The sequence below is a fragment of the Musca vetustissima genome, unplaced genomic scaffold, assembly GCF_032173495.1.
Source record: "Musca vetustissima isolate MV318-11 ecotype Yass unplaced genomic scaffold, APGP_CSIRO_Mvet_v1 utg65288, whole genome shotgun sequence".
Lineage (NCBI taxonomy): Eukaryota > Metazoa > Arthropoda > Insecta > Diptera > Muscidae > Musca > Musca vetustissima.
In genome coordinates, this window is record NW_026878074.1 from 61216 (window position 1) to 205394 (window position 144179).

Consider the following 144179-nt stretch of genomic DNA (forward strand, 5'->3'; position numbering starts at 1 on the left):
AGGAGAGTGGAAACCGTGGAGGTCCAAATAAAAGAGTTGGATAAGAAAGTGCAGTCGGTTGACGAGAAATTTCTGGCCCACGACCACAGGTTTACGAATCTGGAAAAGAAAATGTCGGAACTGGAAATTAAAGGTGGTCCGGTGCGAGCTCCTGATAGCACACTAAAAATCAAACCTCCTGTATTCGACGGCTCTACGTCATTCAGTGTTTTCAAGTTACAGTTCGAGACAGTGGCTTCTAGAAATTCGTGGAACGACAGCGACAAAGCGGTTGCACTACTTCTGGCATTGAAGGGCAGTGCTGCTGATGTTATACAGAGTATTCCGGTCGCTTCTAGAAACAACTATGAAGATGTTATTGCTGCACTGGAACGTAAGTACGGAGGCGAACATAAACAAAACATCTACCTTATGTAATTAAGGGGAAGAGTACAGAGGGCAAACGAGACGTTACAAGATTTTGCAGCTGAGGTGGAACGTTTGGTGCTAATGACGTATCCAGGAGAGAATCACCCATTGCTGGACCGTATGAAAATCGAAACCTTTGTGAATGGCATACGTGACCCTGAGATTAAATGTGCAACATATGCGTCACCAAAAGCGTCGTTTGCCGAAACTGTGTCGTTTGCCCTTGCCCAAGAGACGGCAAGAATAATTGTTAAGCCCCAGACCCACAAGATTCGCCAACTGGAGACCGAAGGTTGCGAACCCAAATCTCTCGTTAACTCGATCAAGGACGCCATGAGGCAGGTAATAGAGTAAACAAAGTTAGTAGGGATGACTAAGCCCAGGGTTAGATGCTACAACTGTGATAAAGCAGGTCATATTGCGCGCGAATGCGCAATAGATGGTAGAAGAATGGCTCAACAGTCCACCAATGAGTCACCGTTAAACAGAATCGAGCACAGAGAAGGCGGAAAACACGGTAATGCTGATGCCCTGTCTCGTCGGTCATGCAAGGTAGAATGCAGGCATTGCTCAAAGGCTGAGAATAAGGAGAATATCGTTGATGTCCGACTATTGCAGTTTGAGTCGGGTGAAGATTGGTCGACGGAACAACGAAGAGATCCCATTCTGGGCAAAGTAATTTCGGCCATTGAAACGGGCAAGCGACCTAGTCGTAAAGAAATTACCTCCGAAAGCCCTCTTTTAAAATCCTATTGGGCCCAGTGGGACAGTCTACTTATAAAAGATGGCTGCCTATATCGCAAATGGGAAAGTGAGGACGGTAAATCTCACCGGAACTTGATCGTCGTCCCAGACGCCAAAATAAGAGATGTCTTGTCGGAGTTTCACGATGGGCCAAGTGGAGGACATCTTGGCATAGCAAAGACCGCTGAAAAGGTAAAGCAGAGATTCTACTGGGTCGGCTGTCAAAAATCCATTGCCGACTGGATCGCCAATTGTGAAAGGTGCATAAGAGCTAAAGGTCCAACACGGAAGAGTCGAGGCTACATGCAGCAGTATAATTCAGGAGCCCCTTTTGAAAGAATCGCAATGGATGTAGCTGGACCGTTCCCCACAAGCGACTCTGGGAACCGGTATGTCTTAGTGGTCATGGATTACTTCAGTAAATGGCCAGAGGTTTATGCTATCCCGAATCAAGAAGCCAGGACAATTGTGGATGTGTTCAGCAAAAATTGGATTTGTCGCTATGGTGTTCCATCTGAGGTTCATTCCGATCAAGGTAGGAATTTTGAATCAGCGATCTTCAAGGAAATGTGCGACTCCTACGGAATCAAGAAAACCAGAACGACGCCCCTACATCCGCAATCAGATGGCATGGTGGAAAGATTCAATCGCACCCTTGAAGAACATCTGCGGAAAGTGGTGGACAGCGGCCAACGAGACTGGGATGAGCATATTCCCAAGTTTCTACTGGCTTATAGATCGGCCATTCATGATTCCACATCCCGGACCCCAGCCAAAGTTCTGTTCGGAAATGAGTTAAAGCTACCTGGCGATTTGATATTCGGTGCCACCCCAAACGACGATGTGAACCAAGATGAAGACAGTCAGAACTCTTTTAGTAAAGTCCACGATGCAGTCCGACATCGAATAAAAATGGTTAGCAACCGCATGAAGGCAAGGTATGATCGAGCGGCAAATACCGATGGGTTTCAAGAAGGGCAACTGGTACTCTTGTTCAACCCACAACGAAAGAAAGGACTATGCCCCAAATTGCAAACGCACTGGGAAGGACCCTACAAGATCGTCGCGAAAATAAATGACGTCGTTTATCGCATCCAGAGGAGCGACAGTCCCAGGTCGAAGATGAAAGTTGTACATTTGGAGCGGCTGACCCCCTACGGAACGGGAACTGTGCCTATTCGGGACGAACAGGCTTAAGCGGGGGGCAATGTTACGAATATAACTTTAGATTTAAGTTAATTTAGATGAATTCCGTTAATTTAAGAATTTGAATTGTAACGTAAATTTCTACTAAGCAGTTTATTTGAATAACTTCACAACAACAACCACTGTATAGATTTTTCTACATCCTTCCATTTCCTCTTTCATTTTCTATTTTGTTATTGTCGTACAATTCTTGTTAAACGTCATTCCTCTTTCTTTGTTATTCCCTCGCCTGTATATGTGTTGTTGTTATTCCTCTTTCTTTGTTATTCCCTCGCCTGTATATGTGTTGTTGTTATTGTAAGTTTGTTTACTCAAGTTTGTTGTTGTTATTGTTCACTCAGTAAGTTTGTTGTTGTTATTGTTACTCAATGTGTTTGTTGCATTGGTAGATTGTTCGTGATCTAGGTGTTACCAGATCGTCTAGAAACTTCTGTAGCGACAGGCAGGGCTCATATAAATAGAGGGAATGGAAAGGCAGTGAGTCAGTTGTGAATCAGATCGCGAATTGAAACCGTCGAGTAAAGTAAAGTGCAAAGTAAAGTTGTGTGAATAAAATCATTGTAATAATCGTAATCCGAAAGAACCTGTGTTTTATTTGGTACGAATTGTATCGGGAAATAAAACAACGTCTACACGGGATTTAGTAAAACCCAAGAACGTAACAACATAATTGGTATTAATTTAAAGGTCAACCACTCCTCTTGGATATAATATAAACTTCTCGGGTCCATGTACTTCAGGAGTAAATATATACGGTAAAGAATAAAAATTTTGTCATTTTTCACACAAAAGTCAGGGTCCATTTGCCCCGCTAAATATTGGCCGATCTTTATCAAAACAGTCATGCTTTTTATTTGGCCTGATCCCTTTCTCCATGGAAAATTTCACGATGTTCGGGCCATTATTGCGGCCTCTGGAGCGACCGGAAAAACCGACAAAAATTTAGTATTTGGTCCATTTCATCCCCTAAATATTAATCGATCTTTCCCAAAAACAATAGGGGTCTTCATTGGCCAGAACCCATCCTACATGCAAAATTTCATGAAGATTGGTCCATAACTGTGGCCTGTATCGTGTTTACAAATTATAACAAATGCACAAAGCTATAATACCCTGACAACATAGTTGTGTAGGGTATAAAAAACAGTAAGGAAAGTAGAAGAGTTAGACGGGGCCGACTATATGATACCCTTCACCACAATGGGTATATTTAACAGATGCAACCTAACAGACCTCGGATCATTATTATGACATTGTATGAACTAAAATATATGATCCTTATCTAAATGTGAACCGACTTAGATCAATTCATAGACATGTCATTCGTTTGTTAAAATGGGACACAAGTATGTAAATCGATTTCAAACAAATATCAATCGGACATCCGTTGGACTTTGTCTGTAATTCTATAAAACACAACTACGTTATTCTATGCTCAAATTATGCAAAATTTTATGTCAATCTGACAAACATGAGGAGTTTAATGCACCATTCACTTAAAATCGGACAAAACTATATATGGAAGCTATATCCACATATGAACCCATTTATAATAATTTCAGTACTTTTTGTTCCTATCCGCCATATATTGGTTTTTTGGTGCACCATTTATATAAAATCTTTCTAGACTCAAATAAGTGAGCTTGTGCCAAATATATATTAGGACTTTGGTGCGCCATTTACCTAAAATCTGACGAAACTATACATGGGAGCTATATCTAAATATGGGCCGATTTTCTCGAAACTTGGCAGACATTACTCTAGGCTCAATTTTGTACGTTATGCCAAATTTCGTGCAAATCGAAATATATATAAGGACTTTGGTGCGCCATTTACATCAAATCGGACGAAGCTATATATAAGAGCTATATCTAAATATTGACCGATTTTAACGAAACTTGGCACGCATCTTTCTACACTGAATTAAGTGAGCTGTGCCAAATTTCTTGCAAATCGAAAGATATATAGGGACTTTGGTGCACCATTTACATAAAATCGGTCGAAACTATATATGGGAGCTATATCTAAATCTGGACCGATTTTCACGAAACTTAACACACATCATTCTAGGCTCAATTAAGTGAGCTGTGCCAAATTTCGTGCAAATCGAAAGATATATAGGGACTTTGGTGCGCCATTTACATAAAATCGGACAAAAATATATATGGGAGCTATATCTATATCTGAACCGATTTTCACGAAACTTGGCACACATCATTCTAGGCTTAATTTAGTACGCTGTGCCAAATTTTCGTCAAATCCAAAGATATATAGAGACTTTGGTGCACTATTTACATAAAATCGGACGAAAATATATATGGAAGCTATATCTACATCTGAACCGATTTTTCCCAATTTCAATAGGGTTCGTCCTTGGGCCAAATAAATGGGCTGTGCCACATTTCATCCAAATCGGATTATAAGTGCGACCTGTACTTTACACCAACAGACGGACGGACGGACGGACATGCATAAATCGACTCAGAAAGTGATTCTATGCATATTCTCAAAAGGAACTATGTGTCTATCTCGTTTCCTTTTTTCTGTTACAAATATATGCACAAAGACATAATACTCTGTACCACAGTGTGGTGAAGGGTATAATTACAGTACAATTTGGTTAAAAGACGTGTCCCAAATCACCAAAAATACCGAATTATATGGGTCTGAAAATATTAATAAATGTTTAGTATAAAGATGTACTACACAATAGGTACCGAAAATACAAAATTTTACCTAATTCGATTGAAACACATGTCGAAAATCGACTAAATACTGAATATTGGAGGTACCCCCGGGTGGAGGCTACCCTGAAACTTGGGTCAATATTAATAATATTTGGTACGGATATCTCAAAAACAAAACTAAATTACAACCAACTCTGTTGAAAATGCGGGTCCAAAAGTGTATAATTTTTTCTATATAGACCTTAGTACACTGATGTATTTTTTTCTATAGAAAAAAAAAATCAGACCTCTGTACACTGAGATAGATGTTTTTCTATTGAAAAAAGATCAGACCTTAGTACAAACCCTGCTACATAACACTGAAGTATTTTTTTATAGAACACGATTCAATTTACAAAATACCCAAAAATGGGTTACCTGTATATGGGGGCAATACCAAAACATGGACACCTATTGAAATTTTAAGTAGGAATATTTAACACTCAAAAATGTATAATTACAGAAAAAAATTTAAAACTGGTATTTAAAAGGTACCCCTGAATTTTGACCCAATACTAATAATATTTGCAAGGGAGATTGTCTTCTCAATGAAAATCTAAAATAACAATTTACAGTTAATTTCGTAGAAATTAGCCTTATAAAGTAGAACAATATTTACAGATATTTTTTAGTAGAGAATTTTTTACCCAATGATAGGGCACATTATTTGCCATTATGTCATATTTCGAATAACATATCACTTCACACGCAAAAAAAAATATTCTTAAAAAATTTACTCCAAATAATATAATTTTTTCTGCTCGAGCACTACTAATTATATGATCACCACTGTACTTACTTTGAAGAATGATTCTATGTAATTTTAAAATCCACTATTTGTAATTATTTTTCTGCCTATTAACTTTACAAGCAAAGAGCAGAGAAGAAGGAATTGTCCCCAATTTGAGCCTCTAATCAAATTACAACATAATTTGGCATGCCTATAATTAATTAATGGCAACTGGTGATTACAGGTTAATTGGTAGGCATTACCATGTTGAGTTACATTTTCTTCTTCTTCTTCAAATCTTGCTTTACAAAAACAGCAATGCAATACAACACACGTGGATAAACACAAACATATATATATATATTACAGGGCACACAACTGTTGAAACTTCTGAAGCTTTCAACAAAAAAGGATTTTTTTTATACTATAGAAAAGCTTTGGATAGTAGAAATTCACCAAAAAACCAACAAAACCATTCACATAATAACACAAAAAAGAGTTCCTGTTCAAATAGCCATGACATCCATTGAATGGAGTAAGAGTAACACGAGCCAAACACATACACACACACAAATAACCCCAACAGTAAAGAGAAACAACAGAGCAAGTCTAATACTCTTATTGTGTAATGAATTGAAAATCTGCAAAACAGAAAGAGACCATTATGAGGAAAAAGAGATTTACTAGGACCGGTTGCCAGCATTGACTCAATGCGACCTGCATGTGTCCGTATGCATGCAAATAGAGTAATAGAAACTCAAATAGAATCAGGTTGTGCTCACTATGTCAACATAACGGCAACAAAAGCAACTCAATTAACTTCATTGAGAACCAGTTTCAACGTACGTTCTACGTTCCATCGTTCTCCATATCAATTGAGGCGAACTGCTGTCGATGGATGCCATGCGGATTTATTTTGGTTGAACATTGACGTCTCCTTGCTGTGAGTCAAGTCAACAGTTGCGGTGAACTAGTCAAACAGTTTCAAACACGGCTGCATTCAGACTAAAGCCATTCAGTTTTTTAAAAGCGGTCGAACAGTTGCGGTTGAAGAGACACGTCAAACGGATAAAACGGATAAACGGCCAACTAACAGCGTTCATTCATATTGAAGCACGTATTTCTCAAAATAAAAAAAATAAAAAAACACAAAGCGGAGTAACAAAAAACACTTCGAGATAACAATACAGAGATGTTCAGACAGAAATGAACACACAGACACGTACACTACGCATACATTCGCAAAGCAAACTAACCACAACGGAAACGGAAATCGAATAAGAAATTTAAATTGAACAGCGCACACTTCAAATTGCATGGAAGTGTAGTTGATTTTGTGGCCAGTAGTTCTCATTGGCAAGCAACAAAAACAAAATGGAGATGCATAGCCTGTAGCTGAAAACTCTTCAATTACACGCTATTCAAAAAAAAAATTATTGCTGTTCGTGTAAATCGCAGGAAAAAAATACACTCATACACACACTCGCATAACATCCAACAATGTGCCAAAAATTAAATGTTTAATTTATGTGCCACAGACCCGTCAATTATTCACACAATTCAATGACACCAAATAGACCGCCTAACGAGTTGGGGAATAAATCAGGAAAAAAATAAAGCAAACATAATTACGGAAAATCATGCACAGTGGGTTGGAATGGAAAGAAATTTGAAAAAAAAAAATAATTTATTTAAATAATAATAATTATACAATGAAATACAATGTGAGAATTAATGATTTTAGACCCGTTACAGATTTAAATTAAAATATTTGTTAAAAAATATCAGATTGAGTAACAGGATAGTGCACACAGTGAAGGAGTAGGGAGGGAACTTGGTCCATACCACCACGTCGAATTAATGATTTTAGAACCGTTACCGATTTAAACAAATTCCGTTGTAAAATAGACATTTAAAAATTTTCCTTTCATCTGCTTGAGTAACAGGATAGTGTATACTATGAGGCAGTAGGGGACAATGCAGTAAAGTTATTAAATTGTATAAACTTTGGCATAAGGAAAGCTTAAAGTTCGGTAGCATAGTTAATAATGTTGGTTAACGATAAAGCCTTCGAAATACAAAATTTAAATGGCCAAGAAAGTCTTGAAACTTCTAACACCTTAACTCTGGCAGAAAGTTTATTATCTTCAAACATCAACCATTTCATATACTCACCATGAAATTGGACATACAAAATACAGGACCAGAGTCATGGCCAATTACTGTCAGGAGAAAAGGTATAGGAAGGTAACATCATACACCACCCTAAGCTGCACCATGTACCGATATTTGTCAAGAATGATTTTGAGAACAAAAAAAATATAATTACAGCCAAAATTTGTTTCTCACTAAGTACCCTAAATGTCAAACCACATTTATATCCGTTTGAAAATTCCGCTAAAATCTTCAAAATACTACAACTAGGAGGGTATAATTATATATTGGGAATGCCAAAACAAAAATGAAACCATAATGAATATTTTTAAAAAATCCGGAATAATTAACCTACCATCGAACTTTACTCGTACATGTCAAAGGAATACAAGATCTGTCATTCGGGCGCCATCTACATTAAATATGAACAAAATTGTATCTAAAGCTGATCCGATATAAAGGAAACTTAAATCACGTCATTCAAGACCTAATTATTTACAAGAACTCGAAAAATTGACAGCTATAATTAAATCATAATCGATTTGAAGCAATTTGGACAGGAGGATATAAGCGATCTTCTATGGATAGAATAGGTATTCTATGGGTAGGAAGGGTCGTCTATGGATAGTAGAGGTCTTCTATGTACGACAGAATTATTCAATTCGTAGAAGATATATTTTTTGGATAGAATATGTCCACCATCGATAGAAAATATTGTCGGTGTTAACGAGGTCATCTATGGATAGATGAGGTCTTCTATGGACAGAAGAGGTCTCCTATGGAAAGAAGAAGTCATAAATGGACAGATCATGTCTTCTATGGACAGAAGAGACCTAATACAGGGAAGCAATGACATACGAGGATAGAAAGGAATGGTCTTCTATGGGAAGAATGGGTCTCTATGGATAGAAGGGGTGTCTATGGATATAAGAGGTATTTTATATCTGGAAGAATACCTCTATAGGTGACAGATTTATTCTATAGTTAAGGGGTGTCTATGGATATAAGAGGTATTTTATATCCAGAAGAAGACCTCTATAGACGACAGATTTATTCAATTCAAAAGACAATGTATTCTGTGGATAGATGGTGTCTACTATCGAGAAGGGGTGTCTATGGATATAACAGGTATTTTATATCCGGAAGAATACCTCTATAGATGACAGATTTATTCTATAGTTAAGGGGTGTCTATGGATAGAAGAGGTATTTTATATCCAGAAGAAGACCTCTATAGACGACAGATTTATTCAATTCAAAAGACGATGTATTCTGTGGATAGATGATGTCTACTATCGAGATAAGATATTAACGAGGTCATCTATGGATAGCAGAGGGTTTCTATGGATAGAATTGGTCTTCTATGGACAGAGATATTCTATAGTTAAGGGGTGTCTATGGATATAAGAGGTATTTTATATCCAGAAGAAGACCTCTATAGACGACAGATTTATTCAATTCAAAAGACGATGTATTCTGTGGATAGATGGTGTCTACTATCGTAATAAGATATTAACGAGGTCACCTATGGATAGAAGAGGTTTTCTATGGATAGAATTGGTCTTCTATGGACAGAGATATTCTATAGTTAAGGGGTGTCTATGGATAGAAGAGGTATTTTATTTCCAGAAGAAGACCTCTATAGACGACAGATTTATTCAATTCAAAAGACGATGTATTCTGTGGATAGATGGTGTCTACTATCGAGATAAGATATTAACGAGGTCATCTATGGATAAAAGAGGTTTTCTATGGATAGAATTGGTCTTCTATGGACAGAGACATTCTATAGTTAAGGGGTGTCTATGGATAGAAGAGGTATTTTATTTCCAGAAGAAGACCTCTATAGACGACAGATTTATTCAATTCAAAAGACGAAGTATTCTGTGGATAGATGTTGTCTACTATCGATATAAGATATTGTCTGAATTAACGAGGTCATCTATGGATAGAAGAGGTTTTCTATTGATAGAATTGGTCTTCTATGGACAGAGATATTCTATAATTAGGTCTTCTATGGACAGCAGACTTCTTCCAGTTATAGAAGAGGTATTCTAAGGATACAAGAAATTTTAAATCTATAGATGGCATCATTTATGGGAAAAGTGGTCTATAGACCAAATTAAATAGGTGATTTAAATTAACGTGGCTCACTCAGGATCTTTGTTGGGTATTTAGTGCACCATTTAGATTAAATTATTCAAAAATATATTTATGGGAGCTATATGATAATCTGAATAGATTTCAACAAACCATTATATGGGAACAATATATAAATTGGAATCGATTTAGAGTATACCTGACACCTCATTCCATCTATTCAGACATGTTTAAAATAACTCAGAAAGTGATTCCTAAGTCTATCCTCAAAAGTAACGATGGGTCTATTTTATTTCCTTCTCCATGTTACAAAAATCCGCAAATACACAATATCCTGTGCCACCGTTTGAAGGCCAGTATTATGTTCCAAAAAAAGTGTTTCATTTATAAGTAAAATAATTCCAGCTCAATGGTCTAGCTAATGTCTCCAATGTGTAATTTAGAATTAAATTGGACAAAGGAAACCACCTAAATAGCAACAATAACAACAACAAAAATTAAAACATCCGTCCAAAGATTTTAGATAGGGCAGTGAACCAATACAAGTGTACAAACAACAACCGACCAAAGTGATAATCGTTAAAAACACAAACCAATAAGAAGAAGAAATAAAATTACATCAACTACAGATAACTAGAAAATAGAAAAGCAAAAAAAAACATCGAAAAAAAACAAATACCGACCGCCATCATTATTTCCCATTGATTCAAGTGATTTAGTGTTGTTTGCCATTTCACAGCAGGAATTCAACGATTGGGTGATTCGTTTTTTATTTTGGATTTTTGGCACAATACCGTTAACATTGTCAGCCTCATCCCCACCACCACCACCACTACAACGATAAAGTGTTGCTTTGTTTCATGGTCTATTGATCCTGTTTAGGCCACACACTCATACATACACTACCAACAAGATGCAAACATCGATGACAGTGATGTCGACAACATCCGGCACGAAACCACTGTCCATTGTGGATCAAAGAAGAGCGACAATTGTGCCCATAAATCCACCAAGTAAGCCTTACACTACTCTCAATATGTGAATGTGTACGTATTTGTGTGTGTGTGCAGTGGCCTTTGTTATGTTGGCCTCCTTTTTGTTTGTGCACGGTGTTTTTCTCCCGTCAAATTTTGTTTCGAATTTCCCCCCCTTTCTTTTACGTGTTTCATTGCTCGACCCACCAACCGTTTGACATTACAAAATTTGTTTTGTGGTGCGGTTGTTGTTGGTGGCTCGTTTGTTTAATGGCAAAATATTTGCTCATCTGTTTTGTTGATATTTTTTCCTGTGTGTGTTACATTTACATTTTCTCAATGTTTTTTTTCTATGTGTTGTTTTTGTTTTTCTTTTTTAATTAAAAATATTTTCCATGCCGCAACAATTTGGTCACAATCTATATATCTATACATATATAAATAAGCGCTATATATGTATATATATTATTCATATATATATATATATATTAATGTGTATTTGTAATATGACAAATTAATTTCCAGGAATTCAATACAATATCAATATTTGGTTAGTATGAATTTTATATTTTATATTCGACAAACAAAAATATTATTATAAATTAAAATACGACCTTATATAGATACGAGAATGTTCCTATAGATATGAGAGGAATTCCATAGATAGAAGACTTCTTTGGATATAATAAGAGGTCATAAGAGGTTTCAATACATAGAAAATAAAGGTTTTAATAAAGAAAATAAAGGTTTTAAATACAGAATAGGATTCCTATGAATATTCTTTGGGGAGAAAATACATTATATATAACGTCTCTTCTATATAGAGAAGAGGTCGCCTATGGGAAGAAGGGATCGTCTATAGATAGAAGTGACCTTTTACCAACAGAAGCAGTGAGTACAGGGCCTAAAAGGACATAGAACATTCGATGGAAGATATTGCTTGAACGCATGAGGTCATTTATGAATACACGTGGCCTTCTATGAAGAACATGTATTTTATGTATATGGAATTCTTATTCTATGGATGAAATAGATATTTTATGAAGATAATAGACATTGTATGGATATAAAGGGTCTTCAATGGGAAGAAGATTTTTTTGTAGAATATTCTGAGCAGCTTTAACCCTGTTTTGTATCAGTTTTCAATCACTTCTGGAAAGACACATTCAAGGAGTCGGTTGAGGGTTAAAGTTGTATACCAAAATATTCCTCCATATTTTATCAGTAATATTGCCGAAGACGAAGTGTTTGAAAACCGCGTTTTTTCCGAAACTGTGTTTTAACGAATGCCCGGAGCTATAACTCAAAAACTAGTAAGATTTAACACGATATTGAAGAGTTCTATATGTAGTATATTTGTATATATATATATATGTATATATATATATATATATATATAGACAAAATGGCCAATTTTTTAACATAACTGAAGCGGAGGTTCATCCCTTTATAACTCGGGAATTACTTAAGTATATGAAAAAATGTGAATAGTTTTTGCGTAATTTGATTTGTATTTTGTGTATGTATTATGCATAGCTTCAGAGTAATACTCATCCGAAGGTAGAAATTTTGTACGATCAAATTTCCAAAAAAAACCTATTCTTCGGGCAAAATTTTTAGATCTGTCGATTGAATGATATGAGTACCCGCGATCCGTAAGATTTTTTTTACGTTTCGGATGATATAAAATCTTCTTCGTGAAAATCCATCTACTAGAACGGCGGGAACTGGCCTTCCAAATTTGGCAAAAAATGTTTTTGAAAATATCGCGGATTTATTTGCGTTTTCTGTGGATAATTTCCGTTTCAATAAACGACCTGTTACGGATTTTGTACTATTGCGAAAAGAGAGCATTAAAATCTTCAGCCGAAAGAGAGATGTACCTAATTTATATCAACAATAGATTCTGTTGGGTCATCCATGGTCCTTAATGTACCGCGTTGAAATCGGTATAGATCGAAGTATTTTTTCGGTACTTCAATGCAACAGGTAGTACATCTTTGCCGTCAAATGAAATTTCGCAAAATATATATGGATTGGAAGATAAACTTCAATACTTCCTGGAAACCGCATGCGCATCAAATGATTTTGAGAATTACGCGATTTAGACGCAATTTAAAATGTATATTTATTCCTACTTATAGAACGCCAACATTTATCGGAAGGGTCTTGCTATAATCCGCCAGGCGTATACTTATACTCCAAAAGTTATTATTTTTATATATGTGAATTTTACGGCGAAATTCGGGTAAAATAAAGGAATAACCCAAACATTATTTTCTGAAATTTCTTGTATAAAATTAAACCAGTGAGCGGAGCAGTATAGTCGGACGGGGCCGACCATATGATACCCTACACAACTACCACAATATTTCGAGATATTTGCACCCTTTTTACCGATTATAGATCAACAACTTCACTTTCTAACCCTGGCATATTTTCCAAATTTTTTTTTAAGTGAATTTTTACCCCGTAAAATAAAAAAAAAATTACTTTAGGTTTGGTTTGATTTGACCCTCGGAATATTGACCGATCATCATCTAAACAGCCGCTCGAAGTATTTGGTCTGATTCCCTTCACCTTGTAAAATATGTGATGTTCTGCATATGATAATTGCCTCTAGAGCGACTAGAAAATCTGTCAAAATTAAAGTTTTCCGTTCATTGCACACCCTGAATGAAATCTCAACTTCACCGAAAACTATAGGCGTCATCCTTGACCATAATCGGAAGTTCATGTACAATTTCAAAGCTATCAGCGCGACATTCCCGTCATCTAATGAAGTAATAGTAATACTATGCATATAGTCACCCTTACCGGACCATAACTGCGGCCTCTGGAGCGACCAGAAAAACCGACAAAAATTATGTATTTGGTCCATTTCACCACTTAAATATTAACCGATCTTTACTAAAAACAATAAGGGTCTTCATTGGGCCGAACCTATCCTCCATGGTGAAGATTGGTCAATAACTGTGGCCTTTATCTTGTTTACAAAGTATAATGGACAGACGGACGGACACACATGTCTAGATCGACTCAGCTAGTTGTGATATCACGATCGGTATACTTAAAGGTGCGTCTAGGACCAATATTTCGCGGCGTTACAAACTCTTGGGGCTGCACAAAGCTATAATACCCTGACAACATAGTTGTGTAGGGTATAAAAATGAACATGATTACATTTTTCTTCGAACCAAAAACAAATATTTTTCCAAGTGATAATTTATACTCTTTCGAGTCGAGCTTGATGATCTAAGTTTTGCAATGAAAAGGAAAGCCAGGAGAAGAACCTACGTACCCACCATTATGAGACGCGATTCGTTGTTGGTTAAGCGGCTCATCAGGCATATTGGGCTATGTGGCTTTACAAAGGTCGTACGGTGATAACTTGTATTCATTCCGTCCTGATGCGAAACTTGCATATGCGAATTAAATTCAAATTTGTCAAAGTTCGACATTTGTCTTCATTCTAGGAACAGTCCTTTTCAAAGCAGATTTTTGTTGTAGGATTAATTATCCATAGCTACAACAAAAATCGGCTTTGAAAAGGACTGTTCCTAGAATGAAGACAAATGTTCAGCATGGTGATTAGATTATAAAGATGTTTTTTATACCCTACACAACTATGTTGTTATACCCTACACAACTATGTTGTCAGGGTATTATAGCTTTGTGCAGCCCCAAATGATTGTAACGCCGCGAAATATTGCTCCTAGACCCACCTTTAAGTATACCAATCGTCATATCTCGACTAGCTGAGTCGATCTAGACATGTGTGTCCGTCCGTCTGTCCATTATATTTTGTAAACACGATACAGGCCACAATTATGGACCAATCTTCACGAAATTTTGCATGTAGAATGGGTTCTGGCCAATGAAGACCCCTATTTTGGAAAAGATCGGTTAATATTTAGGGGATGAAATGGACCAAAAACTTTATTTTTGTCTGATTTTCTGGTCGCTCCAGAGGCCGCAATTATGGCCCAAACACCGCGAATTTTTGCATGGAGAAGGGGATCGGGCCAAAGAATAAGCATGCCTATTTTGATAAAGATTGGTCAATATTTAGCGGGTCAAATGGACCCAGACTTTTGTGTGGAAAATGACAAAATTAGTATTCTATGGCGTATATATTTACTCCTGAAGGACATGAACCCGCAAAGTTGATACTATATCCAAGAGGAGTGGTTTACCTTTACCTTGATACCAATTGCATTGTCGTGTGTACTCTGATGTGGGAGTTACACATAAATATTTACAGGTCCTTACGTATTCATATATTATTTAGTAACGCATTGCCACACTAGAAATTTTCCATGAGGATCCAGGTATGGTCATGGACAACGCCTATAATTTTCGGTGATGATCAGATAATAATATTTGGATAAAGTGCCCGAAAACTTAATTTTTTGTGTTTTTTTATGAGTCGATTTATAGGCCACTATTGAAAGCCGGACATCACTACACAACCCACGGTGAAGGGGATCTGGACAAGTAATTAGAAGAGCTGTACTGAATATTAGCAATATTTGTAGAAATATTGCCCAAGCTCAGAATATCGAACCATAGAAAATTTGATTTTCGTGGAAGTTGTGTAGGGTATCATATGGTCGGCCCCGTCCGACTATACTGCTCCGCTCACTGGTTTTAAATTAATTTTTAGGTTGATACATGTAATATTAATATAATAATATAATATTATTTTTCTCATATTTCGCGAAAATGAGCATTTTTTCTCGATTATGATTATACACGTTTCGCGAAATACATGTTTTTGGTCAATATAATAAACGGCATCATTTAAGGATTTTTTTCTAATGATCAAAATTAAAACCTCGATAACTTTTGCGCGCATCAACCAAAAATTTGATCGCGAACTGTTTCGGAGTCAGAATTTTTTTCTCTATATGTATACCAAAAATCATTAATGTACCACGAAAACAAAAAAGCCGAAAATGGAATATTAACAAATTAGAACATAACTTCTTCTAACTGTATAAAGACCCTTCAAGTCATTTCTCTGTAAGCAAATTACTTTCTACGAAATACAAAATTTCATTTAACCATTTCTGTCACTCCATTAAGGATTACCTCACATATATTTCAAATAATGATCCACTTAAATCTTCTGGCACTGCAAATATTTTCACATATTTGTTGCTCTCATTAAAATGTTGTTGTTCTCCTTCTTTTAATTAAATGCCCCGATAACAGCAGACCACAACAAGTATGAAGTAATTCCACTAAATGGGGATTTTAATTAAAAAACCTTAAATTTGTTGCATTTAACAGTCAGAGTCAGGTACCATCAAACAACAACAAAATTATTACATTAATTAAAGCGTTAAAGTACATGGTGATAACATCATCTATATATATAACAAATAATTTTAATATTCAAGCAATTTTAGGTTAGTACACAGTGGATATTCTTTGGTTATTTAAGGGGACCCCTCCATTTTCGGGGTCAAAAATTTCCTTTTTAGAATATGCATAGAATCACTTTTTAAGTCGATTTATGCATGTCCGTCCGTCGGTCTGTCTGTCTGTCCATGTATTTTTGTGAACAAAGTACAGGTCGCATTTATGATCCGATTTGGATGAAATTTGGCATAGGTCACTTATTTGGCCCACGGACGAACCCTATTGAAATTGGGAAAATCGGTTCAGATTTATATATAGCTCCCATATATATTTTCGTCCGATTTAATGTAAATGGTGTACCAATGTCCCTCTATATGCTTCGATTTGCACGAAATTTGGCATAGCGTAATGAACTATGTCTAGAATGATGTGATATTTTCGTCCGATTTAAGGTAATTGGTGCGCCAAAGTCCCTAAATATCTTTCGATCTGCACGATATTTGGCATAGTGTACTGAATCAAGTCTAGAACGAGGTGTGTAAAATTTATTGAAAATCGGTTCAGATTTAGATATAGCTCCCACATATATTTTCGTCCGATTTAAGGTGAATGGTGCACCAAAGTCCCTATATGTCCTTCGATTTGCACGAAATTTGACATAGCGTACTGAATTGATACTAGAATGATGTGTGCAAAGTTTCGTGACAATCGGTTCAGATTTAGATATAGCTCCCATATATATTTTTATCCGATTTTGAGTAATTGGTGCACCAAAATCTCTGAAAATCATTCGATTTTCACGAAATTTGTCATAGCTTACTGAATTAAGGCTAAAATGATCTTTTCGTCCGATTTTATGTAACTGGTGCACCAAAGTCCCTATATATCTTTCGATTTGCACGAATTTTGATATAGGGTACTGAATTAAGTCTAGAGTGATGTTGCAAAGCTTTGTGAAAAGATCCATAGCTAGGTCCGACTTTACTACTTTCCTTACTGGTTTTTAACTTGGTTTTTGGTAAAAAATCGGCGCTTATCCAAAAATATTTTTTTTAAAGGTCCAAAATTTTGTTAATTTTAGAGCGAAGTCAATAATCCTAATTCATACAAGAGCCAGACATGTACTCTTTTTAACACCGTTGGAATTTTCGGATTCCGATGTTCCAGTGAGGAGTTGTCATGCCCGCCATCAAAAATAAGGACTTTTCTTTAATTACAAAAAACAACAACAAAACAATAACAAAATTTTCTTGTAAATTATTTTCCTTCTCTTTTAAGGGAACCCCCCCCATTCTCGATTCTTTATTTTTAAGATTTTAAATGGGCTGGTAAATGAATACCAATGGTTGTTAAGGTTTGTAACTTGGCACATATATATTTGAAGATTTAAAAAGGAAGAAAAATAATTTACCAAAATTTGTTGTTGTTGTTTTGTTGTTGTTTTTTGTGTTCAAAGTAAAGTCCATATTTTCGATGGCGGGCATGATAACTCCTCACTGGAACATCGGAATCCGAAAATTCCAACGGTGCTAGAAAGAGGACATGTCTGGCTCTCGTATGAACTAGGATTATTTACTTCGCACAACAATTAACAAAATGGCGGACCTTTGAAAAAATATTTTTGGAAAATAGCCGATTTTTTACAAAAAACCAAGTTAAAAAATAAGGAAGATCTTCACCGATTGGCTTTATCCTAGTTCATACGAGAGCTACACACTCCCAGAGAAACGTGTCAAAATTTGAAACCGATTGGATTATTAGTTTTTGAGTTATCGTGCCCGCCATTCGCAAAAGAGAAAAACGCGTTTAAAGTTTGAGAAGCCCTTTAGCCGTCACTTGATGCTGACACAATAAATCGGCTATATCTTCAAGAATTCTTGAGATTTTCACTTGAAATTTTGTAGAGACATTCTTGAATTAGTGTAGAATCGAATTAAATCAAAAAAAATTTTGACCCCGAGAATGGGGGGGGTCCCCTTAAATCTTAATTTATATATGTGCAAAGTTACAAACCTTAACAAGCATTGGCATTGATTTACCAGCCCATTGAACATCTTGAAAAATTAAAATCAGGAAGGGGGGGGAGTTCCCTTAAATGAAAAAGTGAACACATCATAGTATCCTTGCGCCGCATTTCATATAAATTCCTTAAATAAACCACTTAATGAAATAGTAATAACTTTTGTAAATTATAACATGAGTTCAAAATTCAATATTCACATAAATTTTCCAATTTCCCACAGAGTGGTGATGTCGATAAACGAAGTCTAACGAAAAAATATTCTATTTTAGTTCCATATCATAGTTGTTTGTATATACATTTTCATACGTTCATAATTTGATATTTTTTGTTGTATAGTGTCATTTGGTTGTAACCCTCGATGTCAAACTTAACAAATTTTAATGTTTCCAAGCACTCGACTGGTGTGCCACTGACAAACAATGAGTTACATGGTTCAAATTTCATACGCTTCAAAGGCCACATTTATTTATAGGTGTAAAAATACGACAATCTTTAAATATTTATAACAATAACCTAAAAATGTTGGGGAATGCCTGTAGATACATCTGAAGCAATTCCCATTAGCTTTTAATTAAATAACATGATATTACTGGTATAGAATATTTAAATAATAATTGATGAATTCCAAATTATGTAATTTGAATTCCTTATCATTTTAATTATTAATGGAATTATTAATTATTTTAAATAATTTTGTATTCAAAAACCTTTTTAAAAACATTACAGAATGGTACAAGGAAATTTGGAATAATATATATAATTATATATATATATATATGAATATGAGAGCGATTCCAAATCTTCTACTAGCCTAAAATCTATTAACCGTGCAAAATTTCGTGTCAATCCGACAGATATGGGTTCTTTGGAATACCGGTTACATGAAATCGATCAATCTTATATACCGGAATCCATCCGGAAAAAATGCCGCCTCCATTCTCGATCTCAATTTTTTTATGATTTTCAACTGACTGGCAATTGAGCGTTCATTATATTGAAGACTTGTAACTCTGCTTGTGTATTTGAAGACTCAAACAAATGTTGTTGTTATTTTGTAGAACAGATTTACAAAACCCATTTGAATAAAACTTGAAGCTCGTCATTCTAAGTACTCCTTGCAAAATGTCATTGTAATCTGAGAAACGTTGAGTATTAGCGACATCATTTCAATAAAATCCGACCAAAATATATATGGCAGTTATATGAAAGTCTGACCCATTTAAATACATATAATATATTAATATATTTCAAACAAAAATTCCGAGTCAAATCCAAATTAAGAAACCGTAGTGTAGTTGGTACGCAGATACAAACCTCGAATCCATTTTTGTTGAAATGGAATATTTGAAAGCTGTGTGCACAATAGATTGAAAACGAACGAACAGATCCGAAAACGTTGCTAAGTCGGCCTGTCGGGCCAAACTTTTAATATCCTCCAACATGAGGTGTACATTTAAAATACCTGTAATAAATCGGGACCTTTAAGATATACCGCATTATGTCATGATAAATTTTTGGTATGAATATTTAACACTCAATGATTAACAAAAACCAACCCATTCAGTTAAAAATAACATGCCAAAAATCGCCAAACTTCAGAATTATGGGGAGTAACGTTATATGAGGATTTCCAAAAAAAAAAACGGGCCAATATTTATAACATGCCAAAACGTTTATTGATACTTCCCATTTTCAATATAAATCATACTAGGAGTAGTATCGATTTAAAAATTTTCAAAAATCAATATACCATTTTATTCTCATCAATAATATACAGTGGCGAAAAGAAGTGTGCGAGTATTGGCAAATTTACCCTTACAAAATCTTTAATGAATAATATTTAATATAAATGTTTAAGGTTTGAACAGATCAGTATAGTCGGACGGAACCGACCATATGATACCCTACGATACAACGAACCACCATGCCATCATACAGTTTAATCTCCTTGATATCGCTGCATATGAGCGGCGCCAGTAATATTTTTTTTTGTCATCTGATTGGAAACGATTAATTTTAGTTTCATCAGACAAAATCAAATGTTTCCATTCGTCCGATTTTTAATTTTTCCGTTTTTTACAACATTTTCGACGCTTAAGTTTTTATTTTATAGGGCTGGTTTATTTTTTCTTGACTGTTAGAGCTAGACACATTCTTGCTAGAAATCTACAAACAGTCTAATCACTAACGTGCTTATTTATCACCTTGACAGCTAATTTTGGTGTTCTAGAATCTTAACAAACGTTCGATGTGTGGAGCGTCACTTAACAATTTTCAGCGTTTTTTTTTTCAAACAATATGGGAAATATTGTGGGCTATTTTTTTAAATATTTAGCCATTTTAAAATGTTTAGTCACTGGAAAATCGGAATCCGAAAATGCCAACGGTGTTAGAAAGAGTACATATCTGGCTCTCCTATGAACTAGGATTATTGACTTCGCTCTAAAATTAACAAAATGGCGGACTTTTGAAAAAATATTTTTGGAAAATCTCCGATTTTTGACCACAAACTAAGTTCAAAAATAAAGGAGATCTTTACCGATTGCCTTTATCCTAGTTCATACGATAGCTATACACTCACAGAGATACCGTGTAAAAATTCGGAACCGATTGGGTTATTAGTTTTTGAGTTATCGTGCCCGCCATTCGCAAAAGAGAAAAACGCGTTTAAAGTTTGAGAAGCCCTTCAGCCGTCACTTGATGCTGACACAATAAATCGGCTATATCTTCAAGAATTCTTCAGATTTTCACTTGAAATTTTGTGGGGACATTCTTGAATTAGTGTAGATTCGAATTAAATCAAAAAAATTTTTGACCCCGAGAATGGGGCGGGTCCCCTTAAAGCCAAATATCGAAATCGAAACCGACTTCATCGAAACTTGTCACATGTTCGGCCACATTTTGAGTTCTTCATTTACTTATAAATCCAAATTTCGTGCAAATGGAAGGATATATGGGGACTTTGGTGCGCCATTTATCTAAAATCGGACGAAAATATATATGGGAGCTATATCTAAATCTGAACCTATTTTCATGAAATTTAACACACATCGTTCTAGACTTAATTCAGTACGTTTGCTAAATTTCGTGCAAATCGAAGGATATATAGGGACTTCGGTGCACCATGTACATAAAATCGGATGAAAATATATATGGGAGCAATATCTAAATCTGAATCTATTTTCATGAAACATAGCACACATTATTATAGACTAAATTCAGTACGCTACGCCAAATTTCGTGCAATTCGAAGGATATATAGGGACTTTGGTGCACCAATTACCTTAAATCTGACGAAAATATATATGGAATCGATTTACACGAAATTTAACATAAATATTTCTAGACTTAATTTATGCTATGCAAAATTTCGTGAAATTCGAAGGATATATAGGGACTTTGGTGCACTATTTACCTAGAATCGGATGAAAATATATATGGGAGCTATATCTAAATTTGGACCGATTTTCAGGAAACTTAACACACATCATTCTAGACCTAATTCATTACGCTAAGCCAAATTTCGTGCAAATCGGAAGATATATCGGGACTTTGGTACACCATTTACTTCAAATCGGTCGAAAATATATATGGGAGCTATACTTAAATCTGAACCGATTTTCACGAAACTTAACACACATCGATCTAGACTTAATTCAGTACGCTTTGCTAAATTTCGTGCAAATCGAAGGATATATAGAGACTTTGGTGCACTATTTACCTAAAATCGGACGAAAATATATATGGGCGCTATATCTAATTCTGAAGCGATTTTCTCCAATAGGTTTCGTTCATGGGCCAATTAAGTGACCTGTGCCAAATTTCATCCAAATCGGATCATAAATGCGACCTGAACTTTGTTAACAAAAATACATGGACGGGCGGACAGACGGACGGTCATGCATAAATCGACTCAGAAAGTGATTCTATGCATATTCTCAAAAGGAACCATGGGTCTATCTCGATTCCTTTTGCGTGTTACAAACATATGCACAAAGACATAATACCCTGTACCACAGTGTTGGGAAGCGTATAAATACCATATGTGCAAAATTTCAAAATTCAATTATACAAATGACGAACACAATGGCGATTTTAACTGACTGCAGGACAGATCGGCTAACAATTTCATTCTAATTAAGAATACAAATACTTTATTGGATTATCGGTGAATATATTTTGATTGTTTGCAATCGGAATAATATATTTAATATTCATTTCACCGTATGGTGTATTTAAAATATATTTAGGTTGTCCGATTCGTCACAACTCTTAGAGAATCTTCTAGGCTTAGTCAACCTAGAAGATTCTCTAAATGCATCAGGCTGAACATTACACGAGTGGGATAGTTTTTAAAATGGAATTCTAAAATAGCATTCCAGTTAACACAGTGAAAATGCAAACCCATATGTGAACAACTAATAATGCATATTTTGTTAAATTGTAAATGTAGTTGTTAATGTTTAACAAAATTGTTTATTTAAATTCAAACATATTTCCCATATATTACCCACCTTAATATATAAAAAAATATTACACTAACTTTCAACACATGTTCCCATGTATGTATGTAAGCAATTAAGTTAAGTGTTTTCAAGTGACGTTTTATTGTTACAATTTTTTTTTATAAAACTTGTTTGAGAATGCTCGTTTCATGTTCCAAGGGATGCGCTTCTTCCTTATACTAAACAACTACAACAACTGTGATAACAACAGCAACAATAATTGCAACAAAAACAACAATGATGACATTTCTCAATTTTATACGTCTGTGTGTGCATCTGTGTGTGTCGTTATACATTTCGTTTTTGCTATGTTATGTTGTTACTAAACTTACACACAAACAAATTTGCTCTGAACAACAGACAGCTGAAGAGCAACATAAACATGCATACACTCTCACCTATGCATACAAACATAAACACACACACATACAAGTGATACCTCCTGTTGCGAGTGACTAACGTCTCTAAACATACCGTACGGTATGTTTTTTTGTTTGTTTGTGTGTTTGTGTTTATTTGCAGATGACGACGGAAGACGAGAGACGCGACGTGTTACCATTCATACCGTACGTACTCGTGCCTGTAAGTGATTGATATAGACAAAATAAATGCATACACACAGAATGAGTTACAGACTATCTATAGGTCGATTTGATGTATTTTCACGAATGGGGAGAATAAAAGTGAAATAATTCATAATTTTCAAAACCCCTAGAAGTTCATAAATCATAGGGCAGAGTGCAGAAACAATCATCCATTAAAAACTGCAGCTCCCATTAATTTAACGAAACGGGAACGGAACAAAATGCCAAATGTGCGAAAGATAGATGAATGAGCGACACGATAACCTCAAGGCGATGATGATAAATAGCAAACATATTTATTCATCATCTGCAATGTGTTTACGTGTACTTCTGGGAATAATAATGCCAATAAGCAGCTAACTATTCGATAGCTTATTGTGATTTATAACTGTCGATGAAATGAAACTTTTATTTGTTTTCAATTTTGATTTATCTTCATTTCTTTTTCTTCATTTTCTGCAATATCCCATAAGTACCCCCTCCCCCATAAGTATATTATCTTACTAATTCATTGCTTTTAATCTTCTTCTATTTTTTCTATTTCTTCTTTTTTGTTGTTGTTTTTCTCTTTCTCTCTCTCCATCTCATTGCAGCGGAAGAGGATGTCGGAGATAAATCTTCAACATGCGGCACATTATTAATATTCCTGTCGGTGGCACTGGTGATTCTAACACTACCTTTTAGTTTATTTGTCTGCTTTAAAGTAAGTATTGTTTGTGGAAATTCTAATGTTGTGAGTAATGGAAGCAACAGTTGGAAAATTCAATTTGGAAAGGAAAAAAACGAAAGAATATTTCTCAAGAAAAAAATCAGTAAACAATAATTTTATGAGTAGATCAAAAGGGGGAGTGAAAAAAAACAACAAAAGAGCTGTCCCAGGCTGTTTTTTGGCATTCTGGATTATTGGTGACTAGAAAACTTCTTCGTTGAAAATATGTAATAAAGGTCCACGATTTGGCATATGGGGTTATGAATAATGTCCCGCTAATTGTCTCGAACTATTTGGTATTTCGAATTTCACTGAAGGCTTCAGTAAAGAAATTGTTGTGCGTCACATGATATGTTTTGCCAAAGATACAGATTTTGAAGTGCTTCTTACAGGCTCACAATCGAATAGTGCTTTTTTTTGTCACACACAGTGAGGATATTTCAAAATACATCTGTTTACTGGAGTTATGCTGACCCACGGAGAAAGAAAATTAATAAACACAAAAATCTCCATAATTTTTCAAGACACAGTAAACAACACATGGTCGCACTTCAAACCGTATTGTATAGGTTTATTCAGTTTCTTTAAAAAATAATTTTAAACCGACCATATGATACCCTACACAACTTCCACGAAAATCTAACTTTCTGTGGTTCTATATTCTGAGCTTGTGCCAAATTTGGTAATATTTGCACCCTCTTGACCGACTAGAGGCCAACAAATATTACTAATATTCTAATTACTTGTCAGATTCCCTCCACTGTGGGTTGTGTTGTGATTTTCGGCTTTCAATTGTGGCCTATAGATCGACTCAAATTAAAACAAAAAATAAGTTTTCCGTCCAATTCATCCCAGTATTATTATCTGATCATCACTGAAAATTATACGCGAGGTCCTTGACCATTCCTGGATCCTCATGGAAAATTTCGAACCTATCAGCGCTATATTTCAGCCTTCTAGTGTGATAATGGGTTACTAAATAATATATCAATACGTAGGCACTGTAAATATTTAAGTGTAACTCCCACATCCAAGTACATATGACAATATAATTGGTATCAATTAAAAGGTCAACATTCCTCTTGGATATACCATTAACTACTCTGGTCTATATTCTTCAGGGGTAAATATATACGCTATAGAATACAAATTTTGAAAATTTTAACACAAAAGTCAAGGCCCACTTGACCCGCTAAATATTGACCAATCTTTACCAAAACAGGCATGCTTATTCCATGGCCCTATTCCCTTCTCCATGTGAAAATTAGCTCCAGAGGCGGCAATTATAGCTCGATCTCCATTGATCGACCTATAATTGCGGCCTCTAGAGCGACCAGAAAGTCAGACAAAAATAAAGATTTTGGTCCATTTCGTCCCCTAAATATTAACCGATCTTTATCAAAAACAATAGAGGTCTTCATTGGTCAGAACCCATCCTACATGCAAAATTTCATAAAGATTGGTCCATAACAGTGGCGTGTGTCGTGTTTACAAATTATAATGGACAGACGGATGGACATACACGTTTAGATCGACTCAGCTAGTCGAGATATGACGATCGGTATACTTAAAATTGGGTCTAGGACCAATATTTCGCGGCTTTACAAACTCTTGGGGGTGCACAAAGCTATAATACCCTAACAACATAGTTGTGTAGGGTATAAAAATCCTAGCCTTAGAAAATTCCTTTAAAAACGAGTTTACTATGTCCTTGAATAAAAATAAAAATCCAGGCCTTGGCTAGACCCATGACAAAATTCATAGAACCATGATTTTTATACCCTTCACCACACTGTGGTACAGGGTATTATGTCTTTGTACATATGTTTGTAACAGGCATAGAATCACTTTCTGAGTCGATTTATGCATGTCCGTCCGTACGTCTGTTGGTGTTAAATAGTAGACAAAGTACAGGTCGCATTTATGATCCGAATTGAATGAAATTTGGCACAAGTGGGAAAAATCGGTTCAGAATTAGATATAGCTCCCATATATAGTTTCGACCGATTTTATGTCAATGGCACACCAAAGTCCCTATATATATTTCGATTTGCACGAAATTTGGCACAGTTCACTTAATTGAGTCTAGAAAGATGTGTACCAAGTTTCGTGAAAATCGGTTCAGATTAAGATATAGCTCCCATATATAGTTTCGTCCGATTTAAGACAAATGGTGCACCAAAGTCCCTATAAATTTTTCGATTTGCACGAAATTTGGCACAGCTCAATTAGTTGAGTCTAGAACGATGTGTGCCAAGTTTCGTGAAAATCGATCCAGATTTAGATATAGCTCCCTTATATAGTTTCGACTAAGTTTATGTAAATGGCGCACCAAAGTCCCTATATATATTTCGATTTGCACGAAATTTGGCACAGCTCACTTAATTGAGTCTACAATGATGTGTGCCAAGTTTCGTGAAAATCGGTCAAGATTTAGATATAGCTCCCATATATAGTTTCGACTAAGTTTATGTAAATGGCGCACCAAAGTCGCTATATATATTTCGATTTGCACGAAATTTGGCACATCTCACTTAAATGAGTCGAACAAGATGTGGATCACATTTTTTAGTTCATGCAATGTCATAATAATGGTCCAAGGTCTGTTAGGTTGCATCTGTTTAATATACCCATAGTGGTGAAGGGTATCATATAGTCGGCCCCGTCCGACTTTACTACCTTCCTTACTGTTTTTTTAATTAACCAACATTAAAAACTTTGATAGGTTCGTGAATTAAAAAATCGCACTTCGAAGAGTTTCTAATAATTACTTAAAAAGCCACTCCAAGCAAAAATGTGCCTAAACCTTAAAATACCTCAAATGATGTCGAGCCTATGCAAAAACTTATCTTATATTAAACATTGAATCAATGAACGCCCAATGAGAAAACTTAGTGTGCTGTTTCAAAGTGCCACTATTTTCGACCAAAAAGATTACCTCATCGAAATATCGGTTTTACACAAGATATTTTAATATACATATTTCAATATATCCTGGAATTTTGAAGCTATTTTGTCAAATATTTCTTTCTAAGCCTTTTCTAATAGCTGTTTATCTATCGGCTGGCAAATATTGGACCTCGTTTGTTATGTGAAATTATTGAAAAATCCGATATGATTTAAACTTTATACATTATAAATATTTTATCAGACTGAGATCTGAGATCTCGTCCTAAGATGTTTTCAAATACCACACACTTGGCACATAATATTCTGGGCCTAATTCAGTACTCTGTGCCAAATTTCGTGGAAATCGAAAGATATATAGGGACTTTGGAGAGCCATTTACCATAAATCGGATGAAAATTTATATGGGACCTATTTCTAAATCTGAGCCTATTTTCACGAAACTTGGCACAAATCATTCTGCACTTAATTCAGTACTCTATGCCAAATTTCATGCAAATCGAATGATATGTAGGGATTTTATCAGACTGAGATCTGAGATCTCGTCCTAAGATGTTTTCAAATACAAACAAACCAAACTATAATTATTCCTTGAATTTTTTAATATTCGTATCAGTTGTCGAATCTACCTACGTTGTCAATGATTTCCATGGATATGATAATTTATTTTATTACCCATTTGCCATAATTTAAAACAGAAAATAATCCTTCTTTCTCCGCTTATACAGGTGGTACAAGAATACGAAAGAGCTGTTATCTTTAGACTGGGACGTTTAATGCAAGGTGGAGCCAAGGGACCGGGTAAGTACAATAGTTCCTAATTGCAAATAGCTTCCTCTATAACTGCTTACATCTACTCTCGCAAAGCAAAGCAAAATAAAACACACAAAAATCATTTGTAATTAACATTGAATATTGAACAATTTCTTTATCAATCGATTTCTTTTTGACAAAACAACAAAACTTCTTCACATTAACACTATGTGAATAATAACAAACACGCCCACAAACAACAAATAAACAATGACACACACACATCGAAATACCAACACTCAACGCTGATGATGATGACGACGACGACATTAACAATAACAACAACACCAACGAACATACCAACCAACCAACCAACCAACAACAACAACACTTTAGGTATATTCTTCATTCTGCCGTGCATCGATTCATATGCTCGTGTGGACTTACGTACACGTACTTATGATGTACCACCACAAGAGGTAAAATTTGTCTGTGTTCTGTGTACATAACTGTGTGTGTGTGCGTTTCTGTGTGAGCTTGATGTTCGTTAATTATTTTGTTTAGTTTATTTCTTACTTCTTCTGTTTTTTTTTGTTCTTCGTTTATTTTCACTTTTTGTTGTGAGTTTTCGCAACTCAAACTAGAAAACAAAAAAAAAGTATTAAACCAACACATGCACACACATCCATGCGTGCATATTCGATGACAATATATGCATGTATGCTTGTGTACGTGTTTTGTGTAAAAGTAAAATATTCTCTTACAAAAACATATATTTTCTGGTCCTCTTCTCTATTTCTGTCTTTAATCTAACACACTACTTCTTCTCCTTCTTCGCATGTGAATGCGTTTGAAGTTTTCTATTCAAATTTTTTCTTCATACTATTCTTTGAATGTTTTTGATCTTAAATCTCAATCCATTTTTTTTTTGGGGTTTGTAAATATTGAAATGTTTACACACGTGAATTTATTTTATTCCATTTTTTTCTTTCACTGTCTTCTTTCAAGTTTTCCTTTTCTTGTGTTTCAATTTTTTCGGTCATTTTTAATTCCTAGTTATTTCAAATTTAGTTTTTTCTTGAATTTTTCATCATTCATAGTCTGTTTTTTGTTTTTGTGTTCTTCAACACCGGAATGATGAAGAAAACTCGAAACATTGAAACACATTCACCCGTACAAAACAAACTTTACCAACAAACAAAAAATATATGAAAGAAAGAAGAAAAAACACAAACCCAAATACACACACACTCAACTGATACGGTTGTTTTTGATGTTTTAAACACTCCGATATACACACACATACCTATACATATATTATCTAAGTACACATGCTACTCATGGTACTCACTCTTTGTATCTTTATGTAGATATATGTATGTATATCAATGTATGCTGTTCATGTGTAACTGCCTTATTTAACTCACTTATATTTATATTTGCACCTGAGAGTAGAGTAGTTCATGTACACCAGTCACAAATCCATCCATCCATATATGTATTATTGCTGTAGGTCTGTCCATGTATGTTCATTCATTCGTTCATTTATTTGTGCATGTCATTGTGTTTCTGTGTCTCGGTGTTTGTATTCAGTTCACCGTTGTTTGTTTACATTTTTCAAGATTTCTCGTTTTATTTTTTTGTCTCTTTTTCCTGTTGACATCGAAACTGTTATACGTTTTTTTCCATCCATGCAGCACATACACAATCACCAATATCGACACCGACAGCCATAACAAAGTTTTGTAGTTGACACAAAATAGGTTTATCACCAACTAAACTGATAATCAATGTTGTATGTCATTTCTGATTGACAGGCAGAGATAATAGGATTTATAGATTCTTTAGTTGCTAGTTAGCAGATTTTAATTAATGATCAGCTAAATTGCTGAAATTAATTTGGCAAAATACATTAATGACAGGGTCCATTAATCTGAAGTAAACAGGCAGAACCAAAAAAACCTTAAACCATTAATTTTATGTGGTTGAAAAACTGGCCTATTAGACGAGGGTATTTCAAGAAAAAAACAGTAAGGAAAGTAGTAAAGTCGGACGGGGCCGACTACATGATACCCTTCATCATTTTGGGTATATTCAACAGACGAATCCTAACAGATGTCGCATTTTGGAAGGACCAGTAAAATGAAATTGTATCCATAAACATGTCATTCTACCGATACTAAAATTTTCATTTAGTCATCATTTTGGGTATATTCTAATACATTATGCTGTGCCAAACGTGCAAATCGAAAGATCCATCAACAGGCCGCCTGGCAATGCTTTGTTGATGTTTACATCAATTTTTGATATGATATCTCTATTGGCGTGTATTGATCTGTTTTGCCAACATTTCGGCCGGAATAGCGGCTATTTCTTCACGAAAATCCTTGAGCTCTTCTACGGTCCTTGGCTTGTTAACGTAAACCGTTGACTTCACAGAAGTCAGGCGGCGTCAAATCGGGCGAACGCGGTGGCCAGTCCAAACCACCAATTTTCGAATCAAACGGCCCGGAAACAAATTTGAAAATAGATATGCGACTTGTGTGTGTGCGTCTTGTTGAAACCAGAACTGCCTCATACGCTTTCGACGAATAATTGGCATCACAAAATTGGTCATCATGTCGCGATAACGCTCCTGATTGATGGTAACAGCATGGTCATTTTCATTTTGGAAGAAAAACGGCCCAATGCCGCACCAAACTGTGACTTTTTCGTCATGGTGAGGCAAATCTTGAATCTCCTGAGGATTTTCAGTGGCGTAAAAACGGCAATTTTGCTTATTTACGGTCCCATTCAATGTGAAATGGGCTTCATCGGACATGATAATTTTGTTCCAAAATTGCTCGTCATCTTCGGCCATTTCGATAACTCTTTGGGCCCATTCCAATCGACGAGGCTTGTCCGCAGGCAACATTATTTGCGTCAATTGAATTTGGTACGGGAACAAATGCAAATCAATGCGAATAATCCATTGTAAAGTGGACCGAGCCATGCCCAACTGCTGAGAACGGCGTTTTTGGGATGTTCTTGGGGACCTCTCAACACTGGCTCCTTCGGATTATTTTTATATGGCCTCTTCGGATTAGAAAGAGCCCTTCCAAGTCGAAAATTTTTCGTATTAACGCTTAATGGTGTTCTTAGAAGGCGCACTTCTCACATTTTTTAATGTTTTAAAAACACGTTGAGTTTTCACAATTGTCTTCTTCTGTTGAATGTAAATTTCAACTATTTCAAAGCGCTCGCGTGGCGTGTATTGGTTCATTGTAAAAATCTGCTTGGACTGACGCTTCAAACGCGGTATGTCATTAAGCGATGTGACATCTCTGTCAAAAGTTATGGCGTTGCCAGATGGGTCCGTCGAATATGGGCAACCCTGTATAGGGACTTTGGTGGACCATTTACATAAAATCGGACGAAAATATATATGGGAGCTATATATAAATCTGAACCGATTTTCAGGAAACTTAACACACATCATTCTAGACCTAATTCATTACGCTGTGCCAAATTTCGTGCAAATCGAAAGATATATAGGGACTTTGGTGCACCATTTACATTAAATCGGACGAACATATATATGAGAGCTTTATCTAAACCTGAACCGATTTTTACAAAACTTAACACACATCGTTCTAGACCTAATTCATTACGCTGTGCCAAATTTCGCGCAAATCGAAATATATATAGAGACTTTGATACACCATTTACCTTAAATCGGACGAAAATATATATGGGAGCTATATCTAAATCTGAACCGATTTTCACGAAACTTAACACACATTATTCTAGACCTAATTCATTACGCTGTGCCAAATTTCTTGCAAATCGAAAGATAAAAGACTTTGGTAAGCTATTTACCTTGGGACCCCCCCCATTCTCGGGGTCAAAATTTTTGTTGATATAATTCGAATCTACACTGATTAAAGAATGTCTCTACAAAATTTCAAGTGAAAATCTCAAGAACTGTTGAAGATATATCCGATTTAGTGTGTCAGCATCAAGTGACGGCTAAAGGGTTTCTCAAACTTTAAACGCGTTTTTCTCTAAACATTTTTTTCCGAATGGCGGGCACGATAACTCAAAAACTAATAATCCAATCGGTTCCAAATTTTGCATCGTTTCTCTGGGAGTGTATAGCTCTCGTATGAACTAGGATAAAGCCAATCGGTGAAGATCTTCCTTATTTTTAATTTGGTTTTTGGTCAAAAATCGGCGATTTTCCAAAAATATTTTTTCAAAGGTCCACCATTTTGTTAATTTTAGAGCGAAGTCAATAATCCTAGTTCATACGAGAGCCAGACATGTACTCTTTCTAACACCGTTGGAATTTTCGGATTCCGATGTTCCAGTGAGGAGTTATCATGCCCGCCATCAAAAATAAGGACTTTTCTTTAATTACAAAAAACAACAACAAAACAATAACAAACATTTTTTGTAAATTATTTTTCTTCTTTTTTAAATCTTCAATTATATATGTGCAAAGTTATAAACCTTAACAAGCATTGGTATTGATTTACCAGCCCATTGAAAATCTTAAAAAATTCAAATCGAGAATGGGGGGGGGGGTTCCCTTAAATCGCACAAAAATATATATGGGAGCTATATCTAAATCTGAAGCGATTTTCACGAAACATAACACACATCATTCTAGACCTAATTCATTACGCTGTGCCAAATTTCGTGCAAATCGAAAGATATATAGGGACTTTGGTGGACCATTTACATTAAATCGAACGAAAATGTATATGGGAGCTATATCTAAATCTGAACCGATTTGTTAAAACTTAGCACACACCATGCTAGATTCATTCCACTATGATGTGCCAAATTTCGTGCAAATCGAGAGATATATAGGGACTTTGGTGGACCATTTACATTAAATCGGACAAAAATATATATAGGAGCTATATCTAAATCTGAACCGATTTTCACGAAACTTAGCACACATTATTGTATGCTTACTTCAGTACACTGTGAAAAATTTCTTGCAAATCAAAAGACATTTAAGCACTTGGTAAACCATTTACCATAAATCGGTTGAAAATATATATGGGAGCTATATCTAAATCTGAACCGATTTTCACAAACCTTACCACACATCATTCTAGGCTTAATTCAGTACGCTGTGCCAAATTTCGTGCAAATGGGAAGATATATAGGGACTTTGGTGCACAATTTACCTAAAATCGGACGCAAAAAAAATATATATCTGAGCTATATCTAAATCGGAACCGATTTTCACGAAACTTAGCAAACATCATTATAGACTCAATTCAGTACGCTATGCCAAATTTCGTGCAAATCGAAAGGTATATAGGGACATTGGTGCACCATTTACATAAAATCGGACGAAAATATATATGGAGCTATATCTAAAAAATATTTTTTCCAAAAAAATATATTCTTGGGCCAATTAAGTGACCTGTGCCAAATTTCATCCAAATCGGATCATAAATGCGACCTGTACTTTGTTCACAAAATTAATGGACGGACGGACGGACGGACATGCGTAAATCGACTCAGAATGTGATTCTATGCATATTCTCAAAAGGAATTATGTGTCTATCGCGTTGCCTTTTGTCTGTTACAAACATATGCACAAAGACATAATTCCCTGTACCACAGTTTGGTGAAGGGTATAAAAAAATGACATTTCAATACGAAAATAATTTTTGTATATGAGAGAGAAGAATGGGAATATGAATTCTAAACCCACAATATAGCTGGCAATATATAAGAAATAGAAAATCAATTCTCATATATGCGGATTTATAGAAAGTTGGATATTAAAAATTTCTCCGATTTTATCGACATTTTCGACGACCGGCCTAATGTAACCGAAAATCCAATAGACTCTGTGTCATGGTGGCGTATGATAATTTAAAATAATATTTTATAAAAATCATACGCACCCGTGGCAAGATAAATAAATACATATTTTCATTAAGGAGGAACTTTAACAAAAATCTTGCAAATATGACAGTGTAGAAAATAGGGTTTTTTATGTACTAATTTTTTCCACTAATCCAACCACAACAAATTTACCACATTGTTGTCCTAAATTACTTTTTTTGCCGCAAACTCAGCAACATATTGTATCGCAGCTGTGATGTCATTTCACAGAAAATGTTCAAACTTTCGTTCAAAGTTCTTCGTTGCGGAAAATTGAATGTGTAATAAATATCGTAACGAGTTGTTTACTACACCCCTTTTGCCACTTTGTAAACTAAAAGTGTTTTTGCAAATCGTGTAAAATTTACAAAAAAAAAAAATATATGTGAATAGGGGAACATTAAGGAAATGAAAATTGCCAATAGATGTTTACACAAACCATGAAACCAATAAAGTGGGTTAAACAAGCTTCAGAAATAAAAATATGTGTACGAATGTACAAAAGCAAATTTGAATTAGAGTTGATATATATTATTTTCAAGGAGAGGAGAAGAGAAAAATTATTTTTAACTATTAAAAACGGGTCAAAGGTTGTATATCCTCCACCATGTGTAGAAATTCGAAACTTTTTACAGGAGTTTAGACTTTTATATGGAGTATATGTCAATGTAAGATGTGTGCAAGTAGCTTGCTTGTAAATGCTGAGAAAATAAGGAAATGTCCTCAAAAAAAAAACCGAAAATATTGCGAGACCTTTATATGAGGGTTATGACAAAATATGCACTTAATGTTCTATACTTGCCCTAGGGTTAGCATAAATGTTAAGGTCTGCTAGGCATAGACTACACAAGATACTCCATTCGATTTATGTGCTAAAAGACATGGACCGACAGGTCACATCTCCGGACATAATTTAGGTATTATAAATATATTCGATGAAATATGATATTCCATTTGCTTCATATGAGACGAACAACTGTTGAAAATATAGACCCTTTGTGGGGGAGGAGTGGGCTGATAAGTCCAATCCTTCAGCATTACATACTCATGGTTATAATATTGGGTTGTGCAAATGTTAGTTCAAATTGGGTAGTACGTTTACGTGTTATTATAACACAAAATCAGCAAAATGTTGATCATTTTGTGGGGCAGGTACCAAAAGGAGTGCAGCGAAGATGTGGGATCCTCGTGATATAAATGTGTATTTAATATTACAAGATATATATATATCGTGCGACCGAGAACACCCTACAGTCATGTTAACGGACAGAAGAACGTTCAGACATTTGTAAATTGACTCTAAAATATTTGAAACGGGTTTTCATCCAAAGTAACATGGTATATAAATTCATTATATCGATGAGGGTCATTTGGGCTGTATCAGAGTGTATGTACCCTCATTAGCCATTAGGCCGAGATGTATACCTTGCACGCCTTTGGTTCTTTATAAAATCCATGACTATAGCTCGGATAGGGGTTGGAAAATATTATTTTCAAATTCCGCTCTTATAACTCGGATAGGAATTGAAAACTATTCTTTAAATAATTCTTTTTTTATAGATGGGATATGGGTTTCAAAAATATTCACTAAAAATCCATGCTAATACTTAGGATAGGGGTTGAACGTTTTTCTTTAAAAAATTTCCGCTTACAGCTTGGATATGGGTTGAAAAATATTCTTTAAAAAATTCAAGCTTATAGCTCGGATAAATGCTGAAAAATATTATATGAAAATTGTCGCTTAAAGTTCAAAATGGGACTTAGAAAATTTAATTAAAACATTTTCGCTTACAGTTCCGATATGGGTTGAAATATTTAAAAAATATATATTCTTATTTAAATAAATCCACTCTTATAGCTCGGATAGTTTTTTGAAAAATATTATTTTAAAATTCTACTCTTATAGCTTCAACAGGGGTTAACAAATATTATAAAAAATATCCACACTTACAGATCGAAGATTAAAATTTATTCTTCAAAAAGGAGCTCGTCTGTAGAATTCCACCTTCAGCTCTACCTTCGTCTATAGAAGTCTCGCTTCTTCAGCTCGTGTATGAAATACACTTTCTTTATCTTCTATAGAAGACCCCCTTCTCCAGCTCGTCTATAGAAAATCCCTTTTTCAGCTCGTGTATAGAAGACTCCCTTCAGCTCGTCTAAATAAGACTGCCTTCACCTCGTCTATATAAGACTGCCCTCAGCTCTTCTATATATGACTCCCTTCAGCTCGTGTATATAAGACTCCCTTCAGCTCGTCTATATAAGACTCCCTTCAGCTCGTCTATAAAGGACTCCCTTCAGCTCGTCTATAAAAGACTCCCTTCAGCTCGTCTATAAAAGACTCCCTTCAGCTCGTCTGTATAAGACTGCCTTCGGCTCTATTGATGATTTCCATCAGCATGTCTATAGAGGACTCCCTCCTTTCATCTCCAGAAGCATTTGAGCTCGTCTATAAAAGACTCCCTTCAGCTAGTCTATAAAAGACTCCCTTCAGCTCGTCTATAAAAGACTCCCTTCAGCTCGTCTATAAAAGACTCTCTTCAGCTCGTCTATAAAAGACTCCCTTCAGCTCGTCTATATAAGACTGCCTTCAGCTCGTCTATAGAAGACTCCCTTCAGCTCGTCTATATAAGACTGCCTTCACCTCGTCTATATAAGACTCCCTTCAGCTCGTGTATAGAAGACTCCCTTTCAGCTCGCCTATAGAAGACTCCCATCAACTCGTCTATATAAGACTCCCATCAATAAATAAACTATTTAATGTCACATTTCCCCCAGTTGCTTAAATATTTATGAGCAAAATTCTGTTAGAAGCTATTAAAACTTTAGCAAATCTTGTAATTCAAGATGTGCTAATGTCCTGCCTTAATCACTTCGGTGATTAAAATTCCTATTGAAGTTTTTTTTTTCGTTACAATTTTTTCTTTCCAATGACAGCCTAGCTACAGTAACATTATGTGACCTTAGGCCAGAAACAACGAGGAAAAAAACGAAACAAGCAAAACAAGACACCGAGACAAATGAAACAAACACACAAAAAACCTGCACTACAAACATTTCGAACTTTTGACATAAACAGGCAGAAATGTTGGCCTACATAGCAGAGCATTCCATTCCATTTCATCCAACACATAAGTAGTGGTACATGGCACAGAATCCGAACTCTTACCGCCATCATCATCGTCATCATTACCAACATCTTAATAGTCAGTAGTGGCCGTGTTTAGCGTTTTACTTTTTTTCAGACAAAAACATCCAGCGAATGAACGAATGTTCGTTGTATTTTTTTTTAATACAGAAATAAACCTATGAAGGAAAGAAAAACACCCGAGTGCACTTCTTCCTCCCTCTCACTCACTCACTCACTCTCAAAAGGATACTTGTAATTATAACTATGATCCTTTTTTCTTACAGAATACTACCATTCAGCCTTCAAAGATTGTAATATTTGTTTATTTGACTGTGTGTCGTTACATTTATATATGTGTGTGTTTGCCTTTTTGCATGATGTTGACATTCATTCTAGCTCAATTAAACCAGGCAAAGTTTATAATAAATGTTGTTGTTTTTCTCTGTGTGTGTATTTATGTAAATATCATTCCATTGATGTTGAATAGTTGTTCTGTTTTTTTTTTCCAAAAGCACTTTTTTAAATGATTCACATTTTTTACCCCCATTATGTATTCCATCTGTGTTGGTAAATTTATATTACTACTACCACCACTAAAACACTTAAACCGCATAACAACACAAACAAAAAATATTTTTGTATTCCTTTAAAAATATTTTAAATTAACTCTAAAAACATAAAATAAATAAAAATTTATACAAAACCAAGAAAAAAAAATACAAAACCACACAATAAAATTTTATTTATAAGTTTTTAAAATGTTTTTTTTTCATAAATTTAAACTAGCATATATATCCTATATAATATGAGTCATTCCATGTCGAAATTGTCAATCAAACAGTAAATGGAGGAAGAAACTAAAAACGTTTCTCATCATTTGTAAATGATCTCTTCTTCCATAAAATGTTAGGTTATCTTCGGAAATTGTAAAATGACTCCCAATATATTAGGCTATATAAAATACTATTCCTTCTGGACTTACTTATCAGGTCGAATATAAAAATATTCCCTCAAGTATACGCTTGAAATACGTAGTTTCTTGGGGAAAGAGAAGACCAAAATAATTCTGAATTAAAAAACTATCTTTTCGGACTTCTTCTTTTGGATCGTCTATAAAAATGTCCTTGGAAGAAAATTCCTTTGGAGAAAAAACTAAAAACATTTCTCATCAAAGAGAAAGACCACAATAATTCTGAATTTAAAAAACTATCTTTTCGGACTTCTTTTTTTGGATCGTCTATAAAAATGTCCTTGGAAGGAAATTCCTTTGGAGGAAAAAACTAAAAACATTTCTCATCATTTGTAAATGATCTCTTCTTCCATAAAGTGTTAGGTTATCTTCGGAAATTATAAAATGACTCCCAATATATTAGACTATATAAAATACTATTCCTTCTGGACTTACTTATTCAGGTAGAATATAAGAATATTTCCTCAAGTATACGCTTGAAATACGTAATTTCTTGAGGAAATGGAAGACCAAAAAACTATATTTTCGGAATTCTTCTTTTGGATCGTCTATAAAAATTCCCTTTGCAAAAGACTACATAAATGTTTCATTAATTTCGTCTTTATAGGCTTCTTGACCTTCTTCTTGTTTAATATCTTTCAATTCTCCCTTCTATTGCTAAGAAATCTACACCAGCTTGTCCATAACTTTGTTCCCTTTGAGTTCTTTTATGGTCTGATATTTAGTTCCTGGAAGTCTAACAACAGAAATGATCTCCATAGTTCAGCCATCTCTGGTCATCAGTTTATCTTTAAAAATTCTCCTTTTCACAAGTACTTCAGGTTGGTGAAGGTGAGTATTTTTATGTCAGAATAATGACGTCATGAACTTCAGGTCGTATACATAGACCAAACATAAGCTTACAAGTAAAGGATCCTCTGACCTATATTGTTCTATAGAAGATTCGTTGACTTCCGCTCGTCTATATTGACTTCCTAAAGCTCAACACATTTAAATGTACTCTGATCTTCAGTTGATAAAAATTAAATGAATTCCAAATATACGATTTTGGGTACAAGTAAAGACAGGCCTTTGTAAAAAGACCGCTAGCTACCCTCTGGAAATTCTCACTGTTAACCACTAGACACTCTCTGATCAGATCGAATATCTTAAGTAGCGACTTTAATACAGGGGGCCTTGGCCTTCATTTAATGTAAACAGATTCGTTGACGTTCAATCCCTGATCTCCAGCTTGTGTGTATAAACACTTGGCATTTAGTTCTTCTACGTCGACTTCCAGACCAGCAACTTTTCTACAAAGACTTCCTGGTATTCAGCCTTTCTTCAGGTCGTATATAGCCCGTCTATAAGGTATATCAGCTATCAAGACCACTTGACCTTCAACTTGACCATAGAAGACTCCTTCTGCTCAAGAATGATTCTGCAGAAGATTCCATTCTGTTCGCCTATAAAAGACCCCCTTTTAGTTCACCTATAGAGGACTCTCATAAACTTGTCTATAGGGACTCCCAAAATCGCTAGAGACTCCCAATAGTTGGCCTATAGAGATTTCCTTCAGATCGTTTATAGAATTCTACCTATAGAATACCCCCTCCAGATCCAGATGAAGGAAAAATACCGCTTCAATTCGTCTATAGAAGACCCCCTTCGGCTCATCTATAAAAGACCCCCTTCAGCTCGTCTGTAGAAGACTCCCTTCAACTCGTCAGTAGAAGACTCCCTTCAGCTGGTCTGTAGAAGACCGCCTTCCGCTCGTCTATAGAAGACTCCCTTCAGCTCGTCTGTAGAAGACTCCCTTCAACTCGTCTGTAGAAGACTCCCTTCAGCTCGTCTGTAGAAGACTCTCTTCAGCTCGTCGGTAGAAGACTCCATTCAGCTAGTCTAAAGAAGACCCTCTTCAGCTCGTCTGTAGAAGACTCCTTCAAATCGTCTATAGAAGCCTCCCCTCTTCAGAAGACTATAATCTTCAGCTCGTCTATAGAAGACTCACTTCTTCAGCTCGTCTGTAGAAGACTCCCTTCAGCTCGTCTGTAGAAGACTCCCTTCAGCTCGTCTGTAGAAGACTCCCTTCAGCTCGTCTGTAGAAGACTCCCTTCAGCTCGTCTGTAGAAGACTCCCTTCAGCTCGTCTATAGAAGATTCCCTTCAGCTCGTCTGTAGAAGATACCCTTCAGCTCGTCTGTAGAAGACTCCTTCAGCTCGTCTATAGAAGACTACCTTCAGCTTGTCTGTAGAAGACTCCCTTCAGCTCGTCTGTAGAAGACTCCCTTCAGCTCGTCTGTAGAAGACTCCCTTCAGCTCGTCTGTAGAAGACTCCCTTCAGCTCGTCTGTAGAAGACTCCCTTCAGCTCGTCTGTAGAAGACTCCCTTCAGCTCGTCTGTAGAAGATTACCTTCAGCTCGTCTGTAGAAGACTCCCTTCAGCTCGTCTGTAGAAGACTCCCTTCAGCTCGTCTGTAGAAGACTCCCTTCAGCTCGTCTGTAGAAGACTACCTTCAGTTCGTCGATAGAAGACTCCTTCAACTCGTCTATAGAAGATTCCCTTCAGCTCGTCTGTAGAAGACTCCCTTCAGCTCGTCTGTAGAAGACTCCCTTCAGCTCGTCTGTAGAAGGATACCTTCAACTAGTCTGTAGAAGACTTCCTTCAGTTCGTCGAGAGAAGACTCCTTCAAATCGTCTATAGAAGCTTCCCTTCTTCATCATCATCTTCAGCTTGTCTATAGAGACTCCCTTCAGCTCCTCTATAGAATTCTTCCTTCCTTCAAGGTATTTATAAAATAAATTCTTCATCAGCTCGTCTATAAAAGACTCGCTTCTTCATCTCGTCTATAGAAAAAAAAATTCCTTCAACTTATCTGTATAAGACTTCCCTCAGTTGATTAAAGTCTCCCTGCAGCTAATTTATATAAACTTGATATTCACCCCATCTACAGGAACTTTCTGATCGTTCTCGTCTATAAAACACATCTTTAGATTTCTTGCCCATCAGATTGTTCAAATAAGTTTTTAAAAGACAAAACAGAAGAATGCCTTTTGCAGTTCAGTTCTTCAGTTCTCCTATAAAGACCTGCTAACCTTCCTATGGTCTGTAGAGCCACAATTTGACATGAAGTGACTCAAATCATATTTTCTTTTTTTCGAAAAAATGTTTTGGTTTTTAATGCATTATTTATATATATATATATATATATATATATTATTTTTTTTAATAAAATTAAAATTTTAAATAAAATTAATTTTCAGATATTAAATTTCAAAAATTTATATTTTCTAATTAAATTAAGAAAAACTAACCAATTATATAAACAAACACAAATTTCAAATTACTACACATTTTTTTTTAAATTAATAGAAACAATTATTATATGATTATTTGATTTTCAATACGGAAACAATGCTTAATATTTTATTAAATTAGCAGCACAGCTTTATTCAAATTTTCGCTCTATTAAATTAATTTCTCACTATTCTCTGACTATGGCATTTTTTTTTATTTAGCTATTAGTAAAACTTTTTCTAATTAAAAACACAATTTAATTTAAAAAAAATCTACACAAAATTTAAAAACAATTGAAATAACAAAAATTGAAAAATTAAAAAATACATGCAAACTGAAATAATGTAATTTTTTCCCTATTATTATTAAAGAATTACATGTCGAGTTCTTCAGTCTGTGTTTTGCGTGGTTTAGGCTGTTTTATTCTCATATTTTATCAAAAAAAAAAAACAAAAACCAAAAAAATGCAATCAAAAACTTCGAAATCAAAAAAATTACAACCCGAAAAATGAAACCAAAACATATTTACATACATATATGCATATGTACGAAATAACAACATACTACCACAATATCAAAGATTAATCGACATCTGTTCAAAATTTGTTATATATCTATATTCACATATTCGTAACCGTATAACTACCATTTGTGTTAATAATGCAACCTGCCACCAGTGATGATGGTGGAAATGCTGATGTTTTACTAACCAAAACAACCAACCAAGCAATCAAACTAACTTGTCAATATTACATATTCTCTATGTACATACCTACATATAAATATATAAAGTTTTTTGTTGAATTGATTTGTTAATATTTGTGTGTGTGTGTACACGACAAACCATATTTTTATATATAATTGCATTGTATGAAATATCAATGTATGTAAACGAAAAAAAAGCAAAATAAAATAAAAAAATACGCGTTCATCTACAATTACAATTAATTGAATAATATTTCACTTTTATGTTCCAATGGATTGTGAATAAAAGTTACTCACCACATATGGATGATTTCGGAAAACTGTGAAAAACTGTTAACTGTCTTCTACTCTTCTATATTTTTTCGTCTTCCTCACATTTGATGGCTCATTTGTTTCGAAGTTATAGTGTTTTCTTTTCTTCTCAATTGATTTTGGTTGGTAGCCACAAGGTGGCCTTAGTTGTGTAAATAAGATGTGAGGGGGTGTGTTAAATGTTTATATAATTTTATGATTAAAAAAAAATATAATGTTCGGAAGTGTTTGTGCTTAAAATCTACACAACACGACAAAACATAAAAACCAGTGAGCGGAGGAGTATAGTCGGGCGGGTCCGACCATTCACAACTTCCACGAAAATCTAACATTCTGGGGTTCTATATTCTGATCTTGGCAATATTTCGCGATATTTGCACCCTCTTGACCGACTAGAGGTCAACAAATTTTACTAATATTGTGGGTTGGGTTGTTATGTTCGGCTTTCAATTGTGACCTATAGATCGACTCAAAAAACACCAAAAATTTAAGTTTTCGGTCAAATTCATCCCAAAATTAGTATCTGATCATCGCCGAAAATTATAGCCGTAGTAGTTGGTCATACCTGGATCCTCATGGAAAATTCAAAAGCGATCAGCGCTATATTTCTGCCCTCTAGTGTGGTAATGGGTTACTGAATACTATATCAATACGTAAGCACCTGTAAATATTTAAGTGTATCTCCCACATCCAAGTACATACGACAATATAATTGGTATTAATTTAAAGGTCAACCACTCCTCTTGGATATACTATCAACATCTCGGGTCTATGTACTTCAGGAGTAAACATATACGCCATAGAATTCAAATTTAATCATTTTTCACAGAAAAGTCGGGGTCCATTTGACCCACTAAATAATAACAGATCTTTATCAAAACATGCATGCTTATTCTCTGCTCCGATCCGCTTCTCCATGTAAAAATTCGCCATGTTTGGGCCATAATTGCGGCCTCTGGAGCGACCAGAAAAACCGACAAAAAAAGTTTTTGGTCCATTTCATCGCCTAAATATTAACCGATCTTTTCCAAAAACAATAGGGGTCTTCATTGGCCAGAACCCATCCTACATGCAAAATTTCGTGAAGATTGGTCCATAACTGTGGCATGTATCGTGTTTACAAATTATAATGGACAGACGGACGGACGGACGTACGGACACACATATCTAGATCGACTCAGCTAGTCGAGATATGACGACTATGACTAATATTTCGAGATATGACTAATATTTCGCGGCGTTACAAACTTTTGGGGCTGCACAAAGCAATAATACCATGACAACATAGTTGTGTAGGGTATAAAAAGCGAAGCAGTATAGTCGGACTGGGCCGACCCTATGATACCCTACACAACTTCCATGAAAATCTAACTTTCGGTGGTACTATATTCTGAGCTTGGGCAATATTTTGCGATATTTGCACTCTTTTTACCGATTATAGATCAACAACTCCACTTTCTAAGTCTTGCATATTTTCCAAAATATTTTTCCTTGAAGTGAATTCTACGCCATAAAATAAAAAATTGGCCACTTTAGGTCATCTTAACAGCCGCTCTAAGTATTTGGTCAGATCCCCTTCACCTTGTAAAATATGTGATGTTCTGCATATCATAATTGCCTCTAGAGCGACTAGAAAATCTGACAAAATTTAAGTTTTCGGTTCAATGCACCCCCTGAATGAAATCTCAACTTCACCGAAAACTGTAGGCGTCGTCCTTGACCATAATCGGAAATTCATGTATAATTTCAAAGCGATCAGCGCGACATTTCTGTCCTCTAATGAAGTAATAGTAATACTATGCACATAATCACCTTTACCTAATTACATATAACTCCCACATCAGAATCAACTTCTCGGGTATATGTCCTTCAGGAGCAAGAATAAAAGTTTGTAATTTTTCACACAAAAGTCAGGGTCCATTTGACCCGTTAAATATTGACCGATCTTTATGAAAACAGGGACGCTTATTCTTTGGCCAGACCCCCTTCACCATGTAAAATTTCACGATGTTCGGAACAAAATTGCGGTCTCTAGAGCGACCAGAAAAACCGACAAAAATTCAATATTTGGTCCATTTCATCCCCGTAATATTAACCGATTTTTACCAAAAACAATAGCGGTCTTCATTGGCTAGAGCCCGTCCTACATGCAAAATTTCGTGAAGATTGATCCATCACTGTGGCCTGTATCCCGTTAACAAATTATAATGGACAGAAGGACGGGCGGACGGTCACACATTCTATAAAGAATTGACTCTAAAAGAATTTTAAAGAATATAAGAATAACTTCTACAAATTTGCAAGTCCTATAGGTTTGTATGTATAGGCTAATGTATTCTGTTAAAATTCTCTCATTCGCGGTATTCTATATTTAGCACGTCTATAGAAACTCCTGCTCTTCAGCTATAAGAAAGCTTCGTCAGCTTTTAACAAATTAATTCCAATGTTTTACCAAGAAAACAAGACTCTCTTGACAGTGATAAAAATTCTAAAGCTCTAGAGAAGGCGTTCAAAACAATTCTTGTTCAGTACCTTTTTCTATTAGCTTTCAAAGTAATATCTTAAAAAAAGCTTTTGGAGAATGTAAGGCATACCAACTGCACTCTGTGACTTTTTTATGACCTTCGAAAATTAGAAGCTTTTGTAAAGCTCATTTGTAGAATGCAGAACCTTGTAGAATGTTAAGTCGTTTTAAGGGTACATCAAATGAATCCTTCACATATTCTGGAGAAAAGAGTAACTGGTTTTGGGAAAATTCTGAACTTCAGAATGTTTATTAAATTAGGTTCATTAGCTCGTTTGGATACACTGTGAAGGATTCTGTACGCTCATAGAGACTCTTAGAACGGTTTTCCGATCTTATTACAGAAATAGTTCACCAATAAACACATCCTGACGACACATGTATATAGCCTTTCTGCATTTCAGTTGTTCTGTACAATCTTCCTGGTTATAATTGATATTCAACTGACTCTCTGACATTCTACTCCGTTTTAAAGATTGCTTATTGATGAGTTCGTACTCTATGACAATAAAGATACCATCTTGAAAGTTTTTTTTTCTAAATATTCCTTAACTTCCATTTGGTCTTTAAATATTCTACAACCTCGCTGTCCTTCACTAAGCCCACAAAGATTCTCTGAGAAAAACATCCCGACAAGTGATGGTTATAAAACCCCTCTGACTGTTGTGTAGAATATTCCTGTTTAATATTAATCTATGAAATATATCCTACCTCTCTTGAAAGACTCAGTCGCGTTCAGCTCGTCTATAAAGATTGCTGACCTTCAAGTGGCCTCTAAAATACCATCTGGACTTCAGGTTTTCTTTAAAGATTCCTGGGTCCATGGGTTAGTGTACTATGACAATAAAGACTCTCTGGCTTTCTCCGACCTGTCTGGTCTTAAGTGTGTCCATAGCATCTCTATGAAAGATTTTGTTATTTCCAATTTATTTATGAATACCATCTGACTTTCAGCGAGTGTATGAAATCTAGCTAGCCTTCCATTGTTCTGAAAAGGCTCTCTGACCATTGTTCCCTAGCTCGATTACAAATACTGTTGACATTTAACTGGTCTCTGAAGGATCTGAACATTATTTGTCTTTCACCTATACAGACTCATTACGTCGACTCGTCTATAAAGTTTCCCTTTGTAAGTGAACCTAACTGCAAAGACTACATTTAGTTCAATTATAAAGACGCCCTTCATTTCGTTTATAACGATTATCTGTATCCTACAGATACAGGGAGTCCTTTCAGTTTGTCTATACATACTCCCTTCAGATCGTCTGTGAGACACCAATCTGTTTTTCTAAAACACCGTTCCGCTCGTCTAGGCAAACTCCCTTAAGCTGGTCCAGAAATATTCCCTTTGACTCTTCCGTGAACCGTCTACATTTCAGCTTGTCTGTGATAGCTTACTCATCAAAATTCAATGACATTCATCTATCGTGAAAACAGTCACTGAAGTTCAGCACATCCATAAGCCACGTCTTGATCTTCAGCTATAAAGACTAGATGGGCTTCTATTAGTCTATAAAGGATTTCATATTTTCATTTGTGGAAAAATTTCCGACTTTTCCCTTGTTCTTTAGCTCTTTTTCGAATATGAAGGCCCTAGACCTTAAGTTCCTTAATAAAAATACCTTACAGCGCATCTATAAAGATACCCTGAAAATCAGTTCTTGCCCACATAGAGTCCACATCTCCACAATATATACTAACTGGTCACGATATTGACAATAAAAACTCCCTGACTTTCAAATTGCCAGTAAAAACTCTCAGAATTCAGATCGGCTGTAGAGACCATCTAGCATTGAGATAATTCATAGAGGCGTTCTTGCGTTATTTTCGTCAACAGAGACCTTGCCAGATTATTATCTCGTCTATAATCTTTAAATCTGATCTTGTTATCATATATTATTCCAATAATTTCACCAGTTTAGGACTCCATTTACGAGCAGATTTTAGAATAACAATAAAAAAAACAGTGAGCGGAGCAGTATAAACAATAAATTCTGTACAGCAGTATAGTCGGACGGGGCCGACCATACGATACCCTATACAACTACCACGGAACTCTAACTTTCTGCGGATATTTTTTCCGAGCGTGGACAATATTTCGTGATAGTTCAACCCTCTTGTCCGATTAGAGGTCAACAGCACCGAATATTACTAATATTCAGAACAGCCCTTCTAATTACTTGGCCCTTCACCGTGGGTTGTGTTGTGATCTTTGGCTTTCAATTGTGGCCTATAGATCGACTCGAAAAAAAAACACAAAAAATAAATTTTCGGCCCACTTCATCCCAAAATTATTATCTGATCATCACCTAAATTTATAAGCGTTGTCCTTGACCATAACTGGAACCTCATGGAAAATTTCAAAGAGATCAGCCCAATATTTCCGCCTTTCATTGTAGCAATGGTTTACTATATAATATCTGAATACGTAAGCACTTGTAAATATTTAAGTGTAATTCCTACATCTGAGTACATACGACAAAATAATTGGTATCAATTTAAAGGTCAACCACTCCTCTTGGATATGCTATAAACTTCTCGGATCTTTTTTCTTCAGGGGTAAATATAATTTTTTATAATACAAATTTTGTCATTTTTCACACAAAAGTCAAGGTCCATTTGACCCGCTTAATATTGACCAATCTTTATCAAAATAGCCATGCTTATTCTTTGGACCGATCCCCTTCTCCATGCAAAATTTCACGATGTTCGGGACAATATTTCGGCCTATGAAGCGACCAGAAAAACCGACAAAAAATTAAGTATATGGTCCATTTCATCCCCAAAATATTAACCGATCTTTACCAAAAACAATAGGGGTCTTCATTGGCCAGAACCCATCCTACATGCAAAATTTCGTAAATAATGGTCCATAATTGTGGCCTGTATCGTGTTTACAAATTATAATTTACAGACGGACGGACGGACACACATGTCTAGATCGACTCAGCTAGTCGAGATATGACGATCGGTATACTAAAAGGTGAGTCTAGGACCAATATTTCGCGGCGTTACAAACTCTTGGGGCTGCAGAAAGCCATAATACCCTGACAACATACTTGTGTAGGGTATAAAAATCTTAAAGCATATTAGTAAATATCTATATACATATTTCTATGTTCTAGCTAGAATCAGAAATCGTTCAGCACCCTACAAAAACTAGCTATAGGCCAAGTATAAATAATTTCACCAAACAAAAAACAAAAACCCTCACAAATTCTCTTTGATGTGTGTACTGTGTACGGTGTCTTAGTTTAAGAATATTCAATTTCAATGGATTTTAGTAAACACCACTTACAGCATCATTGGCCTAACACCCAACTATGTGCGGAGAACACATGGGCGATGTCACTCCCTTAGGAAAAACTGTTGTGTTATGTTGTTGACACAAACAAGCACCAAACGAACAAACAAAAAATAAAACGTATAGAAAAAAACCAAAGAAAATATCCTTAAGGATATGACATTTAACACGCTACCATATCGCACAACAACATTTTCTATTCTAGCTGTGTAGTGTAGTAAGCTTCCGAAAAGAAGCTCACAACTTATTTTGTGGCTTACATGCGAAACAGCCAAGATAAACCACACCAACCAATGGCACTATAACTTGGTAAACACTTGAGTTTTTAACCTCCACGTATCGCTATAGCGCAGTTGGCCGAAATCACCCAAAAAAAATTCCAAAAACCCAAAAAAAAATAAAAAACAAAAACCAAGCACCAAACCAAAAATAAAAAAAGACGTATAAACGTATAAACAATAAATTCTCAACAGGGTAAAGAAACTCCCGCCAGAGTCTTAAGTAGTTGGATAAAAGGCATCTTAAGAAACGAAATGTGTTCACTAAAACAAAAAACGCTTAACAACAACTACAAACATACTAAATATAAAGACTGTGACGACAATGAAAACAACAACAATGACTGTGACACCAACAAACATAAATGCTGGGAAATTTCCTGAAAATGAGCGGCACACACACGCACGACATATGTGTGTGCTTGTGTGTTCATGCATTGGTGTTAATATTAGCAATGGTTATGATATTATGTAAATATGTCATCCATGAAATGTATATAAAAAAATAATAGACCCCCTTCCACGTCACTAATCCTCTGTAATTTCATAAGTTCTTTATTCATTCATAAGCCTCATAAAGTCATTGAGCCGACGAACAGCTATTAAGGAAAAAAGGCAATTTCCTAAATGTTCACACATCATTTTTCACGCACACACTCTCTCTTTTCTTTTCTCTTCTCTAGTCGTAAATGGGAATAACAATATTAGTTATATATTACAGATATAATGTATTGTTATTAACATAATATGAAGAAAATAATAAAAATTAGAATGTGCTAACCATTTAATCAAAATAGAAAATGATACAATATTTCCAGGAGATCAATGTGGTATATAAAGACCAATAATTAATAGATGTTACAGAAATTCTTTAATAAAGAAAAAATACTTGGAGAAACATTTCTTCTACAAGCCTTCATAAAAATAAAGTTTTGTATAGAGCACTTCTACTGATGTCCGATAAAAGCGATTTTGAAACCAGTGAGCGGAACAGTATAGTCGGACGGGGCCGACCATATGATACCCTACACAACTACCTTGGAACTCTAACTTCCTGCGGATATTTATTCCGAGCTTGGGAAATATTTCGTGATATTTGCTCCCTCTAGCCCGATTAGAGGTCAACAGCACCTTTTTCTTACACTGACATAGTTTAGGAATATTACTATTCATATTCAGTACAGCCCTTCTAATTGTCCAGATTGTCCAGATTCCCCTGATCATGGGTTGTGTTGTGATGTTTAGCTTATTATTAGTATCCACTCCAAAAAACACACAAATAAGTTTTCGGTCCATTTTATCCCATAATTCTAATCTGGTCATCACCGAAAGTTATAGGAGTTGTCCTTGACCAAAACTGGAACCTCATGGAAAATTTCACAGCGATCAACGCAATATTTCCGCACTCTAGTGTGGTAATGGGTTACTAAGTTACATCTGAGTACGTAAGCACCTGTAAATATTTAAGTGTAACTCCCACACCGTACATATGACAATATAATTGGTTCGAATTTAACAGTTAACCATTCCTCTTGGATATATAATCAACTTCTCGGGCTTTTGTCCTTTAGGAGTAAATATATACGCCATAGAATGCAATTTTTTTAATTTTTTACACAAAAGTCAGGGTTCATTTGACCCGCTAAATATTGACCGATCTTTAACAAAAGAGGTATGCTTATTCTTTGGCCCGATCCCCATCTCCATGTAAAAATTCACGATGTTCGGGCCATAATTGCGGCCTTTGGAGCGACCAGAAAAACCGACAAAAAATTAGTATTTGGTCCTTTTCATCCCCTAAATATTAACCGATCTTTATAAACCCCAATAGGGGTCTTCATTGGGCAGAACCCATTCTACATGCAATATGTCGGAAAGATTGGTCCATAACTGTGGCCTGTATCGTGTTTACAAATTATAATGGACAGACGGACGGACGGACTCAGCTAGTCGAGATATGATCGGTATACTTAAAGGTCTAGGACCAACATAGCTGTGTAGGGTATAAATATATGTTCGACAATAAATTCGCAGCGAAAAACTTTCTGCGGTTCTTATATAAAATATAAAAACAATGATATAGCAGACATTCGGTTTGCCCATGGAAATGACAACCTACTGTAAATTGTATACTTTATGAGAGAACTTCTATAGATCTTCTAAAGAAACTATTTTGTAGGTCTGCTGAAGAATGGAATTATATCTTATATATAACATACACTTTTATATAAGTATAAGTATATCTTCTATATGATATACTACCATCAAGAATTAAAGACATTTCAAAGCTTTTCCATAGAAAAGCATTCGGTGGGATAAAAAAAATTAGAATAGAAAGAATTTTGTTGAACAGAAAACGTGAATTAAGTCTTCTAAGAATAGAAAAATATCATTGGATATTTTGAAGTCTTAATATTCGAACCTCTTCTATAAAAGGTCCTTATGTTGGTATTTTGTCAAATATAAGATTTCTGTAGGCCCTTTAGTCGTTTTCAATAAGGCCCTAAATATAAAATATGGAAATCGATTGGTGATGGAAATGGATTAAAAAAATATATCCATAGCGTAAACAGAATGGCGCTTGCACGAAACCCTGAAGGATCACGAAATCGAAGTCGACAAAGATTATAATACAATAAACATACGTGGGAAGATGCTAAGAGGAAACCCTATGCTAAAAAGGATAGTAACAGGAACAAATAAGGCACCTTAATCACGAAAGCAGGATTATATTCTCTTCATAAAATTTTACGCAACCAAATCAAAAATCAAAAATGGCCGTCCTATGTTCTTCATAGCCTCACAAATTCTATTTTTGAGATCTTGAAACGATGCTGAACTGTTGGGGTTGACCATTGACCCCGTTGGGCTACAAACCTCACCAAATCGTCACACCTTGATGATGGCGATGATTCTCAACAATAGTTCTTGTGCTTTTTGAAATCCAGTTGCAACAATATTTCCTGACGTATCCACCGACATGGAAATGGGCCTCATTAGTCAAATGGATTTTTCGGTGATATTCCGGTTAATTTTTCATAAATTTCAAAGGACTTTACGCTTTGGCAAAGCAAGAGATAGTCTTAATCTTTATCACAAAAACGGTCTACAGCTCACTTATACAAAGACGAAAATTTTATTTTCGAAAAAATGGGGTCCATTAACCCCGCTGGCCTATAAACACACACGTTGAGGACGGCGAGGATTCTTAAAAATAATTCTAGGGATTTTGAGCCCCTGATGCAACAATATGTCATCGAAATATTTCGAAGAAATTTCGAGAAACATTTTTTGCCTTATTTGCCTATAGGGACACGCTCTTTATCTATTGAGATGCCCTGCAACACCTCTACGAAGACAAAAACTTCATTTTCGACCAAAAAAGTAAGGTCTATTGACCCCGCCGGGCTACAAACCTCACCAAACCGTCACACCTTGAGGGTTTTTGAGCCACTGGCGCAAAAATATTTCCTGGCGTAGCCACCAATGTGGAAATGGGCTTAACTAGACAAATGATTTTTTTCGAAGAAATTCCGGATCATTTTTTCATACATTTCGAGGGACTTACGTTCTTCTAAGGGAAGCAGGCCAATATACTCCCTTTCAACTCGTCCATAAAAACGCCCTCCAACTCACATATAGATTCGACCTTATTCGCCTATAGGGACACACACCATCTCGGCTATTGATACGCCCTGCAGCACTTCTACAAAGACGACGACTTTCAGCTCGTTTACAAAACTGACATTTATGTCGTATATCGACACAATATTCGGCTAGTCTATAACCAGTAAGGAATGTAATAAAGTCGGACTGGGCTGACTATATGATACCCTTCACCAGTTTGGGTATATTCTACATATGTATCCTAACATATGTAGAATATATCTGAACCAAGTTCAGGGAAACTTACCAGAGACCGATTTTTCCCAATTTCAATAGGGTTCGTCCTTGTGCCAAATAAGTGACATATGCCAAATTTTATCCAATTCGGATTATAAATGCGACCTGTACCTTGTTTACAAATTAACATGGACAGACAGACGTACGGATGGACAAGCATAAATCGACTTAAAAAGTGATTCTATGCATATTCTAAAAAGGAAACATGTGTCTATCTCGTTTCCGTTTGCTTGTTACAAATCTATGCACAAAGACATAATACCCTGTACCACAGTGTGGTGAAGGGTATAAAAACGACCAACAACTCGTCCAAAAAAATTAAAATTTTTCTAGACAATATCCTGTTATTATATTTATAAGCGCTACAGCTTGTCTACTGAATCGGCTTTTAGGTAGTCTACACTTCAACTCGCCTATAGACACGGTCTTAAGCTCGTTCGCCTATTTCTCTATAGAGACGTCCCGCAGGGCTCCTCTATAGAGCTACCCTCCAACTCGTCTATAGATACAAAAACTCGCCTAAGGTTGAAACAACCTACCGCTCGTCTTTAGAGAATACTCACAGCTCACCTAAAGAAACTACCGTCAGCTCGTCTGTGGGGATGGACATTAGTTCGTTTATGAAGACGGTCGATCTAAAGGGACTTCTATAGAATAAAAGATCTTATATTAGAATAAAAACCCTTTTGAAAAAGTAATAGTACGTTTACAATGTACCGGATTTTGTTAGCCTAGCAGTGGATTTAAATTTTCAATTACTTTGTATATATGTCAAATACATTCTCTCGTAAAAAGTTCTATTGTAAACTATTGGACCTAAGGATATCTAAAAATAGAAAACATTAAATATATGTCTTATTTAATACTCCAAGTGGCGAATAGAACCCTATTTCAAATATTTCAATATTGAATAAAATTCTCGAAATTAATAAACTTTCCATTTATTTTTCAAAGGCATATTGATTTAATAAAACCATATTTCATTCGTAGCAACCATTATCTTGAAGTCTTACTTTGAAGGCTTTGTACCAAACCGTTTATTAAATGCCGTCCATATTCGGCAAAGGAAAGCTCAGAGTCCTTCTATTTTGGTACTTCGTAATTTTCCATACACACGCACAAAGGCGAAATAAATTAAATTTCATATTTTTCTCCAGTCGAGGAATGCATTTTTCCAGTGAAACCTAGCAAACCAAACAAAAAAGCCAAAGGGTGTTTCTGGAAAACAACGAATGGTAAATAAATTCCCATGCAAACAATGATGTGAACCGACCGATCACAGGGACCTGGACAATTTACAAAACGAAACTTTTAACTGCAACTCAATGTAAACGACAACAACAACAACAAAGAAATGTACAAAACTATATTTTTCGTATGTGTTATTATTTGTTTTAGTTTTTCTTATTTTTTTCCTTTTGTGTTTTGTTCATCAACATCTTTTGGTTGTTGAGATTTTTTCTGTATGTATGTGTGTGAGTCTGTGTATGTATGTTTATGTATGCACCAACTACAACAACGACGACGAACTACCTTGCTTAAACAAGAAACACATACATATATACCAAACAAGGAGTTCCGTTGTAGAGTTGTGCATAAAAATGCAAAAGAAAACGAGAAACTATCTTTATGAATATATGTAGACATACATACTCGTTCGACGTACATACTGAAAGTGGCAACTAACCAAATAAACACAACAAAATATTTCCCCAACATTCTTCTTTTTTCCCCCCAAAACAACGAACGACCCCACCGCCAATGCCCCTCGCCAAAAAACAAATCCGTTGTTACTCCACTGCAAATGTTGTAGGTTTTGACTAAGGATAGTGTGACGGTCTCGGTGGATGCAGTGGTTTACTATCGCGTTTCGAATGCGACAGTTTCTATAGCGAACGTGGAGAATGCTCACCACTCGACACGATTATTGGCACAGACTACTCTACGAAACACAATGGGAACTCGGCATTTGCATGAGATACTAAGCGAGCGTGTATCTATATCTGGTTCAATGCAGGTAAGCCCAAAACCAACCAAACAACATACATATAAACCAGTCCACAACTACATATACATCTAGAGCACAAAACAAAAAAAATTAAAGAAATAGACTAAAAAACATAGACAACAACATCCTCTAACATCAAAGCTGCATGCATGCTCAGGCACTAGTTGTGTGTTAAATTATCTCTACACTATCCCGCTTTGCTAACACAAAAACACTGCAAAGATCACGTTACGTTAGATGCAATCGAAATTCACTGCCTTCACCTACACACGCACATACTTGTCATCCACATATATTTTTTGCACATTTCCATAACCACTTGGTGCCGACACCAAGCTGTTACTAGCCACCCTCCTAGCAAAGACGCTCCTTCAAATGAACTAACCACAAATTTCCATAAAGCAATCAGTCTAAAAGTGTAGTGAAATGTTGTAGTTGTAGCTGTAGTTGTAGTAAACCGCAAATTTGTAAGCCTGCTCCCAGACATTTAAAAATGGGGTAATATAACAAGGCACAGTGGTTAAAAAAAGAAAATAAATAAAGCTTTGAAGATATTTAAGGGAAAATCGAACGAACAGATGAAAAGATGTTCGTCGGTAATGGGTCTCTTCGATTTATCCACAGAGGTTCTACTAAGGTCGTTCTCTCGCCATACAGACTTACTGCTCGCCCAAAGAACATCTACAACTCCAGTACCTCAATAGTGCTGACCTACAGTTCGTCTATAATAAATAAGTGTTCTTTTATGAATACGTTATCTGTCTTCTGATCGCCTATATAAATACTCCATACCATAAGCTCGAGTATGAAGACTAATTGCTCGTCCATAACAACTTCTTAACCTTCATCGCCTTTATAAAATCTACACTTCGTCTATAAGGACTCCATCATTATCTAGTTTCAGCTCCAGTAAGTCCGTTTATAAGAAGTAGTCTATATAGATCCTCTGCCATCAGTTCGTCTAACAATTTCTTGACCTTCTTCGTCTCTATAAAATGTACAGTTCGTCAATAAGGAATCCATCTTTATATCGTTTCAGCTCCAGTCAGTCCGTTTATAAAAAGTAGTTTATATAGATCTTCTGCCATCAGTTCGTCTAAAGGAGACTACTAATTTTTGACCTCTGGAAGCCCCTGGCCTTCAACTCGTCTATGAAGGCCAACGTATATTGTCTATGATGACTTCATGACCTTCAGCTCTTCTATAAAGACTACAGGTCATCTATAAAGACCACTCCTATAAATACCACTCTATAGACACTGCTTGCCTTCAATCAACAATCTATTCTTCAGTTCGTTTATGAAGACGTTCTTATTCAGATCGTCTGAAATATCCACTTATTCAGCTCGTCCACGAAGACCCCCTGGCATCAGCTGTCTATGAATATTCCCTACCTTCATATTCCCTACCTCAGCCAGTCTATGAAGATCAGTCTGTCAAGATTCATTGCCTTCAGCTTGTCTACAAAAACACCCAGCCTTCAACCCGTCTAAGAAGACTCCCTTCTCCACGAAGACCCCCTGGCATCAGCTGTCTATGAATATTCCCTACCTTCAGCCAGTCTATGAAGACTGCCTTCTTCAGCTCGTCTGTCAAGAGTCATTGCCTTCAGCTTGTCTACAAAAACATCCTGCCTTCAGCTCGTCTATGAAGACTCCATTCTCCACGAAGACCACCTGGCATCAGCTGTCTATGAATATTCCATACCTTCAGCTCGTCTATGAATACTCCCTCGTCTCGTCTGTCAAGAGTCATTGCCTTCAGCTTGTCTACAAAAATACACTGCCTTCAGCTCGTCTATGAAGAATCCCTTCTCCACGAAGACCCCCCTGGCATCAGCTGTCTATGAATATTCCCTACAAAAACACCCTGCCTTCAGCTCGTCTATGATCAGCTGTCTATGAATATTCCCTACCTTCAGCTCGTCTATGAATACTCCCTACCTTCAGCCAGTCTATGAAGACTGCCTTCTTCAGCTCGTCTGTCAAGAGTCATTACCTTCAGTTTGTTTACAAAAACACCCTGCCTTCAGCTAGTCTATGAAGACTCCCTTCTCCAAATTATGTATGAAGAAATCCCTCTGAAGCTTATATACGAAGTCTCCCTTCTTCAACCCGTCTATGAAGACTCCGTTTTTCAGCTCGTCTATGAAAAATACCTTCTGAAGCTCATCTATGAAGGAATGCTTCTGATCCTTCTTCCCAGCCTTCAGCCCGTCTATGGAAATTTTTCATCAGCTCTTCTATGAATTCCTTATTCTTCAGTTCTTCTAAGAAGTTTTTTTTCTTCAGATCATCGATGAACACTCCCTTCTCCATATTATGTATGAAGAAATCCCTCTGAAGCTCATATACGAAGTCTCCCTTCTTCAAACCGTCTATGAAGACTCCGTTCTTCAGCTCGTCTATGAAGCTCATCTATTAAGAAATGCTTCTGATCCTTCTTCCCAGCCTTCAGCTCGTCTATGGAAATTGTTCATCAGCTCTTCTATGAATTCTTTATTCTTCAGCTCTGATCCTTCTTCAGCTCGTCTATGGAAATTGTTCATCAGCTCTTCTATGAAGAATTTTTTTTCAGACCATCGATGAAAAATGCCTTCTTTAACGCGTTCGTGCAGGCTCCCTTATTCAGGTTGTCTCTGAAGATTCCATTAATTAGCTTGTCTCTGAAAAATCCTTCTTCTGAGCATCTGTGAAGACTCACTGCTTAAGCTCGTCCATGAAGAATATTTTCTTCAGCTCATTTATGAAGAAGCCTTATTCACCGCATCTGTAAATAATCTCTTCTCCTGCTCGTCTATAAGGACTCCGTTATTCAGCTAGTCCTCTTTCAATCCCTTCTGATAGTCCAAAAAGTGTACGTTCACCTCTTCTAATCAGTGTCCTTTCTGCTCGTCTATAAAGACTAGCTTCATCTCTTCTATAAGAAATCTCTTCTGCACAATTCCAATAAAACATCGTTCTGAACGTCTTCACGACACACCGGACTTCTGCTCGTCTAAAAAAATCTCATTTATATAGACTTCATTTCGTCTAAGAATAATCCTTTTGACTTTTAAGGCTATATTTTACTGATCTAATAAAAATATATTTTGATGTTATTCTAAAGAGATTGACTCCAGGTAGTCCATTAAACACGTATAAATATGCTTCTGCTCATCTCGCCTGAAAATACTCCCTTTTACTAGTCTAAACATATTTCGGCAGCTCATCTAACCCACCCATACGAATACATATCGCCATTACGCATACGCCACTGTGGACTGAATCAGGAATTGTAATCAAAGTGAATTGAAATCGAATTTAAAAATTCCCGAAAAAAATCCAATTTCCACATTTAACCACTGTGCCAGCATTTGTAAATTACCTTGAACATCTTCATCAATTTTTGTATACCACGAATTGCGTAGCAAATTGTCTGCGATTCCCTGTTGGCAATTGTTATGTGAACGTGGCGATGTGGCGAACATATCGATATATCGCTCAATTATAGTTCATACCTCTTCATAAATACATATGTAGTATGTACCCGTAAGGTAATTCCGACAATATGGCACCATTACTACAACAAGCCTGATCACAACACACCGCACACACACACACGCTGACATCGACGATGCAATCAGCAAATGCCACATTTCATTACCTCACCTCAAATGTTCAATTTAGAAATGCATGCCCTATACCAGTCTCCGGTGCCACTAATCGAAATATGGCATTGCTGATGGGTCACATAGTCAATGGGTGTGTGTGTGTGTGTGAGTGAGTGATGGGGGGTGTAGCATGGTAATGGTGTTGCCTGGAATCATGCTAAAAAAGGGGTTTTTCGATTAATTTCAGAGAATACATTTCACATTTTAACACTTGACTTGAATAATTGCAAAAATATTTTGCCTAATTGCAAAATGTTTATTTACTCGCATTTGTGTATGTGTGTCTGTCTGTAAATATGAATGCGATGCAATGACACAAAAGCGAAACGAATGACGAATACATTTGGGTATGCATTGAAAACGAACTTTTTTGTAACAAATAATAATTGCTTTTTTACTAAACATCAATAGTCCGTAATATAAATTGCAGTGTAAATATTTTTTTCATTCTACTTTTTTTATGTAAAGCTAATTTTTAATTAATATTAATAACTAATCTCTTCTAACATTTGTAAATATATTAAATTTTAATTGTAAAAGTAAACAAGTGTATGAAATGAAAAATAAAAAAACAGAATATGATCATTAGAGCTAAACACATAGGTTTTTTTTTTGAATATCGAAGCAAATACGACGGTGAGGATGTACTTATTATGGGATATCGAAATTCTAGTTTTGAAAATCATTTGCTTAACATTTCAATCAAATATAATGCATAACAAGAGAAATCTAATTTTAAAACCAGTAAGGAAAGTAGTAAAGTCGGACGGGGCCGACTATATGATACACTTCACCACTTTGGGTAAATACAAGAGATGCTCATATGTACAATATGCTGTTTCTTCAGCTCTTCTATGAATTTTGTTTTCAGATCATGGATGAAGAATGCCTTCTTTAACCCGTCCGTGCAGACTCCCATATTCAGGTTGTCTCTGAAGATTCCATTAATTAGCTTGCCTCTGAAAAATCCCTTCTTCTGAGCATCTGTGAAGACTCTCTGCCTAATCTCGTCTATGAAGAATCTTTTCTTCAGCTCGTTTATGAAGAATCCTTCTTCACCGCATCTGTAAATAATCCCTTCTACAGCTTGTCTATGAGGACCCCGTTCTTCAGCTCGTCCTCTTTCAATCCCTTCTGATAGTCCAAAAAGTGTACGTTCACCTAATCAGAGTCCTTTCTGCTATATGATACCCTTCACCACTTTGGGTAAATACAAGAGATGCTCATATCCTGAAGAAATGACGAAATTAAATGTGTCGACTACATAGATATTTGAACTAATTTAAAACAACCTATACACATAAAATTCTGAAACATATGTTAATCGAACGGACTTGGGTTCTTTGGTGTACCATTTGTATGAAATCGTGCACAATTGTACATCTGAACGTATATGAGCAATCACTTCGTATGCTGCAGCATAGTGTGTAGTTCACAATATATCTCGATCAGAGAAACGGCTATTATTTGGTGCTATTATGAGAGCTATATTTAAATCCGAACCGAATTTCCCGAAACTTAAGACATAGATATTTTAACTAATTTAAAACAACCTATACACATAAAATTCTGAAACATATGTTAATCGAACGGACTTGGGTTCTTTGGTGTACCATTTGTATGAAATCGTGCACAATTGTACATCTGAACGTATATGAGCAATCACTTCGTATGCTGCAGCATAGTGTGCTGTTCACAATATATCTCGATCGGAGAAACGGCTATTATTTGGTGCTATTATGAGAGCTATATTTAAATCCGAACCGAATTTCCCGAAACTTAAGACACACCATTCTAAACTCAATTCAGTCCGCTATGCCAAAATTCGTGCAAATCGAAGGATTTGCATTTAATCGGACGAAACTATATATGGGAGCTATATCTAAATCTGAACCGGTTTTTAGGAAACTTAACACTCATCATTTTAGACTTAATTTAGTGCGCTATGCCAAATTTCGTGCAAATCGAAAGATATATAGGGACCATATACATTAAATCGGACCAAACTATATATGTGAGCTATATCTAAATCTGAACCCATTTTCAACAAAATTTAACACACGTCATTGTAGACCTAATTCAGTACGTATTGCCAAATTTCGTGAAAATCGATAAATATATAAGGACTTTAATACACCATTTTCATTAAATCGGACGAAAATATATATGGGAGCTATATCTAAATCTGAACCGATTTTCAGGAAACCTAACACACATCATCCTGGACTCAATTCAGTACAACATACCAAATTTCGTGGAAATCGAAATTTATATAGGGACTTTGGCACCTCATTTACATAAAATCGGTCGAAAATATATATGGGAGCTATATCTAAATCTGAACCGATTTTCAGGAAACTTAACACACATCATTGTAGACCTTAAGCAGTACGCTATACCAAATTTCGTGCAAATCAAATGATATATAGGGACTTTGGTGCACCATTTACATAAAATCGGTCGAAAATATATATGGGAGCTATATCTAAATCTGAACCGATTTTAAAGAAATTGTACACACACCGTTCTAGACTTAATTCAATACACTATGTCGAATTTCGTGCAAATCGAAAGATATTTGGGGACCTTGGTGGACGATTTACCTTAAATCGGACGAAAATATATATAGGGGCTATATCTAAATTCAGGAAACTTAACACACATCATTGTAGACCTGAAACAGTACGCTATCCCAAATTTCGTGCAAATCGAAGGATATATAGGGACTTTGGTGCACCATTTACCTTAAATCGGACGAAAATATATATGGGAGCTATATCTAAATGTGAACCGATTTTAAAGACATTGAACACACATCGTTCTAGACTTCATTCAGTACACTATGCCAAATTTCGTGCAAATCGAATGATATATAGGGACTTTGGCACCTCATTTACATAAAATCGGATGAAAATGTATATGGGAGCTATATTTAAATCTGAACCGATTTTAAAGAAATTGTACACACATTGTTCTAGACTTAATTCAGTACACTATACCGAATTTCGTGCAAATCGAATGATATTTAGGGACTTTGGTGCACCATTTACATAAAATCGGTCGAAAATATATATGGGAGCTATATCTAAATCTGAACCGATTTTAAAGAAATTGTACATACATCGTTCTAGACTTAATTCAGTACACTATGCCGAATTTCGTGTAAATCGAAAGATATTTAGATACTTTGGTGGACGATTTACCTTAAATCGGACGAAAATATATATGGGAGCTATATCTAAATCTGAACCGATTTTCACGAAACTTAGCACACATCATTGTAAGCTTAATTTAGTACGCTGTGCCAAATTTCGTTAAAAACGAAAGCTGTTTAGGGACTTTGGTGCACAATTTACCTTAAATCGGACGAAAATATATATGGGAGCTCTATCTATATCTGAACCGATTTTTCCCTATTTCAATAGGGTTCAACCTAGGGCCTAATGAATGAGCTGTGCCATATTTCATCCAATTCGAATAATAAATGCGACCTGTACTTTGTTCACAATTTAACATGGACCGACAGACAGACGGTCATGCATAAATCGACTGAGAAAGTGATTCTATGCAAAGGAACCATGTCGACCATGCGACCTGTACTTTGTTCACAATTTAAAATGGACAGACAGACGGACGGACATGCATACATCGACTTCTCGTTTCCTTTTGCCTGTTACAGACATATGTACAAAGCCATAATACCCTGTACCACAGTGTGGTAAAGGGTATACAAATTTCTATATTTGTTTTATCAAATTCTCCAACCGATGTGGCTATAATTGAGCATCCCGCATAATTGGATAGCAAAAAACTGGTTTTCAGTCTGTAGCTTCATTGTCAAGCGATATGGCTCAGATCCTTTTCAATATAGGTACATATTTGGAAATACGGTTGCCGCCCAATTTTAGATAATTTGAAGCACTTTCCAACTGAACACTGTTATCAGGATTTTTATTTATAAAGAAGTTATTTGCAGAGTTATATCAATATTGGTTAATGTTTACATATTGGGTTCCATATTAGACTTCCGGACGATTTTAGATATTACGAATGCCCACCATGGTAACGGTTACAAAAAGTTTGGACCAACATTTTGATATTCAATGAGAAATTTAGTTGTCAGATTTAACATTTTCAACTTGTTACCTTCAATAATGTGGGTCTAATGATCATAGTTTGTCCAAATTTTGTTTAATAATTTGCTGGATTGCAAAATCGATGACGATATATACTTGCCCAAATATATACAATATTAGTATTTATATTATATAAAAGGAAACATGTATACAATTATGAAAATATAAATTAAATAAATAATCACATTTAGAGTAGTATTTTACAGATGACCTTCACATGTAGATATATGTAAATAGTTAGTAAATATACGATTTATTCTTTCATTATCCTCCGCAGCAAGCTACTTTGCTACAAAAAAAATGCGAAAAGCAGGGTTAGATAAATTTCCAAGAAAAATTTAATAAACGAATGTTTAACACACACAGGTTTTATTTAGGAGTTAATGTTGATCAAATGCGTCATTAAAATTTGCTTCAAATGAAATTTACTAGTTTATAAATCAGTGAGCGGAGCAGTATAGTCGGACAGGCTATGATACCCTATACAAATACCACAAAAATTTAACTTTCTGCGGTTCTATATTCTGAGCATGTTTCGCAATATTTGCACCCTCTTGACCGACTAGAGGTCAACAAATATCAATAATATTCAGTACAGAACTTCTAATTACTTGTCCTGATTCCCTTTACCGTTTGTTGTGTTGTGATGTTCGGCTTTCAACTGTGGCCTCTAGATCGATTCGGAAAAAAACCAAAAAAAGAAAGTTTTCGTTCAATTTCATCCCAATATTATTATCTGATCATCATCGAAATTATAGGCGTTGTCGTTGAAAATACCTGGATCCTCGTGGAAAATTTCCAAGCGATCAGCGCTTTATTTCCGCCTTTTAGTGTGGTAATGGGTTACTAAATAATGTAAATATTTAAGTGTAACTCCAACATCCTATGTACTCGGACAATAAAATTGGTATCAATTTAAAGATCAACCACTCCTCTTGGATATACTATCAACATCTCGGGTCTATGTCCTTCGGTGGTAAACATATACGCTATAGAATAAAAATTTTGTAATTTTTCACACAAAAGTCTGGGTCCATTTGAACAGCTAAATATTGACCGATCTTTATCAAAACCGGGCATGCTTATGCTGTGGCTCGATTCCCTTCTCAAAATTGGCGATGTTGGGGCCATAATTGCGGCCTCTGGAGCGACCAGAAAATCGGACAAACATTAAGTATTTGGTCCACTTCATCCCCTAAATATAAAATGATCTTTACCAGATCTTCATTGGCCAGAACCCATCCTACATGCAAAATTTCGTGAAGATAGGTCCATAACTGTGGCCTGTATCGTGTTTACAAATAATAACGGACGGACACACATGTCTAGATCGACTCAGCTTGTCGAAATATGACGATCGGTATACTTAAAGGTGAGTCTAGGACCAATATTTCGCGGCGTTACAAAATCTTGGGGCTGCACAAAGCTATAATACCCTGACAACATAGTTGTGTAGGGTAAAATATTGTTCCTTTGTGGGGCAGCTACTAGTAGGAGAGGACCGACGGGTCCCACTTTGGACTTTCTATATAAATTTGGTAAAGATAATAGGTTGTACATAGATTGATTCAAATCGTGCATTCCTTTCGCTCTATTGTTGAATTTCTATACATTGATGCTAGCCTTTGTGGGGGAGTAACCAGAAGGAGTGGACCAATTAGTCCCATATTCGGACTTGATCTAGGCTTAGTAAAGGTTGTAGGTGGTACAAGTTTGCTTCAAATCGGGCATTCCATTCGCCTAATTTATAAATATTGAGAATGTCGACCATTTGTGGGGGAAGTACCAGAAGGTGTGGGCCAAATGGTTCCATCTTCGGACTTAATCTAGACTTCGTAAAGATAAGATATTGATATTGGATTGAAAATTTCAGTATCCCAGTTTTTGTGAAAGTACGCGAAGGAGTGGACCAATGGGTCCCATCTTCGTATTTTTTCTGGGCTTAGTAAAGACAAAAGGTTGTTGAAATCGGACATTCAAATCGCCTGATATTGGATTTATAAATATTGAACATTTTTAACCTTTGTGGGGAGGTACAAAAAAATACTCTTATATTCCTCTACACTTTTATCACCAGGTCTTCTGTAGTTCATCCTAGGTCTATAATAAGCACTCTAGATATAATATGGAAGACCTTCTCTAGGTCAGTTTTAAAAGTAATAAATTCAACATGTCTTCTATAACCAAAATAAAATTAGGAGAAACAGACCTTGAATCAGACATTTAAATCAGTGAGCCCCGTAGCAAAGAGACATGTACAAACTGGCTCAGGTGAAACTCAAGTAATTCTTAAGAGTAACTCAAATATAACTTCCAAATCTTAAGTGATTATTTATACTATTTCGAGTCGAGCTTGATGATCTAAGTTTTGCAATGAAAAGCAAAGCCAGGAGAAGAATCTACGTACCCACCATTATGCGACGCGTTTGTGGCTATGTAGCTTTACAAAGGTCGTACGTTGATAACTTGTATTTATTCCGCCCTGATGCGAAACTTGCATATGCGAATTAAATTCAAATTTGTCAAAGTTGGACATTTGTCTTCATTATAGGAACAGTCCTTTTCACAGCAGATGTTTGTTGTAGCGATGGATAATTAATCCACACACCTACAATTTCTTCCATGGTGTACACATGTTTTTGCGCGTTTTGGAAGTGTGTTGATGGCTCAGAACGTTAAGTGGTCTGGCAACATTTGTGTTGCTCCGAGGACCTAGGTTCGGACCTAGGAATAAATACAAGTTATCAACGTACGACCTTTGTAAAGCCACATAGCCCAATATGCCTGATTAGCCGCTTAACCAACGGCGAAACGCGTCGCATAATGGTAGGTTCTTCTCCTGGCTTTCCTTTTCATTACAAAACTTAGATCATCAAGCTCGACGCGAAAGAGTATAAATAATCACTTAAAATTACTTTGAAATGATCACTGCCCCTTACAAGGCAAAATTCAAATAACAAAAAATAACTTCCAAATCCAGAACATTTATTTCTGATCCTGAGTTAAATTTTTATAAAAATATGCACATGTTACCACACAATTTGAAAAATAGCTTATTTTTCACTCAAAGTTGTATTATCAATATACAAGGTATTTTAAAAGTCACAACAACATTTCCTCATCGAAATGACGGCAATTTGTTGTGCACTACAACTCATATTGCAGTGATCTTAACCACATTATCCAATGATAGTTTATCACAATAAGTAGGCCATATAGGCGTATAATTATTGATATCACGTATACGCAACACGTTACTACCAACTCAAGGGAAAATAAAATACAAATTTCAATTTCATAGATTACTTACAATTCTAACCTGAAAAATAGTTATAACAATATATTTTAGAATAATATTCCCAAACATCATCGTGTAGCAAGAAAGAACGCCAAAACATGTAAATAACTTTGTAAAAACAAAAATTACCACCAACTCTTTTTCAATGCACACTCAAAATCAATAGATAATTAAAAAAAAAAAAAGAAACGTCAACTTTTTTGTAAAGCTAAACGAAAAAAAAACAAACTTAAATGTCACCTCTGCACAAAATGCCTCATGGCCAATTTCATAAGAAAAACGAAATGAAATTATTTGCACTTTAAAATTTCTGACTATTTGTAATGATGCAAATGTTTGGTGGGCAGTTGGTGGTCGAACATGATACACCGCGGATCGGCCACCATTGCTAAAGAATACTCGACTACCCATCAGACACTTGCATCCAAATACAAATGCACAAGAACCACAACAACAACAACAAGTATTGTATATTTTTCATATAAAATCTACAACGATCAGGTGCAACTGGATGAAGCAACCGATGCCTGGGGTATTAAAGTTGAACGTGTTGAAATGTAAGCGAAATTAAAAATTAAACCCAAATCATTTTTGGTAGAATTGTTGGTTTTGTTTAATTTGAATTTTTGTTCTTTTTTTACAATTATTGTTATCTTTTAATCCTTCCTCCAACAATCATAAAAATACCAAATAAAAAAAAACGAAATACGCACACACATCATCGTCCTCGTCATCATCATCATCGACATCATTAACCACAATACCACGACACCATCATCGACGTCATCAAATGGACAAACGACATGGCCTGACGTTGGCCACCACCAGTAAGGATGTACGATTGCCAGTACAATTGCAAAGGGCAATGGCCGCCGAGGCCGAGGCGGCCCGTGAGGCTAGAGCCAAAGTTATTGCAGCCGAAGGTGAACAAAAAGCATCGAAAGCGCTGAGGGAAGCATCAGAAGTGATTGGTGGTTCACCGGCAGCATTACAATTAAGATATCTACAGGTATGTATGCAATATAGTAACGAAGTGAAAGCAAAGGCAACAACAACTTAATCTGACATAGTTTACAACAACAACAACAAAAAGAAAACACTAGTAAAATGTTGGCTTTGATTTTGTGGTAAACGTTTAATTACAATTCCAGAATTGTGGGTTTCGCAATTAAAGTAAAATGTTTCACGAACGAGAAAATTACAGAAATCGCTGCGAAAAACTGCCACAGATTTCCATAGACAGAGGAAAAGTATAAAATACCTTTCACAGGTCTTCTATGGACAAGAAAATTCCTCTAATTCACCTATAACTATGGCATATCCTAGCACAGATTCTCAATTTTACAAACAGACCTCCTCTATAGAAAAAAAAACCTTCAAAAGAGCGTCAATGGATGGAAAATCCCACGAAGGGCGCTGACTTTCTATAGGTCATAGACCTTATTTTATAAATCGAAAATCATCGGCAATTTTTATATTCGGAGAAGTCCCTCTGCAGAAGACTTTTTCGAGGTGTTCTGTAGACAGACAGCTATCTTCAGGATTGCTATAGACAGAAGACCTTCGGCAGTTTCTCTATAGATAGAACACATTCTACATGACTTTATAGTTAGAAAACATTCCGGAGGTCTTCTGTATACAAATTGATTGTCTATATACGTAAGGGCCTCGATGTATATTTTATAGGAAGAAATTTTTCGGCAGGTTTCCTATTGTGGAATACTTTCCGAAGACGTTCTCAATGCAGGAGATCAACTGCATGTCTTTCAAAGCCAAGTCAAATATTCCTCGGGAGGTCTCCTTTACATGTGTTTTCCATAGACATAAGACCTTCTGCAGGCCCTTTATAGACAAAAGGCCCAAACGATTTCTATAGACCCTTATAAATAAAAGGAACATTATGATGGTCCTCTATAGACAGAAGATATTCTGCAGTTATTCTATAGGCTGAAGACCTTCCACAGACAGAACACTATTTTTGTATTCAAAAGAAGGTGCACAGTTCTGTATACAGTTTGATTGTCTATAGACTTAAGAACTTCGGCATATATTTTATAGGTCCAAAAATGTTCAAAATGTTTCCTATTGCAAAATACCTTCTGCAGAATTTCTTTATGCATGACTACTTCTACTTCCTACCATATCTTCTTCTTCCTACTGTACCACATCCAGACATGCTTTTGGCAAAAAAAAACTACTGCGCAAATATCTTCTATAGACAGAAAATCATTTGCCGATCTTCTACAGAAGGGAATTACTCTGAATGGCATTGTTCTGATCTTCGATAGACAGAAATTCTTCAGCAGTTATTCTACAGATAATAGACCTAGAGACAGAACAAAAGAAAAACTGAGGATGTATTTTGTATACAGATTTATTGTCTATAGGCTTTCGTCGGATAACCCTTCGACATGTTTCCTATTGCAAAATACAGACCTTCATTAAGCAGGACGTCATATATACAATATTGAGGATACATTCTACATGTCATCCATAGACCTGTTCTATTGGACCTTATCCAGACCTGCTCTTGACAGAAATCCTCCTGCTGTCCTCGTATAACTCAAAGATATTTTATAGGCACAAATATTTTTTCAGATTACCTAGATAGACAGCAGATCTGACTTCTGTGAACAGATGATACTCTCCAGGTCAAATGATACTCTTTGCCGGCAGAATACACTCTCTGTGACTTATATAGACCAAAAAAAATTTCTCAACTTTTTATATCCGAAAAACATTCTGTAAATCTTCCATATACCGAAGAAGAATGATTTATTCAGTTCTTCTACATACAAAATAATCTCTTCAGGACATATATAGACAGAAGAGTATCTTCTGGTCTCCTAGAGACAAACTATTTCTTGCATGTTTTCTATAGACAAACATCGCACTTCTATAAACATGACACCATCAGTAGGCGTTTACTAAAGAGAATAGGTCTTCCATAGAAAGAAGAGACCTTCAGCAGGTCTTCAACAAACGAAAGTCGTTTTCCAGGTCTTCCATAGATATAAGACCTTCTGCAATTCTCTTTAGGACAGAGGATCTTCAGTAGGTCTTCAATAAACAGATGACCTCCGTAGGATCTTCAATGGATAGAAAAAGGTTATGAAAATACTTTCTGTATGAGTAGTCTTTTCATCCGATAGTGACCAATACTCTGTACATCGTTTGTTAACATTCTATAGAAAAATTCCATTCTACTGATACTTAATATATGTGTACGTTCGGAAACACGTCATAAAAATGTTTGGATTCTTTTCATCAAAATGATTTGATTTTATCTATCAATGTTCAACACAAAAGCTTTCATAGATATTCTATAGATAGAAAATCTTCAGCAGATTTTCAGTGAACAGAACACCTCCAAATAATTTCAGGAGGTGTTCTGTAAACAGGAATGCTTACGAAGGTATTGATGTTCTGTGTAAATATTCTACAGAATGTCTAGAAATACGTTATGAAAAAATTTTCTATAGTCTATACCGTATGTACATTTTCGAAAGGTCTTCTCTAGCTAGAAAGAAAATCTTCCGCTGGTATTATGTAGACAGAAAATTTTTTACAGGACATCTAGAAATAGAAAACATACTCCTGGTCTTCTTTTGAGGACTATATCCAAGTCTTCTATCAAAAGAATAAAATCTGAGGGCTTAAATGCAATTTTTAATGTCTTGGACTTCGATACCAAGACTTTCTATAGTCTATACCGTATGTCCATTTTCGAAAGGTCTTCTCTAGCCAGAAATAAAATCGTCCGCTGGTATTATGTAAACAGAACATTTTTACAGTACATCTATAAATAGAAAAAAAAACTCCTGGTCTTCTTTTGAGGACTATGTCCAAGTCTTCTATAAAAAGAATAAAATCTCAGGGCTTTAAATAAATCCTTAATGTCTTGGACTTCGATACCAAGACTTTCTATAGTCTATACCGTATGTCCATTTTCGAAAGGTTTTCTCTAGCCATAAATAAAATCTTCCGCTGGTATTATGTAGACAGAAGATTTTTTACCGGACATCTGTAAATAGAAAACATACTCCTGGTCTTCTTTTGCGAACTATCTCCAAGTCTTCTATAAAAAGAATAAAATCTCAGGACTTAAATGAAATTCATAATGTCTTGGACTTCGATACCAAATTTATTTTTGAACTCTACTTCGATTCTAACATCGATAGAAAAAAATAAAAATTTGGCGGTTGGCAATGTTAATCATTTAATTTGTTCCAAGTAGATTTGTTTACATCAATTTTTGAATATGATATCTCTCAAATGGCGGCCTCTGGCGTTCATTGATTGTGCCCTTTTTGCTACATTTTCCATCGTTTTTGCCAACATTTCGACCGGAGTAGCGGCTATTTCTTCACGAATGTTGTCCTTGAGCTCTTCTACGATCCTTGGCTTGTTAACGTAAAACTTTTACTTCAAATATCCCCACAAGAAGAAGTCAGGCGGCGTCAAATCGGGCGAACGCGGTGGCCAGTCCAAATCACCACTTTCGACATCAAACGGCCCGGAAACAAATTCTTCAGAAAATCGATTATTATGCGACTTGTGTGCGGTGGAGCGCCGTCTTGTTGAAACCAGAACTGCCTCATACGCTTTCGACGAATAATTGGCATCACAAAATTGGTCTTCGTGTCGCGATAACGCTCCTGATTGATGGTAACAGCATGGCCATTTTCATTTTGGAAGAAAAACGGCCCAATGACCGTTTTCGCACTAACGCCGCACCAAACTGTGACTTTTTCGTCATGAAGAGGCACTTCTTGAATCTCCTGAGGATTTTCAGTGGTGTAAAAACGACAATTTTGCTTGTTTACGGTCCCATTCAATGTGAAATGGGCTTCATCGGACATGATAATTTTGTTCCAAAATTGCTCGTCATCTTCGGCCATTTCGATGACTCTTTGGGCCCATTCCAATCGACGAGGCTTGTCCGCAGGCAACATTCTTTGCGTCAATTGAATTTTGTACGGGAACAAATGCAAATCAATGCGAATAATCCGTTGTAAAGTGGACCGAGCCATGCCCAACTGCTGAGAACGGCGTTTTTGTGATGTTCTTGGGGACCTCTCAACACTGGCTCGTACGGCAGCGATATTCTCGGCCGATCGCCTTGGTCGACATTTATATGGCCTCTTCGGATTAGAAAGAGCCTTACCAGTCGAAAATTCTTCGTATAAAAGCTTAATGGTGTTCTTAGAAGGCGCACTTCTCACATTTTTTTAATGTTGAACACGTTGAGTTTTCACAATTGACTTCTTCTGTTGAATGTAAATTTCAATTATTTCAGAGCGTGGCGTGTATTGGTTCATGGTAAAAATCAGCTTGGACTGACGCTTCAAACGCGGTATTTAAGCGATGTGACATCTCTGTCAAAAGTTATGGCGAATATGGGCAACCCTGTATTCTGTTGAAAATAATATCTCATTTACCTCTTCTCCAGACAGAAGATCTCCTGCTGGTCAATATATAAAAAGGTCTCCTTCTGAGTTATAATACCTTAATAAAGTCAAAATAATACCCTGTACCACAGTGTGGTGAAGGGTATAAATACATTTTCCAACACTTACAACTTTCTTCGGTTCCGTTGTAGATGTAGTCAAAATGAACCCATGCCTTCTATAGGTATTGGAAAGCCTTTCATGCCTTCTTTAGAAGGGAAACAATCATTTGCTCTTCTATAAGTAAATGAAACGTTCTCTAAGTCTTTGAGTACCTTCGCTCTTTAATAGGCTGACGATTTTCTCCTGCATTTAATTTTTTCTGGACTAATTCGTTAGGCTTATACGGATTTTCTATAGATATAATACCGTTTATAAGTATTCATTATATTATCCAGCCCCCTTCGTATAACCCTTACTAGTGATGAAAAATATTGAAGATTTGTTTATATACTCTCCACTTCATTGCTATACTAAATTCTATGAGTTTTATAATTTCAGATATTGAAAAATATCCGAATGCTGGCAACATGACGACCGGAAAATAATAAATGAATTAAAAAAATTTTCATAAATACTTTTTTGTTTGTTTTTGTTATTAAATATGCAAATATCTTATTACAGACCCTAAGCACAATATCGGCGGAGAAAAACTCAACGATTGTATTTCCATTACCCATCGATTTAATAACATATTTCTTGAAGACAAACGATGAGAATACCAAGCAGAATGCCAAAGCTGCAGCGGCAGCCATTGCACGGTCGACGGTGGAGGCCATAGCACAGCAACAGCAATCGACAGCTATGTAAAGGCAGAACAAACAACTAACACTTAGCAATGCTCGAGGATATGCAGTCTTAAGGGGTCGCTGGTGTGCTCCCATAAAGTAAAATGGAAAAGTTGTAAAGTAACAAATTTTACTAACTATAAAAAAACAAAACAAAAACAGGAAACGGAAATTATCAGCAGAAAAAAATGAAAACTGAAACTGAAAACTTTATGAACAAAATATTACCTGTGGGTGGAACGATGAGCAACCATAAAAACGATGAACAAAACAAAAAAAAACAATTTTCTAACTGTGAATATGTGTTTACTTTATCTACTTGCAACAAAACCAACAAATAACCAAAACAAAAAAACAAAGCAGCAGAAATCTTTCCTCTCCTCCCAAATGTACTCTTAGGAGTAGATTTCCCTCCTCATACATACAACACAACAATTTGATATCTCTGCAAAACAAAAATTGTAATTCATTGGTTTTCTTAAAGCAAAAAACAAAAACCGAACAACAACAACAGTGGTACATATATAACTTGTCGTCTTTAGATTATAGCAACTAAATTAGAATAACAAAACTTGTATTAACTAACAACAAAAACAAATACATATTTACTACCAAATACATAAATACACAGTGTGTATGTGTGTGTACGTTTTTAGGGATGCATCAACAGACAACCAACCATTCCATACCGTAAAAAAGAACCGACAACCACAATCCTTTGAAATCCGCAAATGTGGATTTTAGGTTGAAAACTGTTCAAGGCAAAATTTTTGCTAATAGAGTATGGCTCAGAGTTTGTGTTTAGAAACTTTTTTTTTATTATAAAGTATATTTAAAAAACATATGTATTATTATTTTTGAATTGAAACCACGATGATGATTCTACAGGAGTTTACGGGCGGCAGACACAAGTAGAAGACCTTCAATATGTTGGAGAGCCCTTCGATGAACAATGAATGTACCATATATAGATATTTAATAAAAAGAGGAAACGGAAATTATCAGCAGAACAACCAAGGTAGTTTCTGACTTCCACGAATCGCCCTTGTGACCCTATATTGTCTAGAGCCACAAAAATGTTGGGAATGACCTAAATAAGATCCCAATAAAAAATAATTAAAAATCTTAACTCATTCGAAAGCTATAACGAAATTACTATGATTGTTTTAGATAGATTCTAATTTAAATATTCATTTTAATATATATTCCTTTAATGTATATATAATTTTGAGTTCCTACATCTAGATCAGATCTGTATAGAATAATTTAAAACAAAAAAAAACCGTTATCAGTTCTCTGCACTTCCTAAATACAATCTCAATATGATCGAAAATTATAGGCGTCGTCCTTGACCATAACCGGAACATAACTGTAAAATTTTAAAACTATCAGCGCGATATTTGGGTAATAGTAATTCTAAAGGTCAACCACTCCTCTTGGATATACTACCATCTTTTCATATCTATATCCTTTAGAAGTAATACAAATTTTGTAATTTTGTCACACAAAAATCTGAGTTCATTAGACCAGCTAGATATTGTACTATCTTCATCAAACCTGTCGTGTTTATTTTATAGTCAAACCCCTCTCAATGTGTACAATGTAGCGATGTTCGGGTCATAATTGTGGCTTCTAGAGCGTTCAGACAAAACAGACAAAAATAAAGCGATCTTGTTTAAGGGGACCCCCCATTCTCGGTGTCATTTTTTTTTTTTTTATTTAATTCGAATCTACTCTAATTCTAGAATGTCCCTCAAGTGACGACAAGAATGATTTTTAACCTTCAAACGCATTTTTCTCGAAGCAGTGTTTTACGAATGGCGGGCACGATAACTCAAAAACTAATGATCCAATCGGTTCTAAATTTTGACACGTTTCTCTGGGCGATTTTCAAAAATTTTCATTTTGTTAATTATTGTGCGAAGTTAATAATCCTAGTTCATACGAGAGCCAGAAATGTACTCTTTATAACACCGTTAGAATTTTCGGATTCCGATGTTCCAGTGAGGAGTTATCATGCCCGCCATCAAAAAAAAAAAGACTTTGATCACAAAAAAAAAACATTTTTTTGTAAATTATTTTTCTTCCTTCTTAAATCTTCAAATATATATGTGCAATTTTACAAACCTTAACAAGCATTGGAATTTATTTACCAGCCCATTTAAAATCTTAAAAATAAACCAGTGAGCGGAGCAGTATAGTCGGACGGGGTCGACCATATGATACCCTACACAACTACCACGAAAAGTAAACTTTCTGCGGTTCTATATTCTGAAAAAAAAAACAATTATTTATTAGTGGGAAATGTATGGCATTGTCCACCGAGGGGTAAGGCAGGGAAGACTATAGTTTCGGATCTCGCCACTGATCCTCATCAATTACCTTAGTTTTTTGTTGGGATATTCTCCCCAGAAGCTATTAATAGCTTCTTTACAAAAAACCTTTCATAGCCAAATGTCTCTTGTGACAATTCGAAGTTCTTACGTTACCAGCGATACGCCCCAATGAGAAGTTCGTTTCGTTGGCGCCTGACTTCGTGGTCAACAAGGCATTTACAGACAACTACAATACATTTCCCACTGCTATGTGTCGTCACTTTGTGACGAATGCACATAACGTTGTTGTTGGTATTGCTTGTTAAAGCAATAAACCAAACAGTATGACCGTGCCTCGTCTACAACTTCAGTAGTGTTTGGCAGGTACATTGCACCCCCTGAATGAAATCTCAACTTTACCTCAAAATATAGGCGTCGTCCTTGACCATAATCGGAACTTCATGTACAATTTCAAAGCGATCAGAGCGACATTTCCGTTATCTAATTGTGTAATATTAATACTATGCACATAGTCACCTTGACCTAATTACGTATAACTCCCACTCTGACATACAACCATATAATTGGTATCAATTTAAAGGTCAACAACTCCTCTCGGATATACTTTTCAGGTATATGTCCTTCAGAAGGAAGTATATACGCCTCAGAATAAAAATTTCGTAATTTTTCACACAGAAGTCTGGGTCCATTTGACCCGCTAAATACCGATGACCGATCTTTATCAAAACAGCCATTCTTATTCTTTTGTCCCACCCCCTTCTCCATGTAAAATTTCACGATGTTCGGATCATAACTGCGGCCTCTGGAGAGCCCAGAAAAACCGACAACAATTAAGTAATTGGTCCATTTCATCCCCTAAATATTATCCGATCTTTACCAAAAACAAAAAGGGTCTTCATTGACCAGAACCCATCCTACATGTATCGTGTTTACAAATTATAATGGACAGACGGACGGACGGACACACATGTCTAGATCGACTCAGCAAGTCGAGATATGACCATTGGTATACTTAAAGGTGGGTCTAGGACCAATATTTCGCGGCGTTACAAACTTTTGGGGCTGCACAAAGCTATAATACCCTGACAACATAGTTGTGTAGGGTATACAAATCAAGAAATGGGGCAAAATTTCGTGACGATTGGCCTGTACCGTGTTTACAAATTATAATGACGATCGGTATACTTAAAGACGGGTCTAGGAACAATATTTCGCGGCGGTTAAAAACCCTTGGAGCTGCATAAAACTATTATACAAACTTATAAAAATGTACAAATGTACCCGGTTATACCTTCAGAGAATATACCATTAATCTGGATTCTGTTCATTCTATGGTTTTCTCCGCAGAAAATCTCTTTAAGCTGTTTTTCTGTGGACAGGAGTCCTTCCTAAGGTTCTGATCTTCTGTGTATAGTAGATTTCCTCTAGACATTAAGTTATCAATAAATGTTCTACTGAAGACTTAGTTGCTGTAGAATAATCTTCTTCAATAGTGCACATAATCATCTTCCTAAATCTTCTTCTTCATCTTCCTTCTTCTTAAGACCAGGAAGGAAGTGAGACCGCTCTATAGAATATATTTTTTAATTACCTAAATTAGTTTTCAATTAACTCTGAGCTATATATATGTGTGTTAATACATAAAAAACACATGTACATCCCCATTTTTTATAAAAAAAAATCAGTGATCTGAAATGAGGACGATATTAAAATAAATCAAATAAAAACAAACACACAAAACAAATATTTATATTACAATTTATTATCTAGATATTTGTATATGTCAATGTAGTTGTTATATAAATATTAAAAATAAAAAAAAAAACAAATACAAATTCAATTACAAAGCAAAGAAAAAAAAAACACAACTTATTATAAAACACAAAAAAGACACTTTTAGATATTCAAAATATGAAATGAAATTGCATTAATCAAAAGAATGTTAATGACATAATATTTTTTTTATTTTTTAAATAATATTATATTTAATATGTTTCAATAATATTTTAAATGTTTAACAATATTTTTAAAAAGTCGTTAAAAAAATCCTCAACATTATTTTGATGCATAAAAAAGAATTTTGTATAGATCGAATGTTTTTCAATTATTTTGTTACAAATTAGAAATATTCAATTTCAATTATTTGTTAAATCTATTAGAATAATTCAATTTCCAATTAGTTACTATTTTGTTTTCACAAAATCTCAAATCAAGCCAACAAAACACTCAACTCTACAATTTCGACTTCCATACTTCCTTCTAAAATCTACTACGAATTTATGAATAGAAATTGAAGATAATCTCCCAGTATTTTTCCCCCCTTAACATATATATATTAAAAATAAAATATTATTGTTTTGTTTTTTGCTCAAATTCAATATATCAAAAAAAAAAAAAATAATAAAATAAAAAAAACTACAAACAAAAATAAACTAATATTCAATCAAAAACAAAGAACAAACAAACCAACAAAAACCATAACTTAACAACAATACATTTATGATAATAACATCAAAACTATTTCACCGATAGAAATAAATTACAAAAACAAAACATACAACATTATTATTAATAATAATAAAATGAATAACGTTATTATAAATAATTAAAATAAATAGAAAAACATTCAAAAAAATTCGATATACAAACATGTATTTATAGGTTAGATCAGAACTCTTTTCATGACAAACGAATAAGTAAATAGTGATTTACCGGTCTTCTAATGATAGAAGAGAGAAGGTCCATAAATAGAATGTAAGTCCATAAATAGGGCTTCGAAAGATAAAAGGATTTCTTTCCGCAGATGTGTTCTGCATATAATAGAACTTCTATAAATATAAGACCTTCCTCAACCCTCATACATATATAGGGGACCTACTGTAGGTTTTCTATTCAATGAATATAATATTGGCCATAGTTCTTCTATTTTGTAGATAGAAAACCTGACGTCTGCAGGTATTTTTATAAAATTCCTTCCACTGGTCATTAGAACGTGGAAAACCAGTAAGGAAAGTAGTAAAGTCGGGCGGCGCGGACTATATGATACCCCTCACCACTTTGGGAATATTCAACAGATGAATGCTAACAGACGTCGAATTCTGCAACATATACTAAATTTTCATTTGTTCAGATATAGTGTTGCTTCTTACAATGGGACAAATTTACCTAAAATCGGGAGAAAATATATATAGAAGCTCTTTCCACATTTCAAAACTTTAGTACGTTGTGAAAAATTTGTATCAATTTTGTGTAAAATCGGACGAAAATATATATGTAGAAGCTATATCAAAATCTGAACCGATTTCAATGAGAATGGCAGAGGTTAACTTATATTAACTACAGTTTATTGTTCAAAAATTGTGTGGCAATCGGACAAACTACGGGTCTTTAGTGCACAATTTACATAAAATCGGAAGAAAAAATATATAGGAGCTATATATAAATCTGAACCGATTTTCAGGAAACTTTACACACATCACTCCTGACTCATTTCAGTACACTATGCCAAATTTTGAGCAAATCAAGGGACATTGGTATACCATTTACCTTCGGTTGGGAAGATTTTTCCAATAAAAGGACTATAATTTCCTTGCTTTTGTGGAAGGACATGTTGCCCTGATCATTATCCGACCACAATAAAACCATTACTATAGCGCAATATATTTACCTTAACTATTGATCCTACTTCATTTTCGTAACGGTAAGGTCCATTGATTCATTCCATTTAGGATTGAGAATTTTCTTAACAATAACTTTTGTGCTTTCAAAGCCTTAGCCACCGAGGTGGTAATGGGCCTCAGCAGTCAAGGCGATTTTTCGATGAAATTTCATTTTCATGCATTTCAAGGACCCAATCGGCATGAGATCTTATTTTAACTGGGCTCTATAACCTATCGTTTTAAAACCTCCTGGAATATCTCCCAAGCCTTCTGCAGATCGAACAGTTTGCACAATTCTCCTTGAAGACCACTAATTTCTTAATCGTTTGTCAATGAATAAAAATGTTCCATTTATTCGGGTATTGAATGAAAATACAAAAAGCCAAAAAAAATCTCCTTAATCCCAATACAAACTTACATACATGCATACATACAATTCAATATGTGTCAAAGATTTACACTTTCTCCCTCCCCTTTTTAAACAGCAGATTTTTTGATGTAATTTACAAATTGAAAATACAACAACAACAAAAGGAATATGTCCCTTTGATGGTCAAAAAACAAAAGTGAAAACTACAACAAATTGAAATCAAAACGAAATTAGATTAATATAAAAAAATGAACAACAACAAATTGAGATTAATGTCACATATATGTATATGTAAAATCTTGTACATTTTTTGAAAAATTCAAATATTATTATTATTACAATAAATTAAATTACAAAAACAACAAATAATAAACAAAACTGTCATTAATTGTTACTTCATTTTAAATGACAGCAAAGGTAAGTAGTTACAAGTAAAAATGTTCAGTAGTAACAAAAACCAGTAAGTAGTAAAGTCGGATAAAATCAATCTATAATAAAAGGGAGCTATATCTAAATCTCAACCGATTTTCACGAAACTTGACACCCATCATTGTGGACTAAATTCACATTAAATCGGATGAAAATATATATGGGAGCTATATCTAAACCTTGAGCGATTTTCACGAAACTTGACCGACATCACTCTAGGCTCAATTCAGTACGTTATGCCAAATTTCGTGCAAATCGAAGGACATATAGGGACTTTGGTGCACCATTTACATGAAATCGGACGAAACTATATATGGGAGCTATATCTAAATCTGGACCGATTTTCACGAAACTTGGCAGACATCACTATAGGCTCAATTCAGTACGTTATACTAAATTTCGTGCAAATCGAAGGATATATAGAGACTTTGGTGCACCATTTACATTAAATCGGACGAAACTATATATGTGAGCTATATCTAAATCTGGACCGATTTTCACGAAACTTGGCATACATCACTCTAGGCTCAATTCAGTACGTTATGCCAAATTTCGTGCAAATCGAAAGATATATAGGGCCGAAATCGAAAGATGAAATCGGACGAAACTATATATGGGAGCTATATATAAATCTGGACCGAAACTTGGCAGACATCACTCTAGGCTCAATTCAGTATGTTATGCCAAATTTGGTGCAAATCGAAAGATATATAGGGACTTTGGTGCACCATTTACATGAAATCGGACGAAACTATATATGGGAGCTATATCTAAATCTGGACCGATTTCTAGAAACTTGACAGACATCACTCTAGGCTCGATTTAGTACGTTATGCCGAATGTCGTGCAAATCGAATTATATATAGGGACTTTAGGGCGCCATTTACATGAAATCGGACGAAACTATATATGGGAGCTATATCTAAACCTTGACCGATTTTCACGAAACTTGACCGACATCACTCTAGGCTCGATTCAGTACGTTATGCCAAATTTCGTGCAAATCGAAAGATATATAGGGACTTTGATGCACCATTTACATGAAATCGGACGAAACTATATATGGGAGCTATATATAAATCCGGACCGATTTTCACGAAACTTGGCAGACACCGTTCTAGGCTCAATTCAGTACGTTATGCCAAATTTGGTGCAAATCGTTATACTAAATTTCGTGCAAATCGACAGATATATAGGGTCTTTGGTGCCCCATTTATATATATAAAAATATATATGGGAGCTATATCTAAATCTGAACCGATTTTTTCCCAATTTCAATAGGGTTCGTCCTTGGGCCAAACAAATGAGCTGTGCCAAATTTCATCCAAATCGGATTATAAATGCGACCTGTACTTTGTTTACAATTTAACACCAACAGACGGACACGCATAAATCGACCCAGAAAGTGATTCTATGCATATTCTCAAAAGGAACTATGGGTCTATCTCGTTTCTTTTTGCCTGTTACAAACATATGCACAAAGACATAATACCCTGTACCACAGTGTGTTGAAGGGTATACATACTTAAATTCGACGGCGCTTTTATATGAGTCTATGCCGTGGTGAATTACTGCCAGAAAAATTCGAAATATCAAACAACAGACTCCCAGGTTGGAAAGTTCGACTTGAATCCATGAACATACCGATATCCTCAAATTACCTAAAATTTGGTGTTACTGTTATTTGGGGAATTAGCATTTTCAGTTCAAAATGCATTTCAAATAAAACACACATTTTCCTTTTTTTGTAATTTTAATTAATTATTAATTTTTTTATATATAATAATAATTTGTCAGTTATTAATTATACACTTATACATTAGGGGGGTTCAGCTAAATTTATGATTTTCATTATTTATCATCATCATGTCAATCTTTATATTCGTCATTGTCTTATAGATTAGTTCATAATTATTATTTTTATTTTGTTTTTTTTTTATTATTACTATTTTTTTATATTTATTTATATAAAAGAAGTAATTATGTACAAAATTTTGTTAAATGTATCGTTTTTATTATTAATTACTTTTATATGATTTTGTTGCCATTTTTTTATTAATATATTACCAACTACGCTAAAAGATATTGTAGAAAAAAAGAAAAAAAAAAATAATAATATGAAATTGAGAAAAGTCATATAATAATAGCATGGTTGAGTTTTTGTTTTTTTTTTTTTTTGAAATTATAAAAAATGATGATTGTTAGTTTTATATAAAAAAATTAAATACCTTTTTATAAATACATCATTTTTGGTTTTAATTAATAAATGTTGTTGCTTAGCACCAATGCCATATTATATGGATTCACCATTTCATTATCATCAGTGATTATTGTTTTTTATTTAAGTTTTTTTTTAGTGTAATGTTTTTTATTTATTTGCTTTCATTAAAAATTTGTTATATTATTTTGTTGTTATAATAAATTTAACATTTCCTTTTAGTTTGTTTTATTTTATATGAATGTTTATTTCGTTAATCTGTTTTTTTACTTACTATGTATGATTGCGTTATAATTTATTTTATTGGGTGTGTATTTTTATTAACAAAATATTGCGTTTTGTGTTTTTTTTTATAGATAGAAATGCGTTTTTATAATTCCATTTATTTTTTATGTTATTCATTTCTGTTTACATTAAAAATTATTTACTATTTTTAGGGGTACATTGTTTTTTCTTCCTTTCTTTTGGAGAGTTGTAAAAAAATTAATTTGTTTATTTTATAAGATCTTCTAGAAAAAAAATGCAAATAAAATGGATCGGAATTTAAATTAGTCTAGGAGTGTTTTCTTCTTTTTTTAACGCTTTTTAAATGCCAATGACATATTTATATTGTGAAACCTTTTCTTGTGAAATTAGTGTCCAGAATGTAATGAAATAAAAATAAATAAAAATTTCTTGGTCGACATACTATAATAGAAATTATAACAAATATTACAATTTTATTACCATACTCAAACAAACATATTCCAAATAACATTTGATTCTAGTAATATAAATAATCTTTGATTTCTATGCCGATACTCATACAGAGAATTGATTAAATTCAATATCATTTTTATATATCATTTATATCATTTTTAAATAAACTGAATTACAAGATAACAAATAATTAAAAAACCATAATTTATTATTATTTCATTAAAATGACAGGTAAAGTAAGTAGAAACAAGTAAAAATGTCGTGCCTCATCGAACTTTTTATTCCCTCTCCCGTGAGGTGCACATTCAAAATATCTAACGGAACTGCCAGAAGAAAACGAAGTATAAAAATATAAATTCCCTGCTGGAAAAAATGGTCTAGGACTTTGAACATACCGAAATTTTCAAAACGAGGACGGATAATTTTTATAGGAATTATTACGGATGCCATCCCGAGATAAAAACAAGTGAAAAAGCGTTAAGTTCGTCCGGGCCGAACTTTGGATACCCTCCACCATAGATATACTGTCAGGTACTAGAAATGAAAATATAGGGAACATACCAAAAAGTGGACCTATACACATTTCTAAACACGGATTATGTAAACCATAATATAAATTTCAGAATTTTTTAATGGATAATTATACCCTCAGCCTTGTGGCTATTTAAATATTGGTTCTAGACCCCATTGGACCAAATCCGTTTCAGTAAATTAAAATTTCATCCAAACTTTGCCCATCTTATTATTTCTTCCAAACTTAATTCAAATTCGAAGATGGGGAATATCGGTCCACTCCTTCTGGAACCTCCACACAGGGGCTAGGTCTAATGTGGCTATAGTTCATTATCGAACCTTACGTTCTATGTTTTTATCTCGCTATCCTCCAGAGTTCCGAGAGTTTTTGAATTCCCATACTTTTTTAAATTCCCATGTTGTGCAAAATGGTGTGCTCAATTTCAAGCGAAAGTGCGACTCGAAAGCATAGCTGTGTTCAATATGTTACGAAATGTGTTCAATAAAAAAACATATGTTTCATTGGAATTTGCAATTTGTTTAACAACAAAATTAAGAAAACATATGCTTGCTGGCTTATTAATTGCCCTGGTTTCTACCAGAAAAAGTCTAATGATACTGGAACGTGTTAAAATAAGCATTTATGGATATTTTGAGAGAAGTTGGTCCTTTCATACACAAATGTACCATTCCCGAAAGCCTGCAGTTAGCAGCAAAGATTTCTGGCTTGGGTGGGTTTCAGAGGGTAGTGGCAAATGATTCAAATATAAGTGTTGATCGCACAACAATGTGTAAAATATTGTGGAGAGTAATGAAAGTCCTGGAAGACAAAGCGTGTGGAAGCTGTGGACAGCTGCAGACCAGGATCCAGCCATGACAAGTGGAGCATGGATCTTGTCAACATCGATATAATAAAGGGCACACATCTGCAAGAAACTTTATTAAAAGGATTATTGGAAATTTTAAAAGTAGATTTTTATAGATTCTATTTTTATTTGGTGGTTGAGTTTCCAGATTGATCTCAAAAATGTTACGCGCTGTTTTTGATAAAATGAGCCCTTTTTTATTTTCTTTAATTTTACTATAAAAACTAATGTAAATACTTTATTTTTTAAATAAATATTGTAAAAACACGTTAAATATTACTTCAGCGTTCTTTTTTAACTTGTACGTGCTCAGAAAAACACGTACGATCTCATTTCGTTTTCAATCCACAAGGCTATATGTGCTCGAATTATATTCCCAATATTTTTTTGGGAATTCGGAATGGAGCACACCAAATTTGGGAAAATGTTTCACATTCGAGCAAACTCGAAATGCAGCACATGGGCGTATAATAGAGTCTTAGTACCAAACTCAAAACGCGGAACAAATCAGATAACTATTTTAATATAAAAAAGGGGATTATATGGGGACTACCCCAAAAAGGGGACCAATATTAATAATTTTTGGTAGGGAGATTGCAAATTGCAGCAAATTGGTCGAAAAACGCGATCAAGAAACTAAAATACCGAAAATTGGGGAAAAAATGGACCTATGTTCATAATTTTTTGTGGAGAGATTTGGAACCTATTAAGAACTCAAAATACTAAATTACTGCTAATTCGCCGGAAAAATACAATCAAACCCCCAAAATACTGAAAATTTGGAGGTACCGTTTAATTTGGGGCTATTAGAAAAAGTGGTCCTATATTTATAATTGGAGACATTTAGTACCCAATAAGAACCCAATGTAGCAAATTTCAGTGAATTCGGGTGAAAATCGCGCTCAAGAACCCCAAAATACCAAAAATTAAGGTGTATGGGGGGTACGGGGGTACCAGAAAAAATTGACCTGTTGAGAGATTTAGTACCCAATAAGAACCCAATGTAGCAAATTTCAGCGAATTCGGTTGAAAAACACGCTCAAGAACGGCAAATTACCGAAAATTGGTGGGTACCCTTATATGGGAACTATGCCTAAACGTGGACCGATAGAGCTTAACATCGAACTTGACCTGTCTGCAGACAAGAGACGAATCTATGCAAAATTTTGGTGATCTATCTCAATTCGTTGAGACGCTAGAGTGATTACAACAGACAGACGGACATGGCTATATCGTCATAGAATTTTACGCTGATCAAGAATATATATATATATACTTTATAGCCACTGTATATCCGGAATTTTATATACAAAAATATTAATTTCAAAATCATAAAACATTCCAACGGAAAAACAAAACTAATATACCCTCCATACTGTGGTGGAGGGTATAAAAAATTAAAAAAAAAAACTGTACCAACATTCGTACCCTTTTTACAAGCCACTGTATATCCATCCAATTTTATATACTAAAAATATTAATTTCAAAATCTTAAAATAACTACAACTTACCAATTAATCAAGACATTAAACAAAATTCAATAATATTGCCAATTAAAAAAAATCTCTAAATTAAAACAAATAAAAAATTACAATTTTTTTTATATATTATTTATTTTCTTATAATTTTATTTGATATTCTGTTGTTATATGGTTCTTTACACTTATGGCTAACAAAAAATTGGGATTTTTTTTAAGAAAAAAAAAACATTTAAATTTGGCATAAAAAATCTTAAATTAAAAAATGTATTTAATATATAATTATTATTATAATAAATTTGGTTAAATGGACTAAGAACTAGAATGGGATTTATGTGACATTCCATGGAAATGAACAATTAGAGAAGGTCCATTTTTAGAAAAAAAAGAAAATAACAATCAAAAAGGGAATTGGTATAAAAATAAATTTTTTACATCAATGTGTTTTTTTTCGAAATAATAGAATATTCAAATTTGTTTAAACAAATCTTATAAATAGCCTCAGAAGGGTTAAATAAAATATTCGAAAACAAATTTATTGGAAATTATTTCTAAAGATAATATAACATAAAGAAATAAGAATAATTATAATTAAATTTCAGTTTAAAATAAATTTTATCATTTAAAGCGATACTGACTGAATTATGGCATACACATACCTAGATATTGTATGTGTTTAGGATTGTGTGAAAAGATTTAACAATTTTAATTATCTATTCAATATTTGTCAATAATGTCCCTAATTTAATTTATTTAAATGATTTTCAATTTTGGAACGAAGAATTCTGAAACAAAACACAACTGAAATATTAAAATCAGTGAGCGGAGCAGTATAGTCGGACGGGGCCGACCATATGATACCCTACACAACTACCACGAAAAGCTAACTTTCGGCGGTTCTATATTCTAAGCTTGCCAATATTTCGTGATATTTACACCCTTTTTACCGATTATAGATCAACAAGTCCACTTTCTAAGTTTTGCATATTTTCCAAAATGTTTTTTCTTGAAGTGAATTTTACGCCATAAAATAAAAAATTGGTCACTTTAGGTTTTGGTTTATTTGACAGCCGCTGTAAGTATTTGGTCAGATCCCCTTCACCTTGTAAAATATGTGTCCCGCTAAATATTGACCGATTTTCACCAAAACAGACATGCTTATTCTTAGGCCCGATCCCCTTCTCCATGTAAAATTTCACGATGTTCGAGCCATAACTGCGTCCAGAAAAACCGACAAAAATTTAGTTTTTGGTCCATTTCATCCCCTAAATATTAACCGATCTTTACCAAAAACAATAGGGGTCTTCATTGGCCAGAACCCATCCTACATGCAAAATTTCGTGAAGATTGGTCCATAACTGTGGCCTGTATGGTGTTTACAAATTATAATGGACAGACGGACGGACACACATTTCTAGATCGACTCAGCTAGTCGTGATTTGACTATCGGTATACTTAAAGGTGGGTCTAGGACAAATATTTCGCGGAGTTACAAACTTTTGGGTCTGACAAAGCTATAATACCCTGACAACATAGTTGTGTAGGGTATAAAAAGGGAAATTTAAAAATATTTCTAAAAACAATCGATATTATTTTCACAAATCAAACAATTGGTCTGTTCCAGTACTTTTTCAATTGTAAAGCTAGTAAAAGGAGAACATTTCAAAACCGCTCTCAGAGTACCAAATAATTTGAAAAGTCCGGGAACGAAAATCTAGTAAATATGCCAAAATTAGGCAATACTTAAAAATCAACATAACTGCCAATCAGAAGTAGGCATTCCTGTTTACCATTTTTACTCGGCAAAATCTAGTAAATATGCCAAAATTAGATGGCAATACTTCAAAATCAACATAACTGCCAATCAGAAGTAGGCATTCCTGTTTACCATTTTTACTCGGCAAAATTTCTCGAGTAAAAAGTTTACAAAGAGAACGCCATTTTGTTTTGTGTTCTCTTAAATTTGATTCAATGTTTTACCACTTGTGTAGGTTCAGGAACGGTTTTCGAGTAAAAAGTTCCAAAACTTGTAAATTTAGTAGATTCTTATAGGTTCTGGAACGGAACTAATGAATGTGTTTCGTTAGAAATTCGAGTAAATAATTATGAAAATAATCGTAAGCATATCTACGTAGAGGGAGGGAATTTAGATGGTTTTCTTTTTATAAACAAAATAGCGAAATTTTAGAATTAATATAATTTATTTTTTGTAAATACTAAAATTAATTGAAAATTATTTTCCATATAATTTATTTATTTCATTTACAGGGATCTAAGTATAAATATATGTGTATGTACGTATATATGGATGTGTGTGTGTGTGTGAGCGAGAGAGTGTCACTGTGATGCCTAATGATAAATGAATGTGGTGTAATGTAATTTTGTGGGTGTTTATATATATAAATTTGTATGTTTTACCTTACATGTTTTATTTTATTTTTTCTTAACTAAAGCACTTGGTAGGAATTATGATCAATGATTTATACATTAAACAAAAATAAAAACACTCAGTATATGTATAAGGATAAATACATAAATTCAATATTCAATTTTGTTTTTATAATTAAATATATGTTACTTAAATTAAGAGAGAGGAAAAACTAGATATTTTATTGTTGTTATAATATATAGTTTGGGGGGAAGGGTGTTATTTTGGTTTAAACATAGAGGAGGGGCGGAATATAAATGCTTTCTTTTTTGTCATTTTTGGTTTGTTCTGTAAGATTTGTTGTCGTTTTTGTTTTTTTTTTTTTTTAATTGTAATACTTTTTTAATTGTAAAGTGTTAGGGGGACTGGGATTGTTATCTGTAAAGAAATCCATTAGATGCATTGTTTTAATTGAAAATTAAATATCATTTTTATTTGTGTTAATTTGTTTAAATATTTCTTATTAAATGCCTTCAATTGGATTGGTTTCGTCGCGTTTTGTTTGTATTTTTCGTGTTCTTCTTTTTTTCTGTTTTTTGCATCAACAAATATTTGCTTTCCTTTGCAAAATTGCAATTAACATTTCAAATATACTATTCACTGGGTAATGAAATTAGTCTCAAAACAAATTACTTATAACAATGGGAGGGATTTACAAAATTCTTCGAAAGAAAAAAAAAATCATCATATGAAAATTCAATGCTTACTTTTTGTTATTGTTTATGGTATGAATTGTATTAAATGTTGTTTAGCCTTAACTAATTTCGTTTCATTTCATTTATATTCTTGTTTGTAGAAATTAGAATTCGATTTTGTTTCTTAGTTAAATTAATTTACATATTTCGATTTCTTTCTTTAGATGTAGATGTATATATTTTTGTATGTGTGGTATTACAATAATAATATAAATTGTTTGTTAATATTTATTTTATATATGTATATCTACTATGTATATATAACTTTTTTTATTATTATTCTCTTTTTAATTTAGAAAAAAAAATGTCATACAATTCATAGAATGGCGTGGTTAGGGAATACAAATATAAATACAAACAATATATCATTCTTACAAAATGTCATTGTAATACAATTAACAACAACGAAACAAAGCAAATATATATATGTAAATACCAAAAAAGTGGAAACAAAATATAACAGCATTTTTTGTATGTATTTGCCTAATTGTCTGCCTTTTCAATTATTTCATTTTTATCGAGCCTTTGTTTAATTTAATTTCATATCCTATTGTACACAAATTGCTAAATCGAAAATATGGTATTTTTGAGAGAGACTACCTTAATCTGCGAATATCGTTTATATATTACATTTATTTTGTCTATAAAACGATTTAACATCTTTTGAAAGAATAACACCTGTATATAAATTCACAAAACGGAAACATATGCCTTATACCGTTCTCATCCTGTCGAAACTGTTATACTATGCGAACTTTGTATAACAGTTTCGACATGAAACTTTATTGAAATATATAGAAATTCATCTTGTCTAAAATAAGATAATCAGTCGCGGATATGTGGGGGAAGATTCTCGAAGGAATTAACCGTGTATCAGTGATTTCAGAGAATTCTTCTAAATACCAACCATTTTCGGTCCCCTAAAAACATGATCTTTCCAAGGATTGGAAGTCAATGTTGTACAGTTTGCAATATAGTTAACGACTGTATTCAAGCCTTTTTTACACTTAGGAACATGGATGAGTCTTAGTGAGACCGGACATATAACACGGGTAGGGCATTTTTCCTAACTCTTGATGACAATATCCAGAGTCTATTAAGACAGGTCAATTCACTTATCGATTTAATTGAGTCCTAGTTGAAACCGTACATATAACACGAGTAGGGCATTTTTCCTAACTCTTGATGACAATATCCAGAGTCTATTAAGACAGGTCAATTCACTTATCGATTTAATTGAAGAAATATTATCTTTCTGTCTTTGCCAGGAAAGCATCCTACGATAATTCTCCTCTCACTCCCCAGTTAAATTGTCGCACACGAAAAAGGATTTTATTTGTTGTTTATAAGGAATTGTGAAATGATCTATCTTGATCCACAAAGAAGCCCCTAGTACAGTTAAATTGTGAATCCAAACATTTTAGTGAAAATATAGTGTCAAGTCAAATGAGTCTTGACAGGCTATTGTAAATAAAAATGAAATCAAATTAATGTCTTATAAATGGCTTAAAGTCGAGCCATTTTGAGTTGTAGAAATAACGTGATTACATGGCCTTATTTCTAAGAAAGACCCTTGGGGTTCTACCACATCATAGTACAATCTACCAACGCATAGAAATGGCTATAAAATACAATTCAAATGATGTACATAACTATTTATAACCAATTACGGAATCGCATATAAATTCACGGGGTCTAATCCCAAATTCTTTGGAAGGTTATAATGTTATCGTATATGAATAGGTGCAGAAATCATTTCACAAAGGAGACAACAAACGAACTCCTAGTACAGCTAAGAAAGAGAACCTAATCATTTCCTTATGCGAGACGAAGGACGAGACGCTACCGCTTCATCAGCCATTGAAGAAATACAATGTTTTTATTGACAATATAATTTCTGATGTATTTTTCATACAGTTATGAATTCAAATTGCTAAGATTTCCTTACTTCGTTTCACAATAGAATGCTAAAAAGTCCTTAGGCTTTATAAAGAATTCTACATCCTAAAAAGTCTAACAATTCGATACAGATCATTTTTGTTTCAAAAATTTTTCAAAATTAATATAAACAAAGGCCGAACAAAATCAATGGATTTTAGAAGGTTCTTTACAAAATAACAACAATTTTCGGATGTTTGATATTGAATCACTTAAAATATATAAAAATTGAATACAACTGAACTTTGTGGGATTATTTGATTGTGTGACTATGGCCTGGTGATTTATTAGTTTTACTTATACAAAATAGCTGCATTGTGATTTTATTTATTATAAAAAATTTAAAATAGCTATTATTTGAAAAAAAAAGCTTTTGTGTTGTTTGTTTTGTTCGCAGAGAATCTCTGCTCTCAAGGTTTGCTGTTATCATTGTAATATTCTTTTGCTTATTTTAAAAATCTCCGTTTAAAGCAAACCTCTGTGATTTGTCAATTATTTTATACATAAAAAGAAATAAATAAATTTTCAATTATTGTTAAGCTTGGTGTATGTTTATTTTGTTAAATATTTATTTGTTGTTGTTTTTTTTATTTTTGGTTCTAGACTGTTATAAAAAATTTTAGCTCAGCTGGGCATTGTGATTTTTTTTATTTTACTTTTCATTTCCATATTTGTAATTTTGTTATATTTGTAAATATACATGTATATTGTTATTATTGTATGCGATTTTTTATTGATTTGGGATCTTTGTTTTTTCATAAGGGAAAAGAAAATAAATAAATTCATCATTTCCATAAAGATTTTGGTATAGCTGGTATAAAAAAATGAACAATAAGGAGGGACCACACTTATGAAATGAAATATTTCCTTAGAATTTGAAAAAAAATAAGACCTAAATAGAAAATTCTAAACTAAAACTAAGACTATTTTGTTTAGTTTTTCTTTTCAGTACACAAAAAGGTAAACATTAGAGCAATTATATACTTTTAATCTAACAAAAAGTTTAAGGAAAATTAAAATAAATGATTACATTTCTATTTAATAAAGAAAATAAGAAAATGTGTTGGTTTTTTTGTTTTTAGAATTATATGTATGTATGTGGTTTTTGTATTTTTTGTTGTTTTGTTTTAGGTAGGCTTATATAAACTTATAGTAATATACCTAAATATTGTATATTTATGAACTTATCCTAATCTTGCACCTCTCTGTAGGGCACCTCAGACGTCACCGAATACGATTCAAAGTAATGATTTAAAAATTCAAATGTTGGCCTCTTCTCCGGCACCGCATCCCAACATTGTAACAGCAAATGATAGATATTATCGGGGAAGTAATGATTCGTTGGCTTGGGCATACGGAAGCCCCTCTCGATATTCTCAATAACTTCACGACTATGCATACCGGGATATGGCACTTGTCCGTATGTAAACAATTCCATTAGCAGTATACCATATGACCAGACATCAGATTTTATTGAAAATTTACCATAGATAATGGCCTCGGGTGCTGTCCATTTGACGGGGAAACGTGAACCCTGTTTCGGGCAGTATTCGTCGTCGGCTATGACACGCGCCAAACCGAAATCACATATTTTCGCAACATTATTCTCGCCGATGAGAACATTACGTGCCGCCAAATCACGATGTATTAACAGTTTCGATTCTAAATATTCCATACCTGAGGCTACTTGTGTTGCTATATAAATGAGATCTTCGAAATGTAAATAGCGACCATCGCCTTCGCGTAAATAATCTAAAAGACTTCCTTTGGACATATATTCCTGTACAATGTAAATTGGTTCTTCCTGAAATGTGAAAAAAAAACAATATTAGTATATTTGTATAAATAATAAAGTTAAAAAAAATAAAAAACAAATTGAAATGTTTAACTATTATGTACAACTCTTTTAAGGGAATAGAGTTGACATAACTAGAAAGAAGATGAAATCATCAAAATGGTCCTGAGTTGTAAAAAAAAATTCTAAAATTATATGCATTAATAGACCATTTAAAAGGTCTTCTGATGTCGTTTTAAAGGACTTGCGTAGAATATAATAACTTCTAAGGCTCGATAAATATTTTACAGGATTAAAGATCTATTATTCCGAATATTTTCTTTCAACTAATACAAGATGTTATAGTAGGTGTTAAGATTGTTATAGAATAAATGTTTTGAGTGCAACTGTCCTGAATAATTTAAATATATTATATACAATGAAAGACCATATAATGACCTAAACTTGTTTTGAATAATATAAGTATATCCAATGTGGTCTAGTAATATATACGAGATATTACATTCGAATGTCCACCTTTAGAAGGGAATACCTTTGATACACAAACTCTTCTAAATATTATATGTTTTCAATAAAAGTTCTTTTAATGGCTTATATTCCAACAAATCGTTTATGATGTTCTCTGGAATACATTTTAAAGCGAATGTGTAAACCAGTAAGGAAAGTAGAAAAGTCGGACTGGGCCGACTATATGATGCCTTTCACCACTTTGGGTATATTTTACATAGTCTCCTAAATGACGTTGCCTTTTCGAAAGAACATTGACATGAAATTGAACGAAAAATATGTAAGAACTTTGGTGCATCTATTAAATCGGACGAAAATACATATGGGAGCCATATGTAAATCTTAACCGATTTTCACGAAACTTAGAACACATCATTATAGGCTCAATTCTGTATGCTATGCCAAATTTCGTTCATATCGAAAGATATTTAGGGACATATATATATCGAAAATATATATGGGAGGTATATATAAATCTAAACCGATTTTCACGAAACTTAGCACACATCATTCTAGGCTTAATTTAGTGTGCTGCACCAAATTTCGTACAAATCGAAAGATATATAGGGACTTTGGTTCACCATTTACATTAAATCGTACGAAAATATATATGGGACCTATATCTAAATCTGAACCAATTTTCACGAAACTTAGCACACATCATTCTAGACATAATTTAGTGTGCTGCACCAAATTTCGTGCAAATCGAAAGATATTTAGGGACTTTGGTGCACCATTTGGGAGCTATATCTAAATATGAGCCGATTTTGACGAAACTTAGAACATATCATTATAGACTCAATTCAGTACGCTGTGCTAAATTTCGTGCAAATCGAAAGATATATAGAGACTTTGGTGTACCATTGACCTTAAATCGGACGAAAATATATATGGGAGCTATATCTAAATTTGAACCGATTTTCCCAATTTCAATAGGGTTTGTCCTTATACCAAATAAATGAGCCGTGCCAAATTTCATCCAAATCGGATGATAAATGCGACCTGTACTTTGTTTATAATTTATCGTGAACAAAAGGACGGACATGCATACATATATTAGTTCTTCTATAAAATCGAATTTGAACATTATGGTTATGCATAGAAGAAAATATTAAAAAGCCATAAATGTATTCTTTCTGTGTATTTCTTTTCATATTGTCATATTAACTGTTATATCTAAAATACATTTATACGGAATTCTATGTATAGAAAACATATCACTTAATTTGATATTTGGGAGACCTATATATTCTTACCATGTGTATAAGACCTATAGATGATATTAATGCATAGAAGACCCTTATTGACAGTCTTCGGAGCATATAAGTTCTATGAGTTTTGCTGTGATATATCCGTTCATAGAAAATTCAAATATGGTCACACGGAAGAATTAAAGAGTTAGAACCCCCATAGAATGTCTAGAACAAGTTCTTACATATATAGTAGAGCCATAGATGGTCTTGTAGACATAGGGGACAAACGTAGGATTTTATGACACAGAAAACGCCTACAGAAAATATTATACACACATTCCGTCTCTTCTGTATGCGATAAGAGGTGATGTATGAAAAATAAGTCCCTGGTAGTGGTAAGCTAATATGTGAAAGGAATAACATTCTGACCTGCCAAACGCGGACCTGAGAATTGAACAGGGTGTCTGTTCCAGTGGATAATATTGAATGTTCTCATTAGCTAATTATACCCCTATGGACAAATGTATAAAAAAAACGATTAAAAATGACGTTAAGCCGAATTTTTATATCTTCCACCATAAGGTGGACATTTAAAACATATTTGATTTGTTTGAAGTACGGCTCTCTTATATAGCATTTTAGGCATTCAATTAAAGATGTCGGTTTCCCTCAAACTTTCGATGTTAAATTATTATTTTTGTCCTTTTTTGTTCGCAACCTATGACCTATAAAAAACTAACTTCCTTTGAAAAGTAAAAACCAAGGAAACCAACAATGATACTTTTTTTAATACTACTTAGCACTTAATAGTTCAAACAATTTGTGGCTGAAATAGAGTCACATGCAAAAGAAACTTTTTAATTCCCACCTAAATACCCAGTAGTGACACAGTTGACTGCCAGAGCAGTAGACAAACGAACCAACACTCTATTAAACTATTAGATGAACAAACCAAACGAAAGAAAAGCAAAAACAAAACTTTTTCTTGTGTGTGTGTTTGTGTGAGCGTCACACAATTTCTACAAACCTGCGAACAAACCGCATAAAGTGCAACCAAACGATTATGGCGGAACTTTTTCATAATGGCAGCTTCTTGAAGGAAGGCCTGTGTCGACATGGTACCTTCACGTAGTGTCTTCACAGCCACATCGATACTGTTGCGCCATTTACCATAGTACACTTCACCAAAGTTACCACGGCCCAATTTACGTATCAATTGTATTTCGGAACGGGGTATTTCGTATTTATCGCGTAACTCTGGTCCCAAATCCCACATTTGTGGCTGTGGCTTGGGACAGGGTCGCGATAATATATGGCAGAGACCCAAGGCGTTTTCTGACAAAGAAAAATAAAATCATTAGTAACAGCATTTTGGTAATGTATTTTTTGTATTTTACTTACTGCTATAGGCCATAACTAGAGCTTGTAGGGAGGGGAACGTCTGATTGGTTGCTATGTAATAGCCACCATTATCTAAAGGCTTTATACGATAATGTTTAACATGATAACCTCGACCATCTTCCCAGTCTTTTACGGATAATGAAAAACCATTTGGATTGTGTTCTGAGGGTCGCACCAGGAATGTGCCACGTGGGTTCTCCTCGGCCAGCAGCAGTTTGTCTGCCTCCTTGCGTAGAACATTTTCGAAAAACCAGCTAAAGGCGACCAAAAACAAAATAGATAAATATGAATGTGTTTGTGCGTGGGTATGTTTGAACAGATGCTGTTACTTACTCTTCACTGTTGACACTTCGCTCCTCGGCCACAAAATTCAGCGGTATCAAACCCTCTTGCCGTGTACTCAAATTCACAACACGCCACCAGTCGGATTCTGTGTCGTCAATTACCTCCATACGATCTCCCTTCATAAAGCTCAAATCCGATTCATCACGCGACTTGTAATCATATAAAGCCACAACGACACGTCGTTTGGGAACACCACCAGCCACCACAGCGCCTGGAACACCGGCTGCAGAAAAAGGAAATTTAACACAAAATTAAAAGGAAATTAGTTTAGGAACATTTCATAAGATAATTTATAAAGTTTTGCAGTCAAGAAAGAAATATTTTTTGGCAGGAGGAGGGTGAGGGATGGAAACACAGATGTGAATTTGAAGTCTCATTTGAAAGTGGCTATGTGCAGGTGAATGTTTTCTCATAAGATAGATGAATATTTTGATACGTCTAGTGGCTAGGACATTGGTATAGATGCGAGCAAGAGGAATAAAAATGATATTAGTGAGCATGAGTGTGTGTAAGTATATTTTCGTTACAATTTTGGCACTGACGCTATCTGTCACTCGTGATTTGCTAGAGTTATCCCAGTGAATGTTACAAGTCAGGTTAAATTGTGTAATGGAATGAATGGCAGTTAAATTAAAATTGTTATGAAAATTTCATTAAAAAACGGTGAACGGGGAAAGTGAATTAATTTGTGATTTTCGCAAAGTCTATTTTTCGAAAGCGATGTAGAAAAAAAAAAAAACTCTAATGGGGCATAATTTTAATGAGCATTTATGCTTACATTGTAATTGAATTTGGAAGGCTACGTAGTAAATGTATGATGGAAGGGTTTTCATACATTAAAGACAAATTAAAACCAGTAAGGAAAGTAGTAAAGTCGGACGGGGCCGACTATATGATACCCTTCACCACTTTTGGTATATTCAACAGTAAAATGAAACTGGATCCATAAACATGTTATATAAGAGAGCTATATGTAAATCTGAACCGATTTTCACGAAACTTAACACAGATCATTCTAGACCTAATTTATTACGCTGTGCCAAATTTCGTGCAAATCGAAAGATATATAGGGACTTTAGTGCACCATTCACATTAAATCGGACGAAAATATATATGGGAGCTATATCTAAATCTGGACCGATTCTCGAAACATGGCAGACATCGCTCTAGGCCCAAAACACACTTTGGTGCACCATTTACATGAAACATAATTTTTCAAAATTACTAGGCTCAATTCAGTACGTTATGCCAAATTTGGTACAAATCGAAGGATATATAGGGACTTTGGTGCAACATTTACATAAAATCGGACGAAACTATATATGGGAGCTATATATAAATCTGGACCGATTTTCACGAAACTTGGCAGACATCATTCTAGGCTCAATTCATTACGTTATACTAAACTTCGTGCAAATCGGCAGATATATAGGATCTTTGGTCATTATTTACTTTAAATCGGACGAAAATATATATGGGAGCTATATCTAAATCTGAACCGATTTTTCCCAATTTCAATAGGGTTTGTACTTGGGCCAAACAAATGAGCTGTGCCAAATTTCATCCAAATCGGATTATAAATGCGACCTGTACTTTGTTTACAATTTAACACCAACAGACGGACGGACATGCATAAATCGACTCAGATAGTGATTCTATGCATATTCTCAAAAGGACCCATGGGTCTACCTCGTTTCTTTTTGTCTGTTACATACATATAACAAAGATATTAAAGACACATACATTTACATTATGAGGACCCAAAATGTAGAGAGGACTTATAGGCGGTATTCCATTTATAGAAGAACTGGGTTTCTCCGCGTATAAGATCTATACAAGGTATTTTCCGCATAATCATTTAAACTTCTAGGTCTAGAAGACTTTTATACGGAATTCTATGTATAGAAGTCATATCAACTTAATCGATATTTAGAAGACCTATATACTCATTCTATGTATTGAAGATATTATTTATATATAGAAGATCTGTAGATGGTATACTACGTTCCGATTTATTGACAGTCTTCGTTCCATGAGTTTTTCTGTCGGAAAAACCAACAAAGACTAGTGCATAAAGCCCCCACGAAAGGTTTAAAGACTTAGAACCAAAATAGAATGTGTAGAAGAAGTTCTGGATATGTAACAGAAGGCATTCTAGACATAGTGGACGCACGGAAGATTTTACAACACAGAAAACACCTAGAGAAAATATTCTATAGGCCGGATGATATTTCTTTGGCGACTTTCCTCTTTTCATTGCAACAATATGCGAATGAGACGAGTTCTGGGCCAGCTGTATAATAATACAAAGTTGATAAAGCCTTTGAGTATGGATTCTGAGTCGAGTTTGATGTCAGAATATTTCTTCTCAAATCATTCGAGTCGCAATAAACAAGAGCTGCTGCCGACATTCACATCATCTATTTAACAACCCTGAATAGTGAAACCCTGAGAATAGGTCTCCACGAACAAACACAAACTCTTTAAAATGTCCTCGCTCTAAATGTTTATTTCAGATATATAATTTTTTATTTCGCTCTCTCTCTCTTTCTGTTTTGCAATTTCCATTTCTAAATCAAAGTCAATAGCAAAGCAATAACAGAAAAAACACATACACTCACACCCGAAATGATTTTTTTTCACAGTAAATTTATGTTTGCAACAGCGAATTTTTTCATTTTGTACTGCCGGGCCCCCCCCAAATGAAATCCTGTGTACGTTGCTGACTCACACCCAAGAATAAGGACAAACATAGTAACAGTAACAACAATAATAAGATATGCGAACAAAATCCCAATATGAAACCGACACAATGCAAGGAACCTTGTACAAATACAGATTTATGGGAAACCATTCATTTTGGTGCCAATATTGGTCTGTTTGTGTTGTTCTTGTTGCAGTTGACGTTGCTACATAGATATGTTAATCTTAGACCAGCCTGGCCCAACCCGACCAGTCCGACAACCTAACCAAGCCATGCCAGTTCGTTCGTAAAATTGAATCCTCAGACATAGACGGAAAACTGAAAAAAATAATTAAAATTACGGCATCGTGCAGACGAGCTATCTATAGCCGTAGAGAAACTCTAAAAACCGAATTTTTAATCATAAATGCAAAAAACAACAATGGCTAGACGACAATGAACTAAAAACGCAAATATATACATCCCCAATTCTTGAAACAAAAAAAGGAATATATATATATATATAACACTATGTAAGGGGTTTTTGAATGGCTTCAGTTACTGGCAATAATTATGGTAGAAAAAACTCAATTCTGCATAGATAGTCAATAGTTGTTATTAATATTCACAGTGGCATATACAACCAGTATCTTTCCATACTGGTAAAGATACTGGTTGTAAAGTCAGACTGGGCCGACTATATGATACCCTTCACCACTTGGGGTATGTTGTACATATGTATCCTTACAATTGCATGTCAACGTTCCCTCGAAGGAACATATTCATGTCCTTCTGCAACCTATGATAGATTTAATTACATACGGGCATATTTAGAGTCATACAAGTCTCACGTCTCAATACGTTGTGCAAAATTTCGGGTTAATCGGAGAAACAATAGGTGTTTGGTGCACCATTTATATAAAATCGGATGAATACATATGCATATGTGGGAGCTATATTGAAATCTGAAGCCATTTTCCCGAAAATTTACAAACATCACTCTAGACTTCATTCAGTACGCTATGCCAAATTTCGTGCAAATCCTAGGATATATAGGGTCTTTGGTACACCTTTTACATATAATCGGAAGAAAATATATATAGCAACCTATATAGAAATCTGAAACTTAACTCACATCATACACTTAATTTAGTAGCTATATCGTGCAAATCGAAGGATATATAGGGACTTTGGTGCACTATTTTCAAATCGGACGAAAATATATATTGGCACACATCATTTTAGGAAACTTAACACATGTCGTTCAGTATTCAGTACGCTATGCCAAATTTCATGCAAATCGATATATCTTGTTGATTTGCACGAAAATACAAATCTAAATCTGGGATTTTGTTGCTTAACACATTTACATGAATTCAGTACGCTATGCCAAATTTCATGCAAATCGAATGATGTATAGGGACTTTGTTGCACTCTTTACATAAAATCGGACGAAAATACATATGGGAGCTATATCTAAATCTGAACAGATTCTTTAACACACAATTTCAATTCAGTACGCTATGCCAAATTTCGTGAAAATCGGAGGATATATAGGGACTTTGGTGTACAATTTACCTTAAATCGGACGAAAATAGATATGGGAGCTATATCTAAATCTGGACCGATTTTCTCGAAACTTGGCACACATCATTTTAGGCTCAATTCAGTACGTTATGCCAAATCGAAAGATATATCGATTTGCACGAAATTTGGGATTTTGGTGCACCATTTACATGAAATCGGACGAAACTATATATGGGAGCTATATCTTGCGATTTTCACAAAAAGACATCACTCTAGGCCCAATTCAGTACGTTATACCAAATTTCGTGGAAATCGAAAGATATATAGGGACTTTGGTACACCATTTACATTAAATCAGACGAAAATATATATGGGAGCTATATCTAAATCAGAACCGATTTTTCCCAATTTCAATAGGGTTCGTCTTTGTGCCAAACAAATGAGCTGTGCCAAATTTCATCTAATTCGGATCATAAATGCGACCTGTACTTTGCGGACGGACATGCATAAATCGACTTAAAAAGTGATTCTATGCATATTCTCAAAAGGAACCATGGGTCTATCTCGTTTCCTTTTGCCTGTTACAAACATATGCACAACGACATAATACCCTGTACCACAGTGTGGTGAAGGGTATAATAAAAGCACCAGAGCCTTAAATATATGACGGTGCAAAGGTCTATTATATGTATAAATAGCAGGGTCTCCAATTTATAAAGAAATCTCAATGACGTATTTCTTGGCTCTTGGGGATTATGTTGGTTGGTAATTTTCTCCGAATTTAAATTCAAATTTCCAACTACTCTCCCAATGTGAGTTTATGCTCATCCGGAGAATGAGGCATGAAATGAAACAAAAATCTGGCATTGCACTAAAAATATAACCAATTGGTTGTGGTTTCTCTTTCACTGCTGATAATAACAACGGCCTTTTCGATTACAAACTGTATATGGCTGCCTAACTGTCTGTCCGGTCGCCTGCATGCCTGCCTGCGTTTTGTGCATTTTTAACTGTCGTCATTTGCCCAGTTTTGTTTATCCGTGGTTGTCCTCCACTGCCAATAACAATGGAAAATGAAAACAGAACAAAACTGTAGTGTCTGAATGCAATGTGTTCGGGTGGGTGGGGGTTAGTGAATGGGTAGAGCTGACTAAGTGGGTGGTTGTTTGGTTGAGATTTTTGATTTTGTTGGTTTAGTGAGGGGTCTCGTCGTCTCTAGTTCGACAAGTGGTGGCATGATATGCAATGCTGATTAGGTTTTTTTTTCTGAAACGTGATATTCAGTCTTGAACAATTAAAAGGAAATTAACAAAAACAAAGGTTAGCTGCTGCTGATGGCCCCGGCCGCTATTGCATTGAAACCTAAAAAAACCCGAAATTGGAGGGTTGCTCGATAGAGACGAAGGGTTGGTTGATTTATGAAAGGATGTTCTTTGTGGATTATTTTTTCGTTCTCTTTCGATGATATTGAAACGGCCAAAGGTCATTGGACAGAAAATGGGGGAGTTATCTGTAGAAAACAAAAAATACAACTGTATTGCGTTATGTTGCAGTATATTGAAAATTATTTTTGAAATGTTGCCAAAAACTTTGTTTTCGTGTTAACTATGTTGTGAGCTTAATTTGAATTTGAATAGAGGAGGACGAAGAGGTAGAGATGTTGACACTGAAATGTCAAAGAATTGTATCAAAAAAGATTGATTATTTATGGGTATGCGGGACCCATAAATAAGTTATCAAAATTGTATTCAAGGTTTCAAAGCTGTCATAATATTTTGTTCATATTAAACTATCTCTTTTCAAAACTTTATATCTTAAATATATCCAAATGAAAATATATCCAAATGTTTCCAGAAAAAGTGTAACAGATTTTCAAAATCTAGGAAAACACAAAAATTGAGATTAAAACCAGTAAGGAAAGTAGTAAAGTCGGACGGGGCCGACTATATGATACCCTTCACCACTATGGGTATATTAAACAGGACTATTAACATGAAATTGGATGAAATAATATATGTGATATTTATCTTAATGTGAATCTACCTAGATATATCGACAAAGTATGTAAATCGACTTCAAACAAATATAAATAGGTCATACGTTGGGCTATGTCTGTACTTCTTGAAAACGCAACTACGTAATTCTATGCTCAATTTTGTACGTTGTGCAAAATTTGATGTGAATCTGACTAACATGAGGAGTTTGATGCGAAAATATATATGGAAGCTCCATCCAAATATTAAGCGATTTCAAGCAAACTTGTCATAGGTTAGGTTATACTAATTTCAGAACGTTTTGCTCCTATTGGTGTCTTGGTGCGTCAATTACTTAAAATATGTGAGCTCTATATGTGCGAGCTATACAGAAATCTGGACCGATTTTCTCGAAACTTGGCAGACATCACTCTAGGCCCAATTCAGTACGTTATGCCAAATTTGGTGCAAATGAAAATATATATAGGGACTTTGGGGCACCATTACATGAAATCGGACGAAACTATATATGGGAGCTATATCTAAATCTGAACCGATTTTCGAGAAACTTAACACACATCATTCTAGACCTAATTCAGTACGCTGTGCAAAATTTCGTTCAAATCGAAAGATATATAGGGACTTCGGTGCACCATTTACATTAAATCGGACGAAACTATATGTGGGAGCTATATCTAAATCTGAACCGATTTTCTTGAAACTCAGCACACATCATTATAGGCCTAATTCATTACGCTGTACCGAATTTCGTGCAAATCGAATCATATATAGGGACTTTGGTGCACCATTTACATGAAATCGGACGAAACTATATATGGGAGCTATATCTTAATCTGGACCGATTTTCACGAAACTTTGCAGACGTCATTCAAGGCTTAATTCCGTACGTTATGCCAAATTTCGTGCAAATCGAAAGATATATAGGGACTTTGGGGCACCATTTACATGAAATCGGACGAAATTATATATGGGAGCTATATCTAAATCTGGACCGATTTTCTCGAAACTTGGCAGACATCACTCTAGGCTTAATTCAGTACGTTATGTCAAATTTCGTGCAAATCGAAGGATATATAGGGACTTTGGGGCACCATTTACATGAAATCGGACGAAACTATATATGGGAGCTATATCTAAATCTGGACCGATTTTCACGAAACTTGGCAGACATCATTCTAGACCTAAATGATTAGGCTGTACCAAATTTCGTGCAAATCGAAAGATATATAGGGACCGTTCACATTAAATCGGTTAAATATATATATGGGAGCTATATCTAAATCTGAACCGATTTTTCCCAATTTCAATAGGGTTCGTCCTTGGGCCGAATAAGTGACCTATGCCAAATTTCATCCAATTCGGATCATAAATGCGACCTGTACTTTGTTTACAATTTTACATGGACAGACGGACGGACGGACGGACGGACAGACGGACATGCATAAATCGACTCAGAAAGTGATTCTATGCATATTCTCAAAAGGAACCATGGGTCTAACTCGATTATTTTTGCCTGTTACAAACATATGCACAAAGACAATACCCTGTACCACAGTGTGGTGAAGGGTATAAAAAGGAATTTTAAAAACAAAAAGATTACTTACTTGGTGTTGTACGCGGTCGTATTATGTCCACACCACCCTTAGCACCAATTTTCAATGGACCACGATTTGGATCGGGTGTGTAGCGGGAATCCAGAGAGCCACCATTATTGTGTTTCTGGCCAGTGTTGTTGATGTGTGTTTGGCCAAAGGTATAATCGGATTTTTTATAGCCGGTTGGATAGGCGAGTGCAAGTTCCTGGTCCTGGCGTTTGCTACAGCATTTGTTCCCCATTGTTGTTGTTGTTGTTGTGGTAGTTGTAGGTTTTGTGGTTGTTAGTTATGATTAGTTTTGTGTGTAATAGAAAATTAGTTCGATTTGATTCGAGTAAAAAATAATTGTTGTTGTATTTTTGTCACTTGTTGTTGTTGTTCTTTCTTGTAATAGATTATAAATGCTGTTGATTTTCCTTAGCTGTCAGCTTCGTGTTATTTGAATTATTTTATGTAGAAGGGAAAGCTTAAAGGATAGTTGGAGGACAAGTGGGATAGGAAAGAACGTTGTTACTAAATTTGGCCAAACTAGAAGTTATGTTGTTGCTGTAGTTGTTGTTGTTTCAAGCATTGCCGTAAGCAGCTGAAATCGGGGACAAGGAGCAGAATTGTTGGAGAAATCGATCACTGGTTTCAAAAAGGCTTGACGTTTGCAATTGCAGTTCTTGTTCATTCATTCAAAAGTCCCTGCTTCAGTTTGTGTTCCGGGATTTTGTTCTCCTTTTTGTTGTTGTTGTTTCTTTAGTTTGCCTTTAGTCAAGGCGTTGTTATAAAAAGGATTTTTATTTTGTTTTTGTTATTAATTAATTAAACTATCAGTCAAGTTTTGTTTTTGGGATTCTTTTCTTTTTGTTTTTTTTTCTTTTTGTTTTTGCTTCAGTTAGTGTTCTTTAGAGGACTTGTAGTAGAAAAAAAGGATTTTTGTGGAGGGATTTGCTGTTTTTTTTTTCTTCTTCGTTTTTAATTCGTTTTCTAGTCGAATAATCGCAAAGCGTTTTGTGTTTTTTGGTATCAATTGCACAGTTCGGAAGATAGAATATAGAAAATTCGTCAAATTTTGAAATGACAAAGGCGTGGCATTTCCTCTTTGGCGAATTTGAGGGGGTGTGATGGAAATTGTAAGTGATGCAAAGGTTTGTGACAAAAAGGGATTTCAATTCCTTTTTTTGTGTTGATGATAATCTTTGGTCGTAGCGAGAATGTGAAAATAGACGTTTTTTTATTTTTGTTTCTTTACTGGTCTCGTGTAAACCTTGTGTGATGTTTAAGCTATACAATTAGCAATAAGCTGGATGTCATTCAATTCAACCTTGATTGGTGGCCACCTTTCTTCACACACGTTGGCCCGTACACACCAAACCGCACCACTCAAACGAACGAACACGCACACAGACACACAGAGGGGCCACAACGTGACTTATGACCCACAAACGGAATGGCGATAACACACAATACCTTCCAAGGTGAACTAATACCGCTCGGTTCTTCTCCTCTCACGTAGCGTTGTTGCTGATGTTCGAAAATTATCTACTGCTATTCGTCACTTGATTATTTCGGAATATTACGCTGTGATTCGTTATCTGGGATGCTGATGATGTCATTGCTAAAATATTCCGTTTTTCTTTCGCTTTTGTTGGCAAATGTCCACAAACTGGAAATGGCATCAAATATCAATAAATGTTTTCGTTTCGCCTTTTGACTACTTTTTTTTGTTTGTGTTAGCTGCTTTGATTTGGTCCTTTTCAACTCAACACCTTCTTGTCATCATAGGTGTTGTCGCCGTCGGGTGACAATGGAAATCTGCAAAGAAAAAAAAACAATTTAGTCAAATGGCCATAAAAATGAATAGAATGGAAAAAGAAATCGAATACAATTGTTGAGAGAATAACATAGGAAAATTTATTAGAGACACAAGGTCAAGGAAATAAAAAATAGACAATTTTACAGCCTATTGAAGAAGACGAATACAGTAAAATAGCATATGTTTAAGTCTAGTCTGTGAAAGCAATCGTCGCGTAACCACAATATTTATATAAATTATGTTTTAAACCCACACAATAATGTTAGAAAAATAAAAAATACAATTTTTTAATCCAATTCTTACTACTATTAAATAATATGTATTTTTATAAATCCAATTTTTGCTTTTCTTTTGTGAAAAATGTCTTTAAATATGTTAATTTTAATCAATTAGAAATGGGATGTTTTTTATGCCCCACTGTTACTTCCTTTGAAAAAATAGCTTTTTTGTAAACATCCAACTATATTTTCATTAATTTTTTTCAAATACACCCTTTGCTTCCTTCAAATTCAAATATTTTAAATCCAAATGCATTATTTATAAAACAAATCAATACAACTTAAACTAAAAATCTACAAGTTTTGAAAAAATCGAGCTTTTGTGCTTGAAAAATATAAAAAAGAAAAAACAAAGAAAAATATGTTTTAAAAATATAAAACTGTGCTAGTCCTTGAAAAAATACGCTTCACCACTTTGGCATATTCAACAGATGAATCCTAACAGACGTCGATTTTTTGAAGGACCATTAACATGAAAATGGATGCATAAGCATGTCATTCTGCCACATATACTATATTTTTCATTTGGACAGATATAGGGTTGCTCCTTATGTTATAGTAACTTCAGTACGTAGTGCAATATTTTGTGCCGATTGGACCCACCTTGTTGAAGCATTTATATCCTACTTCTAGGTTATACAAACTTCAGTATGTTTTGCAAAATTTGTGTCAATTTGGCGATAAATCGGACGAAAATATATATGTAGAAGCTATATCAAAATCTGAACCGATCTCAATGAGACTTGGCAGAGATTAACTACAGTTCATTGTACAAAATTGTGTGGCAATTGGACACACAAGTGCACAATTTACATAAAATCGGAAGAAATCTGGACCGATATTCAGGAAACTTAACACACACCATTCTAGACCCAATTCATTACGCTATGCCAAATTTCGTGCAAATCGAAAGATATATAGGGACTTTGGTGCACTATTTACTTTAAATCGGACGAAAATATGTATGGGAGCTATATCTAAATCTGGACCGATTTTCAGGAAACTTAACATACATCATTACCGACCTAATTCAGTACGCTATTCCAAATTTCGTGCAAATCGAAAGATATATAGGGACTTTGGTACACCATTTACATTAATCGGACGATTTTCAGGAAATTTAACACACATCATTCAAGACCTAATTCATAACGCTATGCCAAATTTTGTGCAAATCGTAAGATAAATAGGGACTTTGGTACATCATTTACATAAAATCGGACGAATATATGGGAGCTATATCTAAATCTGGACCGATTTTCAAGAAACTTAACATACATTATTCTAGACCTAATTCAGTACGCTGTTCCAAATTTTGTGAAAATCGAAAGATAAATAGGGACTTTGGTACATCATTTACATTAAATCGGACGAATATATATATCTATATATATATGGGAGCTATATTTAAATCTGGACCGATTTTTACGGAACTTGGCACACATCATTCTAGACTCAATTAATTGAGCTGTTCCAAATTTCGTGCAAATCGAAAGAAATATAGGGAAACAAACATAAAATCGGACGGATATATATATGGGAGCTATATCTAAATCTGAACCGATTTTTTCCAATTTCAATAGGGTTCGTCCTTGGGCCAAATAAGAGACCTATGCCAAATTTCATCCAATTCGGATCATAAATGCGACCTGTACTTTGTTCACAATTTAACATGGACAGACAGACGGACGGACGGGCATGCATAAATCGACTTAAAATGTGATTCTACGCATATTCTCAAAAGTAACCATGTGTCTATCTCGTTTCCTTTTGCCTGTTACAAACATATGCACAAAGACATAGTACCCTGTACCACAGTGTGGTGAAGGGTATAAAAATATTTACTAGTCCTTAACCCTTTTGTGGTCCGATTTTTTTTCGTAAACATAGAACGATTTTCTGTTCAGAGATTTAATTCAACTATCCTAAATAGGATATGAACAAAATTTGACATCGCTACATCCTTGCATTCGGGAGATACAGTACATTCTTTCTGAAAAATAAAAGTCCAATATCAAGAAAACCAAACGCAAAATCGACGGAAAGGCCGTTTTAAATTATTCTCTTTATTTATTTTTACAAGAATCAAAAATAATTCCGATGACAGAATTCGTAAAATTCGAATGCGAAGCGATTTAAATAATTTGGACTGTACACATAAATTAGTACTCTACACGTTTTTCACCTCTTCTCTGTATTGAAAAGCTCATAACTTTACCAAAAATTTGATTTTTTTTAGATTTTTCTATTGATATGTGTCGTGCATAATCAGGTCTTTTTTGAAAAGTTCATGAAAAATATATTTCATAAAAAAGTAAACGTTTGCCGAATCCTTTAAGATATGTTTTATAAAAACAACGCTAGCCCTTTTTTAAATTAATAAAATACTTGTATTTTAACCATGCTTGTGCTGGACATTTTTTAATACATGCTTGGCTATTAAATTAATATATATATATATATATATATTAATATTTTAAAATATATATTTATTTTTTGTTTTACCTTGAAAAAAATATTTAAAAAACTACGTTCTAGTCCGAGGAAAAAAATTAAGCATGTTTCAATCTTAGATTTTTTTTTAATTTACACTTTTGGAAAATAAGTGTGGATTATTTTAAAGCACGCTTGTGTTGGTAATTAAAAAAAACATGGTTGTTGTTTAAAAAAAGTTTGTTGCTTATGGGATACAATTCTTCCAACTCTATCTAAAATAATAACAGATCTAATTATGGTGCTCCAAATTATGCCGTCATTTCCTTCACGAGTTTGACTCCAATCATAGCTCGACTTCGCAGTTTCAGATTTTCAGTTCCAGCTCTGTCAGAAATATGTTTCAACCATTAATCCCGTATCCTTTCACTCTCTCCTACTTCCCAAATTAAAAAAAAAATTATTTAAAGTATTAGATTTTTCTTTCCTCCATCTCAATTATTTTAAGATTTCCATAATAAATGGTCCACACAATAAAATGCCTTGGCATCAGCAGTTTAATGTTCGTTTAAGTTATGCTCCTCTATTGTTTGCTAAAATATTATGTTCCTTCGGCATTTGGCAGGCGCATGACATGCCTGCTGTGTCCTCTGGTCATTTAAATGTGTGCGAGTGTGGCCATAATTAATGCAAATTTGATGATTGTGGAACGTTGGCACTGCCTAGATGTGAGGCAGGGAAAAGTTGTGGGTGGTTTCCTTCCGTCGAAAAAAAAAACAAGTTAGAAAACCTTTGCTGGGAGGGTGGAGCGGGTTTAACTCTCTATGTTTGTTAAATATTGTTAAGGTATGACTAAAGTGTTTGTTAAGTAATTGTCTTAACGGAAGCGGATATTACAGTGATGATCAGATGTGAGGTAATAATTTAATATTCCATTCATAGAACTCTACAAAAAATGTAGAGAAATCTACGCAATTGGTAGATGTTGAAAAAATAGATATTTTGGCAATTCTAAACTATTAGAAGTCCGTAAACTATATTTTTAAAAACTCTAAGCTGATGGTAATTTACAGAAACGCATTATTTAAAAAAAATCTTCTCTGTTAGTAGTTTAATATTTTGGTCAAATATTGAAAATATATGTTGTTTATGTTAAATATAGTCCATTTTTTAAACGGCACTTCATGCTTGTTTTACACATTGAAAAAAAAATAGTTTTATAGAAACACACACATTTTTAAGAAAACCATTCTGGTGGTTAGAATACCAACCTACCTATTTAATATTTAAAAACTATTTTTCCTTAAAAGCAATATATTTTTTTTAATTTACAATAAAATATTTAATGAAAAATATTTTTGTTTTGTTAAAATCCAAGCTTGATCTAGTGCTTCAACAATATTTTTTTTTCAAAATCCACGCTTGATGGATATTCCTTCAAAATATATATTTTTAAATCCGCATGCTTGTATTGCCCTTGAAAAAAATATTTTTATAAAATCACATCCGTGCTTGAAATAGTTTTTTTATTCACGCCAAGGATATTTTGATTTTTTTTACTTACGCCAAGGACTCTCTGAAAAATATTTTTTCAATTGCCGCCAAGGATTCCTTCGCAATATTTAAAAAAAAAAAATCACGCGTAAGTTAGTCCTTGGAAAATGGTTTTTTTTTAATTGGAGCCAAGGATTCCTTGCAAATATTTTTTTTTTAAATCCACGCTTATGTTAGTCCTTGAAAAATATCTGTTTTTAATTGCACCCAAGGATTCCTTGAAATTATTTTGTAAAAAGTTATGTTAGTCCTTGAAAAATATATTTGTATACCCTTCGCCACACTGTGGTACACGGTATTATGTCTGTATGCATATGTTTGCAATCGGCAAAAGGAATATGAGAATATGCATAGAATTACTTTCTGAGTCGATTTGCACATGTCCGTCTGTCCGTCCGTCCATGTATTTTTGTGAACAAAGTACAGGTTGCATTTATGATCCGATTTGGATGAAATTTTGCATAGGTCACTTATTTGGCCCAAGGACGAACCCTATTGAAATTGGGAAATATCGGTTCAGATTTAGATATAGATCCCATACATATATTTTCGTCCGATTTAATGTAAATGATGCACCGAAGTGCAAATCTTTCGATTTGCACGAAATTTAGCACAGCGTAATGAATTAGGCCTAGACTGATATGTGCTGATTTTCATGAAAATCGGTTCAGATTTAGATATAGCTCCCATATATAGTTTCGTCCGATTTTATGTAAATGGTGCACCGAAGTCCCTATATATCTTTCGATTTGCACGAAATTTGGCACAGCGTAATAAATGAAGTATAGAATGATGTGTGTTAAGTTTCCTGAAAATCGGTTCAGATTTAGATATAGCTCCCACGGTCCACCAAAGCCCCTAAATATCTTTCGATTTGCACGAAATTCAGCATATCGTATTAAATTAAGTCTAGAATGATGTGTGCTAAGTTTCGTAAAAATCGGTTCAGATTTAGATAGAGCTCCCATATATACTTTCGCCCGATTTTACGTAAATGGTGCACCAATGTTGCTATATATCATTCGATTTGCATGAAATTTGGCAGAGCGTTCTATATAAAGTGCAGAATGATGTGTGCCGAGTTTGGTGAAAATCGGTTCTAGAATGATGTGTGGTAAATTTCCTGAAATCGTTGAAATCGGTTCAGATTTAGATATAGCTTCTTTATCTGACCAAATGAAAAAAAAATTAGTATAGGTTGTAGAATGACATGTTTATGGATCCAATTTCATTTTGCTGGTCCTTTAAAAATGTGACATATAGTCGGCCCCGTCCGCCTTTACTACTTTCCTTACTGGTTTTAAATTAAAATTATTATTATTTTTTTAATCCACGCATAATGCATGATTAAGGTAAGTTCTCTTTTGCCCACCACTGTTTAATAACAACAACTACTACAAATATTTAATTTACTTTTCCTTGTTTGGCATTTAGCATAAAGGTCAAGCCTCTGTCGTTCTCGGTATCTCCCGGGGTCTCCATGGACATGTCATTGTTGGCCGGTTATTCTTGTTGTTGTTGTTGCTGCTGCTGGTGTTTTATTGTTAGTGTTGTTTTAGTTAAATTTCCCAACAGTCGTTGTTGCTGTTGTTGTTTTGGTGGTTTTTATTTGGTTTTGTTGTTAATAACATTTCATGGTGAGCCATGGATACTTGACGTCGGAATGTGTCATTGGTGTGGGATAGTGAATGAATAACTAAGCGCATAGCATACCACAAATTGTGTCCTCTTGGCAATGCTGGCGCTGTAACCTTGTTTTTTTGTGTCTGTGTGTGTCGTCAACAATGGCGCCATTTGCTCGATTAAAAGAATGAGTTAACAGTTTCATGTTTTATTCCTGGTCTTTGGTGGTTGTTGTAATTTTTTTTTTAGTTAACAACAACAACAAACGAATACATTTGCAAAGAGTTGTGTCATCTATTTGAGGGGGTTGTATGAGTAGGGGGCGGTGGATGTTACTTTTTTGTCGGTCTGAGAAATATGAAATCAATCAAGGAAATTGATTTGGAAATGCCAGGGAAGACTTCGAAATAAAATTATTTGAAATGTTTTTGAATGCCAAGATTGCAATTCATAAACTACACACATAAATTCTGACTTCCAAATCCTGATCATTACACTCTCTCCAATGATGGAACTGTTATATAAATATATTATTTTACATTTAAAAGGTTTCAACATTGCCACACCCTTTGGTAGCCCACCCATAGAATAAATAACCACTTGGCATAATTTATGAGATATAGAAATCAGATTTCCGATGATAAAAGCCTGAGGCATTGATTTCTCAAAACTTCATATTGCCCTCTATACACTCACAACACAGCACGCTCAGAAGTAAGGTAATGTAATTTCATTACATATGCAGCATGGTTCTGGCTTCCATTAATAAACTTACTGTTATCCTTTCGTGTCGCATCCGCATTCGAAGTAAATACAAATACTGTAAACGAAATGCGATGACAAACGGGGAGACGAAGGAATGCAATGAGAGGTAAACACAAGCTTTTCGAATAATTGAAATTTTAAAATTTAATAAGAAATTCAGGTCACACAGACAACAACAGCAACAACAACTACAACACCACTCGTGACATATCAACAATATAGCAGACTAGCATTGTTGTTGTTTCTATTGCTGTTGCCAATGACGTCTCACATCAAAAGCCAAAGACAATAACTATTTTATAGACACATCCTTGTTATGGTTCTATTTTAAACTAGGCTGATAGCATGAATGCGGGGTATGGTAGATGGGTGTTGCATAAAGAGCGGATGTGAGACTTAGGAATAGCCTAACATAGTATGGCATATATATAAATAGACAATTGAGTTTTGTCTTGTCAATTAAATTTTAAATTTTTCATCAGTAATGTTTACAGCTGATTTGGTTTTAGAAGGCTGGTCAAGTAAGTAATCCATACGGATTTCTGGATCAAATTCCACCAGATAGAATATTTAAACCTAGGTTATATGATGCATGGATCAAATGGTCCTGATAACTTGTTTTCCTAGAAGACCTGTCGACTAGAGGGTCTCTTAGTGATAAATAGAATAACTGAAACCAAAAAAGGTTTTGGATATTTTAATAAGAGGCCACGAATATTTTATAGGAGAACTGAAATCTATGGAGTTTTGTGTTTTCACAAAGTGGGACCAGGAAATCTTATAAGTCTGGTGTTCATTCCGAAACTAAAATTCTAGGAAGTCATGATGTATTTTCATATACACGCTACATCAATAAACGACTTCAAGTCTAAGCCCTGCATTTTTTATTGACGAAAACTTTTCATTTCAACTAAGGCCCAGGGAGTATTTTCATAAGTGTGTTCAAATAAATATTCTTTTAAAAATCTATGTTCTTATTATTATTATTATTTTCTTTTTTGCAAAATCCGCCCTCTTACCCAAATCATTATTGTCCTGGTCCTTAAAAAATTATTTTTCTTTTTGAGATCCTTACCAAATTTGTCTCAGATAATTAAAACTCGTTCCTATAAACTTCGCTGTTATTCTAGTCAACAAAGGTTCCAGGCCATTAAAAACTATTCCATAATGAATCTTTCCTCTTATCCAGATTTTTATAAAATCTCCGCTCTTGTCCAGGTACTAAAAGAAAATTTAAGCACTTATCCGGGTCCTTAAAGAACTAAAAATTTATTCGGACTCTAAAAAGTAGGTTATTATTTAGGTCGTTAAAAAATATTCTTTAAACCAGTGAGCGGAGCAGTATAGTCGGACGGGGCCGACCATATGATACCATACACAACTTCCGCGAATATCTAACTTTGAGTTATTTGCACCCTCTTGACACCCGACTAAAGGTCAACAAATATTACTAATATTGAGTAGACGTGGACTGTACTTTTCCAGATTCTCTTACCTTATGTTATGTTGTGATGTTGGGCTTTCAATTGTGGCCTACAGATCGAATAAAAAAAACACAAAAAGTTAAATTTTCGGTCCAATTCATCCCAAAATTATTATCTGATCATCACCGAAAATTATAGGCGTTGTCCTTGACCATAATTGGAATCTCATGGAAAATTTCAAAGCGATCAGCGCTATATTTTCGCTCTCTGGTGTGGTAATGAGTTACTAAATAATGTCTGAATACGTAAGCTCCTGTAAATATTTAAGTGTAACTCCCACATCTGAGTACATACGACCATATAATTGGTATCAATGTAAAGGTCAATCACTCCTTTTGAACATACTATCAACTTCTCAGGTCTAGGTTCTTCAAGGGCAAATATATACGCCATAGAATACAAATTTTGTCATTCTTCACACAAAAGTCAGGGTCCATTTGACCCGCTAAATATTGACCGATCTTTATCAAAACAAGCATGCTTATTCTTTGGCCCGATCCCCTTCTCCATGCAAAAATTCGAGGTGTTTGGGCCATAATTGCGGCCTCTGGAGCGACCAGAAAAACCGACAAAAATTAACCGATCTTTTCCAAAAACAATAGGGGTCATCATGGGTCAGAACCCATCTAACATGGAAAATTTCTTGAAGATTGGTCCATAACTGTGGCCGGTACCGTGTTTACAAATTATAATGGACAGACGGACGGACGGGCACACATGTCTAGATCGACTCAGCTAGTCGAGATATGACGATCGGTATACTTAAAGGTGGATATCTATTTCGCGGCGTTACAAACTTTTGGGGCTGCACACAGCTATAATACCCTGACAACATAGTTGTGTAGGGTATAAATATTCCTTAAAAATATCCTTTAACAAGTCATCGCTTCTACTGTTTTTTAAAAAAAATATCCTTTAACAATTCCTTTCTTTCATTGGATTTAAAAAAATATCCTTTAACAAATCCACGCTTCTATTGATTCTTGAGAAAATATTCACGCCTTGTGTTGGCCCTTAAAAAATATTCTTTAAAAAAAAAACACGCCTTGTGTTGGTCCTTAAAAAAAATATTATTCAAAAAAAAACACGCCTTGTGTTGGTCCTTAAAAAAATATTCTTTAAAAAAACACGCCTTGTGTTGGTCCTTAAGAAATATTCTTAAAAAAACCACGCCTTGTGTGCTCCTTAAAAAAATATTCTTTAAAAAAACAACGCCTTTTGTTGGTCCTTAAAAAATATTCTTCAAAAAAAAGCACGCCTTGTGTTGGTCCTTATAAAATATTCTTTAAAAAACACGCCTTGTGTTGATCCTTAAAAAATATTCTTTAAAGAAACCACGCCTAGTGTTGGTCCTTCAAAAATATTCTTTAAAAAATTATTTTATATATACACACGTTTATGTCTTTGTCCTGATATTATTTTAAAAATCCACACCCTACATACGCTTTAAAAAATATTTGCTCTGTTCCCTAACTGGAAGAGTTTACTCAATTTTACTATTTTCTTCGATATCATAAAGGAAAATTCATTATCGTTGTGGAAAGTGGTAGATTCTTGCAGTAGGGGAAGAGACCATTTATTTAAATGTACGTTTCAAATAATCCTTAAAAATCCTCAAAATCCGATGCGAAATATTTTTAACAAATACGAAATTTTAATCTTAAATGTTTAATAAAGTTAAAAAAGAACTATTTTTTTTGCCAATTTACGTCGTTGTAAATCTAGAACAAATAAATAAACATGTTTGTTTGCTTATTGGCATCGTTCGCTTTTATTTATTCTGGATATTGCGTAAATTTGTTTGCACATACCATTAGGCGGAAGGCCGGAAGGATAGGCCAACGCAGTAACTCAGTCATCCACTTTCATCCGTTGATAAACAGAAATGCGAATGTATATATGTGTACATATGTCTGTGTGTGTGTGTTTGCTTACTTAACATGTAATATTTTCATAGTTAACAAACAAATAAACAATGACGCTGTACAAATTCCATTCATTCATTTCCTTCCGGTGCGATGGAACTATGGATGGATGGATATCGTCAAATACCAATCGCCTGTATGCCATTCAAATATCCTTTTCCTGTCATGTTCAATGACATACATAGACAGTTAACATGTATCCTTCATAGAATGAAGAAACATCACAAATACACGGATTATATTTATTAATGCAAAAAAAAAAAAAACAATTCTAAGAATTTATTGGCTTTTTTTTGAGGTCACTTTTGACATTCCCGTGTGTGTTTTGCATGTTTCCAGGTTAAGGGATTAATCTGGTTTACATTCCAAAACATTTGGGAATCGGTATTATGTTAAGCATTGTTCGAGAGAGAGTATTGTAAATCTGGAAAATATTTGATTTTCTTTTGAAGAATAATTTTGTATTTGATTTGTTATGCCCTAACGAGACATTGAAAATAAAACCCTTTGTCAACGAAAAATTCTTCGAATTTTTATTTCACAAAATGCGGAGATATTAACAATTTTATTGAAAACAAAAAAAAAAAAAAACAAATAAATAATAATATTGGAATATGTGTGGACGTATACGCGTTGCCATTACTCATACGCGTATAGGCGTATTTGTGTTGTCGTTACTCATACGCACATAGCAAACTCATCATAATATATTACTTCCATTAAATATCAGGAATTATTCAACAGATAAATTGAAGGCTGTAGAATCTTTAACAGGCAAGTTGAGAGAGGAAATCCCGCACGAGACGACCGAAATTCCTGTGAGTATCCCGTCGACAAACTAAAGAGCAGACAATTTTTATAAAAGAAATTTTAAGTTTTTGTTTTAGGAGGACGAGGGAATGTGGATTTTTATATCCGACACAACAATGTTGTCAGGGTATTATAGCTTTGTGCCAACCCCTTTAAGTATACCGATCGTCATATCTCGACTAGCTGAGTCGATCTAGACATGTGTGTCCATCCGTCCGTCTGTCCATTATAATGTGTAAACACCATACAGGCCACAGTTATGGACCAATCTTCACGAAATTTTGCATGTAGGATGGGTTCTGGCCAATGAAGACCCCTATTGTTTTTGGGAATGATCGGTTAATATTTAGGGGATGAAATCAAATACTAAATTTTTTCGGTTTTTTAAAAAAGAGGCCGCAACAATGGTCCGAACATCGTGAAATTTTGCATGGAGAAGCGGATCGGGCCAAAGAATAAGCATGCTTGTTTGGAGAAAGATCGGTCAATATTTAGCGGGTCAAATGAACCCTGACTTTTGTGTGAAAAATTACAAAATTTGTATTCTATGGCGTATATGTTTACCCCTGAAGGACATATACCCGAGAAGTTGATATTATATCCAAGAAGAGTGGATGACCTTTAAATTAAGACCAATTATATTGTTGTATGTGCTCGGATGTGGGAGTTCATAAATATTTAAGAAGTATTTTATTTAGAAGCCATTATCAGAAGAAGATAGCGCTGATCGCTTTGAAATGTTCTGAGGTTCCAATCAAGGACAACGCATAGCAGGTGATGATCAGATAAAAATTTTTACCTGGACGAAAATTTTAATTTTTTGTGTTATTTTTCACATGATAATGAAAGCCGAACAGAAAACGGTGAAAATGGACAGCTGTACTGAATACTCGTAACTCGGAAAATTGTTAGTGTGAAAGAGGTGCTGTTTACTTCTTCGGGCAAAGGGTGCAAATACCGAAATAAGTCTCGGAATAAACATCCGCAGAAAATTTGAGTTCCGTGGTAGTTGTGTAGGGTATCGTATGGTCGGCCCCGTCCGACTGCACTGCTCCGCTCACTGGTTAATAACTACATATCTTGAAATAATATTCTTAAACACAATAGACCTAATGAAGGTTCTTTGAAGGACTAGCAGACTTGGATTTTTAGATATACCTTTAAAATAATACTTTCTAAGAATTAAAAATTACAAAGTGACAGGAATCTTTTCATCAACAACATGAATGGAAGGTATTTCAGAGACAATAAGGTTTTGAAACCAGGAAATTGTCATAGTCCTATTGAAAGACATTGTTATGGGGCTCATAAATGACTACTTAGTCATATACCAAGAAGTTAAAGCCTATAGGCCTGGGAGTCTTTAATAGAGCAGCGGAAGTCCAAAGAGTTTTACGTGGACGAACTGAAGTTCACAGGATATTTCAGAGAAAAGCCAAAAGACAAATAATACTTTCATAAAAGGTATGTTTTTTAAATTAAACCATAAGCCCAGGGAGTTATTGACTAGCTGAAGCTGCTGGTACTTCTTAGACAAGTAAAAATTCATTAATTCAAGCTGAATACCAAAAAATTTCATTGACTTGGTTAGTCCTTCAACTAAGAACAGAATGTTGGAGAGCATTTAATAGGCAATCTGAAAGCCAGAAAACCTTTGAAAGGCAAGGTTATGACCGGAAAACCAGTTAAATATAAGATGAAGGGTGGATTATCATGGGAGCCAAGTGCAGGACATACTTAATATCATAGTCGAGCAGAAGGTTAAAGAATCGCTCTGAATGAAGTGCTCCTGGTTGAGACCAGTGGATCAAGCAAATTTTCTTTTATAGCTGAAGGTCAGACAGCCCTTGAAGGACTAACTGACCATCATTAAGACTCATATGTCATATGATTGGAAGTCTGTATTAGAAATCAAATATATAGGGAAATTATTAATAATGGTGATTAAAGGCCAGAGGGTCGAAGGCCTGTTTTCAGAGAAGGGTCTGTAAGATTTTATACTTTGCTAGAATATAAAGATTGCTAAAAGACTTTCATGCAAGTAGGTGTTTCATAGACAATAAAAATTTCAGGGAAAATTTAAATAAGAAGACATCAAATTGTTTTGGGAGTCAGAAATAAAAGACTAGGAAAATTTAATAGAGAGTGTCGTGCCATAGAAGGCCTACAACAAGTTTCATATCAATCTGTTGCTGACTTGGAATCTCATTTGTAGACACATAAATGAATATTTAACTTAATACCAGATATTCAAATTAGACGCTCTGAAAGATAGGCCGATTCTTTCATTTAACGATTTGAAAGTCTAAAATTGGAATGGTATTTTCAACAAACACTGTGAAGATCAGGTTAATTAAAGAATGTCAGGGAGGCTTTCATAGCCAACTGAATACCAGAGTGCCTTTCATATAAAAGGCAAATGTCAGAAAAATCTGTCTAAGCGGCTCGAAAGCCGGATTTTATGTGCTTCGGAATTGACTACCAAACTTTTTTATAGGCAAGCTAAATATCGAAAATGCAGACTAATAGATCGGAAACTTTAATGCATGTGACAACAAAACCTAAAAAAATATTTTATAGGTGACCTGAATGCCAGAAATCCAATTTTATTAGGTTTGGCTAAAGGTCAGATATATACATTCATGACGAGCTGAAGGGGAGGGATTCTTTAAAACACGACTGAAAATCCTAAAAGTGGAACTGAATGGTTAATAAATTTAAATTTTCATAGAAAAAAAAATAATGGCAAATAGTCTCTCATAGTCGAACTGAAGGCCAGATAGTCGTTCATATACAAGGCGAATGTCTGAAAAATATGTCTAAATCGCTTGAAGGTTAGATTATATATTCCGCTGAATATTCCGTCAGTTTTTTTTATGGACGAACTGAATTAAAAACAAAATCAGACCATATAAAATTTGTCATTCTGGGACCAGAAGTCGTATCAGTGTCTATTCCGCAGACTTTTTTGTAGCTTGTAAGTCTTTAAAAACATGTAGAGGTTAGTATTTACTAATCTGCAATTATTTCCCACATTCTCTACCTACAATCTTAACCTTCCTCCACTCACTATTCCTCTTCTGTTTCTTGACCTTTGTTTTGCAAACATTTTCTTCCTGTACAGTCTTTGTGAAAATTTTCTGCATTTTCCACTGCATCAGTAATATCGGTTATAAGCCATACGGCGTGTGAATTAAGCCAATCGATAACACGTGAAACTGAGACGACGTCATCGTCAAAGGTGAACGACTGTATGTGCAGGTGAGAATGAATGGGTGGGTGAATGTATGTTGGGGGTTGGTGATGTGATGTGTTGTGGATTTCCAAATGGACTAGGCATTTGCGGAGGAAGGAGGAAATTTTTTAAGTGGATTCGTTATTCTATGTGAAATTGTCTTTGGCTGAATGTAAAATATGGATGGTTTGGTTGGTTGGTTGGCTGGCTGTTGGGATAAACAACCACTTATGACACGGCCAAGTTTGGTGAATGTGCCTATGTGAATATGTGTGTGTGTGTGTGCGAATAAATGAATGACTTTTAGAGTTGCGAGTGTGTGTTTGTGTGTGCACATCTCTTTAGTCATATGAGTAATTTTGTGCTGTACTGTAAGAACACGTTTCACTTCCTGGGATGACATAAAACGCAAATGACAACCTGATTTAAATCAGAGTAAAACCGAGAGACACACTGACAGCAAAAAAATATAGAAGAAGAACCTTCCTATTTTTATAAATACAAATAGCAAATGCTTAAGCGACTAACGATATTCTTCTTCTGTTTCTTGCTTGCTTCCCTGCAAGACCATCCTCAACAGAAATAATATTTTTCCATCTTTTAGAATTTATTCTTTAGAAGAGGAACAACAACTAAACGTTTACTTAGAATTGTTTACAACAACTCTCGAAAAGTTTTTTCTTTTCTTTTTTTATTTGTCGGAAGATTTTGTGCCATGCTTATTTTCCATTAACATTTGAAACGCAGAGAGGAAAAAGCAAACGAACGAATGCCAAAGGAAAAAAAGAAACAAGAGAATAGTAGCTTTTGTTTCGGTTTGCAAGAACTGTTAACTACGCCAAAAGGTTGAACGGATTGCGTGAGAAAAGTGAGGAGGGACCGGGGGGCTGGTTATGAATAGACAAAACAAAACCAACCTAACTTGAAATAGTTTTAATTAGGAAATGTAAGAATATAACTTTTATCATTTAACATTTTCTCATTGGAACTTCTTGAACTTCGGAGTTTTTTTTTAATATATACGTCAGATCTAATTAAATGTTTTGTCTTTTTTGTCTTAGAACCTTAATATAGGATAATATGCGTATATCTCTATAACGGTAATAGACACCGTCTTCAAAATTTGTCTGAATAACGTAGGTGTGTATTTACATCATCCTTTCAAAAATCAGCGTGGTACAATTGGGGAAAATGCAGTCCCCGTTGCAATTAAATAATTTACATACAGCGAAAGTAACATTTTTAATTTGATTAGTTAAAAACCTCTCAACAGATTTTACTGAGAATTTTACAGAACTTCATGCTACCCGATAGAAAAATCATAGGCGAAGTTATAGCATCAAAAGTAATCACAAATCTGAAATGACATAGGTATTCTATGTTTATATCCGAAGAGGCGTTACAGATTTCCACTATAAAATATGCTTGAGTATAACCAGCTGCTACGGTAATAGTACTGATACATTACAATTGGAAACATATATAGTCGAACAGTAATTGGGGCTACTATAAAACCTATATCAATCAATCCTATCAATAAATAGTAGCATTTAAACTAAATAAAAATAGTTTTCTACGTGAACTATCATATGTTAACCACTTTAGTATGGGCAGCGAAGCGCCACGGGTCCAGCTAGTATATATATATATATATATATATAAGATATATAAAGATGGTCTCAACACAGCCGATCAATTATTTAAAAAAAATAGACAAATATACTTTGTATAAATTGTGAATCCTATGTGGTCTAAACTTGGAAATGATTTCGTCCGATTTAATGTAAACGGTGCACCAAAGTCCAAATATATTTTTTGATTTGGTATAGCGTGCCTTCCAGGGAACATTGACATACAATTGTTAGGATACATATGTACAATATACCCAAAGTGGTGAAGGATATCATATAGTCGTCCCAGTCCAACTTTGCTACTTTCCTTACTGGTTAAAATATGTGTATAAGTAACGACAACAAGTATACGCTTCAATTCGATTATAAAACACTCTGTGGTTTTCGGCTCTTCTGTCAAGGCATTGCCGGCATTCAACTCGTCTATGGAACGCCCGCTTGTTTTACTTATCGTCTACAAATTATTCTTTATAACACTCAGAACTGTTTCGATTATGCGTATAAGTAACTGCAACATGTATACGCTCATATGACCCCTCTGGCATTTAACTTGTCAATTGCTATTTATTTTTTATATTCATTGTTTCTGATTTGTTTTTTAAATTATTTTCTTTGACTGATTTTATTTTGTAAAGATGGAATATCTTCCTCTTCTTCACTTTCCAAACTTCACAAAAGTACATTTTTCCTTCTCTTTTTTCGACTAGTTTCCATTTCAAAAGTAAAATCCCAAAACGGCAACACTATTCTCGGGTTAGCATCAAAGCTAAATATTATTCATTAGCATGATAACGATGCAAATAATGTCTCTAGTTATTGTTCGCGTTGCTGTTGTTAAAAGAAATCCTTGTAATTTGTTCCAGTTTCTCTTGCCTTTGAAGAAAACTCAAGTCTGAAAAACTTTTGCGTGTTTACGCATTTTACATTTGCATAATTTTTGTTTTATTAAAATATTTATGATTAATCAATATATGATTTTATTGATAAGATTTATATTAGGCGATAACACATGAATTGAATAATGGAATTTAATTTATTGCATGTTTTCCCCAAAAAACAAAATAGACGAGGTAATTTATGGATTTCAATAAATAAATTATAGCAATATGATAAAAACGATAGATTCAATATTGGCGTATGATTTACGGCACAAAGTATACGCACTAGTGTCACGTTTAATAATTAAGAGACTAAAAGCATGCTATTACTTCTACAACAAAAAACCAGTGAGCGGAGCAGTATAGTCGGACGGGGCCGACCATACGATCCCCTACACAACTACCATGGAACTTTAACTTTCTGCGGAATGTTTATTACGAATCTGGGTAATATTTCGTGATATTTGACCCCATCTAGCCCGATTTGAAGTCAACATAACCTTTTCCTTACATTTTCGAATATTCAGTACAGCCCTTCTAATTACTTGTCCAGATTCCCTTCACCGTGTGTTGTGGTCTGATTTTCGGATTATATTCGACTCGAAAACACATAAAAAATAAGTTTTCGGTCCATTTCATCTCAAAATTTTAATCTGATCATCACCGAAAATTATAGGCGTTATCATTGACCACAACTGGAACTTCATGGAAAATTTCAAAGTGATCAGCGCTATATTTCCGCGCTCTAGTTGGGTAATGGGTTACTAAATAATATCTGAATACGTAAGCACCTGTAAATATTTGAGTGTAACTCCCACATCCGAGTACATACGACAATATAATTGGTATCAATTAAAAGGTCAACCACTACTCTTGGATATATTATCAACTTCTCGGCTCTATGTCCTTCAGGAGTAAATATATACGCTATAGAATACAAATTTTGTAATTCATTTGAGCCGCTGAATATTGACCGATCTTTATCAAAACAGGCATGCTTATTCTTCGGCCCAATCCCCTTCTCCATGTAAAAATTCGAGGTGATTGGGCCATAATTGCGGACTCTGCAGCGACCAGAAAAACTGACAAAAATTAAGTATTTGGTCCATTTCATCCCCTAAATATTATCCAATCTTTAACAGAAACAATAGGGGTCTTTATTGGCCAGAACCCATCCTTCATGTAAAATTTCGTGAAGATTGGTCCATAACTGTGGCCTGTATCGTGTTTACAAATTATAATGGACAGACGGACGGCCACACATGTCTAGATCGACTCAGCTAGTCGAGATATGACGATCGGTATACTTGAAGGTGGTTCTAGGACCAATATTTCGCGGCGTTACAAACTTTTGGGGCTGCACAAATAAAATATATTTTAAAAAGATTTCGTAAAACTTATTCAGCAATTTTTTACGTTAGCTGCACGTAAAATTGAGAATATAGTAGACAAGCTGAAATCCAGTTTTTCCCCATAAGAGCCAATACTAGGTATATGAAATGTATTTTCTCAAAAACCAACTCAATATCGTTTAATTCATATAATCGAAACAATGAAGAGCATTTCATTTCCGATTCGAATGAAAGAAAAATAAATTTTAGATAAGGGTATTATAGCCAAAATCAAAGACCAGCAATTCTTTCATCAAAGATCACACATTGTTTTCAAAAAGTAATTGAAGGCCAGAGACCAATCTCCAGAATGGGTGTATAAGGGAACTATTCATCAGAAAGAATTGAAACTTTTCATAGTCGACATGAAGTCAATGCAAAAAAATGTAGTAATCAAAATGTTCCAAACGGACAAAGGATTTTCAGAGGCGTTTTGAAGCGTATACATATCGTCGTTACGTATACGTATATTTTAAAAATTTGTTTCATAGAAAAGCTCATTGTTAGATCCTTTTTAAAGTATATCTCATTTCATAAATGATCTAAATGTCAAAGATTATTTTATGTGGCATATGAAGAACTGACAGGTTCATATAGAAGTAATAAAAGCCCGAGATCTTTAGGTCTTGTGGAACAGGAAATTTGTCAATGATGACAAGTTATTACAGAGGAAGGAATATATATATAGAATTAAGTGCCGACAGGGCTTCACAAATTAGATGCAAACCAGTGAGGTTCCTTAATGACGAGCTAAAGAAGTAGACGAGGAATGGACTCCTTTAAAGAATTAAAAAACTAAATTACAAGAAGATCTGAAGGAAGGATGAATGAAATCGTTCATAGAAAATCCTTACAAAAGTATTTTTTTCACAGATGAGCTAAAAGAAGGAATTCTGAAGGAAATTTTTATGGCGAAAACGCATAATTTTTTAATAAACTTAATCTAATGAATAGATATTATTTTATAGACGAAATTGAGGAATGATAGGGTTCCATACTGGGGTTGGCTGAAACCCATAGGGTTTTCCAAAACCTGTTGTGGATCGGAAAACTTTTATACCCTACACAACTATTTAGCTTTGTGCAGACCCAAGAGTTTGTAACGCCGCGAAATATTGGTCCTAGACCCACCTTTAAGTATGCCGATCGTCATATATCGACTAGCTGAGTCGATCTAGACACGTGTGTCCGTCCACCCGTCTGTCCATTATAATTTGTAAACACGATATAGGCCACAGTTATGGACCAATCTTCACGAAATTTTGCATGTAGGATGGGTTTTGGCCAATGAAGACCCCTATTGTTTTTGGAAAAGATCGGTTAATATTTAAGGGATGAAATGGACCAAAAACTTTAATTTTAACGGATTTTGTGGTCGCTCCACAGACCGCAATTATGACCCAAACATCGCGAATTTTTACACGGAGAAGGGGATCGGACCAAAGAATAAGCATGCCTGCTTTGATAAAGTTCGGTCAATGTTTAGCGGGTCAAATGTACCCTTACTTTTGTGTGAAAAATTACAAAATTTTTATTCTAGAGCGTATATATTTACACCTGAAGAACATAGACCCGATAAATTGATAGCATATCCAAAAGGAGTGGTTGACCTTTAAATTGATATCAATTATATTGTCGTATATACTCGGATGTGAGAGTTACAATAAAATATTTACAGGTGCTTACGTATTCATATATTATTTAGTAACACATTACCACACTAGAGGGCGGAAATATAGCGCTGATCGCTTTTAAATATTCCATGAAGATCCAGGTACGGTCAAGCACAACGGCTATAATTTTCGGTGATGTTGAAAATATTTTCAAGAATGAAAAAATGTGTATTACATGAATTCAAAATATGTATAAACCCAAAATCTAAAGCTACTTAGTTTCAATTAAAAAGCAAAGTTAAATGTTCAAAGTAAATGTGGGAAAACCCCCACAACACTCCCCCCTGAATTTAAACTAAGTTTAGCAAACCAATTATAGATCATATTCAGTATATACTGCTTTAAGTCGGTTTATAAAAACGTTTTGCAATTTGTCGTTTATCTTGACTTGGAAAGCCAATTTTTATCTAGTCTTATGAAGCAATTAACAACATCACTCGGTATACAACATCGTTTCTCAACATCTTATCACCCACAAAGTAACGGGTTGCTGGAGAGATTCCACAGGACATTAAATGAAAACAATCAAAGGCGAAATACGTGCTAGTTACAAAGAAGATTTGAAAGCATCGGTTGCAGAATTGGTCTATGGTCAAACCCTCAAAATACCAGGTGATTTCTTCACAGTCCATTAGAAGTCTTAGATAGACTAGGACAGAAAAGAACAAATATTTTCAAAGGCTGAGGATCAGAATTTTTTTTCACAGATAAGTTATAACCTCGAATTTTTTACCCATTAGCTGATGAAAGGATTCTTTTATCGACAAGCTGAGGTGTGATATATTTTTGAAACAACTGAAAAACTGATGGAAGAAAGGAAAAAAGAATCTTTCATTAAAAAAGACAAAAGAAGGCGATGAAACTCCGCCTTAGTTTGTCTTTTCTAAACGTGCTAAACGAAGGAAGACTAAAGACTAAAGATCTTTCACAGAAAGATAAAAATTTACAATAGTTTTTCATAGAAAATGTTCATGCTCAATTCCATATAAATTACATTGTTATTTTCAAGTATTTGGTATTTGTTTAAATGTGAAGAAGATAAATCTCCGGCGTACTTCTATTGTCTTTAAACAGAGAACTTTATAATTTCTAAAAATTGTAACTAAATTTCTGTTCTAACAATTTAAGCTATACCTCCCCAAGCTTCGAAGTCCGCAATTATATCCAGAAGTTGATGACTTCAATTAGCCACACATTGGGGGGTTGCAGAAGAAATACCAACACACCATCATACACATCTACATTAACTTTATGATTATTTTAGTTAATCATATTATGAAATGAAAGTGCACATGTGTACGAGTGTGTAACACTTCCTGTTTCGTAATATCTACTAACATGCCCCCATTAACTTAATACATGCTTTTATTGTAGAGCTCCCTTTACAACAACCCCCACAGAGAGTAAGAGAGAGAGAGAGAATAATATGAGTTCGATGTATATGCTTTTGACTATTTTAGGGAAAATATATTAATTTTGCGCATTTATGAACTAATCATGTGACAAATTAAGTGTATATTACCATAATTAACCTATTACTAAAACAGGATGATGGGGTTCTGCCAACCCGTCAAAACGACAAAGAGTCACGAACATAAATATGCCATACAAATGGTATTATTAACAAAATTTCATTTCGAATTATTTCACCCCAATACAACGACATTTCTTTATAGCCAATAAATTGTACTAAATCCGTAAATGTGCATAACGTGATTCATGCACAATTTTGAGAGAAAACAAAACTTTTAGTTTCAGTTTCCGTAAAGTTGTTTATGGTAGGCAATCTGAAAGTTGTGTAGTGTCGGGAGCAAATAATTCTTAATAAAGAAATATAGAAAACTGTTAGATAAAAAAAAACAAATATTGGATTCGAAAAAAAATCAAGGACTGTTGGAACTAAACTTTTAGAGAATATATATTACTTGAAGGACTTAACATATAAGAAATTTTAATTTTTTTCTACATGAAAAAAATGGTCCTACTGACCTCACGAATTTTTTTCTATAGGAAAAAAATGGTCCTACGGACCTCACGAATTTTTTTCTGTAAGAAAAAAATTAGTCCTACGGACCTCACGAATTTTTTTCTATAGGAAAAAAATTGGTCCTACGGACCTCACGAATTTTTTTCTATAGGAAAAAAATTGGTCCTACGGACCTCACGAATTTTTTTCTATAGGAAAAAAATTGGTCCTACGGACCTCACGAATTTTTTTCTATAGGAAAAAATTGGTCCTACGGACCTCACGAATTTTTTTCTATAGGAAAAAATTGGTCCTACGGACCTCACGAATTTTTTTCTATAGGAAAAAAATTGGTCCTACGGACCTCACGAATTTTTTTCTATAGGAAAAAAATTGGTCCTACGGACCTCACGAATTTTTTTCTATAGGAAAAAAATTGGTCCTACGGACCTCACGAATTTTTTTCTATAGGAAAAAAATTGGTCCTACGGACCTCACGATTTTTTTTCTATAGGAAAAAAATTGGTCCTACGGACCTCACGATTTTTTTTCTATAGGAAAAAAATTGGTCCTACGGACCCCACGAATTTTTTTCTATAGGAAAAAAATTGGTCCTATGGACATCACGAATTTTTTTTATAGGAAAAAAATTGGTCCTACGGACCTTACGAATTTTTTTCTATAGGAAAAAGATGGTGCAAATGACCTCACGATTTTTTTTCTATAGGAAAAAATGGTCGAACGGACCTCACGAATTTTTTTGATAGGAAAAATTATCCTATAAGTACAAAATGGTCCAGCGAACCCGTTTAATTTGTCGTTTAGCAACACTTTACTTTGGAAAAAAGTTAAGGTTATTAAATATTTAAAAATAAATTTATCGGTCATTACACCAGTCACCAACCATCCACCCACATCGGCACGAAATCAATCATCCATAACTGTTTATTATAGCCAATGACGATACAACATTCTGTTTCAATTTGCTAGCCTACGTTGACAATTTTTCTGATAGCAAATGACTGTCCGTCATTCACGGTTCTACGACGAAAAATCAGTCAGTTTACAATACGTCATTATTATCAAGGCCAAACGCATCAGCGTGGTAATGAAACTGAGAATGCATTCGAAAATCTCAGAACTCAACCAACCAGCAGGCAGAACATAAAATATCAAATCAAACTCTACTCGGAGTCAGTCATGCAATATAACTGAACACGAATTGTGAATTCAATATTTTTGTGTGTACATTTCGCTTTCGAAGTGACATGACACAGAGAATAATACATCAATCGGACATAACAGAACAATAGCGACGTTTTTTTTTTGAAAACCTATAATCAAAAGTGCACTTCTGTTGACTTTTACGACGGATATGCAGTCACTTTGAAAGGTAATAAACATATATGAGTGCACGTGGGTGAATCGACGGGGGAGCTGGTTAGACCGTAAGTGTGTGTGTGTGTGTGTGTAGATGTCAAACGGGAATTTTGGTGACAATCACTCATTTTATAACTGTGAAATTTTATATGGATTTTTGTCACGTACTCTCAGCTTGATGCATGGCTTACCTAGTGAACAATGTTTTTTCCAGTACTTTTTTTTTCGAAACAGAGAGATGACAAGGAAAATTTATATTAAAATAAAATGTATTTTTAATATTAAACATTTCTAGATGTGGAAACTTTCTATAGAAAAATGTTTTTCTATAAAAAAAAATGTTCCTAGTGCCCTCTCAATTGTTCTAATGGAAAAAAATTGTCCAACAAGGACTTCAAAAATGTTTTTCGAATTTAAAAAAAAAATAATCCCAAGGACGTCTCGAATTTTTTTCTATAGAATTTCTTCATGAATTTCTTTTATAGAAAAAAAAATTGTCCCACGGACCTCAAACATTTTGTTCCATAAAAAAATGGACTTCACGATGAGAGCATATTATTATGACCCTAGTCAGCTGGCCTCTTATTACACGCAATTTTTTCCGGCATGTGGTCGATTTGTTGTGCACATAACTGCATAAATATTTCAAGGAATGTCTGCACTTTCAAAAAATATTTATGTATACCTCAGTGTGTTTGTATGTATTTCATAGGGCCGTTGAATGAGGCTCTTGTTGCTTTTGTTGGGATTTTTTGTTTGCTGCTGCCTCTATATGACAAAGTTGTCGTATTACATTTCATAGGATTTGTTGCATTATTTGTGGTAGTAATGCCACTTTTTTGAGGGGTACAACAAACTATATAATGTCACTCACATTTGTATGTAAAACGAAATGCATTCACATAGTCTACGAGGGGTAGAATAAAAATGTGTGGTTGTGTGTTAAGGGAAATATTGTAATGCAAATTTAGGTATTTGATTTGCATCCATTTAAAACTACAAGTCATTGACTTAAAATAACCCACTTGCTTCTATGTTTTAATTTATTTTCTTCTCAACCCCTTATTTGCCTGAATTTTCATACCGGAACTTATCACACCATGCTCATAATTTAAATGTACTTTTTTTTCCAATACCTTTTTTATTTTTGTTTTTTTGGCTGTGCGGTGTCATGTCCCAGATTTGAAATATTTTTGTGTTGATGTTTTTGTTTTCCTGCTCAAGAATTTGTTGTGCGCTACATACAGCAGCTTGTAAGCCTTTAGTGTCTGTCCGCTTTATTTTTTGGCGAGTACAACTGCTGTCGCATATGCAGACCAGGCGCATATGTAAACGCGCAGTGCTTCACTTTTTATGCCAGGGGGTCTCAACATTTTTCTACAGAAATCTACTTCAATTGTTATGATTGGGGTTAAATAGAAAAGAAAAGAGAGAGAGAGAATGAAAAGCAAAAAACATCTGAAATTTACCTTTCATGGTGGTGTTGGTGATGATGGCGGTTTGCAAAGGCGACGTATTGTGCCAAGGACATGTCACCAGATTTATTGGTGCTTACAAATGTGAAGTATCATTTTTTTAGGATTTTTAATAAAGTATTATTATGCAGTTGCAGAACATGAATTGAATTTGTTTCAGCTTTGCAACATACAGTGAAAGTGGAAAATTCGACATAGCGACATAAAGTTTGTACTGATATTTGACAAACATACATATTCAGAAGTCATTTTTTATATAAAAAAATTGAGAAATCCTAGCGAACAATTATTAAAAAAATCGATATAATCGAACAATTATTTAAAAAAAAAAAAATCGAAATGGATATTTTTTTAATTTTCCTAAAAAAAATTCTTGATGTCCGTTGGACCATTTTTTTCCTATAGAAAAAAATTCGTGAGGTCCGTTGGACCATTTTTTTTTAATAGAAAAAAAAAATCGTGAGGTCCGTTGGACCATTTTTTTCCAATAGAAAAAAAAATCGTGAGGTCCGTTGGACCAAGTTTTTTCCTATAGAAAAAAAAAATCGTGAGGTCCGTTGGACCAAGTTTTTTCCTATAGAAAAAAATTCGTGAGGTCCCTTGGACCATTTTTTTCCTATAGAAAAAAATTCGTGAGGTACCTTGGACCATTTTTTTCCTATAGAAAAAAATTCGTGAGGTACCTTGGACCATTTTTTTCCTATAGAAAAAAATTCGTGAGGTACCTTGGACCATTTTTTTCCTATAGAAAAAAATTCGTGAGGTCCCTTGGACCATTTTTTTTTCCTATAGAAAAAAATTCGTGAGGTCCCTTGGACCATTTTTTTTTCCTATAGAAAAAAATTCGTGAGGTCCCTTGGACCTTTTTTTTCCTATAGAAAAAAATTCGTGAGGTCCCTTGGACCTTTTTTTTCCTATAGAAAAAAATTCGTGAGGTCCCTTGGACCATTTTTTCCTATAGAAAAAAATTCGTGAGGTCCCTTGGACCATCTTTTTCCTATAGAAAAAAATTCGTGGGGTCCCTTGGACCATCTTTTTCGTATAGAAAAAAATTCGTTAGGTCCCTTGGACCATTTTTTCCTATAGAAAAAAATTCGTTAGGTCCCTTGGACCATTTTTTCCTATAGAAAAAAATTCGTTAGGTCCCTTGGACCATTTTTTCCTATAGAAAAAAATTCGTTAGGTCCCTTGGACCATTTTTTCCTATAGAAAAAAATTCGTGAGGTCCGTTGGACCATTTTTTTCCTATAGAAAAAAATTCGTGAGGTCCGTTGGACCATTTTTTTCCTATAGAAAAAAATTCGTGAGGTCCCTTGGACCATTTTTTTCCTATAGAAAAAAATTCGTGAGGTCCCTTGGACCATTTTTTTCCTATAGAAAAAAATTCGTGAGGTCCCTTGGACCATTTTTTTCCTATAGAAAAAAATTCGTGAGGTCCCTTGGACCATTTTTTTCCTATAGAAAAAAATTCGTGAGGTCCCTTGGACCATTTTTTTTTCTTATAGAAAAAAATTCTTGAGGTCCCTTGGACCATTTTTTTCCTATAGAAAAAAATTCGTGAGTTCCCTTGGACCATTTTTTTCCTATAGAAAAAAAATCGTGAGGTCCCTTGGACCATTTTTTTCCTATAGAAAAAAATTCGTGAGGTCCCTTGGACCATTTTTTTCCTATAGAAAAAAATTCGTGAGGTCCCTTGGACCATTTTTTCCTATAGAAAAAAATTCGTTAGGTCCCTTGGACCATTTTTTCCTATAGAAAAAAATTCGTTAGGTCCCTTGGACCATTTTTTCCTATAGAAAAAAATTCGTTAGGTCCCTTGGACCATTTTTTCCTATAGAAAAAAATTCGTTAGGTCCCTTGGACCATTTTTTCCTATAGAAAAAAATTCGTGAGGTCCGTTGGACCATTTTTTTCCTATAGAAAAAAATTCGTGAGGTCCGTTGGACCATTTTTTTCCTATAGAAAAAAATTCGTGAGGTCCCTTGGACCATTTTTTTCCTATAGAAAAAAATTCGTGAGATCCCTTGGACCATTTTTTTCCTATAGAAAAAAATTCGTGAGGTCCCTTGGACCATTTTTTTCCTATAGAAAAAAATTCGTGAGGTCCCTTGGACCATTTTTTTTTTCTTATAGAAAAAAATTCTTGAGGTCCCTTGGACCATTTTTTTTCTTATAGAAAAAAATTCGTGAGGTCCCTTGGACCATTTTTTTCCTATAGAAAAAAATTCGTGAGTTCCCTTGGACCATTTTTTTCCTATAGAAAAAAAATCGTGAGGTCCGTTGGACCATTTTTTCCTATAGAAAAAAATTCGTGAGGTCCGTTGGACCATTTTTTTCCTATAGAAAAAAATTCGTGAGGTCCGTTGGACCATTTTTTTCCTATAGAAAAAAATTCGTGAGGTCCGTTGGACCATTTTTTTCCTATAGAAAAAAATTCGTGAGGTCCGTTGGACCGTTTTTTCCTATAGAAAAAAATTCGTGAGGTCCATTGGACCTTTTTTTCCCATAGAAAAAAATTCGTGAGGTCCGTTGGACCATTTTTTTCCTATAGAAAAAAATTCGTGAGGTCCGTTGGACCATTTTTTTCCTATAGAAAAAAATTCGTGAGGTCCGTTGGACCATTTTTTTCCTATAGAAAAAAATTCGTGAGGTCCGTTGGACCATTTTTTTCCTATAGAAAAAAATTCGTGAGGTCCGTTGGACCATTTTTTTCCTATAGAAAAAAATTCGTGAGGTCCGTTGGACCATTTTTTTCCTATAGAAAAAAATTCGTGAGGTCCGTTGGACCATTTTTTCCTATAGAAAAAAAATTCGTGAGGTCCGTTGGACCATATTTTTTCTTATAGAAAAAAATTCGTGAGGTCCGTTGGACCATTTTTTTCCTATAGAAAAAAATTCGTGAGGTCCGTTGGACCATTTTTTTTTATAGAAAAAAATTCGTGAGGTCCGTTGGACCATTTTTTTCCTATAGAAAGAAATCGTAGAAAGAAATCGTAGGAAATGAAAATGTTTTAAAGACTTGTATCTTCAAATCCGATCCGAAAATTGTCCTATGATCCTCTTGAAGTTTTGTGATTAGAAAAAAAACTTTCTATCTCTTCCTGTTGTTTAGTTTTAAAACAAATTTTCTCCCATGCCATCCAATTAATTATTTTTTGATTTTATCAACACCCTTTGTTTACCGTGTTGTGTAGACACCTATAAATATATTTATCGGAACATACAGAACGAATATAATTACTTGCAATACATGTTGTCCCTTTATGTTGCATAAAAATTCTAGTACAATTTTTTTGCATATCAAGTTGGCAGAAGTTTTTGTTGTTGGTGGTTTGTAGGAAACAAAATGTGTTATTTTTAGGTGAACTAAAAACACATATACACACACATACACCTTCATAAATTGAAATCATGTTGGTCGAACATGTCAGCATAGCAGAAGTGGTGCTACAATGCAAATATCTGACATACATATTTCGGATGTAATCATATGTCGTAGTTGATTTTTTTTTTACACAGAACTTCGGACCCTTTTTCTATGTTGTTGAAAAATAAGCAAGCAGAGGCTGTGATAAGGTGAAGGATTAAAAAAATGGAGGTGTATGTGTCGAGAATCTTTGAGGTAAGGGGATTTTCCTAAATTAGTGTTGAAAACTGATATTACAAGATAGATATAAAGAACGGTGTGTGTTCAAAAACACCTGACGGATTGTTTCCTAAATTACAAATTTTGAAATATAGAAAAATTTAAATAGATTCCATCTAGAATATTTCCAACGAAATTCTCATAAATTGTTAACACCACAAAGCATAAAACGACACATTTTCCAGACGTTTTCCAATTGTGCACACATACATGCCGCTCTCTTAAGGCAAGAAAATTCCGCACTCAAACGCCTTTAAATATGCAACAATATTTTCTACACTTGAGCACAGCACCAGACACTGTTATATCCGTCGAACATGGTCTGGCATAAATTAAATCTGTTATAGTTGCACTTTGTGTCCGTAAGTGTGTGTGTTCTGATTTTGTTGTACAATTAGATTTGCACCTCTGTGTTGGGACCTTCAGTATACCATACATACAGAATACAAAAGAGACCCTATAAAGGAGAAGTGGTCTAACAGACGAGACTAATTTAAAAAAAAAATAAATAAATGGTCCAAACGACGAAACGATTTTTTTATAAAAAAGTTTAGAAAAACCCGACCCGACGAATTTGTTTGGAAAAAAAGTCCCAAGAGACCCGACGAATTTGTTTCTATAGAAAAAATGTCCCAAGGGACCCGACGAATTTTTTTCTATAGAAGAAAAATGTCCCAAGGGACCCGACGATTTTTTTCTATAGAAAAAATGTCCCAAGGGACCTGACAATTTTTTTTCTATAGAAAAAAATGTCCCAAGGGACCCGACGAATTTTTTTCTATAGAAAAAAATGTCCCAAGGGACCCGACGAATTTTTTTCTATAGAAAAAAATGTCCCAAGGGACCCGACAAATTTTTTTCTATAGAAAAAAATGTCCCAAGGGACCCGACGAATTTTTTCCTATAGAAAAAAATGTCCCAGGGGACCCGACGAATTTTTTTCTATAGAAAAAAAATGTACCAAGGAACCCGACGAATTTTTTTCTATAGAAAAAAAATGTCCCAAGGGACCCGACAAATTTTTTTCTATAGAAAAAAATGTCCCAAGGGACCCGACAAATTTTTTTCTATAGAAAAAAATGTCCCAAGGGACCCGACAAATTTTTTTCTATAGAAAAAAATGTCCCAAGGGACCCGACAAATTTTTTTCTATAGAAAAAAATGTCCCAAGGGACCCGACGAATTTTTTTCTATACAAAAAAAATGTCCCAAGGGACCCGACGAATTTTTTTTTCTATAGAAAAAAATGTCCCAAGGGACCTGACGATATTTTTTTATAAAAAATCAGTTCGAATGGTCCGGTATTTTTTCCAATGGATTTGACAGGAAGAGAAGAAAATCCAAAGGAAATTTGCCGTAAATAGAAGACCGTCCTAGAAAACCATTTACATTTTGAGATCCTACACTTGTAAGGTATCATAAAATCGTATTTTCTGATATCTTACATGCTAAGTGCAGAAAACCTTTTGTAGCGGAAACGTTTTCAATTCTTCACTAACTACTACAACAACAACAGCAGGTGTTTAGAAAGCAATACAGTTTATGTAATTCGATAAAGTGAACGAAGAAATAAAAATCAACTTTTTTTTGAGTGCAAACGAATGTTTAGTTAAAGAAGAAAGGAGACCTACAGTTGTAAACCAAGGGTAGACAGATAGAAGGCATACGATTCGAAGTTTTACGTCTTTACGGGAGTTGTTGTGGAGCACAGAAGAAAAAAAAAACTACAACTCACCATGAATGGAGGATTACTTTAGTTAAGGATAGAAAAGCAACGAAAAAGAAGAGAATTGGAAGAAAAATCAGGAAATGGAAAATTTAAATCAACATTTGTTCTTAAAGTGTGGCACTCAGATGAAATTGTTAGGCAAATCAGAAGAAAAGCTAAAAAGATTTCACAAAGTATTTTTGTTGGGGCATTTTTTTAACCAGAATTATAAAAGAAGAATTATATTTAATCCCAAATAAATATTATGATTGAAATCGAGAAAGGAAATAAGTAATAGAGAAATGATAAAGGCACCTTAGAGATAAGTGTTTGATTTTTTCTTTTCATTTATTTTATATTCATAAAAAAGAGATTAATTCATTTTAATTTTTTACAAAAAAAATATATAAAAAAATATATAAAAAAAATATAAAAACTCTTACCCTTAAAACCGAGTTAAGCCAAAGGTGTTGAATATATTGAATTTTGGTTATTGCTTACCTGCAAAATAAAATTAAAGAAAATATTTAATTAAAAAAGGAAATTTTGTATGAACAAAACATCAATGTCGTGAAAATTTCGTAAGTTTTTATGACCCACTTAGACCCGCCTTTCAATATACCGGTCGTCATATCTCGATCAAGTGTGTCCGTATGTATGTCATTATAATTTTTAATAAAAATGTACTGACCACCCTGGTAAAGACCAGTCGTCACATAATTGTACATTAAGTGCGGTTCTGTTCAAAGTCTACACCTATAGTCTTTTTAGTGATCGGTTAATATTTCGCAGATCCAATAAACCAAACATATTTTTATACCCTACACAAAATTTCAAGTGAAAATCTCAAGAACTCTGTGCAGATATAGCCCAAGAATTTGTAACGAGCATCAAGTGACGGCTAAAGGGCCCAACTTTGTATACCAATCGTCATATCTCGTCAAGCTGAGTCGATCTAGATATGTGTGTCCGTCTGTCCATTATATTTTGTAAACACGATACATACCACAATTATTGGCTAATCTTTACGAAATTTTTCATGTAGGATGTGTAGCTCCCGTATGAATAGGATAAACCCCTATTGTTTTTGGTAAAGATCGGTTAATACACTAGGGGAGAAATTGCAAAATGCTTAATTTGTATTATTTTTTTGAGTCTCTCCAGAGACCGCCATTATGACCCAAAAAAATTTTTACATAGAGAAGGGAAACGGGCTAAAGTTTAAGCAGGCCTTAGTCATCACTTGATGCTGAACAATAAATCGGCTATATCTTCAAGACCCTGACTTTTGTGTGAAAAATTACAAAATGTGTATTCTATAGCATATAGATTTACCCCTGAAGCACATAGACCCGAAAAGTTGTTGGTATATCCAAGGGCTGTGGTTGACCATTAAATGATCAATTATATATATGTACTCAAATGTAGTTACCTTAACAAGCATTGGTATATATTACCAGCCCATTTAAAATTTAAAAATAAAAGGGCGAGAATGGGGGGGGGCTGATCGCTTCAAAATGTTCCATGAGGATCGAGTTATGGTCAAGGGTAACATTTACAATTTTCGGCGATGATCAGATAATAATATTGTGATAAAGTGGACCGAAAACATAAATTTTTGTGTTTTTTTCGAGTCGATCTATAGGACCCAATTATAAGCCAATTATAAGCCGAACATTAAGCAATTAAAAGGGATTTACTGAATATTAGTAATATTCGGACAAATAAAATGAAGCAGGAAAATGGAATAGTTTTGACCTTATCGGACAGGAGCGTGCAAATATCACGAAATACTGCTCAAGCTTGCATTAAAAATCCGCACACAGTTAGAGTTCCGTGGTAGTTGTGTAGGGTATCGTATAGAAGAATCTTCGTATATAGGCCGGCATCAGGCCTATAGTCGATATAGTCGAATCTTCGGATAAAGATCTGTATCATCTGCAAAAGATCTATAGGACGGGAAAAGTAATTTGTTATGAACAGTCAGTCAATGGATAAAGAACAATTTGGATTATCCACAATAGTAGCAAGGAGTTGAACTGTAGTTTCAATGGAACGCATACCATCAATTGGAGAACTAACACTGAGTGGACATTTCTTACGTGAGGTTACAGAAACAGGTCCACTGATCCCTAAATACTTTGGATTTCTTTAGAAATGAAGGAAATTTCGGAAGTAGGGTTGTCTATTAATGCTCTGACTGTGTAAGATGTGGACCATAGCCGTGTAGACCATAACGTATTTATTCGAAATCCCAGAAGTAAGTACTGCAGACGTAGAAGGTCGATTAATATTATCCCTAAAATCCTATTAGAAGATGTCGGAGACGGAACGGTAGTTGATACCAGCTTGTGTAAAAATGACAACATTCTTTCTTATTTCTTATTATACCGTATATGTTGCTACCGTGATGACATGATTCGGAAATGTTAACAACGTAGCCGATGGCGTTAGGGTTATGGAAGAAGTGCAGAAGGCTCGATATTTAGCTCAACAATAGTTCAGTGGTAGTTGTGTGGGATATGATATGGTCAATTCCATCCGACTTCGGTAATCCGCTTAATACTGTATGTCTCTAAGATCCCTCTAGAGGCTCGTCATTTACCTCCGCATTAAGTTAAGTTTCAGTAGTACTAGGGTAGGTACTAGGGTATTCGCTTATTGGTTCATAATGCTGTCTGTCTTTAAGAGGTCAGTAGAAATCTTCTTCTGTAGTAGAAGATTTGTTGATTATCTTCTGTCTATTGTCGATGGCGTTATTTATGGAACAAGTGCAGAAGGCTAGATATTTAGCTCAACAATAGTTCAGTGGTAGTTGTGTGGGATATGACATGGTCAATCCCATCCGACTTTGGTAATCCGCTTAATGCTGTCTGTCTCTAAGATCCCTGTAGAGTCTTCTATCTGTAGATCTATAAAATAAATTTTGTTAATGACCTGCTGTCTATAGAAGATCTGTATAATGTATCCTGTCTATAGATCTAATGTCTATGGAAGTCCTGTAAAGAATGTTCTGTTTACGTAAGTCCTATTGAATGTATTTTGTGTGTAAAAACATTCTATGTCTATAACCGAGCAGTACAGTCGGACGGGGCCGACCATATGATACCCTACTTCCACGAAAATCTAACTTTCTGTGGTTGTCTATTCTGAGCTTGGGCAATATTTCGCGATATTTGCACCCTAATGACCGACTAGATTTCCGCCCTCTAGTGTGTTAATGGGTTATTAAATAATATGTCAGTACGTAAGCACCCGTAAAAATTTAAGTGTAACACCCACATCTGAGTACATACGACCATAAAATTGGTATCAGTTTAAAGGTCAACCACTCCTCTTGAACATAGTATCAACTTCTCGGGTCTAAGTCCTTCATGGGCAAATATATACGCCATAGAATACAAATTTTGTAATTTTTCACACAAAAGTCAGGGTCCATTTGACCCGCTCACTATTGACCCTTATCAAAACAGGCATGATTATTCTTTGGCCCGATCCCCTTTTTCCATGTAAAATTTCGCGATGTTCGAGCCATAATTGTTTGAGCCAGAAGAACGCACAAAAATTAAGTATTTGGTCCATTTCATCCTCTAAATATTAATCGATCTTTACCAATCAATTTAAAGGTCAACCACTCCTCTTGAACATACTATCAACTTCTCGGGTCTAAGTCCTTCAGGGGCAAATATATACGCCATAGAATACAAATTTTGTAATTTTTTCACACAAAAACCATGGTCCATTTGACCCGCTAAATATTGATCAATCCTTATCAAAACAGGCATGATTATTCTTTGGCCCGATCCCCTTTTTCCATGTAAAATTTCGCGATGTCCGAGCCATAATTGCGGCCTCTGGAGCGACCAGAAGAACGGACAAAAATTTAGTATTTGGTCCATTTCATCCCCAAAATATTAATCGGTCTTTACCAAAAACAATAGGGGCCTTCATTGGCCAGAATCCATCCTACATGCAAAATTTCGTGAAGATTGGTCCAAAACTGTGGCCTGTATCGTGTTTACAAATTATAATGGACAGACGGACGGAGGGGTGGACACACATGTCTAGATCGAATCAGCTAGTCGAGATATGATAATTGATATACTTAAAGGTGGGTCTAGGACCAATATTTCGCAGCGTTACAAACTTTTGGGGCTGCACAAAATTATAATACCCTGACAACATAGTTGTGTAGGGTATAAATATTAAAAGATCTTGAGGCTCCGACCTGCAAAAAACACATTTTCTATATTTATGAAGCCAGTTGAAGGTCTTCTGTTTCTAGAGTACCTGCAGGAGGTCTTTTGTTTCTTGAAGACCTGTAGAATGCGTTCTTCTTATAGAATACACTCTGAAGGCGTATAAAAGACCTGTAGAAGATCTTTTGTGCATAAAAGATATTTATATGGTATTCTGTCTACAAAAGAACTGTAGTAGGTGTTTTGGCTATAGAAGTCCTTTAGAAGGTATTTTGTGTATAGACTACCTCAGAAATTCTTCTTTAATAGGATATCTTTAAAACACTCTTTAGAAGTCCTGTATAATTTCTTATATACACAATAGGTGTGTAGAGGTTGATTTGTGTATAGAGGGCCTGATGAGGGTTTCCGTTCTTCAAAACAATAGAAGATCACCTATCTATAAACATCCCGTGGAGGGTCTACCACCTATATAATACGTAAAAGATTGACTCGTGTACATCTTCAGCTTACAAGGGTCTTTCAAAGGGGATTTAGAAAATATATAGACAATAGAAACCTTTTCTGTACAAAAAGTCCTTCTGTCTATTATATTTGCAAAAGACCAATTAAAATCTGCAGCTCTTCTGTAAAAGACCTTCAGACTTATATTTGCAAAAGACCAATTAACTTATGTCTCTAGTAGTGGTTTTTATATAGAATATCTCTTTACGAGTTTCTGTTGATGAAATCTTGCTTTTGAAAGTACTGAAAATGTTCTCCAGTCTCTAAAATATCACTAGAATATTTTCTGCATATATAAGTGCAGTAAGAGGGCTTTTGTCCCTTAAAAAACTGGAGAAGGTCTCCTATCTGTACAAGCCCTGTAAAAAAATACAGGACCTGCTGAATACATATACAATTCATAAATATCCCTTGGAATATCTTTACTAAATCCTGTAGAAGATCTCCTGCCTCTAAAAGTACCTATATAAGTCCTGTAAAACGTCATTTGTCTCTAGAAAAATTTTGAAATGTTTACTACCTCAGCAAGGTCTGTAAAAAACGTGAAAGATTGTCCGCCTACATAAGTCCTATAAAACGGCATTTGTCTCTAAAAATTTATGAAAGGTTTACTACCTCAACAAGGTTTGTAAAATGCCTACTATCTATAGAAGAGTTTTTTTTTTAATATCAATACCGAACAAGATGATTAGTTTTTATCCTTAAACGACATTTAAAAGATTTTCCATCACTAAATACCTACAAAACCGAGTTTCCATAATTTGGTTTTCCAAGATATGACATCTAAACAAAAATCCTTATGTCATATCTAACTGTCTCTTTAGCATATTTTCTTAATCCGTTATGTTATTTATTATTCATTTACAGGATTCGCATATGCTCAGAAGAACACTCTGTATGGCTATGTAATTTAGCATAAATGGCAATTTACCATACATACATGCATGCATATACAATGTACGTATGTATGTATATTTATTTTGTTAATTTTTTATACATCTCTCCGACCCACATATTATCCGGTACAAAATCACATCAGTAAGCCAAAACTTTGGTGTTATTTTGTTGTGAAACATTTTTTTTTTTTTCGTTTGGTTTCCTTTTGGCAGTGTGAATGAAGTGGGGGTGGAAAGGGGCAACAGGGCGGCACTAACTTTTGATATTGCAAACATTTACTTTACTAAGCTATGGCGGGCTTAAAGTGCAGTGTAGTTTCGGTAGTATGTCATCGTGTTATGTAGCTGACATGTTCATGCATAGTTTATCCGTTTTTTGTATGTATGTGTAGTTGGAATATATGAAAAATAAATTTACATTTATGAGGTAAGAGAGATAGGAGATATACAATGTGAGACGTTCATAATATGTTATGCAAAGCAGGTATGTATGTAGGTAGGTAGGTGTAATGAGTGTCACCTAGCCATAATGAAGAATATACCCCTCTTCCACCCAAATGCATTTTTAAATCGAGAGAGGATGTCCTTAATTTGTGTTACAGATTGCTGTGGCTGTTGCCAGGATAGTGCCAGTTTTTTAGATGCTTCTTTTGCATTTATTAAAAACTAATTTGCGTGGCATCTGGACAGTTTGATGGACAAGCAATTAATGAACAAATTCCATTATTGGTAAAAAGTTAAAAAATTGTATGAAGTTTTCAATATATCGGTATTTTTATACCCTACACAACTATGTTGTCAGGGTATTATAGTTTTGTGCAGCCCCAAGAGTTTGTAACGCCGCGAAATGTGTGTCCGCCCGTCTGTCCATTATAATTTGTATACACGCTGCAGGCCACAGTTATTGACCAATCTTCACGAAATTTTGCATGTAAGATGGGTTCTGGCCAATGAAGACCCCTATTGTTTTTGGGAAAGATAGTTTAATATTTAGGGGATGAAATGGACCAAATACTAAAATTTTGTCGGGTTTTCTGGTCGCTCCAGAGGCCGCAATAGTGGCCCACATATCGTGAAATTTAGCATGGAGAAGGGGATGGGGCAAAGAATAAGCATGCCTGTTTTGATAAAGATCGGTCAATATTTAGGGGGTCAAATGGACCCTGACTTTTGTGTGAAAAATGACAACATTTGTATTCTATGGCATATATATTTACTCCTGAAGGACATAGACCCAAGAAGTTGATAACATATCCAAGAGGAGTGGTTGACCTTTAAATTGATACCAAATATAGTGATGTATCTACTCAGATGTGGGAGTTACAGTCAAATATTTACATGTGCTTACGTATTCAGATATTATTTAGTAATCCATTACCACATTAAAGGGAGAAATATCGCGCTGATGGCTTTGAAATTTTTCATGAAGTTCCAGTTATGGTCAAGAACAACGCCTACAATTTTCGGTGATGATCAGATTAAAATTTTGGGATGAAATGGACCGAAAACATAATTTTTTGTGTGTTTTCGAGTAGAGTATAATCCGAAAATCACAACACACCCACCGTGAAGGTAATCTGGACATGTAATTAGAAGGACTGTACAAGAGGGGGCAAATATCAGGAAATATTACTCATTTTTCTAAAGCTATTATAGGCCTGGATTTTTATAAAATTCTTTTAAAGCACTACGACTAGCTGTGGATTTTTACAAAAAAAACATAAGCCTATTATAGGCGTGGATATTTTAAAAACATTTTTTCAAGAGCTATTATAGGCCTGTATTTTTAATAATTTTTTAGGACAGATTTTTATAAATTTTTTTTTCCTGGAATATTATAGATCCTAAATTTTTCAGTGTGTATGTGTGCGTGTCATAATCCGCAAACAAAAATGTGACTCCAATAAGGATATCGCGCAGAGAAAATAATGCAGTCTGGAGAGTCTTTGCTACAACTTGTTTGTTAAACGAAGTAAAATATAGGTGAAAGATTTTGTGGGTAACACGTTTAGCTAATTGTCCACTTTGCTAAAAATAAGGATAATGATATGCACAAACATTAGGGTGTTGTATTTTTTAGGAAAAACATTTGAACCTTTACTTATTTTTCTTAATTTTTCTGGATACATAATTGCGAAATAGATCGGGGGCAAACCAATTTGATTTTTTTCGAATTTGCAGAATTGTCTATAAAATTTGTAAATACTGCCTTGGAATTCGAACCTGCAAGCCTATATCTGATCTGATTCGCTGATATAAGCGTTAAATATAGTATATTTTGAGCCATTCATGCTCATTTTTTGTGCAGAAAGTCCGCGGCCACTTTATATATGTCTCTTCATAATCGGGATATTTATTGTGCCCGAACTCAATATTTGTCAGTAGTCGATACTACATGTTCTACCCTCAAAAATTTATTTATGGAGGTTACAAAGGCGGCATCTATATAATTATTGTTTCGTAAGGACCAAATTTTCTAAAGGCATATTGAAACCAGTAAGGAAAGTAGTAAAGTCGGACTGGGCCGACTTTGGGTATATTCTACATATGTATCCTAACAGACGACGCGTTTTTGTTATATATCTATATCTGAACCGATTGCAGGAAAATTGCCAGAGACTACGTTCACTAGATTGTGTCAATCGACCTAGCTATGAAACTTAGCACACTTCATTCTAACCTTAATTCAGTACGCTATGACAAAATTCGTGGAAATCAAAATATTTCCAGGGACTTTAGTGGACTATTTACCTTAAATCGGACGAAACTATATATGGGAGCTATATCTAAATCTGAACCGATTTGCATGAAACTTAGCACACATTATTATAGACGCAATTCAGTACGCTATGCCAAATTTCGTGCAAATCGAAAGATATATAGGGTCTTCGGAGCACCAATCACCTGAAATCGGATGAAAGTATATATGGGAGCTATATCTAAATCTGAACCGATTGTCACGAAACTTTGCACACATTATTCTATACTTAATTCAGTACGCTATGCCAAAATTCGTGTATATCAAAAGATTTCCAGGGACTTTAGTGGACTAATTACCTAAAATCGGGCGAAGCTATATATGGGAGCTATATCTAAATCTTAACAGATTTTCATGATTTCGTGCAAATTGAAAGATATATAGGGACTTTGGTGCACCATTTACCTTAAATCGGACGAAAATATATATGGGAACTATATCTAAATCTGAACCGATTTTTCCCAATTTCAATAGGGTTCGTCCTTGGGCCAAACAAATGAGCTGTGCCAAATTTCATCCAATTCAGATTATAAATGCGACCTGTACTTTGTTTAAAATTTAACATGGACAGACGGACGGACATGCATAGATCGACTCATATTCTCAAAATGCATATTCTAAAAAGGAACCATGGGCCTATCTCGATTATTTTTGCCTGTTGCAAACATATGCACAATGACATAATACCCTGTACCACAGTGTGGTGAAGGGTATAAATATAGCCGACGAAATTTTTTACAACTAGCTAATAGTTATTTTTCACACAACCTAATGTACACATTACATAGTTTTGTTTCCGCTACTTCTCTCTTTCCACAAACATTCGTGCCCGTAATATCTAGCTCAAAGTTGCAACAACTTGTATAATGACAGACAATTCAAAGTTTGTTATTATTCGCCATGCCCCCCCATTTTCCCTCAAGATTTTTCGTCTAATCTGGTCCGGAATACACAAGAAACTAAACGTGGTTACAGCTATTTTTTTGCCACTTTTTTTGCCAGAATGAAGGAAGACGGAAAGTAAAAGAAGAAACGTTACAACAAGTCCTGTTTGTGGTATAGTTGTTGTTTGCCATCGTTATGTTTCTTCGAGCACATAAACGATACACGAGAGCAAATATATTTATATTTTGCGTAACTGAAAGCGCTGTCGGTACCAGAAATAGGCAGAAAGGAAACTTGTTAGTTGGTTAGCTGGCTGCTACTGTAACAGGAGTTCCAATGCTAAAGAAGATAAGTGTATGCTGTTAGTTAGGTTTATTTCTTTTTTTGTTGTTGTTGGTCTAATAATAATAAGCACCCTAAAGCCTGGAAACTGTAACAAGTTTAGTGCGCCACCTCCCACCACTTGGTCTCATTGGAGATTACTACACATATACGGATGTGTGGCACACCACCCTTTTGGATTTCTTCGTCGTGTGTGTTACTGGTTTATGTGGTGTCCGGAGGATTGTGTAGCCCATAATAAGGCAAGCAATGTTTTGACTGCTCCTCCTCAATTTTCCACCGAGATAAGATTCCTTTGAACCACAAAAACACATCCGAGCGAGCATATGTTTTTACGCTTCGAATTGTAGGTTAATTTTATGTCAAAAATGTAATAAGTAGAGCAAAGAGTGTGTGCGTGTGTGTGTGAGAGAGAGAGTGCTGAGGCATATTGTGTCATGATAGGCTTTATTTAGATGAATATTAAAAAAAAAGAAGTGAAATTGAACCATGTCGAGGAAAAATTATTTATAGAAGGATGACAAAAGTGTGAATGTCTGAGGGGTATATAACTAAGCAGAGATATAGATGACAAAAAATCGACTATTAAATGAATGAGAAACCTTATAACTAAGAATCCAAGTATTCTATGTGAATTTATACAGGTCCTCTAAATGAAAATCTACACACCTCTTATTTGAATAGGTGGTCGAAACGACTGTATTGTCATTGTATCAGTAGACAAATCGTATTTTAAAATGGTTTCCAAAAAAAAAA

The 144179-nt window shown here is 34.7% G+C and overlaps 2 protein-coding genes across 2 annotated transcripts; one reads left to right on the forward strand and one right to left on the reverse strand.

The window, feature by feature from the left end:
• Positions 1-10983: 10983 nt before the first annotated feature.
• Positions 10984-71536, forward strand: LOC133322860 (band 7 protein AGAP004871). Its single transcript, XM_061531814.1, has 8 exons — positions 10984-11080; positions 24114-24223; positions 27865-27937; positions 28286-28368; positions 53996-54199; positions 65778-65833; positions 66105-66285; positions 71351-71536. Exons 1-8 carry the CDS (start codon positions 10993-10995, stop codon positions 71534-71536), a joined length of 981 nt encoding a protein of 326 aa, XP_061387798.1. The 5' UTR covers positions 10984-10992.
• An 18719-nt stretch (positions 71537-90255) lies between these two features.
• LOC133322859 (tyrosine-protein kinase Src64B) lies at positions 90256-102453 on the reverse strand. The gene is made up of 5 exons (XM_061531813.1): positions 102193-102453; positions 94373-94607; positions 94040-94293; positions 93666-93973; positions 90256-90947 (listed from the first exon to the last, which is right to left on the reverse strand). The coding sequence occupies exons 1-5, from the start codon at positions 102422-102424 to the stop codon at positions 90333-90335; spliced, it is 1644 nt and encodes a 547-aa protein (XP_061387797.1). The 5' UTR covers positions 102425-102453; the 3' UTR covers positions 90256-90332.
• Positions 102454-144179: the final 41726 nt, after the last annotated feature.

What these genes read in the sequence shown, in the direction of transcription:
- LOC133322860 (XM_061531814.1), top strand. Translation starts at nt 10,993, where the DNA reads ATGACAGTGATGTCGACAACATCCGGCACGAAACCACTGTCCATTGTG. An exon ending in AGGTGGAGCCAAGGGACCGG is followed by an intron (nt 27,938 to 28,285) that starts GTAAGTACAATA and finishes ACAACACTTTAG; the next exon opens with GTATATTCTTCATTCTGCCG. An exon ending in CTATATCTGGTTCAATGCAG is followed by an intron (nt 54,200 to 65,777) that starts GTAAGCCCAAAA and finishes TACAACGATCAG; the next exon opens with GTGCAACTGGATGAAGCAAC.
- LOC133322859 (XM_061531813.1), bottom strand. Translation starts at nt 102,424, where the DNA reads ATGGGGAACAAATGCTGTAGCAAACGCCAGGACCAGGAACTTGCACTC. An exon ending in ACGACCGCGTACAACACCAA is followed by an intron (nt 94,608 to 102,192) that starts GTAAGTAATCTT and finishes CTTTTTCTGCAG; the next exon opens with CCGGTGTTCCAGGCGCTGTG. An exon ending in TTTATGCGGTTTGTTCGCAG is followed by an intron (nt 90,948 to 93,665) that starts GTTTGTAGAAAT and finishes TTCACATTTCAG; the next exon opens with GAAGAACCAATTTACATTGT.